The sequence below is a fragment of the Phacochoerus africanus genome, chromosome 2 (assembly GCF_016906955.1).
Source record: "Phacochoerus africanus isolate WHEZ1 chromosome 2, ROS_Pafr_v1, whole genome shotgun sequence".
In the NCBI taxonomy this organism is placed as follows: domain Eukaryota; kingdom Metazoa; phylum Chordata; class Mammalia; order Artiodactyla; family Suidae; genus Phacochoerus; species Phacochoerus africanus.
The window spans coordinates 243,139,720-243,283,898 of NC_062545.1; the positions used below are offsets into that span (position 1 = coordinate 243,139,720).

Genomic DNA, 144,179 nt, shown 5'->3' on the forward strand with positions numbered 1-144,179 from the left:
ATTTGTTACACAGCACTAGAGAACTAATACAGACATAAATAAGATAATAATTGTAAAGCACTGTCTAGCTTAAGGATAATTTTGATATCATCTGAAGGTCTGAATTTCAGGTCACTGCATTTCTACTTTATTTTGTACTTGACCTATCCCCTTGCTTACTTCTGCAAGTGGGAGCGGTGGAATTAATATAGCACTGGAAATCATTACTAACAGAAGATGTGAAATCTCAAGCCCTGGAAATGAAGTGCAAAGGACTTAAGTCAACACTGTCTCCCTAACCCCTGGTATGTGGAAATCAGGATTTGAGATGGTGTGCTCCTAGATGACACCCCCGAGACCTCATTGCCTATATTAGCATCCAGACTGGTCAGCTTCTTGTTAACATTTCACCCTAAGCCTGCTGAATCACCTTGATGACTTTTGCATGTACTATAAGGCTTTGCTTTAAGAGAGAAAATAACATACATTTTTTCACCTACTTCAGGTATTACCAAAAAAATTATGGTATTTTGTCAAAACGTCACATTATTACTCCTACTGAACAAGCTAATAAACTTATTTCTTGTTAGTTTTTTTATCTTTACTTTCCTCCAAAACCAGACATGGATATAGAATTCCTCATTAGAGCTAAGACTTTTATAAAATTAATTGCTTTCATAGTCACTTAGGAAATTTTTTTTGTCCTTTTTTTTTGCCATTTCTAGGGCACTCCTGCAGCATATGGAGGTTCCCAGGCTAGGAGTCTAATCAGAGCTGTAGCCGCCGGTCTACACCAGAGCCACAGCAATGCGGGATCCAAGCCGCGTCTGCGACCTACACCACAGCTCACGGCAACGCTGGATCCTTAACCCACTGAGCGAGGCCAGGGATCAAACCCACAATGTCATGGTTCCTAGTCGGATTCGTTAACCACGGAGCCACGACGGGAACTCTCTAGGAAATTTTTTTAAAATTATAACCTTTGTTAAGGGTTAAAAGCTTTTCAAACCTCTTTATCCTTGGGTCAGAATAAGATTTTTTTTTTGTCTTTTTAGCTATTTCTTGGGCCGCTCCCGTGGCATATGGAGGTTCCCAGGCTAGGGGTCTAATCGGAGCTGCAGCCACCGGCCTACGCCAGAGCCACAGCAACGCGGGATCCAAGCCGCGTCTGCAATCTACACCACAGCTCACGGCAACGCCGGATCGTTAACCCACTGAGCAAGGGCAGGGACCGAACCCGCAACCTCATGGTTCCTAGTCGGATTCGTTAACCACTGAGCCACGACGGGAACTCCAAGATTTTTTTTTTTAAATCACTTTGGGATCCCAAATATTAGCTAGTTATTTAAATCATGATATGTCTTCAATTGTATGTGTGTGTTTATCCAAATATTTCTGATTAAGTAACAATAGTAAAAAAAACCACAAAAGACCAAAACAAGTAACTAACATCTGTGGTATGCTTGCTCTGTGATGATACTGTTCTAAAACCGTACCTATATTAAATCATTTCATCCTTACAATAAGCCTCTGAACTAGGCACTATTACTCTCTTCATTTTACAAGTGAGCAAACTAAGGCACAGAGAGATTAACAACTAGACTGAAGGCAAATAACTCAGCTGGGATACAAACCTGTGTAACTTGTGCCCTTAATCTCTCACTGTACATAAGAAAAGATATAAATCTTAAAAATTATCAGTAGAATGAAAATAAATGACATACTATTTGTTTTAATCCATCCAAGCAGCAAAAAGTTTAAAATTTTTTAAATTAGATAATATCCAAGGTAGAGCAGTGTATGGGATATTTTCACATACTGTGGTAAGAGTGTAAGTTGGTATTGCAATAAGCAATGTAAGTGCTTAAAAAAAAAAATCTTCCTAGAATACCACCCACATATATGTGCAAGATTACGCAGAGTGATATTGTTATAAAACAGTAACAAATTAAAACACTTGGGCAATAGGGAAAGCAAAAAAAGTTGCATCAGTTCCCAGGGATGGGGCCTGGGCATTGGTTTGATTTTAAGACTCCTTACATGATTCTAGTGCAGGATCAGTGGGACTAAACCTGTAGTCTCTCCATTTGATGGAACAGTATTTCTTTTAATGAGGTATGTTTATATGCAACTGATATGGAACAAAAATTGCAGAATATGTATTGTACGATGCCACCTATGTAGAAACAAAACAATACTGTTTTATATGTGCATATATATGTATGTGTAAATATATATTAAGAAAAAATCCAGAAAGATGCATGCCAAAGTAATGTGATTACCCCTGGGAATTTGGGGATGGTAGCCAAAAAGGATTTTAGTCTTAATAGTAGTGTATTTAATGTCTTACAAGAAGATTAAAAATAAATGTAAAAGTATTTATAGATGTTAAACAATGAATACCTTAAACCAATTTAAAAAATAGAAAAGAAAAACCCCAAATCATAATCCAACCAGCTAGAAAAAGTCATTAAAACTTTTTTCGTTCTATTTATTCCTATCTTTTGTTTATACTTACATATACATTTATTTTAATCTTTCCGCCCCTTTATAGACAAACTAGGAATCATTCATGATGCATTTCTCTTTAAAGTTTGCAGAGGTTTTCTCCACAGATGCTCCTGAAGCTTGTGCATCAATCCCTGACTGGGCCTGTCCTTCCATGAGAGCCTGGCTGAGGATGGAGTCCAGGGTTTGGGTCAGAGTGGGGATGAGGGTTATTAATATTACGTGGGTCATCACTCACGGGGTTTGCAGGGTTCCCACAACCCTGTCACAGGGCCCAGTGTTCCTGATAAGGGATTTAAAGTTTTGGAACATGGAAACCATCCCTTTTAGCACATGAGTTTGTTACTAGACTTGCAGGCACATTTTCAATCTGTTTGAAAGTAGGAGGTCATCTACAACTGATTTCATCCCAAGAAATGGGGCCAAACTGCATAAAAAGGACAGGAACCAGGTCACATGGTTTAAAAGGGAGGCATCTGACACCTCCAACCCTCCAAAAGGATGCAACAATCTTCCAGTCTGCACGCCTACATCATGACCCAATTGGTGGTATTGCAAAGTGTCTCATGGTTTATTCCACTCTACATGTTTATGAAGCACTGGCACTGGGATATACACTGGATGGAAACAACATATTAAAGATCTGGTTGCTGGTCTGTGAGCTCTCGTGGTTCAGAAAGGAAGACACGTACTCATGTAGAGCCCCAATTCAAGGCAGGCTATGATGCACTATAACTATCAGAGCTCTAACCAATCTGTCAAATGTGGGTGTAATAATGGGGACAATACTACATTCTGCTATTCCTTAATCAATTTTCAAGGTGGGGAGGTGAGTACTTTTCCTACATTGCTTGCGTTGATTCATTCTTGAACTAATAAACTTGAAATCACAACACTACTGTGGCTAGAATGCCACCTCTGTGTTGCATCTCCATTTGGGCTCCATTTAAATTCTGATTCAGGAGCAGCTAACATTAATTACACACAGTCTGTTAATACCTGGGAGACAGTGTGAGCTTGAATCTTTCTGGGCTCCACTTCCTCATCTGTAAAATGAAGATTTTTTTTTTTTAACATTCCTCTCATTTACCTCTTCCCATACTATGTACACGCGCACACACACTTGAGAATCAAATGAGTTAATGGATGTGAAGGCAGGCTCCATATTTTGGACAGCTATAGAAATGTAAGGCCATTATATAGATTTTTATCAGAGCTGCAGGTTTATCAAATGTTTATATTTCATCCTTGGAGACTTCTGCTTTTATTTGAAATGCAGTATTCATCTCCTTGTATTTTGTGAGACTAATCTTTTTATCCAATGTCTTCAGTCTGTTTGCTAGAAAGCTGTCTAGGTAACAATGTTGATATTCAAAAGCCAATCTGAAAACATTTTCCATCTAAGAAGTGTCAAAAATCACAAATGTGTATCTTTTAAAAAACTGACTTTATCCACTGTTTTACAACCCTGGAGAAAGTATTATCTGTTTTAGGTGTATGTCTGCCCTGAATATTTCTGACATCCTTATAGGCTTGAATGTGGTTCCTGATTTATTCCTTTTAAATAACCTGGTGATCCCAGGGGGGATATCACAATCTATAAGTATCACAATTTACAATAAGATAGATTTTCCTACCTTGCTAATTACAGTATTAATTTCCATTTACGAGCTGGTAATTCCTAGCATCAATCCTTTCCCTGTCGTTGGGGTGGGGCTATTGTTTTCAGAGAAGGCCCCAGGAACATCTCTTCTATTCTAATCTCCAGTTGTGCTACACAGAACAGAAAACAAGTTTAAAAAAAAATAAGGGGGGATAATTTCCTTGATGGTAGACTAAAGTAGGCAGAAATTTCTCAGGTTTCTTAACAAATTCTCCACTCAGAACCACACCACTCTGGGTTTCATCAGTGTCTCAGAACCATTTTCATCATTCTCCCTACCTCACCAGGTATGAAAGCATTCTCATTATTATAGCAATATTTATATTCCCATTCCACTCCCCCCTTGCACACTGCATCCCATCGTCAGGAATGAGAAGTAAATCATAAAGTAAAAGCATTTCCCCCACGTGCTCAGTTTTTCTGCTTTGAACCTTCAATCCCAGCTGCCAGCAGGAGCACCTCAAGGGCTTTTAGAAATTCAATCAGTTCCCAGATAAGAGCATAACAAGATATTAACTTTCACATTGTTTTTCTCTATGACTTGGATTTTCCACTTTTTGAGTAAAGTCTAATAATTTTTGCTTCTAATGGGACAAAGGAGGAGCAAGAATATGGAAGTGCTTCTAGGGCTGGATCTTGGGAATTCAGGAATTCCTAAAAATAAGGCTGCTCCTCACTCTTCTTCTTTTGTTATTGGTTCCAGGATAACAGAAGTCAGAGGACAACCAAGATCTTGAAAGTTGTGGAGTGGAGAAGTCAAAGTAGGGGACCAAAGCCTAAGATGGACCAGTGAGGACCCAGGCCCAGTAGCCGAGCTGGGGTAAATGAGAAGCTTTGGCCAGGGGGCAAAAAGCAGAGCCAATCCTTGGAATTTATTTGGGCTTCACATAATATTCATCTCTGTGTCACAGTTCCAGAACAGAGAGCAGGGATTTCAGAAGTCATCTAGTCTTTTTTTCCCCTCTTCTTGATTAGAAACCTGCAGCTTTAAAGGAATAGGAATTGTGGGTGTAAATAGACTTAGAAAGTAACCTGTCACAAATCTGGATCAGGAGGACAGAGGGCCAACAAGGGATGTTTCTGAGAACAGAATGAAGCTAATGAAGGGCTCAGTGTGTCTGAATGTGTTAAGAGAAGTTTTATAGCTTGGTCAGAGAGCTCAGGGAAAATTAATAATAGGTGCACAGAAAACTAAGCAAATGTAAAAAAAATGGGGGGGGGGACTTAATTCATGTTAAGAAGACAATGCACGAGAAAGACAATGAAACCATAGTATAAATGAAACCATAGCTCAAGCTGTATGTGATGTTTACAGGATCATGATGTTGTAAACATGACGTGTGAGGAAGAGAGCTAAGTTGAACCTTCCCCACCCTTAAAAAGATGGTGGCTAAAATGGAAAAGTCGGGAAATAGAATGATACACATGTTATTTAGAAACTTGGAGGTAAATCCTGGGAGAAATCACTGAAATAATTTAAAGTGGTGGCTGCTAGAGAGTGGAGCAGGGGACTGCAATTTCTCACGATAAAGCCTATGGTTCTATTTTAAAGGATGTGGACTTTTGAAAGGATGTTTATGTATGTTTAGAGGGAGTCACTAGGTCTATCCATAAATATACAGTGAGATGTTGAACTTAGATTTGGCCAAATGCTGTGCCTTTGTCGATGAAATGCGACCGGAAGTGAAGTTTCAGGAATGAGCGCACAATCCACCACATTCTCTTCCTTTTCTCAGCCTTTGCAGATTGAGGAGCTGACTTTCCCTCCACTGTTGTCCCCGAGTAAGAACAGCACAGAGCAGAGCCTTTCGGTCTCCCCACAAGGGAGATAAAACACGAGGGAAATTAGGCCCGTGTAGTTTTAAGTTACTGCTGTGGTGTTTATTCATAAATACTTATAAACACAGCCTATCTAACAGCTATAATCACTTCAATAAAGGCAGAATCAAGTGAAAAAATGAAAATATAGAAATATGCCATTCCATTCAAGTCACAAGTATGGAGCAAGGAGTAGAGAAGTAAGACTGGTGACAAGCAACTATGAAAAAAGACTCAGATATTTCACTATTTCATATATGTGTGTGTGTGTGTGTGTGTGTATAAATACATACAGAAATTTTTATTTTCAATTTAAATTTTCAACACATATATAGAAATTTTTAAATTATGTCATATTTTATAATATGTAATATATGATACAGGTAGAGTTAATATCTTTATATACAGAATTTGTTATATAATATACTTATATATATATATATATATATATATATATATATACACACACACACACACACAGTGATATGTAGAATAATGGCCCTCAAAGATGTTCACATTCTAACCCCCAGAACCTGTGAATATGTTAACCTACACGGCAAAAGGGACTTTGCAGATGTGATTAAGGTAAGGACTGGATTATTCAAGTGGGTCTAATCTATTCGCATGAGTCCTTAAAAGCAAAGAATCATTCCTGGCTGCAGAAAGCTAGAGAGATGGCAACAGGGAAAGGACTCGGCCTGCTTTCACTGGCTTTGAAGATGGAGGAGGGGCCACCAGCCAAGGAATATGAATGCTGCCCAGCACTGTATGTAGCAGCCAGAGTTCTTATTAGGACACCAAGTGGGAGTTCTTAATAAACTCTGGTAATACACTCCTTTATTTATGAATATCAAATCTTGATATCTTTTTAATAATCCACTTATTGGTTTACTAAGTTTCTCTTGGTTATAAGCAAAACACTTATTGTTGTTCTAGGAACTCTTCTGAGAAATTTTCACACATTAAAAAAAGAGCATTCATGGTATTTCCCACCACTGATTGATAAGAAAGCAGTTGTATTTTTGGTTCAGTTTAGAGCAAGTCAGAAGGACACTTAAACACTGCTTTAAGATGATTTTGTATCTCTCTGTTCTAATCCATATGTGCTGATTTTGAAGCTTAACTTCTCATAGCCAATCTTATTTCCTCTTCTTTCAAGTTTTGGAAACTATTCTTTGTCACTTCCAGGTCCGGACTACAACATATAAAAACATTTTGCAAATTGTAAAGTGCTGCATGTATGTAAGGGTTTTAGAATGGAGCCTGGAATTAAACCTCCCATCTCCATTTACAAGCACAGAAACTGAGGCCCGAACAGGAGGTGAGAAATTTTCAAGGCCACTCGGTGAACAGAATTGGGGTGAGGCCCATCCTCACAGCACTCTTCAGGGCTCTCCTTCCGAGCTGCTGAAATCATTCCAGACCCTTCCTGGCCCCCTCCCCCATATTATCAGAAGAGCACATTTTTCCTTTTCCTGATCATACCTCAACAAATTACCCTAAAACGTAGAGGTTTAAAGCAACAAACACTGAACTCACCGTTTCTGTGTATCAGAAATCCAGGAGTGGCTTAGTTGGGTGCTTCTGGCTCAAGAGCTCTCAAGAGACTACAGCTAGGAGGTCTGCCAGGACTTCAGTCACCCGAAGGCTGACTAGGCTGGAGAATCTCCATCCATGCTCATTCATGTACAGAGGACTGGAAGCCTCAGTTTCTTGCCACCTGGGCCTCTCCTTAGGGCTGCTTATGACATGGCCACTGACCAGAGAGAGAGAAAGAGGGAGAGACTTGACTTGAATGCCAAACTGACGAGCCTGAACTTTATTTTACATAAAATGAGGACCCACTGATAATTGATGAGAACTGCTGAGACGTTTCTAAAGTCTTTTTGGGAGTCATCATTGGTGTCCACTTACTGTTTAACTATTTGGGCTGAAACCATTCTATGTTGTCTAAAATTCCTAATATCGGAACGTAACTCAAGAAAACAAAATTCAGTAGTAAAAATCCTATGAACACCCTGTTGTGGCACATAAGCACCACAAAAAGGGAGGCAGGGAAAAACCATAGTAAGTATCTCATTAAAATAATATTCTAGGAGTTCCCTCCATGGCTCAGCAGAAACGAATCTGACTAGTATCCATGCGGATGCAGTTTCAATCCCTGGCCTCACTCAGTGGGTTAAGGATCTGGCGTTGCCATGAGCTGTGGTGTAGGTCACAGATGCCGCTTGGATCCCAAGCTGCTGTGGCTGTGGCATAGGCCAGTGGCTGCAGCTCTGATTCAACCCCTGGGAACCTCGATATGCCATATGTGAGGCCCTAAAAAGACCAATATATATTCCAGGGAGAGAAGAAAAGTTTACTTTTGGACTTTCCCTTTTACACAATTTATAATCACAGATCCTCTGACTTAAGGTTTAGAACGAAACTTTGAAATTATCTAGATCAATGTAAGCTGATGACATCCAGACCCTCCTCTCTAGCTTCAACCACAACTCTGCATTTTATACCTATTTAGCAAACTGTCTACTGGATGTGGCAATTGGTTGAATTACGGATAGTCTTATTTCAACCTGTCAGCAATTGGGTTTATCATGCTTCTATCCTCTTCCACTTGGGCGTTTTATTTAATTCAATCATCATCTTCTCAATTACTCAAGGCAGGAGCCAGTAGGCCATCCTCGTTGAATGTGGGAAGCCACATTCAACTGAGTGGTACTACCTACTGATTTTACATCTAAAACACATCTACTCTCAACACTCTTGAATTGACTGTTTTCCCCTCACACGGGTCTCACCAAATCTCCCCTCCTTCCCCTGCCTCCAATCCTTGAGGAATGCGGGAGTTCCCATCGTGGCTTAGTGGTTAACGAATCCAACTAGGAACCATGAGGTTGAGGGTTCGATTCCTGGCCTTGCTCAGTGGGTTAAGGACCCGGCATTGCCGTGAGCTGTGGTGTAGGTTGCAGACACAGCTTGGATCCCATGTTGCTGTGGCTCTGGTGTAGGCCAGCTCCGATTAGACCCCTAGCCTGGGATCCTCCATATGCCTTGGGAGCGGCCCAAGAAATCGCAAAAAGACAAAAGAGAAAAAAAAAAAAATCCTTGAGGAATGTGTTACCTGGCCCAGATTATTTTCTCTGCCTGCCTGGAAAACTCTTACAGCTTTCTCTGGACCCAGTTCAAGTGACACTTTCTTTCTGTGGAATTAACCTATTCTTCATCTGGACTTCCCACTCATTATCACCAACTTCTAAAATCATTGCTATCAGAATGATCATACCTTCCACAAAATAATGAGCTCTTTTTATTTTATAGTTAGGGAAACTCTGGCCCTCAAAGTCTAAGTGACTTATCAAGTTCAAGTTCACTCATTTCATCAATAGCAGAGCCAGAGCTAGAAGATACTCTAAAAATATTCATGCCCAAGGACTCCCTACAATAAAATGTGCACTCCTTCCTTGGCCATGGAGAAGTATCTGTTGGGCTGAATCTACGGTTGTCTTTGAGGTTAAATCTGTACCCCTAAAGACCTGTCCTGCACTGAGGATGGAAAGCTTGCCTGCTAATATTCCAATCAGTGGCCCAGGAGTGTTTGCATTGATGGGCTGGGTGGGGATGTTTTGGCTTTGCTTGCAGGACGGCCCGTGGAGAGGAAGTGCCACTCCGATTTGAGAGTCACCCATTTCCATTCCACAGAGGTCTTGTCAAGTAGGAGCCTGTCAGCTTTCATTTCCATCTCTCTTGCCCCTGGGGCCAAAAGTCAAATTCAGTTTCTGCTCACTTGTTTGAGTTTTAGTGGCCCCTCTGGCATCCCCAGCTCCAGAACCTTTAGCAAGTGGCTTCTTTTAAAAGTTTAAGGTGGAAATCTCTGAGCTGGGCCTGTGTTTCTCCTGACAAATGTGTAATTGATGAGAAATATCTCACTGGAAGCTATCCTTTCCTAAGTCTCGCTAAAAGGCACTTTCAGCCATGGGAAGTGCTCTTAGAGACCTTTTACAATGGACTAAGCTGGGCTAAAATCGTCACCTTTTTCCTCCTGGGTGACTATTCACTATCACCAACCTTTCTGGCAATGGGAGAAGAAAGTGAGGATACAGACAGAAAGGACATCACTCCTTTAATACATACAGGACAGAATGTTCTTAGGGACAGACAAAAAAGCAGTGACTTGGAAGAAAACTGTAAAGGGTGGGTAGGTGCTAGGAGCTGGGGCAGGCTGAAACTTTGAGCTTTGGTTCTGCTCCCCCTCCCAAGTATCCTGTCCTTCTTAGGGTTCTCTGCTTCTGATTCCTGTGGCCACCACCACACCTGGCCCCTCCCCACCAGCCTCAGAGGGAACATAAGCCTTTTTCCCTATTTCCCTTGAGCATAATTAAAATAGGGTAATACCTCCAAAGGGGCTTCTCTGACACACAAAAGAACACAAACACAGAAAATGTCAACAGCATTGAAAACCATCCAGCCTACTCAGAATCACATCTTGATTCTAGGAATCTCAGGAGCAAGCATAAAAGAACGTCATCAAGCTTCCCCCAATGCCCTATCCTGTTCCATGCTTGTCTCACTTCTCCTACAGGTTTCCTGACCTTCTCTTAACCATAAAGCCTATGGGTACTGTTTTGTTTTCTGGAAGATGGTGTGGAGGATACTTTTATTCAAATCAGATTATAGCAGGAAGGAGACCAGTTGGGAGATAACTGAAAGCTAACTTAAGGCAGTGGAGGTAAAGTTAGGCAATAGTGTAAAGATGCAAGAAATATTTAGGAGTCAGAATAAGAATTTGGGGACCTACTAGATATAAGGCAGAAGGGTTTATTCTTATTTTTCATCTTTTATAATGTATCTATTGAACTTAAGCTGGAATTCCCTATACCAATTGCATGTTGAAAATGATACTGCTAAAATTGGAAAGAAGAGGGAGCTCAGAGAGTATATGGGGTAGAATAGAACTTTTGCTATTAATGAAGATACCTGTAATGGCATGTCACTTTTTAAAAGTATAACTTTTTAAGATATAATTTACATACAATAAAGTTTCCACATATGAAGTGTATAGTTAATTGAGTTTTGCTAAGTGCATACACCCATATAACTACCACCTCAATCAATATATAGAATATTTCCACCACTTCAAAAAATTCCCTCGTGCCCTGTCCAGTCAATAGCTCCACCTCCATCCCTAGACAACCACTGATCAGCTCTCTGTAACTAGAAATTAACAGTACATGTTCTAGAATTTCATATAAATGACACCATACAGCATATGATCTCTTGTGTCTGGCCTTCCCTCATTCAGCATTGTTTCTGAGATTCATCCCCACACATCGTGTTGTTTCACTGCTGAGTAATAGTCCACCATCTGGATATACCACCATTTGTTTATTCATTCCCCTACTGAAGGGTTTGGATTGTTTCTGGGTTTTAGATATTGCAAATAAAGCTGTTCTGGACATTTGTGTGCAAGTTTTTGGGTGGACAAATATTTCCATTTTCTTGGGGAAATACCTACAAGTGAAACTGGTAGGTTATATGGAAAGTACACTTAACATTATGAGAAGCTGGCAGCTCATTTGTTAACCAATAGAACACTTCCTACCATTATTCACCTTGATTCAAAGATGAAGAAAAAAACAAATTTAGCCTGATCTTACTTGAATTATCTTAATATTTAAATTAGTGGGATCTAAATTAATGAAATCATCCATTACTAAATGTTAACTTAATCCAAAAATGGTTTGGATTTCTTTTTTAATTGTTATTTCCCAAATACTGTTGTTTTTTTTTTCTACTTGTACAGCATGGTGACCCAGGTACACATACATGTATAGAATTTTTTTTCTCACATTATCATGCTCCATCATAAGTGACTAGACATAGTTCCCAGTGCTACACAGCAGGACCTCATTGCTAATCCATTCCAAAGGCAATAGTTTCCATCTATCAATCCCAAGTTCCCAATCCATCCCACTCCCTCCCCCTCCCACTTGGCAACCACAAGTCAATTCTCCAAGTCCATGATTTTCTTTTCTGTGGAAAGGTTCATTTGCGCTGTATACTAGATTTCTAAATCATATGAAAAGAGTAGTTCTAAAAGAATATGATATGCACCAAAGGAGAAATTTTGTTAACTTTAAGTATTTCCCCCAGAAAAGAACAGCAATATATCACTGTTTTATCAATGGGATTCAGTTACGTAATATAAAACTGTGACATGCTACATAAACATACATAGGGTATTACCGTTTTACTTTAGTGGAAGCTGTCCTTGGACCTGTAGCATTGTTTTGCTTATAAAATCATGTGGATCTAGTATATGTTTTGATATCATCCTTTTGAGTTGACTCAGCCAGAAAGCTGGGGCATGTATGCTGCCAGGGAAGCCAGCAACTTGAAAATATTAGCTGTACTCCCCTTAAGGGTTTCCCTATGATTGGGAGGCTTAACATTGCCTCTAGGGGACTAACATCTCCAGGAGCAGCCTAATCATTGGCTCAGAAATTTCTTTAGAAGCTGATTGACAGCAGCTGTCAATCTAGATAATCACCAGAGAGCCCCAATTAAAGCTCTGACCATCGATCTCACCACCAGGACTTGGGACTTTAATATAAATCCACAAGTGGAAAAAAAAATTACCCCCTGAGAAAAAAGCAGCATTTTTATAGTATGCACTATATTATACAGTCATATTATACATTATTTATAATTCATAGATGCATTTTTAAGCCACCTTCTTAAATGTTGCATTGTTAGTCTAATAAGGTTGGTATTCAGAACCTTTTTCCAATTCTTCTCTTTGGAAAGGGACATGGTAAATCTGGAAGAAAATACAAATGACAGGGTATTTTTAGCATTGACAAAAATAGGAACTATTTTAAAGTAATTTGTACTATTGTCATTGCTGGGGCCTTCATTAGCCACCTAAGGAGGAAGCGCCCAGTATTTTCCCTAATCTTCCAGATGAGGCAAAGTTTAAAACACACTCTATAAGGTTTATGTGAAGATGTTAAAACTTGGCCAGAAAGGTGACAAGGTATCTTAATAATTGAGACAATCCTGGAAGTTGGCTGGTCTGTCCAACTCCTATGAACTAATGGTGGGTAATCCAACACAGCAGGTCTGCGCAGATACAGGCAAATGCCAAACAGCTTCCTGTATGCACAGAATTCAGTTTAATTAGTCACAGAGGAGAAATATGCACATTTAAGCTAATCCAAGAAATCATTATTGTTCAAGCTGCGTACATACAAACATAAAACTGGTTGCCCACTTAAAACAAGTGGTTCCTAGCTGCAAAGGGAGGGCATAGGAGATAGCCAACTGACCTTTATATAAAAGAACTGTCCAGAGGATGAATTTTTGTCATCATTTCTTTTTTTTTGTGGTTGTATCCCAGGGTTATTTCTCAGTAGCTCTATTTCACCTAGTAGATGATAAATGTATGATACATGCTAACTCAGGGCCAGCTACTGACCAGAAATACAAATGGACTTTTAAAGTGTTTGGATAGTTTTATGGATGAAGGGCTATAAGTGCTGCTGGGAAAGGGTGATATAGACCAGAGTATTAAAGTTGGGATTTCTGGAGTTCCCGTCGTGGCGCAGTGGTTAACGAATCCGACTAGGAACCATGAGGTTGCGGGTTCGGTCCCTGCCCTCGCTCAGTGGGTTAACGATCCGGCGTTGCCATGAGCTGTGGTGTAGGTTGCAGATGCGGCTCGGATCCCGCGTTGCTGTGGCTCTGGCGTAGGCCGGTGGCTACAGCTCTGATTCAACCCCTAGCCTGGGAACCTCCATATGCCGAGGGAGCGGCCCAAGAGATAGCAACAACAACAACAATAACAACAACAACAACAACAAAAAATAAAAAAATAAAGTTGGGATTTCTACAATTCTCACTGAAGGTCTTCATTGGCAGCTGGGACAGGACTGGCAAGTGGGGGTCTTCCTGTTACACTGGAATTAAAACTAAGGATCTGAGTGGTAGGCAAAAGGCACTTAGCATTACACTTTCTTTTCTTCTTCTTTTTTTTTTTTTGTCTTTTGCTTTTTTAGGGTCGCACCTGTGGCATATGGAGGTTCCCAGGCTTGGGGTCAAATCGGAGCTGTAGCCACCAGCCTACGCCACGGCCACGCCAGACCAGAGCTGCGTCTGCGACCTACACCACAGTTCTCAGCAATGCCAGATCCTTAACCCACTAAGCAAGGCCAGGGATTGATCCCGCAACCTCATGGTTCCTAGTCAGATTCATTAACCACTGAGCCACAAGGGGAACTCCACATTGCACTTTCTAAGTCCTAATCTCTCCAAGGAGGCTTTGCATTGTTGGGCCCAGCCACAATGACATGGGCTTAGTGAGCATTTGAATTGGAGAAGCAGCCTTCCTACCCATCCTCATTCTATCCATGCCCCCACCTCGCAGGAGAAAAGGACCAGGAGGTGAGCGAGGGTCAGCCTGGTGCATTCGGAGAGCGAGGCTGTTCCCTTTCATGAGTAAAGTTAAGGAGGTATTTTCTGTTCCTACACCAGCTGGAAGTAATGTGCTTCCCCTCTATAATGATTCACAAAGATAGGCGCCTACAAGAAGAGGGCCTGGCATCTCATTGCTTTATCACTGCTTAGGCTGTGTATCTTGAATGAGAAAACCAAGAGAGAGGGTCCCTTCGTGGCACAGTGGAAACGAATCCGACAAGGAACCATGAGGTTGCTGGTTCAAATCCTGGCCTCACTCAGTGGGTTAAGGATCCGGCATTGCTGTGATCTGTGGTGTAGGTCACAGATGCGGCTCGGATCTGGTGTTGCTGCGGCTCTGGTGTAGGCAGGTGGCTACAGCTTCGATTAGACCCCTGCCCTGGGAACCTCCAAATGCCGCGATGTGGCCCTAAAAAGACATTAAAAAAAAAAAAAGAAAACCAAAAAGAGACAGTCTCCCCATCTGCATACCTGTAACTGGGGGCTACAGCTGACTGCCCCAGAGAGAGGGCCAAGAGTCATCAGCATCAGAGGGACATAGTAGGAAAGCCACCAGCTGGGGTTCAGTGGAATTTTCTGGTGAATTTTTCAAAAGATCTTTAATGCACAAGGTTGCTGCTTGGGCACAAGCTCCTTATCAACTGACATGTTGGAGCCACTACTGTCCTTACCAAACCCACAGAAAATGAAATAGAATAGCAGCTGGCCAGCTAAGAAGGCCACGTCTGTACCCAGTTAAATAAAGAGACATTTGTCCTTTCCTTCTCCCTCCTGCCTGGCTTGTATCAAAGCTCAGTAGTCAGAGGATGGAAGGGAAGGTGTTCGAAGCCACACCTGATCTCTCTCCACCCTGTCCCAAGCACTCAGGGCCAAGGCATGGACCTCTGTGAGGGCTATTATTTCTCTACCCTGGATGAAAATTTAAGCAAGTCCTTCAACTTTCCTAGGCACTCTCAAGTAACAAAAAGTCCTGATGTTTTCAATCACAAAGATGTTCCGGAGTTCTCGTCATGGTGCAGTGGTTAACGAATCCGACTAGGAACCATGAGCTTGTGGGTTCAATCCCTGGCCTTGCTCAGTGGGTTGACGATCCGGCGTTGCCGTGAGCTGTGGTGTGGGTTGCAGACGTGGCTCGGATCCCGCGTTGCTGTGGCTCTGGCATAGGCCGGTGGCTACAGCTCCGATTAGCCCCCTAGCCTGGGAACCTCCATATGCCGTGGGAGCGGCCCAAGAAATAGCAAAAAGACAAAAAAAAAAAAACCCAAAAAACAAAAATCAAAGATGTTCTCCTTTCAGTCAATAAAATGACGACGTGACATGTATTTGTCAAAATGTTACTTCACTCAAAGTTAAAGCTCTCTACTCCCTGAGTCCTGGCCTGCCTCAGGCCTGGTGACATGGTGTGTCAGCTTCAGTCCCCGTCTTTCCCCACCTGGCTCTCCTACTTCTGAGCCCCTCACTGGGCTGTCTCTGGCTTCCATGGGGTTGGAAATAAGATGAGGGCAAATGGAGAGAGGGGTGGAGAGAGAAGTGGGGGACAGGCCAGCTGTAGATGCAATCAGCTATGGTGCCCTCTGGGCAGGGGAGGAGTCCCATTGCTGATTCTGTCTCCTGAATGCCTCAGAGACAACCCCTCAGCAGCCTCTCACTGTGGTCCCTTGATGGGAGTGAAGCCCACTTTAGCCCCTGAATATCTGGAGGCCCTTCCTATTATTCTTCCAGGCCAGTCCTCCCTGGGGGAATCTGAGAAGACCCCAGGCTAACTCTACTTCCCCCTTCCCTAACACGGCCATATCTGGTCCCTGAATGACCCTCATGCATCCAGTGCCCCACGATTTACAGAAGCACTTTGCTCCTGACATAATCTCCATTCTGTTGCCATAGACCCTTTTAGCAGGGTCTTGCCTGTGGATTGTTCTTGGACCAATGTGTAGACTTTTGCCTGGTAGAAATGCAAATGATTTTTGTTTCATGGAACAGATAACTCAATGGGTTATAATTTATGGTCCTGTTGGAATACTGACAAGTTTCGTATCTAACCCAGCGATCTTATCCTAACATTGCTATAAATACTTAGCTTCTCAAATGCTCTTTGGAATGGTTTTCACATCTTAGTGGCTCCCTTGTTAATTAGCAAGTTGAATAAAATCTTTGACTTGTGTTTATTTCATTTTGAAAGAGAGTCATAATTTTATCTCTTTGAAAATTATTCCTTACGTTTAAAATCCAATACACTCTGCTAAGAAATTCTACTACTACTAGTATTTGATGACAGTACTACTTCACATACCTACAGCAATTTATATTATACAACTTCCTTTCTGCAATGAGAATCTTCTTGGAGGTTGGAGGCTATGGCTGTCTTATGCAAAGACTATGTTATTTCTGCCTGGCATAGTCTCTAGTACAAAACAGGAGCCCAATGAATATTTGCTATGAACCGCATTTGGTATTCATACAACCCTGCAAGGTAGGTAGAGAGATTTTCTTTGTTTTACAGATGTAATGTATTTGTATGGCATGCCTAATGTCACACAAGGAGTGAGTTAAGAACTCTGGGATTCAAACAGACCTCATTTCTGGGGCAGTACTTTTTGAAGACACTATAATTGTCTCTAAGTTTATAAGCATGTACCTAACACTCCCAAGCAAATTAGAAGTACTTCCCAGCTAAAAGCTTCCTTAAGTTACTGATTTTTGTTAGGATGCTTCTAAAATTCTTGTAACATTATTCAACATATAAAACTTCACAATTTATGGTCATAGGCATGAAGTTATCTAAGGTCATAGCAATAATTTCTAGAGAAGTAATTAAATAAATCTGCAGAGGATGATTTGTGACTGAAACACTGGAATCGTTTTTGCCCTAATAGAGCAGTATATCTTGGCCTAAGAAAAATCCAAATGTATGGAACATTCATTTTCTAAGCAAGTCACAATTAACACTGGAAAATCAGAAGCTGACTCCATCTACAGCTGTAATTGTCTTTAGTCCATATTATTTCCTTGGATGCCATTGAACTCCCCTCTGCCTTGCCAAAAGACAAATAACAAACAAAACAGAGAAGTTGTTCTGAGTCCTTGTTTCTTTCCATCCCTACTGCCAGCACCCCATTATAAACCACTGTATGTTCTTATCTAAAGTGCTGCAAAAATCTCCTACCTGCTCTCCCTGCACCTGTTCTTATGCCTCTCTCACATCACCGCCACAAGTAAAGTAACCCCTGGGGTCTCCTACTGCTTTTCCATAAACTTAATTCTTTAAGGTGGTTTGAGGTTCCAAGTGATCTGTCCCTGCCTAACTCTCTTTCCAGTCACCCTCATCCTTGGTCACACTGGACCTTCCCAACTCAGAGCCTTTACACACTCCAATCCCTATTCCTAGAAAGTTCTAGTTTTGCCCTTATTTTGCTAATTCCTGCTTCCCCATCAGGTCTCAACTTTAGTTCCACTTTATCGAAGAAGACTCCCATGCTCCTCCTGCAAGTGCAATCACACTTGCGATTGCTTTTTCAGTATCTGTCTTTCCCTACCAGACTATAAGTTTCTTGAAATCTATCTTGTCTGTAGCCTCAAGTTCAATGCTGAGCACGGTGCCTGACATATACTGTATTTCACCAGTTCTAAGACACAGATTTTTGAAAAAAAAATTTTTTTCTCTTTTTTGGCTGCCCCGAGGCATATGGAATTCCAGGATCAGGGATCAGATCTGGGCTGCAGGTGCAGCAACACTGCCAGATCCTTTAACTCACTGTGCCGGCCAGAGATCTGACAAGCGGCCTGGTGCTGCAGAGACGCCACCAATCCCATGGCAGTATAGCAGGAACTCCATTTTTTTCACTTTTTAATTATCTCTGAAATCAAGATGCAAATTTCCTTTTCCTTTTCTTTTTTTTGTCTTTTGTCCTTTTAGGGTCGCATCCACGGCATATGGAGGTTCCAAGCACCTCCCCTATGCCAGAGACTCAACACCACCAGATCCGAGCCACATAACTGTCCTCTTGCACCACAGCTCACGGCAACGCCAGATCCTCAACCCACTGAGCAAGGCCAGGGATAAAACCTGCAACCTCATGGTTCCTAGTCAGATTCATTTCCACTGTGCCACAATGGGAACTCCTAGGATGCAAATTTCAGTCATTAGTATGTCATAGTTCATTTGGCAGTATTTTTCTTCCTTAATGTAAGTGGAATAATTGCATATCATACAACCAATATTTTTTCATATTTTAAGAAATGCAATGGTTGCATGCAATGCATGTGACTACCTGTAATTAAAAACCTTTAATTACTTGGGTTTTTTTTTTTTTTTTTTGCCTGCATACTGAAATTTTATTACTTATAAATGGCTGGGTTCTGAAAGACAGTTTGAAGCAGCAAATCAAAATAGCCAATTGCTATTTCCGCTACTGGTAGTGGGCAGCATCAATACATTTTTGCATGAGTTCCAGCTAGATGTCATGCATGTTGGAAGTTTATAGAGAGAAGAGCATTGTTTCTGGGACAACTCACAAGATCCTGCCTGCTGCTCCAGTGTCTGCTGATGTGACTTCTGTCAACACAACTCCATATCCAACCACTGCTGTCAGCACCTCCCCTGCCAAAGCTGATGTCACATCAGCTGCCCCAGCTCAGATCAGCTGCCCCCATCTCTGTCCTCCTTATACTCCAAATAGCTGCTTCTCTCTGCTAGCTGAGCGGTACAGCCCTTTGGTGTTCACAAGACACTTCGTCCTGTCATACATTCTGCTGGGAGCCCAGCCAAAGCCTCCTGGGAGAAGAAGCAGGGAGCTTTAGAGTACTTGGTCACTCATCATATTCCTGCTTCGACCATTGGTTCAGCAGCCTCAGGCCACAAGGATGGTTGAATCACTTTTCTTTAGAATCTTCTATCAAAGGAACAGTGATATATAGGGTCCAATAACTTCAGTTTTGCCTTTATATAAAACATGAGCCTGGTTTTTTTCCTCTTCTTGGAAATCAGCTTTTCCTTTGGTGGAGATTGTTCCACCCTGACAATTTATTGAGAAAATTCCCTCCTTATCCATAGGCATGTCTCAACCCTAGCCCAAGTAGATTTAAGTAGAACAGGTTTATTCAATTGACTGCCGCCTTGATAAGCTGTACTCATGATTGACGAGGCCTCTATTTCTGGGTGTCCTCGCCCATCATTACCCCTGCCTGGGGCTTTACAAAATAGCTGGGTTGAATCACACTGACAGAATCTTTTAGTCACTTTCAATTCTGCCAAGGAAATATAGACGTGGGCTTTCAGCTTCTAAATTAACTTTGATTCCCTCCAGACCCTGATCCCTTTTAGGTCACAAAGCATCTTAAAACTGAGCAGAACACTTTCATTTAAAAGAAAAGGAATGGAAAAGGAAAAAAGGGAGAAATAATTGAAGCAAATGTGACAAAATTAAGATCTGTCTCAAAACTTTATTCAAAATGTAATAAAAATTAAGATCTTAATAAATAATCGAGATCTGTCCAAACTTTCCAACCCCGATTGGAAGTGAGGACAGAAATATCCAGTTAGAGGATGCTACTGAACTGTGACTGGCAGAGTGCTCTCCCTAGAAGTACAGCAAATTAGTGGCATTAGGAAGTGGTACTGAGCCAGGAGTCATGTGTGGATTTGAATCCAAAAAGCCAGAGAAGAACATCTGATGAAGTTGCCGCAACTGAGGGGCCAGAAGCAGAGAGAAAAAGCTAAAATATTGGGAGGGTGTTGAAGGAAAAGATATTGCTGTGCACATTGACATTAATCTCCCTTAAGAAACCAAGTGAAATCATCTAGTGGAACATTTTAAACAGGGACAAATAACATCACTTGTGATGCTAGATTAGTATTTTAACCACACAAGTTTGAAGAGTTCTTTTGTTTTTGTTTTGTTGTTGTTTTTCTTTTTAGGGCTGCACCAAAGGCATATACAAGTTCTCAGGCCAGGGGTCGAATCAGAGCTACAACTGCTGGCCTACGCCACAGCCACAGCCACTCAGGATCCGAGCCACATCTTCGACCTATACCACAGCTCACGGCAACGCCAGGTCCTTAACCCACTGAGAAAGGCCAGGGATTGAACCCACATCCTCATGGATCCTAATTGGGTTTGTTAACTGCTGCGCCACAAAGGGAATTCCCACAAGTTTGAGGAGTTTCTGACCTTCAAATGGAAAAAAACTGGGCATCTTACTGAAGGAAACCTCCAAGGCAAAGAAAGGGCATCTCCAATTCCTGAAGCATTCAGGCCATAGGCCAGGCTGGGCCATGAGAGAGCAGAGAACTCTTCATTTGAAGTACGTTTGCTACCATAGAAAAATCTTTGATATCTGTTGTGCTGGCAGCCCAGGGGCAACCTGCATCACCTTACGGCAAGCCCCAAGGAGCAGGGTTTCTTTCTAAGCAGGAGCCTCTCTAAAGTGGTTCTGCTCTTCTCTGATATGGCCAGACATTCTCTGATGTGGGAGACAGAAGCATAGGAAGGCTGTCGGGCACAGACAGTCCACTTACGTGAAATGTAGGCTAAGCCCAAGAGAGATAGGGGTGCAGAAAGTTTTTTGTTCGTTTGTTTGTTTTTGTCATTTTAGGGTCACATCCACAGCATACAGAAGTCCCCAAGCCAGGGGTCAGAATGGAGCCATGGCTGCCGGCCTAAGCCACAACAACAGCAACGTCCTCATGGATACTAATTGGGTTGTTACCACTGAGCCACGATGGGAATTTCCTTGAAAGTTTTAACATAAAGCTCCTTTGGTACAAGATCTTCCTGATACAGTTGCATCCCTGAGCTAGGAAGACTAGAAATTGGTTGAAGTTGAGTTCCCATCATGTTTCAGTGGTTAACAAACCCAACTAGTATCAGTGAGAACACAGGTTCGATCCCTGGCCTTGTTCAGTGGGTTAAGGATCCTGTATTGCCGTGAGCTGTGGTGTAGGTCGCAGATGCGGCTGGGATCCCACACTGCTATGGTTGTGGTGTAGGCTGGCAGCTAAAGCTCCAATTAGACCCCTAGGCTAGGAACCTCCATTTGCCAAAGGTGCAGCCCCAAAAAGACAATAAAATAAAATAAACTTTCTACAACATAGAAGATAAATGTAGCACTCAGAGATAGACAAAGGCCATTTCATTCAAGTCATGGAAGGAAATTTTAGAGAGAGTTCACCTTATGCTATTGAGAAAATAAAAAAAAACATTCTAAAAAGGAAGAGATGAAAGATGGCAAGACAATATATTAATATGTAATGAAATAGTTAAAGAATATATGCAAAGACAATACTATAGTAATTTGATAAGTGGCATAAGGTAGTAAAGGACAGAGTTAACTTTTCAGAAAATCAGATATGTAATGTGGAGAGTAAACTTGAGGTGATCTCTCAGAATGCAGAGGAAAAAGACACAGAGATTAAAGTGATAGAAAAGATATAAATGGAAGAGTCAGAAGATGAAGAGTCAACATGTGTGTCTGCTGCTTACTAGAAACTCTGTTTCTCTGAAGTTTTAATTGTATCTCCAACTATAAATGGGGTGAAGGAGTTCCTGTCATGGCACAGTGGAAACAAATCTAACTCTGAACCATGAGGTTGCAGGTTCGATTACTGGCCTTGCTCAGTCGGTTAAGGACCTGGCGTTGCCATGAACTGGGTTGTAGGTCGCAGACGCGACTTAGATCCTACATAGCTGTGGCATAGGCCAGCATCTGTAGCTCCAATTTGACCCCTAGGCTGGGAATGTCCATATGCTGTGAGTGTGGCCCTAAATAGACAAAAAGACAAATAATAATAATAATAAAATAAAATGGGGTGTCAATATTACTATTCCATAGGGGCCTGTAAGGACTGAGTGAGATAATGAATAAAAAGTGCCCAGCATTTAGGAAGCAACAAATAAATGGTAGTTGCAATTACTATTACTATTACCACTGTTACTCCTATTGTTCTTATACGATTATTAAATAAATGAACACAGGGACACATGGAGAAAAAAAATTAGTACTGTGGTTTATGTCCCAAGATCAACTTGATTTTATCTATAGATATTGTTTTTTCTCAAGAAGGGCTCATGACTGCTATATTCCTTGGATTCTTTTTGTTTGTTTGCTTGTAGTGATACCTGCCTATTACCTTTACACATAAATAACAATTTGATAGATATAAAATATTTGTGTAAAACATTCTTATAACTCTGCATAGAGTGTTACAATCTTTTGACATTTAATGTCCCAAAAGAGAAATCAGAGGCCAGCTTGACTTTTTTTTAACTTGGGATACTTTACATAGAATAAAAATTACAGCCACAACACTCTTTTATCATTACAGTAACTCGAGATATGCATCAAGGTTTTTTGATTCTGATTTTCTTTCTGGAATCGGTGCTTTTTTTTCCTGCAGGTTCAGCTCTTGCTTTATACAGAAGTTTTCTTCTATGTTATCTTGCAATGCATTTATATCTCATGTTCTCTTTTCCAGAAACTCTAATATGCTTATGTGGGTTGGCCTTTCTCTTCCACGTCCATAGTTTTCCTTTCTAGCGATTTATAAACATCTTCTTTCCACTTTTCTGAATTTAACTTATGTTCTAGTTACTGCAATTTCTAAGGTAACTTCTCTATTTTCTATAGTAGTTTTACTGTTACGTTCAGTTTCTTTCATAATCATTGCCAGCTTACTTTTCCTCCTTTGGCCATCTTAGAATCTCTTCTTTGACCTCTTTATCTCTCAGCTATGCCTACCTTTTCCAAGGAGCCATGTTCTTTATAACTTCTCTGAGGGTTGAAAAAGTACTTACCTGAAATTTTTACTACATTCTGAAGTAACTTTCTCTTATAGCTTGGTATGATGCTATTTCAGATGTGAATTCTTCATCTAGTTTTCACTTCTTAACTTACCTCATATATTTTCCTTTTTGGAGTCTCTATACATAGGGCCCATAGTGGGTCTTTTTATTCACCTATCCTTTGAGTTGGGGGGGCCATTTTACCTAGTCTTCTATTTGCTCAAAAGTGGTGTATATGGATGGGGCAGAGGCGTCATCTGGAGCAGCTGACAGCTTTGGTACAGACACATTGTTTCTGAAGATACTCAGAGAATCTTTTTCTTAATTTTTATTATTTGCCTATTTCAGCTGAGCAGATCACCCAGATAGGAGGTATGTCTGTTCAAAACAAATCTCTAAGTCACAACTGATGACCATCTCATTTACTTTTAGAGAATTCTGGACCATGCTGAGGTCTGGAGGGTTTTATAGCATCTCTCAGCATTCTTCTTTAAACTGATCCCAAATTCACTGATTTGGCAGATATTCTCTTCTGCTTATGAGTTGGAGGTTGCAGTTCTAAATCTATTTGTTAGAAATGCAGTTTTTCTTCTCTGAATTCTTTGGATTATTTTAATAGGTTACAAACTGGACACTATAGTAAACAGGCTTTTTACCAAAGTCCAATGTAGTATTTTTAAATAAAAGTCTGATGACATCACCTCCTTATTCTGCTGCCCTACTATGAATCTGCTTCCCATCTACAGCTCCAGCCCCTTCCTGTACTTTTTTCTCCTCCACTCTTTTGCATCATGTAACATCATTCACTTGCTCTCCCTCTGAAATCTGTCCCCTTGTACCTTTTGTTCTCTCTACCTGGAATGCTCTCTCTCCTCCACTCCCTTTGCTTGGCCAACTCCTCTTACACTCCAGGCTCAGTTTAAACATCACTTGTCAGAGGATGCTTTTTCTAAACATTCCATGTTTTACATTCATGCTATGTTCCTGCACTTGTTGTGTCAAACATTCTTTCACATTTGGTTAGCAGGTCCAACAATAACATCTTAATTTCTCTTCATGTTGTTATAATGTGGTTTGGATGACAAATAATGAATTCAAATTTACAACTGCAGTTTTCAAATGAATACTCTTTCATCTAGACTGGATACATTAGCTTCCAAGTACAAACACATCGTGAATTGATTTTGAAATATTGCATGTTTATGTCTGTTACAGATATTCATGCTAGAACATGTATAGTATATTGACGATATGTAAAACAAAAGGAAATCTGTTCTGGAAATCTGAATCATTAAGTTCACTGATGCATAGGTCAGTGCCTGGCATACAGAAGGTGCTCGGTAAATGTTTCGTTGAGCAAATGAATGATTGGTGTACCCTTGAGGTTTATGTTCCTACACAGTACAGTCCATTTATATCCAAATAAAAGGTAATTCAGAAATAGGAGGTTCTGTTCAGGTGGAAGGGAGAACAGCTCAAGATAAACCAGGGTGTTGTTTCAAGTTGTTCTGTCAGCTTGCCTCGTTTTGTTTTCATACTTCCTGTTCATAGGTAACCACTTTGTAAACCTAGATGCAAAATGGAAGGCCTGTGAATTCCCACTAACAAGCTGTGTAAGGCATTCTCAGCATTTCTCCAGGCTGTCAGAGGGCTTAGATCAAGTGTTCTCACACATTGCCTAAGCTCTTCTCAGACATATTTGCTCCAGGCTTTTATCAACTGCCAGGAAATGAGCAGCTGTGAGTTCCAAACGTAACAGGTATGTAGAGCTGTCAGCATGTCCAGTTCTGATCAACTGGAGTTGCGCTGGGGTCAGCTGTGTCTGATACCCCTTCCCTCTGACCAGAAGGATTCCGTGCAAGCTCCATGCTCCTGCTAAACGGGGGGATTGCTGTGGAAGGCCCTCAGCCTGGGGACTTCCGCCAAGCAGTGCCTGGCTCCCCAACTGCACTAGCCCCCAGTGCCCTGTCATTCGAGCTGACACGTGGGATTCCTAGGACAGGCTTAGCTCTGGTAGTCTTCACTGCCAGCAGCCCATGAGCTACTCTAGATTAATTCTAATGTCTGTGTACTATTTAAAATGCGGTTGACACTGAATTTGTTTTACCTGGTTTTAAAAAATGAAGAATTTAATTAACTTTTTTTTTTTCTTTTCAGCTCTTTATGGCATTGAAAGTCAACTACTTTATGCTCAGGGAAGTTTTTCATTGTTTTAATAGTTTTCAGGTTGTGGCTAGGTCTTAGTTTTTGCATGTGGTGCCTTTTTTCAACTAATTACTTCTTAAATGTGTTCAGACTCCTTTTTAACTTTAATCTGCCTTAGAGTGATATTACCATTTTATTTTTTAAATTTTATTAACTTCTATTTGGGTGGTTTTAAGAGTTTTCATAGGGTTGAGATTTCATTCTGCTACCTAGAATTATAGACTTTCAAAGCGGGGAAGGCCCCTGGGATCTTTGCTAAATCTCTTCTTAAGAGGTGAATAAACTGAGGTAAATATGTTAAAAGACTTGCTCAGATTCTCATAGCCAGAGGTAGAGCTGGGATGAGAAAACTCAGGCTTCCTAGCTCTCAGTTCAAAGGAATTTCCACTACAACTGCTTATTTTTTTAAGATATTTTTACAGACTAGTATTTTACTCTGAGAGTCATCACTAACACCTTTGATAAAAATACATATGCCAGCTTTCATGAAAAAGAAAAAGGCAGTGAAGCGTAACTACTGTTAATGCGATTTTGTCAAATCTTCACCCAAGTTCCAAGAAATGCCAATACCCATGTCAAACAGTCAATCAATGGCTAATTAGTATTAAGTCCTTCTATACATCAGGTACAACAACCACCAAAATGTAGAAGCCCTTGGTTCTCATGATAGAGTCACAGGAGATATGAAGTGTGACATCCTGGGAAGCATATCAATAATGTTGATAAACTAGACTTGATGGTGGATATTGGGGGACAGTGCAAGGAAGCCAGATATATTCAGATCTTGCATCGTAGGCTAAGAATAGCATAAAAAAATCTGATGCACTCTTTCAATTAGTAATACTGATAGGGTACAGGGAATTTAGTAAGCCCTTGCATTGTTACAATAATGATAATGTTTTCATGGCATCTTACAGTTTGCAAAGCTCTTTCACATTTACAATCTCATTTAATTGTCACAATAAATATTTCAAATCAGTATCTTCCTTTTCAAAAAATGACACTGAGACTCTAAATCTCACAGCATATTTTTGGGAGAAATTAGATTTCAACCCAGCTTCTTTCCATTCAAAATCTCATGATATTTTCATTGTCATGTCTTTCTTTGTCACTTCTTTCTTCCTCCCTCCTTCAACAAACATTTACAGAACACTGTTTACATGCCAGAGACTGTAGTTAGGAATGATTCCATCAAAAGTGCAAAACTGGTTCAACACAAGGAAAATTATTAGCTTAATCTATCACTTCAATAGACAAAGCTGTAAAAATTAGGTTTTGTTGCTACATTAGAGCAGTAAGAAACAGCTCTCTTTGGATTGGCTCATCCAAGTTCACATTTTACAGATGAGGGAAATATGGGGGAAATAGTTCAAACACCCAGTGAGACAGAGGCAGCTTAAACCAAGTACCTTGGGCATTTCTAGTAGACAACGTGCTTCTCAGGAGACACACAAAACCATTTACTTGGTAAAAAAAACTGCATTTCTGAAGAATCAGAATGGGTATACATATTCCACACGCACGCACACACACACACACACACACAGATAAAATACATATACGAGCAAGTTAATATCACTCAATGGAAAAACCACAGAAAGGCATGCTCCTAAAAGAATAGGCTATTATAGTTTTTAATTAGATTAGAGATGCTCTATAGAGATGTCACAAAAGGGAATTCACATAGAAAAGGAAGAGAAAAATATCACCTTCTAAAAATCCAAGGGAATCCACCTAAAATCTAGGTAAGATAAACAAAGTAGCAGAATGTCAAGTAGATGCATAATAATGAATTCCTGAGAACCTGAGATAGCCAGAAACTATTATAGAAAGAAACCTGGTTTATAATGGCAACAAACAATTAAGCATTTGCCTTACTAATTTAATAAATGTTTATTGAGTGTCCACAACATGCAAAACGATGTTCTGGTTTACAGCAAAGGACAAACCGACAAAGATCCTGGCCTCAGGGAGCTTTTGCTTTCAAGGAAGAGATAGACATGGCATACGGAAATTGTATCACACCTTTGAAACTGGTGCTATGGGAACAACAGTGGTAGGAGGAAGGGAAGTGAGACCATAGGCAATGAATATGGGGTTGAATAAGACAGTTAAGACCATTGAGAAGGTAACATCTGAGTCAAGACCTGAAGGAGGTAAGAGAATTAGCCATGCAAATATTTGAGAAGAGTGTTCAAGAGGAGTCAGTCAGCACAAAGGCCATGAAGTAGGAGTCTCTCTATTGTGTTAGAGAAACAGCACAACAAAGTGACAATCACAACAGTTGGATCAACACTGAGGTAGGAGTGGGGGATAATCATGGTTAGCCCTGGAGACCCTTGATCACTGCTCTGAGAATGTGGGCTTTTGCTGTGACTGAAACACAAAGTCATGTGGGTATTTAGCAGAAAAGTGGCATGTGTGACTTGAACATAGTCACTTGGGCGATGTGTTGAGGCATTGCTCTACTTGATTACTGTCCTACCCTTCTCTCTGACCCTGGATCAAACCTCCATCATCTCTCACAACAAACACTGTAGGAAAGAGTGGCTTGGGACAAGGTCGGGGCAGTGGAGGTGATAACAAGAGGCTGAATTCTGGATATATTTTGAAGGGAGAGGCAATAAGATTTCCCAAGGTTGAGTATGAGAAGAAAAGAATGACACTAAGGATTTTGGCCTTGACCAACAGAAGGACAGTTAATAATTAACATAATATCGGACTTCCTGTGTGGCTCGCAAGCTAATTCACATAATGTGGGGCACATGAGAATGATGGAAAGGAAATGCTAGAATCCTTATAGGATGGTACCAGAACTAGGACTCTACCCTTCCTATTCTCTATACTCCTAAAGTCTATAACCATGTCTGGCACACAACAGACACTCAATAAATATCTGTTAAATTGATAAATGAGTGAATAACTATTGGAATCTCCTCTCTGGGCTACGGTTTAAATCAGTTCTCAGATTCTCACATGCAGCAGAACCACATTATAACAGATTTGGGGTCTCATCCCCAGAGTTTCTGATCCAGTAGTTCTGGGATAGAACCCAAGAATTGACATTCATCACACATTCCAGGGGGATGCAGCTGCTGCTGGCTCAGGGACTACATTTTGATCCCTGTGCTGATGTGCTCTGATGGTGGGCACATCCCTGCCAAGCCTGAGGCACAATGAAGTCCTGCCTCCTTGTGCACTTTGATATCCCAGCCCCTGTATCAGCTTTCATGGGCCAAATGGCTTTAACCATTCCTGACCACTATGGGTGCCCTCTTAATCTTGCCCCTTAAAACTTTGCCTTTTGTTTTCCAGTATAACTATGTTTTGTTTTGGGTTTTTTTTTTTAATCTAAAAATGATTTTACCCATTTTCTTTTTCCTTAAAATAGCCATTTTTGCCACTGAATTTTAGTTGCCTTTCATCTCTTAGAGCTGTTTATTTCTTTTAGTTCTGTCTCAACCCAAATGGGAAAATAGCACCTTTTCCTTGATTTTTTCAAAGTACTGCAATTCCCCATGAGGCAGTGGTGTAGAGTAGATATTTACTGAGGATTCCTAGCATAGCTCAGCAGATAACTTCAAATATAACAGAAGACACCAACCACATCTCTATCCCCAAATTTCATAAGCCATTCTCAGAGACCAAATTGCTTCCCTTTCCTCTCCCCATGACTCTTGTTGACTAAAAAAAATAAAACCTGGAAGTTGAGACCTAAGTTTTATTTGGGGTGAAATTAGGACTTAGGCCCAGGAGACAGCATCTCAGGTAGCCCTGAGAAACTACTCTGAGAAGGCAAGGGGGGAAGCTAGGATATGTGTTTTTGCAACAAAGGGAAGGTAGTAGGATCAAAAGGTTTACAGAAAGCAAGATTTACAGTAAAAGATTTACAGAAAAACCAGTTTCTATGGGAAGCTGTAAAGGTCTAGGCTTACTGGAATTACTCCTTTGATATGCACCTCAGCTGTGGTCCAGTCTTCTTAGTTTCTGCCCTGAGTTCCCTCCGTGCTCCCTGGCCCAACCTTGGGAGTGGCTGCATTCATAAAGGACCATGACATCTTTTGTCTGCAACTATAGCCCTGAAATACTGCCTCAGATAGCTCTGAAATACTGCCCCAAAGAGGAAAGATATAAGTCATAAAGGTGAAGGGGGAGGTGAATGCAGCCATGCACACATTTACAGAATTTTGCTGCTGGTCTCGTAAAGGTTACTCTGAGTCACAGATATCAGCCGTCACTGAAGGACTTTAGTGTTTTTCTAGATATGAGGAGACGCAAGAATTGGGCTCATAAGATCGTCTCCTAAAAAAATATCTAACTATCTAAAGACCTGTTCTTTCAGTTTTCCCAGAGCACAGGGTGCCTCACTCCTGGTCTCCAACCTGAGCTTCACTGGGGGGGTGTTGCAGGTCAGCAGATGTGGTGGCTCATGTTTTACTCCATGTGGAGGCTGATGGCAAGTACCGAACTTCACTTCACACTTTCATTCTTCAGTCTTTCTCTCATTCCCTTCAGAATGTCCCCCTGACATACCCACACACACACTGTCCCCTAAACTCCAAGTCCTTCCCATTTGCTCTACAGAGCAATCCATCTCTTTCTCTCACCCAGGCCCATTCATGCCAGGCCCTGAGGGCTTCCCTTCCTACCAAAGTGATTTATTTTTCCAACACAGATGACTTTCCCACTAATGGGATTTTAGCACCCATCTTTAAAATGAAAGCATTTCTCTCTACTGTAGTGGGTGCACACACAGACACACACTTAACTAATAAGCAAAAGTCCATACCTAATTATGGTTCTAGTTTGCATATCTTTGATCACTTAGGTACTGAGATCCTTCTTAGTGGGATTTTTTTTGTTTTAGTTCATGTGTATTTTTCTAATAAATGCTAATTTTCTATCTTTCTGATAGTTTGCATTTTAGTTTTCTCTATTTTTTAATTTATGCTTAAGTGTTTTAATTTTTACATAGTCAACCATCAGTCTTTATTCTTTGTGACTTCTTTAATCATTTGTAATGTTCCTTGCTTTTCCCTAAGCTCTGGAAGTTTTATGGGTCTTGTTTGTATGTTTGTCCGTGGCTATTCTTTTGTATTTGATCATTTATTACACCTGGAATAATTCACCTGTGATATAAATTAGTCTAAATGAATTTTTTCCCCAATTGCTCATCAACCTTTTTTTTATAGCCCTGTCACCCAGCACAAGCTATGACACATATTGTATTCTCACTAAATGTTTTTATAATCAGTGAATGTATCTCTGTACTTTCTAACACATCTCTCTCCTCTTCCCCACTTAACCCTGTTTTACTGGGTGATTTGATGAGCATGATATTTCACCATCCCACCAGCACCATCACTGCCTATTTACATGCATACACTTCGGGAAAAGCAAATTCTTCTCAGAAATGTCCTTCCTGGGTTGTGAATATGCAGCCAGTTGGAGGCAGTCAGAAAAAATTTAAGCAGTATTCAGAGGGCAAAGTCCAAATGCCCTCCTGGTTCTGTGACAACAGGAGCATGAGAATTGGAAAGGAAGAGAAAAAACTACCTCTCCATATGTGCAGCTTGTCTGGTTCTGTATCTGGAAAACCCAAGAGGTTTCATGAAATAAAAAAAAACCTACTGCAAACAATAGGAAAATGTAGTGCAGTAGCACATTATAAAAATCAACATATGAAAATCAATAGCTTACCCTGAATCTAATTATGAATAAACTGCATATCAACCCAAATTGATGCACATTTTACAAAATAACTGGCCTGTTTTCTTCAAAAACATCAAGGTCAGGAAAAATAAAAGAAAAAAAAAAAACAAAATCAAGGAGGAGTTCCTGTAGTGGCTCAGAGGAAATGAACCTGACTAGTATCCATGAGGACATGGTTTAATCACTGGCCTTGCTCTGGGGGTTAAGGATCCAGCATTGCTGTGAGCTGTGGTGGAAGTTGCAGACATGGCTCAAATCTGGCATTGCTGTGGCTGTGTCTTAGGCCAGCAGCTACAGCTCCGATTTGACCCCCAGCCTGGGAACCTCCATTTGTCGTGGGTGCAGACATAAAAAAAAAAAAAAAAAAGAAAAAGATCAAGGAACTGTTCTAGAATGAGGAGATTAAAGAAATACACAACTGAATGCATTGCTGCAGTGCACAATACTGGACTAGACTAGATTGGGGTGGGGGTGGGGCAGAGAGGGTGGAAAGGGAGTGGCAAAAAATATAAAGGACAGTGTTGGTTCAATTGATTAAATAACATGTATAGATTAAATAGTAGTACTGTGATGTTAAATTTTCTGAACTTGATAGGAAAAAAAATCAAATGTGTGGTTATGAAAAGAAATATATAGGAAATAATGAATATCTAGTGATAAAACATCATGATATTTCCAACTTACTCTCAAAATAATTTCAGGAAAACAAACAAACAAACACAAAAAACCCATTAAACAAACCCCAAAACAAAACCATATATATGGGAGGTAGGGAGGTAAGGAGGCAAACAGAGACAGAAGCAAATGGGAAGAATGCAAACAATGAGTGAATCTGGGGAATGAAAAAATACATATATGGAAGTTCCATGTACTATTCTTTCATGTTCTCTATACATTTGGAATTATATCAAAGTAAAAACATATATACATATAAAAGTAATGTAAAGGAGCTAGGGCCCTATGGAGCTCCTAGGCACACAAGTCTTTCTGTGTCCCCCATTTCTTGTTTTTAGGAAATAAGCTTCAGCCTCCATGACCTTCCCTGAGTTCTAAAGGGTAGTTGCTAAGCAGGGATGGGAAGGGATGCAGAGACCAGGGAGTAGCAGTCAAGAGACAATAGTGCAGCCTTGGGGCAGGGTCCCGGTTTCCCTTCAAAGTATATACATAACAATATCTTTGAGCATTTTTGCAGAACTAAAACCCCAAACAAATGGAAGAACTACTTGATGAAGCATTCTTCATTCGAGAGGAAGGAGGACCATCAGAACTAGTCCTGGGGTGACTAGACACCAGCTTCAAGAAACAATGCAAGCTTGCCTCTCCTTGATCCTAATCTACAGGTCCTGTTTTCCACTCCCCAAACTATGAACCACCTCCTAATCTCTCCCAAGGGGAGCGCGGTCTTTAAGGCATTAGCCTACTGTGGCCCTGGTAAAGCAATAAAGCTATCACTTTCTCCTTCAACCAAAACTCTGTCTCTGCGTTTGTATCACCAGTGGATAAAGCCTGAGTTTTGACAATTTTAAGAACCCTCATATTTAACAAACACAAACTAGTTAGAACATAAAATGGAAGACAAAGCCTATTTATACAAACAAGTACCTAGCATAAACCTTGTAAGAAAAGTCTGGATTTCCCGTCATGGTGCAGTGGAAACAAATCCGACTAGGAACCATGAGGTTGCAGGTTCAATCCCTGGCCTCACTCAGTGGGTTAAGGATCCGGTGCCATGAGCTGTGGTGTAGGCCGCAGACGTGGCTTGGATCAGGCGTTGCTGTGGCTGTGACAAAGGCCGGGGGAAGCTATAGCTCCCATTAGACCCATAGTCTGGGAACCTCCATATGCCACGGTGCAGCCCTAAAAAAAAAAGGAAATGTTTAAAACTTTACAAGAAAAGGGAAAAAAACAAAACAAAACAAACCAACACTCCCCAAAGACATATAAATCTTTTTGTAAATAGAATGTTGTTCTTGGTTAGAAAGACTCAAATTTGGAAAAGTCAGTTATCCCTAAGTTAAACTACAAGTTTATCATGATCCTAATAAAAATATTATCATATGTTTTTCCCCAAAACCTTGATAAATTGATCATAAAGTTTATTTTTAAAAACAAGCAGGCAAAAGAAATAAGGAGGTCTGTAAAATAATGGCAATTGGGTATTGGGGATAGCTTTATCAGGTATTAGACATGTTAAAAGTTCTACAATTAAACTACGGTATTGGCATATAAATAGGCTGATAGAAGAGAATAGAGAATCTAGAAACAGACCAGACCCAATTTAAAAGAAAATTTAGTGTATGATAAAACATATCATAGAGAAAAGATGACCTGGGATAATGGATGGCCAGATGGGAAAGAAAAAATATGGTTCATTCCCCACATCAAACACCGTGATAAATTCTAATTGAATCAGAGTTTTAAATGTAGAAAGAAAGAAAAGAAGGAAAGAAAAAAAAGAGATAAACCATATAGGTACTAGAATAATGCATGGATCAATTCTTCTATAACATAAGAATGGGAAAAAAATTTAACCTATGATTCAAAATATAGAAGCCATATGAAAAAGGTTGATATATTTGTCTATATAAAAATTTAAAAAATAAAATTTTACACAGCAAAAACACATCAAAATATAGTAAAAGACAAATGGCAAGCTGAAAAAATATGAACCTATATCACAGACAATAGGTTAATATTCCTAATGTATAAAAACTAAAAATAGAAATAAAAAGATAAATGACCTATAGAAAAATGAGCAGGACTGACATGGAAAAACAAATGCCCTTGGAATTCACTCATGGCTTAGCAGGTTAAGGATCCTGTGTTGTCACTGTTGTGGTTCTCCCTACAGCTGTGGCACTGGTTTGATCCCCGGCCCAGGAACTCCTGCATGCCATAGGCTCGGCTGAAAAAAAAAGAAACGCTCTTGATCATAAAAATGGCTCTTGATCATATGAAAGATGCTTAATATAACTTGAAATAAAGGAAACACAAATGAAAAGGACATTGAGATACCGTTTAAAAGTTGGAGTATTGGCAAGATTAAGAAATAGACATTGTCGGGAGTTCCTGTCATGGCGCAGTGGTTAACGAATCCGACTAGGAACCATGAGGTTACGGGTTCGATCCCTGCCCTTGCTCAGTGGGCTAACGATCTGGCGTTGCCGTGAGCTGTGGTGTCGGTCGCAGATGCGGCTCGGATCCCGCGTTGCTGTGGCTCTGGCGTAGGCTGGCGGCTACAGCTCCGATTCGACCCCTAGCCTGGGAACCTCCCATATGCCGAGGGAGCGGCCCAAGAAATGGCAAAAAGACCAAAAAAAGAAAAAAGAAAAAAAAAAGAAATAGACATTGTCATACATTGCTGATGGGAATGTAAAAATGGTATCACCTCTATCAAAGGGAATTTGTTAATATCTATAAAAATCATGTATGTGTTTACCCTTTGACCCAAACATTCCAATTCTAAAACTCTAACTCAAAGACATTCTGGCAAAAATAGAAAAAGATATATATATACAGGGCTACTCATTATAACATAATTTATTTTTCCCAATAATTAATTAATAAACTATGAAATATTTATACAATTGAAACTCCAAAAGGAATGAACATATATACATATCCTTAATAATATATATGTACATCCCTAAGATATACATACTCTTTTTTGTGTCTTTTTTCTTTCTTTTTTTTTTTTTTTTTTTTTAGGTTCTCATCCATGGCATATGGAGGTTCCCAGGCTAGGTGTCGAGTTGGAGCTGTAACCACCCGCCTATGCCATAGCCACAGCAATGCAGGATCTGAGCCTCATCTGTGACCTACACCACAGCTCACAGCAATGCCCTGTCCTTCACCCACTGAGCAAGTCCAGGGATTGAACCTGCGTTCTCATGGATACTAGTCAGATTCATTTCTGCTGAGCCACGATGGGAACTCCTACATACTCTTCATCTTAGCCATTCTATTTCTAGGAATTTATCCTACATGAATAATTAAAAACAATAAAATTTGACTACATGGCTATTCATTTTAGAATTATTAAACATATTGAACAAGTACTTGGCTCACCTCAACCTCAGGGCTGTGACAAGAGTGCAGTAAAATTAAAAGGTCAAAAAAATTTTTAAAAAAATAATCTAGGAGTTCCCGTCCTGGCTCAGTGGTTAATGAACCCAACTAGGAACCATGAGGTTGCAGGTTCAATCCCTGACCTTGCTCAGTGGGTTAAGGATCCAGCGTTGCCATGAGCTGTGGTTTATGTTGCAGATGAGGCTCAGATCCTGAGTTGCTGTAGTTGTGGTGTAGGCTGGCGGCTACAGCTCCAATTAGACCCCTAGCCTGGGAACCTCTATATGCCATGAGTACTGTCCTAGAAAAGGCAAAAATACAAAAAAAAAAAAAGAAAGAAAGAAAGAAAGAACCTAAATGTTCGAAATAGGAGTTTGGTTAAGTGTGTGCAAATGAACACAGAATAACTGGAGAGATTCCCTCCTCCAAGAAGTGCTACCTAACACCCTGCATTCACACAGCTCATTGTGATGGCCACTTCAAGGAACTCATCACCTTACGCCTTGCTTTTGAAAAATCTGTATATGTTATGTTTCTTCCCTAGGCTCTAGGTTTTTGGATCCAGGGAACCAAGCATTGCTCACCCCTGTACCTATTCCATTCCAACTCTTACCTTTGAACCTGAAGACTGACCAGTACCTTACACACACTAGACCACAAATGGCAAATAGCTTTTATCTGTAGAATTAGTCCTTTTTTTTTTTCTTTCTTTTTACAGCTGCACCTGCGGCATAAGGAAGTTCCAGAGCTAGGGTATTAAATCAGAACTGCAGCTGAGGCCTACTCCACAGCCACAGCAACATCAAATCCGAGCCAAATCTGCCTTGCAGCAACTCCAGATCCTTAATGCAATGAGGGAGGCCAGAGATTGAACCCACATCCTCACAGAGACAATATCAGGTCCTTAACACATGAGCCATAACAGGAACTCCTGTAGCCTTAGTGAAACTGAAAGCATTAATGACTCAAACCCAGCCTAAACGCAGATTGGGACTTAACCCAAGGTTTTTTTTTTTTTTTTCCCCCACTGTACAGCAAGGGGGTCAGGTTATCCTTACATGTATACATTACAATTACATTTTTCCCCCAGCCTTTCTTCTGTTGCAACATGAGTATCTAGACAAAGTTCTCAATGCTATTCAGCAGGATCTCCTTGTAAATCTATTCTAAGTTGTGGGAACCCAAGGTTTTAAATTAGAATCACTCACCCTGTGTCTGCACTCACTGAGGTTCAGGTTCCTCATGTCTCCATGCAGAAGGAATTCAGCAAGAGACAAAGCGATAGGCAAGAAATAGATTTATTAAGATAGGACACTTGTGAGAGATGCAAGAGGGCAGGCATGAAAGCTCTGCCCCCAGGATAGGTGGGCTACAGTTTTACCATCCAAGGGGTGTGGGGGTCATAAAAGCCCACCTCTTCCTTTCTGGGAGTGGGAGCTCCTCCTTAGTATCCAGTAAAGTGTGTATTCAGATCCGCAGGAGGGTGGTCCTCAAACTCCAGCCCTTGGTCTGAATCTGAATGCAGGCCTAATCCCATCCCCTACCCAATGACCCGAGGCAATTCTCACACCTTCACTAGTCAAGCAAGCCTGCCCTGTTCTGATGGCTTTTTTTTGAGCAATTTATTTACTTACAGCGATCTCCCAATGTCCCCTAAACTTCCCTGTTATCTGTGGTCCTTTATTGGGACTTTTAAAAATACCCGTGTCTACTCCATCCTTATTATTAGTATTAATCATTTAATAATGACTTCCTGGAGCACCATGTTGAGAGTGATTCTGAGGTTGAGTGCAGGTAACCTGATTTAAAATCAGTGCTACAGTCAATTCTATTTGTTGTACACATGGGAGAGGAGAATAGAGGCACATATGTTATGCCTTCCGCAGGAAACTACACATTGGTCATATGGATCTTGAATAATTATTCTAACTCACTGACTCATCTTGTATTCCCTAGAATGTTTAAAAAACAGACACACTCACATATAACCATGTATATGGTAGACTATGTTAAAGGTGATTAGGAAAAAATAAAACACACTACAGTTTTAACTACAACAGAAAAGACATCACAACAGAAAAGACATGGAAGATGCAGCCTGAGTCAAGCTATGAAAGATGGACAAAACACCAAAATCTGAAAAAGAATTAGCAAGAAGGGCATTCCAGGCAGGGGAACCAGTGTGAACAAATATGTGTTAGAAAAGAAGGGGTCAGTTTGATGGAATGGCCTTCCAGCATTCCCCTTCTTCCTAAATGAACCTCAGATCTCTTTCAGACATCAGCCCCTCCATCATGCAGCCACATGTGTCAGGAAGACTGACTCTCCTGGCTCTTAGCTTGGCCCTGACTGGCTGAAGAGTAATGTCACTCACGATGTCAGTGATCAGTCAGTCTGGGAACAGCATGTGTTCATGTGGTTTTTTTTGTTTTTTTGTGAGTGTGTGTGTGTGTTTTGTTTGTTTGGAGGGCCAAATAGTCCTCAGATCCCAAGAGAAAACCACAGGAAAGACAGTGCTCCTTTCTCTTCAAGATTTCACCATGTCTGGATATGATGCTTGGAACTGCTGCAGCCAATTGTTTCTGGTCTGAGGTTAAATCCAGCACCAAGAATGGCAGAGCAGAGAGGTGAGGTCCTTGATCACGTCACTGAGCTGCTAACTCAATCATCCTTGTAGCCCATCCAATCTCTGAAACCCTTGTTATGCGACAGAATACACTTCCTTTCTCTAGAAGTCAGTTTGGGTTTCTGATCATGGCATCTGGAAGCATGCTGGGCCCTTAGAAAATGGTGAGCAGTGTCCACTGGTTAAAACAGAGGTTACCTGAGAGCAACTCACTTGAGGGAGAGATGGCTGGGAAAGTAGGCTGGGGGCAGACCTCATAAGACCCTAGATGCCAGGCCAAAGAATTTATAAATAATGGGGAGTTGATGAAAGTTTGGTAAGTAGTGGGGCGCAGACTCTCAGAACAGATGGGATAAATATTGGTGCAAATACGTGGTGTAAGTTAGCAAAAAAAAAAAAATTTTGATTCAAACTTCTCCTGAGTGAAATATGCATCTTCTGAGCAGCATCTTAACCAGACTGGGAACAATATGGAAAGGACGTGGGCGTGAGTGATGATCAAGTTCCCGGGCACTGGTCTCAATGGTCACACTCATACACAAATGCTGCCCTTGGCTGCAGTCTCGCCAGCATCATGTGTGAAACCAAACAGTTGGTTTCTCCGCTTTCCTTGGCAATGGCAAAGCCCCAGTTGGAGCCCCATGTTTGTGCTAAACTCCAGGCGGCACAATTCTGATTTATAACTTTTTAAATTATTATAAATGTGATTTCTTTTCATTGTAGAAAAATTGGAAAATACAAACAAAAAGAAAATTAAGATATTATGCAACCTATTTCCAAAAGATAAATCACAAGATAACATTTTGTTGTATCCCTTCCAGACTTTGTCTCTTTCTATGCATATACATTTAGTAAATAAAAATGATATTATAATGTATACATTGCTTAATCTTTTTTTTAACTCACCAATATGTCATGAATGACTTCTCATATCAATAAATATTTTTCTACAAGATAATTTTTGATGGCTTCATGAATTTCATTCTAAGGAAGTATCATGATTTACTCAACCCCCCCTTGTGAAATTGTTGAATATTCATATTATTTCCAGTGTTTGCTATTATATACACAGATGCTGCTGCAATGAACACCGTTATACATATACACAATTTACATACATTGTTCAGTTATCATCTTAGAATACTGGAAATAAAACATCTAAACAAAGGTAGAATAACATAAAAAAGGTTTTAAAAAAAATCATTTCAAATTCTCTTCTTAACAAAGCACATAAATAAACAAAAGTGTCCCTTCCATGTGAGGTTTTCCATTCTACATTTTTTCCAAGTTCTTAAAATATCTATTTAATATCTATTTAGGCTTCTGTCTGGATATGCTAATATCCATTTGTATAAGTTATCTATTCATATAATTCTATATATACATAGATCATTGGTCTTTCACAGGAACAATAGATTTGTTGTGAAGATTTCTAAGTAGTACATGTCACATTATCCTACCAAAACTCTAATCTTTCTCTTGAAATTGGATGGGATTATGCTTTCAAGGCAGAGCAACCAACTCTGCCAACAGGGATAGCACTGGAGCACAAAAGGTAATTAAAATTATTGCCAAAGGCAGGTGACTTCAAATACTATGCAGCTCACTGAACTTCCATTGTGAATGACTCTTTAAAATCTTCCAGGCTTCCTGTTCTTTCCACTTAAGAATGACTGAATGCTACCTCTACCTTTCTCCTTGTTGCCATGGTACACGTAATATCACATAGTAGCTGAGGACTTGGCTGTATCACTGACTTTCTCAGTGCTGTCATCCAGCTTCTATGTTTCTTGATTATGCAGCCTGTGAAATGGGACTGCAAGGCATGATACAGTGTGGCTGGAGTGGACAAACAGCATTCTAAGAGGTCTGATCAGGGTGGCAGAGTAAAGTCAAAGCTGCTTTCTGGAGTCAGGATGGACCAAGCCAATGGCAGAGCCAAACACAAGAGTCACTGTCAATGCAGTGATGAGGCAGGGAATGGGTGCTGGAGGATTTGCACAGCCAACCAAATCATCCCACTGGGATGTGATTCCCTGGCATGAGGCGTCTTTGCAGACCCAAGCCCATACCTCTCTGATTGTTTTGTGAACTATCTTAAAGGTACCATCTGCTAAGAATAGAACCAATCATCTGTGAGTCAAACTATGACATCAGAGTCACTCTGCACAACGCTTAGGCCAAGAAATCAAACTGCTGAATTTCACTATATTCAACCACATCTGTTCATTCGTTTAAAAATGTTTATTGAACATTTACCATATTGAAGTCCCGTGTGAGGTTCTGAGGCAGAAGTAAATAAAGCATAGCTCGTATTTTAGAGGGACTGAGACACGTGCACACAAGACTACTTCAGTAGACCATGCTGGTCACAATGACAGGGACCAAAAAAATTGTTCTGGAGTACTTTTGGGTAGCACATGGAAGACTACATGGAGAAAATGGCATTCAAGCAAAGAACTCCAAATATGCAGATACGAATCAGATAAAGACAGAGTGGATAAGAATGTTCAGGTGGAAGTAGCAGCTCCTGCAACAGTGAAAGCTTAGCAGGCTCTGTCAGGAATTGCTTGGAATATGTAGTAACCAAAGCAGAAAAGGCAGCGGATGTGATGAGAGCTGAAGCCGGAAAGGTAAGCAAGGGCCATGTAGGACCTCATAGACTATGCTAAGGGCTAATGAGAGCCATTGAAATGTTTAAGCAGAAAGATGGCCAGACAGGCATTTTAGAAAGATCACTGAGGCAAATGGATTGTAGAAAGCAAGGCTAGAGGCAGGGAGACCACACTTCTAAAGACTGATGGCAAAATAAACAGTTTTCTTGTTCTACTTCTCTGTTCTTTATTCATTAACATTTATGGAATATCTGCTAAGTGTCAGACCTTGTATGAGGCACCAGAGGTAGACAGAATAGGACATTTGCTTTGTCAGAAAGTGTCTGACTGCCTGGGGGCAGCTATGTGCTTCTGTGATAAGTTTTTTCAAGGGTGCCAGTCATTAGAACTTAAGCACTAAATTCTCTACGAAATGCACAGCAAAACCTCCTACTTAGCTTTGGTTTCTGTACGAAGGCAGTCCTCCCATCCCCCTTAATCCAATTAAAGGAACTCTCTGTCACTGTGGATGCCAGCCTGGCCATGCAGAAAGCTCCTGGACATGGAGGATGTCCTGTTCCTCGAGCTCGGCCTGGGCTGTTGGGCCCTTGCTCCTCCCCTGAGCTGTTTCCATGGGCTGCTGGCCATACTCTGAAAAATGCACAGGTTGCCAAACTGTCAGCAAAAGCTTTAATGAATGGTTCTAATTACATTCAAGTAGCAGAGCCCACTGCCATTTTAATCAAATCTGGGCCTGGCAAGCTCTTTGGCAGGAATACAAGAGAAAGCCTCATGAAAATCCTGCCAAAACACTAATCACCTTTTATCCGAAATTTGCCTGATGGAGGCCTGGATGTAAAACGCTTAGGGGGGAAGGAAAAAAAAACCAACAACAACAACGTTTGGATATTTTAAGGAGCTTATTTTGGGGCTTGCCATAAATTATTCCATGTGGGGAGGGGAGAAAATTCCAAATCAGGAGTTGCTGGGTGACTTCCCTTCAGGAACAAATCCTTGCAGAGGCTGAGGGGGCGAGCCTCTCCAGGGCCTGAGACAGGAGGCATGCTTAGCCAGGTCCAAGTGTACCTTGCACAATGACAGAGACATGACCACATGGCCTTGTCTGAGACCTTATCTGAGACCCCAGCTTTGGGAGGCAAAGACCTCCAGCTCTGCTGTGTCCTGGAGTCACCTTGAACCTATACTCTGTCACTAATTGGAGTTCTTTCAACTTGACCTCGGGTGGTAATAAATAACTTTTTTCTTTTTCAAAGATGGCTTTCTTATTAATTACTGAGATTCTCAAAGGCTAACGGGACAGGGCTTCTCTATTGAACCATGCAAGGAAAGGACGAAGGCAACAGGGGAACTAAATAAAACCCAGATAATTCTCAACTCTGTTCTGGCCAGAGGGAAACAGAAAGCAAAGGTTTGAGACAAACCAGGTTCCCCCTCCCCTGGGGCAGCACAAGAAGGACTCAAATGGCAGCAAGAGGGAATTCGTTTACAAATAAAAAAGAGCTTCCTGACAATGAGGAGGAGCCAGTGAATAGGGAACAGAGATAAGCAGTACAATCTCCTTCACTCATTGATTCTGCCCTTGGAATACACTGTAGGTGTTTCTACACATGTTCCTCTCTAGAAGCTAATGTCTTCGGATAACAAAATGAAAGTCTCTAATATTTATTTCTAATACTTTAAATATCTCAGCCAGTGGTTACCCATAGCTAAAATCATTTTAACCTTAGATTCAATTTTCCACATATTTTGTGTCTTTTCTCCCAGTAGGGAGGGCTCCAAGAGCCCTGGGATACAAGGGAGTCTGGGGTACTTGAAAATTGTTTGACACAAGGATTTGGAAGGTCTGTTTTTATATCTAATTCCTGACATTGACTAGTTATATGACCTGAGCCTCAGGCTTTCAGCTTTTGTCACTCATAAAGTGAGGATTAAAATACTTGCTCTGCCTATACTACAGAATACTTGCAAGGATTAAATAAGATCCTTGGAAATATACAAAATAGTCTATATATTATGTATATAATCCATATAAAAATGCGTTGCAAACATGAAAGCACTTCACAAATATTTGCTCATTTCTTTACTTTTGTAGTAATGTAGTTGTGAAAGAGTGAAGATCAAAAAGTCTACGAGCAATAAATGCTGAAGAAGGTGTGGAGAAAAGGGAACCCTCCTACGCTGTTGGTGGGAATGTAAACTAGTGCAACCACTATGGAGACCAGTATGGAGATTCCTTTAAAAACTAAATACAGAGCTACCATATAATCCAGCAATCCCACTCCTGGACATATATCCAGAGAAAACTCTATTTCAAAAAACACATGCACCCCAATGTTCACTGCAGCACTATACAATAGCCAAGACATGAAAGCAACTAAAATGTCCATTGACAGAGGACTGGATAAAGATGTGGTATATATACACAATGGAATATTATTCAGCAATAAAAAGAATGAAATGATGCCATTTGTGGCAACATGGATGGACCTAGAGATTATCATACTAAATGAAGAAAGTCAGACAGAGGAAGACAAAGATCAGATGATAGCAGATATGTAGAATGTAATAAAAACAATACAGAGAAACTTATTTAAAAAATAGAAACAAACACACAGATTTCCAAACCAATCTATTGTTACCATAGGTGAAACCATTGGGGAGAGGGAAGAATTGGGAGAGTGGGAATAATAAATACACTAATGTATAATAGAGGAAAATCTACTCAATAGTTTGTAATATCCTACATGGGCAAAAATAATGCGTATATTTATATGTAGGACTGATTTACTTTGCTGTACACCTGGAACTGATACAACATTTTAAATCAATAAGATTAAATCTAAAAAAAGAACAAAGATCTAAAGTTGAGTTCTGAATATTGTTTATTCATGGCCACATGAAGAGGCATTTTTGTTTCTTCGTCTGTCAAACTGATAGGGATGGAGTAGGCACAGTTGTCAAATTCCCAATAAAGGATCGTAGATAAAGAGGGAAATCTAGGGGATGTTGGGAGATCACAGTAAGTTAATAAATTGCTCAAAAAAAGCCATCAGAACAGGGCAGGCTTGCTTGACTAGTGAAGGTGTGAGAATTGCCTCGGGTCATTGGGTAGGGGATGGGATTAGGCCTGCATTCAGATTCAGACCAAGGGCTGGAGTTTGAGGACCACCCTCCTGCGGATCTGAATACACACCTTACTGGATACTAAGGAGGAGCTCCCACTCCCAGAAAGGAAGAGGTGGGCTTTTATGACCCCCACACCCCTTGGATGGTAAAACTGTAGCCCACCTATCCTGGGGGCAGAGCTTTCATGCCTGCCCTCTTGCATCTCTCACAAGTGTCCTATCTTAATAAATCTATTTCTTGCCTATCGCTTTGTCTCTTGCTGAATTCCTTCTGCATGGAGACATGAGGAACCTGAACCTCAGTGAGTGCAGACACAGGGTGAGTGATTCTAATTTAAAACCTTGGGTTTAAGTCCCAATAGTCTGGGTTCAAGTCCTGGCACATGGGTTCAAGTCTCAGTTCATGTTCTGGCCATTAGCGCTGTCAGTTTCAAAATGGCTGTAGTGCTTCTCATGGAGTTGTTGAGAGAACTGGATAATATAATGATCCAGTTACATCAAGCACTATGAAAAATGAAATAGGAGTTCCCATTGTGGCTTAGCTGTGGCGAACCCAACCACTACCTATGAGGATGCGGGTTCAATCCCTGGCCTTGGCTCAATGGGTTAAGGATCTGGCATTGCCATGAGCTGCTGTGGTGTAGGTCACAGACGCAGCTCAGATCTGGCATTGCTGTGGCTGTGGCACAGGCCATCAGCTACAGGTCTGATTTGACCCTTAGCCCGGGAACTTTCATATGCCACAGGTGAGGGCCTAAAAATAAACAAACAAATAAATAAATAAATAAATAAATAAATAAAAGAAATAATAGAGATATATGATTACATTAAAACATGCTTATTGTGGGACCTAAATTACACTGGTTGGATCCTGGAGATATGCCAGGAATAGAAAGTTAATTCAAAGCCTGTGGTTTAATTTGGGGGAGAACAAACATTTCAACAGATGGGATTCCAACAAAATGAATGTCTATCCAAGCAACAGTTTCTCTGATTCCATTCAGGTGGTAGAGTCTAGCTCAGGTTACCACGTGGAGGAGGAGGGAGAGGGGTGGGGGGAGGAGGAGGGGGAAACACTGGCTTGGTTTAGAGATTCAAAACAGAATATGGTTTCAGACCAAAGGAGCCTCTGGAACATTAGAGATTTTGCCATTCCATTGATTCATGAATTCATTCCGAACATATTTCTCAGCATTTACTATGTGCTAGGCCCTATCCCAGGCCCTGAGAACACAGGAGTGAACAAGGCAGATGAGGTCCCTGCTCCCATGGAGGGTCTATTTTACTGAAGGTGGAAAGGAGCATAAGAACATAATTAAGTAGAAAATCATTACTGGGAAGTATGTCTGGTCACTGACAATGGAGCATAATAATGTGAGAAAAAAGAACGTATACATGTATGTGTAACTGGGTCACCATGCTATATAGTAGAAAATTGACAAAACACTGTAAACCAGCTATAATGGAAAAAAATTCATTATAAATTGTAAAAAAAAAAAAAAAAGGAGACAATTATATGAACAAGACTGTGAAAGACAAGATAATCGCCCCTAAGGAAGTCCACATCCTAATCCCTGGAACCAGTGAATGTTACTTTATATGACAAAAGGAACATTATAGGTGTGGTTAGGTTAAGGATTTTGAGTTGAAGAAATTATCCTGGATTATCCAGGTGGGTCCTAAATGTAAACACAAGGCTTCTTATAAGAGGGATTCAGGAAGTGAGATGGGAAAAGGTGATAGGATGGCAGAAGCAGAGGGAGAAAGGCTATGCAATGCAGGACACAAACCAAGGATGCAGGCAGGCTACAGAAGCTGGAAAAGGCAAGGAATGGATTTTCCCCTAGAGCCTCCAGAATGAACCAGCTCTGCCAACATTTCAGAGACTCATTCAAGACTTCTGACCTCCAGAACTTTAAGAGAATATACATACAGATAGCCCCCAACTTACAATGGATCTACTTAACAATTTTTTGACTTTATGATGGCACAAAAGTGGTGGTATGAATGCAGTAGAAACTATACTTCACATTTTGAATTTTGATTTTTCCTGGGTTAGTGATATACAGTAAAACACTGTCTTATGATCCTGGCAGTGACAGCCCCGCCTCCCAGTCAGCCACGTGATCACAAGGGTAAGCAACCAATACACTTAACAACTATCCTGTACCCAGACAACTACTCTATTTCCCACTTTAAGTAAAGTGTTCAGCAAATTCCATGAGATACTGAACAATTCATTATAAAATAGGCTTCATATAGATGATTTTGCCACACGATAGGCTGGTTGTAAGTGTTCTGAGCATGTTCAGGGTAGGCTAGGCTAAGCTATGATGTTCAGTAAATTAGGTGTATTAAATGCATTTTGACTTAGGATATTTTCAAATATCCTAACAATGGATTTATTGGGATATAACCCCAATATAAGTCTAGGAAAATCAGTATGTTGTTTTAAGTCACTAAGTATGTAGTAATTTGTTATGGTAGCAGCAGAAAGCTAATATAAAGATCACATTAGCTGATGATAAGTTCTGTGAAAAAAATTTAAGGGGGCATGATGGTGTGACTAACTGGGGTGAGAACAGGCTACTACTTTCACGTGGGTGGTCATGAAAGCGGTCTCTGAGAGGATGCCAGCTGACAATGTACACAAGGCAGTATGGCTCAGCTTCTCTGTTGCCTTGTCCCCCTAGCAAGGAAAATGAGGCTCACTGGCATTTGACAGTTTGACATTGTTGGTCCAAAGAATAAAGACTCACTTTTTAAATTTTTTTGGTCTTTTTATGGGTGCATCCACGGCATATGGAAGTTCCCAGGCTAGGGGTCGAATCAGAGTTCTAGCCACTGGTCTATACCATAGCCACAGCAATGCCAGACCTGAGCTACATTTGTGACCTACACCACAGCTCAAGGCAACACCAGAATGTTTAACCCACTGAGCAAGGTGAGGGATTGAACGTGCATCCTCATGGATACTAGTTGGGTTCATTATCACTGAGCCGTAATGCGAACTCCTCATTCAGGTCACTTTAAAGGATGAACTGCTTATTGAAAGGATACAGGTAGAAGCAAAGAAACCAAAATTATCACCCTTGACCAAATCCTAAGGAAATGGAAGGGAAAAATCCTTAGTAAGACTCCCAGACAGAAGAACTGCATTACAGAGATAGGAACAGAGTTGCTCAGAAATGGAAAGTTGCTCAGAATCCAGAGCAGGTCAGACATGGTCACTAGAGGAACAGACGATCCTTAGCCTAAACCTCCCTGTTTAGCTGACTTCTGTGTCTGTCTCTGATTCTCTCCATGTATCTTTCTGCCTTGGATCCAAATACCAATGGTTTACTATACTAAATTCTCTAAACTTTCATTAAACTCCCCAAGAGAGAAAATCTGATAGGTCAATTAGTTGCCATCCTCCATCACTTGTCATTGGTCAACCTAAAGATTGGCTGTCTGTGGGTCAAGTTCTCCCTGATCCAATCAGCTCTGGCGAGAGTAGCCAGATTGCTTGGCCATCAGTGCAGGAGGAAGTTCCCAGGACCACAGCAGAGAGAAACGAGGTCAGGTCTGGCTGCTTCCTTCTACAGAGGCTGTGGGTGGAGCTAGAACTCAGCACAAAGACTCATCTCAGTAAATCCAAATTCCTGGAGAAGGGAACCTGTTTCCCTGATATCTTATATCAAGAACGTCTTAGTGCTATTTGTAAACAAAGAAATCTATGTAAAATTATAGTACTAAAATTATACACACACCCTTATCATTTGAGTTATTCGAGCAGCCACTCTTTCAAGATGATACAGAAAGGATTTCTTGGAGTTCCCATTGTGGCACAGTGGAAATGAATCCAACTAGGAACCATGAGGTTGCTGGTTCGATCCCTGGCCTTGCTCAGTGGGTTAAGGATCTGGCGTCGTTGTAAGCTGTGGTGTAGGTCGCAGATGCGGCTTGGATCTGGTGTTGCTGTGGCTCTGGCGTACGCTGGCAACTAAAGCTCCAATTTGAGCCCTAGCCTGGGAACTTCCATACGCTGCAGGTGCAGCCAAAGAAAAGACAAAAGGACAAAAAAAAAAAAAAAAAGGATTTCTTCACACTGGTGTCTTACCTGAGAAGTTTTCTTAGAAACCACCTGCATTTCTCAGATACGTGGAAGGATAGTCTGTGTGGAAGGTAGCTGTAAGGGCAGTTGGTCCAGATGACCTCTAGGTTGTGACCCTGGCTGAAAGGAACAGAGAACAAGAAGGAACAAGAGGTTAAAAGAAAATCAGAGTCCAGTTCCTCTTTCTCCATCAGAGCTTAGACATGAACTCAGGTGGAGTTCATGGAGTCCAGATAAATGTTCTCCTCCACTCTCATCCCTTCAGCAGATGGAGCCCACCAGATGGAGTGACTGTGGAGATAGGAGGAAAGTTCCCAGGGGTTCCTGGATACCATGAAAGATGGAAAGGTTTAGGATTCAATCATCTTAGGGATCCCAAGTATGAAAGTCCTTTTATAGTTTTCTTTTAACCCTTACGATAGACTGGAATGGTAAGAAGATCTTTATTAGCCCATTTCACTGATGAGGAATTGGAGGGTTACAGAGATGAATACCCATGATGTCCAGCAACCCCTGACCTGGAAGCAACATTCCCATCTGGGCAGCTCCCAGAGCAGTGGGATTCCCATTCCCAGCTCCTTAGTGTCAGCTCCCTTTTCTCCCACCATACACACAGCTTTCCTTGCGCAGACCTTCAGGATCTAATAATCACAACTGTGCAGCAGAGAACAAGGGAAAACGATACCCTAGAACACTGACAAGCTCTGGCTTGGGACAAATGGCCACCAGGCACAGTGTGGGCAGGAGGAGGAAGAGGGAGCCCAGGCTCCATCACTTACAAACAGAGAGCCTTTGTGAAAGCCACTTCACTTCCCAATCTCCGTGCTCTCAGCCATAAACTGTTGCCATTCACCCTGCCATGTTACAGAGCTAAGGTAAGGGGTAATACCAAGAAGTTTGTGGAAGTGCTTCTCAAACAATAGATTATTGTAGCTGGAAGGAAGGTTGCTTGGCCAGACTAGAATCTCTCTCCAGGAAGCTGAATCTTCTCACCTACTCATTCGCTGTCCTAGGAGACTCTTTGCTCTCTCATTTCCAACCAGCTGTAATCAGCAGTAGTGGAAAGTAGGGCCTTTGCCTGAGCATTTTTATTTCCTCAACAGCTCAATGACTCTTAACTGAATGGTGTTTGTGCAATGTTGTACAGCCTATACATATTTTCCTGTAAGCCATTTCATTTATTCCTCACAAAAAACTAATATTGATCATAACCCTCTTTAGTGAGTACTAACTATGGGCCAAGCACTGCTATTGGCTTTTTTCACTGCATTATCTCATTTATGCATCACACAGCACTATGAGACAGGTGTACTATTATAATCTCCTTATTCCAGATGGGAAAGCTGGAGCACAGAGAGGTTACGGAACATGCCCAAGTTCAGAGTAAATAAGTGACAGAACTGGGATACACTCCCAGGGAGGCTGGCTCCAGAGACTATGCCATTTATAGCATGTTAACCTGGTTAGCATGTTACAACATGCTAAGCTTGTAGCAGCTATTTCATTTTTATTTACACATGCCATGTTATTCAAACTTCGCAATAGCCCTGCAAGTCAGGTAATTCCATTATACTGGAAAGGAGAGGTAAAGTGATTTTTATGAATCCTCAGTGTAACAGAGCAGGATTCTTAATGGGTCTTCTCACTTAAGTCTGGTTCTCTTCCCGTCACACATACCTCTCTCATAATAAAGGTAAAAACAAGCTCTTTTCAAGGTGCTCTGGAGATAATTGAGATAACAAAGGGCAAGTGGTTTGATTTTCTTTGGAAGAAAGGTTCTTGAGAAACTTAACATTTGATTATTGTTCCTGCGTTTTCAGTGAGGAGCAGCAGTGTGGGGGTGATGCCAAATATCAATCAGGCAACGAACAAATCAGTCATCTTCTGGGTAAGTGCGCACATCAAATTAGCATTTTAGGAGTGAGGCAGAGAATGATGTCTCTAATAAGTCTCTCTCCAAAACATACACCAGCTTTCAGAGATATTTCTAATGTCTAACATTCATAGGATTTTCACAAGAAAGTTAGTAATCCAAAAACTCTCCTAGGCAATCAGTGTTTTCTCTTAGAAATTGTAACAACAATAATTCTGAAGAAAGCAGTAAATTTTACTTCCTTATTTTCCAATTTCACATACCCCGCAGTGGTCATATGTGGGATGTTGTTGATTTCTAAAGAAAAAGCTCATTTTACCCAGTGGAATTTTTACAAGAGTGGAAACTTACAAAAGATGATCCCTTAGAGAAATCAATAAGCCATCATTTACCATAAATATAAGAAAGCAAGATATAATCTTTTACCTTGAGTAGTTAGAAATGACCTAGAAACATGGAGGGACATGTGGTAGTGATAGAGGCCTTTTAAATTCTTCTTGTTGATTCAACTTTTATTCTTCTGTTGAAATTAGGGTAAAAATTTTCAATTATTTTTATAGTACTTGCATATGTTCCATGAATTTTTTCCAGCCTTATTGAGATATAATTGACATATAACATTGTATAAGTTTAAGGTTGTTGAAAGTGATGGTGTGACTCACTTACATATTGTGAAATGATTACCACAATAAGGTTAGTTAACACATACTTTACCTCACATAATATGATTTTTCTGTATGTGCTGAGAACATTTCAGATCTACTCTCCTAGTGAACTTTCAAGTTTACAGCACAGTACTGTTAACCATATTCACCCTGCTGGATATTACTCCAGAACTTACTCATCTTACAGCTTGTACCTTTTGACTGACACTTCCCATTTCCCTCTACTTCCCAGCCCCTGGCAACCACCAATCTATTCTCTGTTCCTTTGAGTTTGGACTTTCTTTTCTATAGATTCCACATATAAATGAGATCATACAGTATTTATCTTTCTCTTTCTGACTTATTTTACTCGGTACAATGTCAGCCATTTTGGAGCACATAGCTCTGACACTTAATAGCTCTCTAATTTTAAATAAGACCATCTCTTTTACCCTTAAGCTTCAATTACCTTATCTGTAAAATGGGGACAATAACAACACCAACTGGATCATTGATTGGGCAACTACCATGCATCAGAGACTGGCAGAAAGCTGGAGATACAGCATCTAACAAGACTGGCAAGGTCCTTCATTCTACGGAGCTTATGTCATAAAGGGACTCAACAAGTTGTCTGTAATCACAAGATATTATTACTGTTATTGATACTTCTTGTTGATTGGAATTTGGTCCTATTTTTCCATAACATCTTCCTTAGAAAAGATTCTATCATTCCAATAGAAGACATTTTCTTTTTCTTGCTTAGTGTTTTGTTTGTTTTTTACTGTTGTGAAAAGTCTGAGTTGCTTACAGCCAAAAAAAAAAAAAAAAAAAAACAAAGAGAGTTCCCATCGTGGCGCAGTGGTTAACGAATCCAACTAGGAACCATGAGGTTGCGGGTTCGGTCCCTGCCCTTGCTCAGTGGGTTAACGATCCGGCGTTGCCATGAGCTGTGGTGTAGGTTGCAGACGCGGCTCGGATCCCCCGTTGCTGTGGCTCTGGCGTAGGCCAGTGGCTACAGTTCCGATTGGACCCCTAGCCCGGGAACTTCCATATGCCGCAGGAGCAGCCCAAAGAAATAGCAAAAAGACAAAAAAAAAAAAAAAAGGATGAAATTTGCTATACGGACCAAGCCTGGCAATTTCTCCAGAAGTCAGAGAATCCTGGAAAGGTAGAAGGTCTTCTTAGAACAATCTCTGAAGAAAGCATGCTTACTACTGAGTGCACAGGGAATACTTTGAGTAGAAAGGATCCTGGAAGCATCCTAGGGATACAGCATCCTCCAAGAAGATGCACGGCAGCTGTGGCCTCTGGAGATAGGGATGGATATGCTTAGGAAGGGCCAGGCCTAAAGGTGCCCTCAGACATGTGTAGGTGAGGAGACCTGCCACAAATAAGAGGTGTACCTCCTCTCCAATGGTCTGCTCTGAGAGGGACACTTAAAGAGGTACACTGACCACTCACTCACCTGTGCACCCTTGCCTAGACCCACCCACCTCACATCTTCTCTGTGGGATGCAAGCAGATTTCTCTGCTTCTGAGGCATCTGGATGGTTTCATCTGGAAGCTACTACATGGCTCTAGGACCTTATTTCCTAAGTTTGCACATCACCTCAGCCCAATCTTTATTGCTGGCCACAAAGCTTTGAAACAGAGGGCACAGGGATAAAAATTCAACTCCCAATTTACCTCTGCATTTTTTTTAATGGACACTCACGGCATATGGAAGTTCCTGGGCCAGGGACTGAACTCGAATCCCAGATGTGACCTGCATCACAGCTGCAGCAGCTCCAGATCCTTTAACCCACTGCTGGGGCCTGGTCAAACCTGCACCTCCACAGCAACACGAGCCGCTGCAATATAATTTCTACAGAGGGAACTCCTACACTTATTTATTTACAGAGATATTCCTAATTAATCTTTTTGATAAAGGGGTAAACAGTCTCACAGTTTATAGAGTTTTTTAAAATGGAGTAAACATTCCTAGAACTTCAGAATAACAAAATATTAGAGATGGAAGGACATTTCAGCCCATTAATCCAACCTCCTTTGTTCAAAGCTAAGGGAAAAGGGGTTTGGAGAAGAGAAGGGACTCTTCTCAGGTCTTCTCATTAATATCTTAGAAATCTGGGACCATGAACCAAGTCCTCTGACTCCCAGTCTAGTGCTCCTTCCACCTCTTGATCAATTTACAACCTGGAGCAGGAAATTTGACTATCCTTCTAATCTCCTCCCAACTTGTGCAGCTACAAAAATAGATACAATCTGGAAGCCCAGCCATGCCAAATATTGTGGCAGACTTCCCAGCCTCACTCTCCTCCTCCCCCAGCTGATGAGAAGTTGAAGCTCCATAACACTCTTGCTAGAAATATGAAAATTATTTCTCTTTTATTCTTTCTTATATATAAATCCCACTGCCCAACCAGGATCAAAAACCACTCAGGATCCACTATTCAGAGAGGAGGGATCAGATAGATCATCAGATAAACAGAGGCCCCTGTTTAGATTCTATAAATTTAAATATATACAACAATTGCAAATATTTATATTTTAAAAAGACCTAGACTAGTGATGAAAAAAAAAATGAGGTCTTCAAGGGAAACCTATGTGGCTGCATGAAGTCTTCCTATAAAGAGGAAAATCCAGAAAGAGGTTGGACTTATTTAAAAAGTAATTTCAAATTGTGACTGGACCTTAAGAGAGAAGCATCCTAGAAACAAAGACAAGAATCTTTGAACATAGATGGAAGACGAATTTGAGAAACTGTTTTTCTTCATGCTGATACTTGGCAGCATACTAGAAAGAATCTATGAAGATATACATACAAGGTTGTTCACTGCAGCATTATTTGTAATAGAAAGAAAAAGAAATAATCTAAATCTCCTTCCATGTGAGACTAATTAGAACAAACTATGGGGCATCCATACTGAGGAATATCAGGCAGCTGTTTAAAAACAGAAGGTTAGGCTCTATGTTCTAACATAGAATTGCACCCAATGTACATCAAGATACTATGAAGTAACAAGTAAGTCATAGTATATATAGTTTGATTCCCATTTGATCTAATAGGAAATGTATATATTTGTGTGTGTACAGAAAATTTCTACAAGAATATGCAAGATTATTTGCTGAGAAATGCTAATAGGAAGAAAAGGAGAATGAGAAGCTTTTGTCATCTTTTATCCTTCTGATGTGAAAGTTTTATCATGAGCATAGATTCTTTCTAATATATTTTCTATAAACCACAAAAATCTAATTTTTAAAACCACAAAAAATTATCTAGAATTTATTTTTCTCATATATTTTAATTTATTAATAACTCTTCTACAGCATAAAAAATAATGAGTATAAGCCAAGAGGTCTTCTTCAAATCCCTTTTTTTCCTTTCTTCCTAAAGTCTTCAGCCCTTGGATGAAATTTATCTGCCCCATCCTTGCCATCACCTTGTGTAGCTTTGAAGGCTGCCTATGTAAAATTCCTCAATCACATGCTTTATTGGCCTCCTTCACATACCCCAGTTTCACTCTACATCAGCCACCAGCTTTTGGATACTTGATGGACGTTATTGCGATACCTAGAGCTAGAACCTGGACTTTCCTTTTTCTGGTCAGAGCCCAGAAAGCTAAGATCACAAAAGTGTTGGCACAGATGCCTCAGTAAGTTCAACCAAATCATCCTTAATCTCCTCTTTTGATAAAAGTATACAGATCAGGGAATTTCCTTAGTGGGTGCCAGTGAAGTGCAGCAAGGCCTTTGCCCAAGTATCTGCAACATACTTGTGGAATCACATAGAGAAGAGTGGAATGAAACGTTAAGGGGACAGAGCTACAGATTTAACAAGTATGTCCTTAAGGTAGAGGTTACTGGTAATGGCAACCTGGACGGAGGCATCTAAAGGTCTACATAGGAGTTCATATTTGGGCCTTTTCTTTTTTTTTTCTTTTCTTTTTTTGTTTTGGTGGGGAAAAGTATTTTAAAAACTATTTCTTTCAGGGGGGGAAGTGTGTGGAGGGGTGCTTTTCTTGCTCAACCCATTTTTCAGTGATTCAGAAGAAGACTGGAAAGCCATGTTTTCAATATACTAGCTTTTCACCTATCACACTAATTTTCTTTTCCTTCTAATTTTATGAAAGCATTCTAACCTGTGAACTTGAAAAGGTACACATTGGATCATTTCTAGTCCATGTTAACAAACTGACTGTCTACATACCTACATACTGTGTGATTCCATTTATATGCTGTTCTGGAAAAGGTAAAATGATAGAAATAGGGATAGAGAATAAGGGTTAGGGGTGGGAGTGGGACTGACTACAAAGGAGCAGCATGAGTGAATATTTTTGGAAAATGGAACTCTCCTATGTTATGATTGTGGTACTGGATGCTATGCATTTCGCAACCCATAGAACTATACATATAAGAGTGTAAATTTTACTGTCTGTAAATTTTAAAAAAAACCTTGCTTTGTCATTTTGAGATCCTAATATATATAGTAATATTAATAAATGATAATAATAATACATTTTTAACATGAATGTTAGCTTCTCAGTTCAGCAGTGTACTGTTGTAAAGGTAATATTCCTCCAGTTTCTCCAGTGTTGGAGTTGAAATATCTGACTGGACATACACATTATGTCATCTTTTGCATCCTGTCTCCCATTTTCATCTCCAGTCACTGCTCTTTCCTTTCACTTCGCATTCCCAGTTCTAAATATTCCAGGATGTTTCTTGCTCCTGTGCCTTTGCACAAACTCAACAGATAACGTCTTTGCCCTGCCATCTCCCTCCATCAACCGTGAAAACCTGTCACAGCCTTTAAAACTGAACTCAGTTAAGAGCTTCTTTGGAAAGGCTTCCTTGACTCCTGATACAAATTATGCTTACTTCTATGGCCACTTCTGCAACATTGAAATGTGAGTATGTATCAGTGTACCACTCACTCCCTAATGACTCCATCACACTGAGCTCCTAGAGGGTAGATACTGCGTGTTCTTATTTGCTTCTGCATCCCCAGAACTCAGCACAGTGTTGGATACATAATCTAGCACTCAATAAATATTTGTACATTTTAAATAACTTTAAACAACTCATGGGTTGTTGTTGTTTTTTTTCTGATTAGGCAAACTAAATCACTAATTATGTGTTTGAAGAAGGGGGCATTTTTCCAAAAAAAAAAAAAGATTCCCTAACAATATAGTCATTTTCCCTGTTCCAACATTTTGTTACCACTTGGGAACAATTTCATATATTAAGAGGATGCAATCAGCAGCAATCCATTTTACATCATGTTTTGCAAGATAGAGTCCTATACCTCAATTTAGTCAATTTCCTTACTTCGGGTACTAGTGTAAAGAAGCTTGCCACAACTTTATGCAGTAATTCCCAATTCTTCCCTGAAATCCTTAATGCTTAAAATAAGAGGACAAGTGCTTCTGACTTCAGCTGGGCTTATCCTAACGTACCCAAAAGCAAAGGGAGAGATATGGATAAACCACACAGACTCTCTTGCTGCAAGAATCTCAGACTAGGGTTTACAGTAAAGCCCATGTGCCTTGCTCAAATACTAAGGGATATGAAGGGATTTGAGGGAGGGATTTCCCATCCCCCATGTTCCATATTCACCAAAGCTGATCTCATTCCCTGGCTCCTGTAACAGGATAGGTCAAAGACATCTGGCTGTTTCAGGCTGGGATTCTGGCAATGGCTGGGATGAACCCTTGCCACAGGCTGGTCTGTAAAGAGAGCTGCCAGCCTTGTTGTCACACTTGCCTGGGTCAAGGCTAGACCAGAGACTGCCTGAGGCTGGGGATGTGGGCAGACTGCTAGTGCAAGTAATGACAAGGCCAAAGCTGAGGGTATGGGAACATGGCCCAGGGCCTCGGGCAACACCACTATCTTAGAAGAAGAGTGACACAGGAACATGTGCTGTCACCTCTCTTACGTTCAATTTCCCTGTCAAAGACAGATAATTAGAACCAGAGATTTCTAAGGCTCCCTTCTCAACTCTGGCGTAGGTAAAATGGCTTGGTCACAAACAAGGTCAGGCAGAAGCAGCGAGCTAGACCTCATGCTGAGCTAGAGGAGGACATATAAGAGCAGCCTTCAGGGATTTCTGGATGGCTCCTGAGGACTGCTGCTCCAATAGGCCTTGAGGAAGTAGTCTCCTAAATGGCCAGCTTTCCCAGGCCAGCTAACAAGCTATCTGCATAGAAGATATATGTCTACCCAAGAAAAGGCCTTTAGAGGCCCACAGAGCAGCACACGCACGATCTACTACAGAATCCTGGGGGCAGGATGGACATTTCTCAGCCCAGCTGCCCCATTCCATGCTGGCCCCAGGCTTGGCACAGTCCCTCCACCTCCTTTAAGCACCACCCCCTCCTCCTCTATCTCCAATGTATGCTTCATTAGGAAACAGCACATGTGGTGGAAATACAGCAACTTTAGAGTCTGAAGCCCTGGATTTGAGTCTCAGCCCTGTTGTGCATTCATGTGACCTTGGGTAGATTATTTCCCTATTACTACCTCAATGCTCTTTATCTATAAAATGGAAATTATATCATCCACCTCCAGAGATGTTTCCATGATTCAAATCAGATCACTAAATAACTATGCTCTGTAAACTAAAACATCAGATAGACCTCAGCCATTAGCCATGTCAAATTATTTTGGGAAATTGTTGGGGTCTAAATGATGCATAAATAAAACCAGAGCTGGAGAGAAAGACTCTCTAGGCTCTGTGCAGACTCGCTGTCTCCTATCCGTCATCTGGCGATCCCCACAACCCTCCCCTCCAGCCTTCCGGGCTTGGCTGCGGGGCCAGCCAGCCACTAACAGGACGGCTTGCTGCTCAAACCAGACAGTCCCCAGGGCTGGAGGCTTGTGCCTGTCAGCCTATCAGCTGGCAAACTGACAGACAAGGAATATGGCCAATAAATATCTAATCAGGATGGTACCAATTCTCAAATCTGGAGACTCAGGGCAGTAAATCCTAAGGGGTAACAGAGTAATGCTAAATGCCAGCGATCTGGTGGGCCATGAACCTTGGAACTTCAAGGCTATGAACAATTATGGAAGGGTGGGGGATCTGGGGGAAAAGAATGCCAGTATTCCTTGTACAGAAGGTAGTGTGGGGAAAAATGCATGAAATTTGAGTCCCAAAACAATGTAATATCAAGTCTACCTCTGCTATTTACCGACTATCTTTGGTCAAATCTAAACTTTGGTTTTCTTGTGGTGCAATGGGTATTTTATATATATATATATATATATATATATATATATATTTTTTTTTTTTTTTTTTTTTTGCTATTTCTTGGGCCGCTCCTGCGGCATATGGAGGTTCCCAGGCTAGGGGTTGGATTGGAGCTGTAGCCGCCGGCCTATGCCACAGCCACAGCAATGTGGGATCCTTAACCCACTGAGCAAGGCCAGGAATCAAACCCGAAACCTCATGGTTCCTAGTCGGATTCGTTAACCACTGAGCCACGACAGGAACTCCCAAATTTTGGGGTTTGTTTGTTTGTTTGTTTCTCTTTTTTGTCTTTTCTAGGGCCGCACCTGCGGGATATGGAGATTCCCAGGCTAGGGCTCCAATGGGAGCTGTAGCTGCCAGCCTACACCACAGGCACAGCAATGCAGGATCCTTAACCCACTGAGCAAGGCCAGGGATTGAACCCGCAACCTCATGGTTCCTAGTCAGATTTGTTAACCACTGAGCCACGATGGGAACTGCAATGGGTATTATAATCATAATATCATTCTAGTAGCTAATAGTTGCTAAAGGTATATTATGTGTCAGGAACTATTGTTTCCTGTCTTCTGTGAGCGTAAAACATGTAACCTGCTTTTCAGGGTTCTTCTGAGGTTACTGGGTAAAGTATGTGATAGGTTACTAGGCACTTGACAAGGATCAGCTTCCTGTCTGCGCCCCTTTTACTGTCCCATAAAATCCTACTGCCCTAGTGCAGCAATTTCTTTATCCTTTGTTAATCCTGCTCCACCACTTAGCAGCTGTGTAGCCTTGGGCAAGTTACTTAACCACTCTGAGCCTCGCTTTTTTTAAGAAAATGAAGTAAAAGAATGAGTGATGACATTACAGAATTGTTGTGGGAATGAAATGAGATGAAGATAAAGTGCTTAATGCAATGGTAGCACTTAGTAAATTATATGAATATTTGTTGCTTTAATGGTTACTTATAAGCCCTCATATTTGTGTCACATTTTTTACTTCACAAAGCACTTGCACATCTCTTAATTCTCTGGATTTATACTCTGTGAAACAGATACGGCAAGAATTATTATTCCTATTTGACAAAGAAATGAAGGCTCAGAATTGTGGAGTAAGCTACCTGAGGCCACATGGTGAATAAGAAGTGGAGATGAAACCTCCCAGATCTTCTTCCTCTAAACCCAGTGCTTCTTTCACGTTAAGAAGCTGGTTGGAGTCACAGCCAACTGCCAGAGCCAACCCTTCTGAGATGTCCCTTTGGCCTGAAAAGGAATCCTGTCTGGCAGCCAGTGGTGGCTGATGGTGGGTGAACAGAGGGACCCAGAGTAAGCCCAGAGTCTCTGTAGATGCTCTATAAATGGAATAAAAGGCCCATCCCAGGCAACTAGAGGCCCTTGCGGATAATTCATGGCAGGGACATTTATGAGCTAGGGGCATGGTTCTCTGTAGAAATAATTCCTGCAGAGCTTGGAAGTTCTCAGACATTTCAGGGCCCCACATAAATTGAATGTAAAATTGTATGTATAGATACACCAGATATTTTTCTGGGGAGAACATCCAATGCTTTTATCAGATTCTCAGAAGCATCCTTGACCCACAGAAGTGAAAGAACAGTTGTTGTAAGCTGCCCCTTTTTCTTCTACACCTGAATCGCCCTCTTCCAAGTCCTGTTCCCTCAGGGTGGCTTTTATGAACAATGACCATGACCAAGAGATAGTTACCAACCTCTGTTTGCCTTGCCTGGCATGGCCTTTATTTTCTTCTTTTCTTTCTGTGTATATTTACCAAATTTACGTTAGTGAATAGAGAGTACCTTTATAGTCACTCAAAATAACAAAGTTTTTTTTTTAAGTTTTAGGTCCATTATTTAACCCAAGAAACAAGAATTAACATAAGCAGGGTTTACCACTTTGTTTCAGCAAACACAATTTAGATGTGCTGTTTCTAATGAAAACCAAAACAGAGCAAATAATTAAGTTAAGAACAACAGCACCAATTTAGTAGTTTACCAATTAGCAATTCACTCCAACATGTATTGAGTAAATGCTGAGCTTACAGAACACCATGCTTAGTGCTTCCAGCTTAATTGGCCTCTCTGCAACACTTGCATGGCTGGCCTCTGTTATCTACACCACCACCTTCCTTTGGTCTTGGTGACACATAATTCTCTGATTACCTGTGGGTTCCTTGTGTGCGTTCTTGTGCAGGTTCTTCTTCCTCTGCCCTCTCCTTAGATATTGACTCTGCTCACATGTCCCTTATTTTCTGGCTAGCTTTCTCACTGATGATTTCATTTGCTTTCATGAATTCATTTACCATTCCTATCCTAATGATTCCCAAATTTGTAACCCTAGCCCAAATATCTCAAAATATTTCTAGATCTATAAAGCCAACCTCCTGTTGGATACCCTCCATCTGAAGGTCACACAGACACTCAAACTCAACATGCCACAGGTTGAACTCCTTTATCCCAGGGTTAACCCACTTCCTAATCATGATCTTCCTCTTCTGCCTCCTGTTAGTGAATCCAAGTAAGACCCTTGGAGCTTGACTTCCTCTTTCCAATTGCCACATCCAATGATTTTACACTTGTTAGTTCTTCCCCAGCACATTTAGTAACCTTCAGATAGCCTGGTTATTCTCCTAACTTGACTCACCTGGATGAAGGCAACAACCTTCTTCTTCTTTTTTTTTTTTTGTCTTTTTGCCTTTTCTAAGGCCGCTCCCGCGGCATATGGAGGTTCCCAGGCTAGGGGTCTAATCGTAGCTGTAGCCACCGGCCTACGCCAGAGCCACAGCAACACGGGATCCGAGCCACGTCTGCAACCCACACCACAGCTCACGGCAATGCCGGATCCTTAGCCCACTTAGCAAGGGCAGGGATCGAACCCGCAAGCTCGTGGTTCCTAGTCGGATTTGTTAACCACTGCGCCACGACGGGAACTCCAGGCAACAGCCTTCTAATAAGGTTTCTTTGCCTCCATTCTTCCCTGCTTCCATCGATTTATGGAGCAGTCAGAGTGATTTTCCCAAAATGCAAACTAGATCATGTTACTCTTCTGCCTATGACTCTTTAGTGGTTCGCCAGTGCCTTCAGGATAAGGTTCAAATGTCTGAGAATGTCTTACAGGTTCCTGTGTCTCCAACCCTCAACTCCATGCCTTTCTCTAGACTCCATCTGCTGCCATCTGTGTTCGTTAAAATTGAGATTCCAGCTGCTAAAACAAAGATGCAAATATCATAGTGGTTTTAAACAAGAGAGGCAATTTCTTCTCTCTCTTACATAGCAATCCAAGCAATAAGCAATTCAGAACTGACAGAAGAACCCTGGTTCCTTCCATCTTGTTGCTCTACTATCTTCACTATGCAGCTTCCATCTAAGGTAGTTTATGGTGGTTGCTCTCGCTCTTATCATCGCTTGCCTTCTCAGCCTAAAATAAAGTGCTAAAATGACAAGGGAAGCATCCAGAAGAGGCAATATATTACACCCAACCACAATCCATTGGCCATTACTAAGTTTTTGCCCACACTTGGCTTCACTGGTAGCTATGAGATGCGGTATTTTGCTGAGTTGCCATGTGCTCTTACTTGTTTTGACATGAGATTTTGCAACCATTGAGAAGCCATTCTGTTCCCACAGGATAACATTCTTCTTCTCCCATAGAACTTGCTACACTCAATTTTAATTGTTTATTTATCGATATTCCCATATAAGCTATGATATTCTTTAGTGCTTGTACTTCATCTTGTTCATCGTTGTCTCCTTAGTGCCTAGCACAATGCCTCCTGCATAACAGGTTATTCATAAATATTTTTTGTTTGGATTAATTGATAAAAATTAAAAGTAGAACCCTGAATTGTATATACACAATATGAACTTAACTACGAAAAAAAAAAAATGCCACCAAAAACCAAACAAATAAAAATACCAACATGAAAAGAGTCTTGCATGGAAACATGTCAAAATGTTGAGAAGTTGTTGATAGGCAACAAGATTATGGTGGTTTCTTTCTGCTTCCAGTAGTAGTATTTTAATTGGGGGGGATAATATTAAAATCAAAGGGGGACATAATGCTCCTTTTAATTCATATTAACATCTTGAAACACCTCAATTAAATAGAAAAAGAAAAACAAACAAAACATAAAGTCTGCAGAAGGAAGGAAACCATAAAGATCAAAGAGGAAATCAATAAAAGAGAGATTAAAAAAAACAGTAGAAGGAATCAATAAAACCAAGAGCTGGTTCTTTGACAAGGTAAACAAAATTGACAAACCTCTGGCTAGACTCACCAAGAAGAGGAGAGAAAAAAACCAAATAAACAAAATCAGAAATGAAAAAAGAGAAGTCACAATGGATACTACAGAAATACAAAAAACCATGAGAGAATACTATGAACAATTGTATGCCAACAAAATTTGACAACCTAGAAGAAATGGACAACTTTATAGAGACTTACAGCCTGCCGAAACTGAATCAAGAAGCAGATCAACTGAACAGACTGATCACTAGAAACAAAATTGAATATGTTATAAAAACACTCCCTACAAATAAAAGTCCAGGACCAGATGGCTTCACAGGTGAATTCTACAAAACATACAAAGAGGAACTTATACCCATCCTCCTTAAACTTTTTCAAAAGGTTGAAGAAGAAGGAACACTCCCAAAGACATTCTATGGTGCCACCATAACCCTAATTCCAAGACCAGACAAAGATACCACCAAAAAAGAAAACTATAGGCCAATATCTTCGATGAATATAGATGCAAAAATTCTCAACAAAATTTTAGCCAACCAGATCCCACAACATATAAAAAAAGATCATACACCACGACCAGGTAGGATTCATCCCAGGTTCACAAGGATGGTTCAACACACACAAATCAATCAACGTCACACACCACATTAACAAAAGAAAAGTCAAAAACCACATGATCATCTCAATAGATGCAGAAAAAGCATTTGACAAAGTCCAATATCCATTCATGATCAAAACTCTTACCAAAGTGGATATAGAGGGAACATACCTTAACATAATAAAAGCCATTTACGACAAACCCACAGCAAATATAATACTCAATGGAGAAAAGCTGAAAGCCTTTCCACTAAAATCTGGAACAAGACAAGGATGCCCACTCTCACCACTGCTATTCAACATAGTATTGGAAGTCCTAGCCACAGCAATCAGACAAACAAAAGAAATAAAAGGCATCCAAATAGGAAGAGAAGAGGTAAAACTGTTACTGTATGCAGATGACATGATACTATACATAGAAAACCCTAAGGACTCAGCCCAAAAACTGCTTGAACTGATCAACAAATTCAGCAAAGTAGCAGGATATAAGAGTAATGTTCATAAATCGTCACATTTCTGTATATAAACAATGAAATACTGGAAAAGGAATACAAAAATATAATACCTTTTAAAATTGCACCCCCAAAAATCTAATACCTGGGCATATACCTGACCAAGGAGGTAAAGGACTTACATGCCAAGAACAATAAAACATTAATCAAGGAAATTAAAGAAGATGTAAAGAAATGGAAAGATATTCCATTTTCCTGGGTTGGAAAAATTAATCTTGTAAAAATGGCCATACTACCCAAAGCAATTTACAAGATTCAATGCAATCCCTATCAAATTACCCATGACATTTCTCACAGAACTAGAATAAACAATCCCAAAATTTATATGGAACCACAAAAGACCCAGAATTGCCAAAGCAATCCTGAGGAACAAAAACCAAGCAGGAGGCATAACTCTCACAGACTTCAGGCACTATTACAAAGCCACAGGAATCAAGACAGTGTGGTACTGGGACCAAAACAGACAGACAGACCAATGGAACAGAATAGAGAACCCAGAAATAAATCCAGACACCTATGGTCAATTAACCTTTGACAAAGGAGACAAGAATATAAAATGGGAAAAAGACAGTCTTTTCAGGAAGTATTTCTGGGAATCCTGAACAGCTGCATGAAAATCAATGAAACTAGAACACACCCTCACACCACGCACGAAAATAAACTCAAAATGGCTTAAAGACTTAACTATAAGACAAGACACCATCAAACTCCTGGAAGAGAACATAGGCAAAACATTCTCTGACATCAACCTTATGAATATTTTCTCAGGTCAGTCTCCCTAAGCAACAGAAATAAGAACAAAAAGAAACCAATGGGACAAGCTTTTGCACAGCAAAAGAACCCAAAAATAAAACAAAAAGACAACTTACAGAATGGGAGAAAATAGTTTCAAACGATACAACTGACAAGGGCTTAATCTCTAGAATATACAAGCAACTTATACAACTCAACAGCAAAAAAGCCAACAACCCAATGGAAAAATGGGCAAAAGACCTGAATAGACATTTTTCCAAGGAAGATATGCAGATGGCCAACAAGCACATGAAAAAAATGCTCAACATCACTGATTATTAGAGAAATGCAAATCAAAACTACCATGAGATACCACCTCACACCAGTCAGAATGGCCATCATTAGTAAGTCCACAAATAACAAATGCTGGAGGGGGTGTGGAGAAAAGGGAACCCTCTTGCACTGTTGGTGGGAATGTAAGCTGATACAACCATTATGGAGAACAGTATGGAGGTACTTTAGAAATCTATACATAGAACTACCATTTGACCCAGCAATCACACTCATAGGTCTATATCTAGACAAAACTTTCCTTGAAAAAGACACATGTACCCGCATGTTCACTGCAGCACTATTCACAACAGCCAAGACCTGGAAACAACCCACATGTCCTTCGACAGATGATTGGATTAGGAGGAAGTGCTATATATACACAATGGAATACTTCTCAGCCATAAAAAAGAATGACATAATGCCATTTGCAGCAACATGGATGGAACTAGAGACTCTCATACTGAGTGAATTAAATCAGAAAAAGAAAGACAAAATACCATATATCACTTATAACTGGAATCTAATATATGGCACAAATGAACCTTTCCCCAGTAAAGAAAATCATGGACTTGGAGAATAGACTTGTGGTTGCCAAGGGGGAGGGGGAGGGAGTGGGGTGGTTGGGGAACTTGGGGTTAATAGATACAAACTATTGCCTTTGGAATGGATTAGCAATGAGATTCTGCTGTGTAGCACTGGGAACTATGTCTAGTCACATGATGAAGCATGATAATGTGAGAAAATAGAATGTGTACATGTATGTATAAATGGGTCACCATGATGTACAGTAGAAAAAAAAATGTATTGGGGAAATAACTATTAAAAAATAATAATTAAAAATAATCAGGAACAAATACAAAAAGTAAAAACATCTTGATAAGTCTCACTTAAGAATTGATAATTATATTGCTTTTGAACATTGCTCTTCCAAAACACTAAGGCACCAACTTGGAATGAACTTTTTTATGCTAACATTTAGAGTTAGGAATTACCAAGTCCAGCCTGATCATTTCACAAGTGGGAAAATCAAGGTACAGGGAGAAGAAGTGAGAAGGGTTTTTGTTTTTTTAAAACTGTGGTAAGAACCCTTGACATGAGATCTATCCTCTTAACAAATTTTTAAGTGCACAATACAGTACTGTTGACTATTGCTACAATGTTGTACAGCAGAGCTCTAGAACTTATTCAACTTGTATAATTCAAACTTTATATCCATTGAATAGCAACTTTCCATTTACTTCTCCCCTTAGCCCCTGGGAACCCCAATTTTACCCTCTGTTTCTATGAGTTTGACTATTTTAGTTATCTCTTGTAAGTGGAATCATGTAGTATTTGCTTTCCTATGACTGGGTACTTTCATTTAACAAAATATCCTTTAGGTCCATCCACGTCATGGCAGATGGCAGGATTTTCTTTTTTTAAAGGCTGAATAATATCTCATTGCATGTGTATACCACATTTTCTTTATCCACTTGTGACAACCACTTATTTAGGTTGTTTTATATATTGGTTATTATGAATAATGCTACAATGGACCTGGGCATGCTAATATCTCTTCAAGATCCTGATTTTATTGACATAAATATTGATTTATATAGTATATAAGATATTAAATAATACATAATACATAACATATAATATATATTAAATATTCAGAAGAGGGGTGATTGGATCATATGATAGTTTATTGTTAGTTTTTTTTAGGAACTTCCATACTATTTTCCCTAGCAGCTGCACCATTTTATATCCCCATCTACAGTGTTCTTGGGTTCTAATTGCCTCACATCCTTATCAGCTCTTGTTACCATTTTTTTGTTTGTTTGTTAATAGACATTCTAAGGTATGAGGTGATATCTCACTGTGGTTTTGATTTGCATTTCCCTGATATTTAGTAATGTTGAACATCTTTTTATGTGCCTGTCGGCCATCAGTATGCATTCTTTTGAGAAATGTCTATTCAAGCCCTCCATCCATTTTAAAGTCATTTGTTGTTACTGAGTTGTAGGAGTTATATAGTTTGGATATTAACACCTTATCAGAGATGTGGTTTAAAAATATTTTCTCCTATTCTATAGGTTACCTTTTCATTCTGTTGCTTCCCCATTGCACAGAAGTTTTTAAGTTTGATGTAAGCCCAATTGTTTATTTTGCCTTTCTTGTCTGTACTCTTGGTGTTAGAACCAAGAAATCCTTATCTAGACCAATCTTATGAAGATTTTCCTTATGTTTCCTTCTAGGATATTTATAAATTCAGGTCTTATGTTTATATCTGTAATGCATTTTGAGTTGATTTTTATGTATAATGTAAGATAAGGAACTAACTTCTTTCTTTTTGCATATGGATATCCAGTTTTCCCAGAACCATTTATTGAAGAGATTATCCTTTCCCCATTGCGTATTCTTGGCTCCCTTATTGGAGATCAGTTCACTGTACATGTGTGAGTTTATTTCTGGGATCTCTATACTGCTCCATTGCTTTATGTATGTTTTTTTGTTTTTGTTTTTGTTTTTTGCCAGTACCTGACTGTTTTAATTACTGTAGTTTTGTAATATATTTTGAAATCAGGATGTGTGATGTCTTCAGCTTTGTTCTTCATGATTGCTTTGGCTATTCAGGGTCTCTGGTGGTTCCATATGAATGTTAGGACTGTTTTTCCTATATATAAAAAATGTCCTTGGAATTTGATTGGGATTTTGTTGAAGTGTACATCACTTTGGGTAGTATGGACATTTTAACAATTAATACAAACCATGAATACAAGATGTCTTTCCATTTATTTGTTGTTTTAATTTCTTCTATCATTGTTTTACAGTTTTCCATGTATAAGTATTTCATTTTCTTGGTTAAGTATTTTATTCTTTTTTGCTGCAATAGCAAATAGAATTGTTTTCTTAACTGTGGTGGGATAATTCATTGTTAGCATGTAGAAATGAAACTGATTTTTGTATGCTGATTTTGAATCCTGAAATTTAGGAAATTAGTTTAAACTGATTAACTTTGGCTCTGGATATACCAGGCTTGGTTTTATTCTATAGGGGATGCCTTTGATTAATATTTTAAAATTTCAGTTGTTCTCATTTTCAGTCATAATGAACTGCCAGTCCAGAAACAGTGCATCACATTGTATGCATGGCTCAATTTGGTGCCTTGGCCAGCTCAATGGAAATAAATGATGAATTCAGTCCTAGTGTCCCATTACAGATGCCACCACATCACAGCATCCTGAGACAAGGCTATTTGTCTACAGTTTTTCTAGGAATAGGACTCTGGCAGAGCCCATCAAAATAAAAAGCAAGGCCACCAAATGTATTTCTTTCTTTGACAGGATTGTGGAGGCCATTTCATGGTGATTTTAAAAATATATGGATTTATTCTTCTTTCCACTTAGCTGTTTACCCATTGGATATGTGGGTATGTAGAAGGCACAGATGGGCAAGTCATTTTGTAAAAATGGTTTAAAATGAAACAAATTCAAGGAGAACTGGAGCTTGTCTGTCCATCTCTTTCTTGTGCACCATGCTCTGGGAGATTAGACTCCTTCTTTAGCCTAAACATACCATCATCTTTACTCACAGCTTCTCCTGTCCCTTGAATTCTCTCTCCCAACCTCCATACCCAATGGTTCTACCTCCTACAAACCTTCTTGATCTTCCTGGCTCTCTCTGGTCTCATTTGTCTCAGAACTCCTAATTCATGGTCTATGCACATGTACTGCTTCTTTTGCACTCCCATATATACCTCAGGTTGTGATAAAATTTTTTATGTGAATTTTCTGTTTCTCCAGATGTGTCTTTCCTTAAGGCAAAGACTATGTCTGATTCATCTTCATTTTTTTTAGTGACTTGCAATCACTAAGCATTAAGAAAATTCTAGTTGAATCAATAAGTTCATCCAAGATCCAACCCTCGAGGGCAGCTTTACTTACACTGGGGTTTGAGTCAAGATTTCTTTTGCAGCTAACCCAGAGCCTCTAGTTATTATCCTTAGATCTTTTGAACTAAGTTATTCTTCTAGAGGAAAAGCAGAAAAAAAGAGTGCAGAACTGATGGGGAAGAGTCCTGGGTTCAACTCCAATCTCATTCATTGTTAACTGAATGAGTCATTTCATGTCTTACAAAATAGTTGTCTTATTTTTCCCAAATGCAAAATAGTTACTGTTGCACTTCATGAGTTGTAAGGATTCAATGAAGTAGTATACATAAAAGAGTATACTTGCAGACAAGCTAAAACACAAAAAGGTACCTTTGTGTGAATATTACCTTTTTCCTTCTCCATTTACAGGCATCACTATTTTTGTTCCCTTTCTATCCATGTCTGACCCATTCAGAACATCGCTATTCACAAAATTCACCCTAGCATAAGATGCAATTGCCTATAGCAAACAGCAGCCTTTAGAATTTCAAATTTTATAACTTCAAATGGAGTCATTCAAGAATACCAGGGTCAAGGCCATGGCTGGCATCCATAATGAGGGTCCAAAAAAGGAATAAAAATCCAATGACCTCTCTATTATTATAGAGAATTGGTATGTCCTTAGCAGTAGGAATGTCTAGATGGTGACAATAAATAGGATGTGCAAGTGGAATTAATGCAAATTATACTGGACATCCTGTGTAAAGATCCAGTGTTTATCTCTCTTTGTGCTGTTAGCACACCAGCATCCCACATATCCTTATCTACGGCTAAGTGAATAGGGCTTGGTCATATGGATCCTTCATCTTTCTACCATTTGATATGTAGCATTTATATAATGTGAGTGTTCATCTTATCTCTTGATTCTAGATTTAAGGGATCTCATATATGAGTCTGAGAGAAATACTGTTGGTGCCAAGATCTCAGGAGGGCCAGATCTATGTGGACAGTGCAATATGGCTTCTTAGCAAGTCCACAGCACCTTGAGCAGCCTTGGTAAATAAGAAGAGCTCAAATGAATGCGGAATGGGGAGAAGTGGGTAGTGGGCAGCCTTGTTCTAGCCTGTGCTGGTCAGTCCATAGCTGGATCACCACTCTTTCCATTACAAGTCCCTTTAGAGGGGACAGATAATTTGAATCTGCAATAGGAAGAGGATCAGGGTGGATAAAGGTTGGACATATAACAGAGCTGAGGAAACTGGGAATCTTTAGCTTGTAGGGGAGAAGGCTTATAAGGCTCTTTAAGATCTGCCTCCAAATATCTGAAAGGTTGTCATTTGGAAATGAGATGAACCATGTTCAGTGTGAAAACTGAAACCAATGGCTGAAGATAAGTTAATTTTGACTCAATGTTAAATACTCTTTTGTCTAACAAGCAGAGCTGGATGTCGTTGGAAGAGGCTGCCCTGTGAAGGAAGGAGGCCTCTAACAGTGGGAGTGTTCAAGCAGAGATTCGATAAGCCATTAAGAGCATGGACTAGGAGATTCCAACTTTGGGGACTCAAACCTAATGGCATTCAATGGCCTTCTCAATTTCACAAAGTTTTGATGCCAAAAGAGAATACGGAACCTAATTCCAAAGAAGAGCTCTCTCCAACCCCCCTTCCCTTTCTGTTCCCAGCACACTAATTTTCTCTTCTTCGGTGCTGGTAGGAAGCAGGACTCTGTGAGAGGTGGTAAGTGAGACAAGGCTCTGCCCAGCCCTCTCAGCATGACTGGCAATTAGCTGGACTCCAGCCTTCTAGGACTCACAAGCTCTCAGCAGGTCATGATACTCTACTGCTGCTTATTTAGAGCCCAGGGAAGGAGGCAGCCACAGGTAGCAGGGACTTAATTCTGAACCCATGCTAACCAAACATTAACATTTGCATTTAAAAACAGGAGCAGGAAAAAGAGCAATGAAAACTCTACTCAATTAAAGCTGTTTGCAAATGCAAATATGCCTGACACAGAAGAGAAAGGGACTTCTGAGTGGCCACCCTCTCTGCTGACATTTGTGACCAGACAGAAGAGGAGAGTGTATATGTATGCTGGAAGAAGAAAGTGGTGTGGGTGGGGGAATGGAGGATGAGGAGGGACAGAAAGATAATTTTGCTCTATACCATGAAACCTATAATTTCACTTTGACATGAAAATTAGTTCTGTAGCTAATTAGCTTTCTAATATCACTTGCTGCCATAGAAGAGATAAAAGTTTATGAATTTATGAACCTACCTGAAAAAGAAAAAAGGACTGTAAATTTGCAAGAGGAGATTAGCTGATTCAAATCACAAGGGCCATTTCAGGGGATTAGGCCTGTTACTGCCTTTGTGACCTGAAGAGCCCCAGAGGCAGGCCTCATGTTGTGTCTACACACCATCACTCCTGTGGCTGACTAGGCTTCTCTGAAGAGCCCTCCAATATTTGGAAAACCCAAATGCAAAGGATCTCCCTGTACTGTGCAGGACTCCATCTCCTTCCCACCACTGGTCCTAATTGTGCTCTCTCAAGCTACTAAGCAAAACACTTTCCCTCCCACTGCCCAGGACAAGCCCACTGTGACTTGAAGTAATTTATGAATTAGGCCATAAGTCCACTTAGTAGCTGGCCTGCTTACCCTATCAAACATCTTCCCTTCACCTCTCTGGACTATTCCAGCACCCTTGGCATTCTCTACCAAGATCAACATGATCCACTTAGGTTTAGAGGCTTATGAAAACTTTCAGAACTCAGTGTGGCCTTGGGTAGTCTCTCTTTGATTTTTATTTTCTTTTAAATGTAATTATAGTATGTCGGTAAGATGATGGAATATGAGGCTCTAACCTCCATAATTCTCCCATAAAAACTGATTTTAACCACCAGTCACAGATAAGAATACCTTTGTTGGAGTTTGAGAGTATAGCAAAAAGGTTTCAGCACCTAGGTAGAACAAAAAATAAATCCAAGAAAAAGTGTATTAAAGAGCGTTAGATGAGCAGTTTCTCTTTACCTATGCCAACCCTTCCCCAAGGTGGCACAGCTCAGGGCCAAGAGAGACCCCCTTGGCCCATGATTTCTCCCACAAGGGAAGGTCAGAGTGAAGTAAGTATCCAGTTTCATCAGCCTTGCAGGATGCTGCCTAAGACACCCACTTCTATCTTGTCCCACCCACAACACTGAGGGGATGGGCAGGGCTGAATCATCTGAGAACAGCCAGAAGTAAAGAAAAGGGGTAGGGGTTCAGAGCAACCAGCATTCGTATCTCAACAACCATCCAGAGATCCTACTGACTAGCTTGCAGTCTCCACTAAGAACGCTAGAACAGATCAACAAAACTAAAAATTGTTTTTTTAAAGATAAATTGACAAATTATTAATTAGATGAAAAAAGTGAGAAGACTCAAATAATTAAAATTATAAATGAAAGATGATACATTACAACTGGTTCCACAGAAATACAAAGGATCGTAAGAGACTATTACCAACAATTATACACCAACAAATTGGGTTACCAAAAAAAAAAAAAAAAAAAAGGCTAAATTTCTAGAAACATACAACCCACCAAGGTTGAATCACAGAAAAATAGAAAATCTAAACAGACCAATAACAAGCAAGAAGATTGAATCAGTAATCAAAAACCTCCCAAGTGATGAATTCTACCAAACATTTAAGGAATTAATGCCAATCCTTCTCAAAGTCTTCCAAAAATTTGAAGAGAAGGGAACACTTCCAAACTCATTTTACAATGCCAGCATTATACCCAAGCCAGACAAAAACATTAGAAGAAAAGAAAATTACAGGCCAATATCCCTGGTGAACTTTGATGTAAAAAATCTTCAATAACATACTAGCCCACCTTTTCAACAATACTTCAAAAGGACCAAATACCATGATCAAGTGGGATTTACCCCTAGTATACAACATTACTTCAATATGTACAAATCAATAAATGTAATATGCCACTTTAACAGAATGAAAAATAAAAATCATATGATCATCTCAACAGGTGCAGAAAAAGCATTTGGCAAAATTCAACATCCTTTCATGGTAAAAACTCTCAAGAAATTAGATACAGAAGGAATGTATCTCAACATAGTAAAGGCCATATATGACAAGCCCACAGCTAACATTAGACTCAATGGTGAGAAGCTGAAAGCTCTTCCTCCAAGGTTAGGAACAAGACAAGGATTCCACTCTTGCCACTTCTATTCAGCCTAGTGCCAAACATCCTAGACACAGCAAGTAGGCAAGAAAAAGAAATAAAAATCATCCAACTCAGAAAGGAAGGAATAAAATTGTCTCTATTTACAGAAGACATGATCCTATATATAGAAAATCCTAAAGAGTTCACCAAAAAGCTGTTAGAATTAATAATTCAGTGAAGTTGCAAGATTCAAAATCAACATATAAAAACCAGTTGTGTTTCTATATAGTAACGACAAATTATCCAAAAAAGAAATTAAGAAAACAATCTCATCTACAATAGCATCAAAAAAAAAAAAAAACCCTTAGGAATAAAAGTATTCAAGGAGGTGAAAAATCTGTACACTGAAAACTATAAAATATTGATGAAACATCTATCAATCCCACTTCTGGGCATGCATCCAAGGAAAATGAAATAAGTATCTTGAGACATTTGCACTCCCAGGTTCATTACAACATTATTCATAGTACTCAAAATATGGAAACAAACTAAGTGTCCACTGACAGGTGAATGAATAAAGAAAATGTATATATAGTCTATATATATGGAATAATATTCAGACACAGAAAAGGAGGAAATCCTGCCATCGTGACAACGTGGATGAAACTGGATGACATTATACTAAGGGAAATAAACCAGAAACAGAAAGACAGATACTGTATGATCTCACTTATATGCGGAATCTAAAAAAATCAAACTCATAGAAGCAGAGAGCAGAACAGTAGTTGCCAGGGGCTGGGGAAAATGAGATGTTGGTCAAAAGGTATAAACTTTCAGTGAGATGAATAAATTTTGCATATCTAATGTACAGAATGATGTTTATAATTAACAATGCTGTATAGTACACTCAAAATTTTCTAAGAAAAAAAAATCTAAAGTGTTTTCACCAGAATTTTTTTAAAAAGGGAACTAAGTAGGTGATGGATGTGTCAAGTAGCTTGATGTGATAATCATTTCACAATGTACGTGTATACCAAATAACTTGATTTAAAAATAAGCAAAGGAGGAGCTCCTGTCGTGGCGCAGTGGAAACAAATCCGACTAGGAACCATGAGGTTGCAGGTTCGATCCCTGGCCTTGCTCAGTGGGTTAGGGATCCAGTGTTGCTGTGAGCTGTGGTGCAGGTGCTTGGATCCTGCATTGCTGTGGCTGTCCCATAGGCTGGTGGCTACAGCTCCATTTCAACCCCTAGCCTGGAAACTTCCATATGCCACAGGTGCAGCCCTAAAAAAGAAAAAAAAAATTAAAATTAAATAAAATTTAAAAATTTAAAAAAATAAGCAAAGGGCTTGAACAGACACTTTTCCAAAGAAGACATACAAATCATCAACAAGTTCATGAAAAGATGCTCAACATCACTAATCATGGAAATGAAAACAAAAACCACAATGAGATACCACCTCACACCTGAAAAGATAAAAAATGCTGGCGAGACTATGGAGAAAAGGGAATCCTAGTATATTGTTTGTGTGGATGTAAACTGGTATGGCCATTATGTAAAACAGAGTGGAGTTTTCTCAAAAAATTAAAAATAGAACTACTATTTGACTTTGGGGTATTTATTCAAAGGACTTGAAATCAAGATCTCAGAGAAATAGCTGCACTTCTACGCTTACTGCAGCCTTATTCATAGTAGTCAAGATGCGGCAATAAAATAAATGTCCACTGAAGGATAAATGTGTAAAGAAAAAAATACGGTATATATGTATAATGGAATACTATTCAGTCTTAAAAGAAGGAAATCCAGCCATTTGCAAAAACAGGGATAGATTTAATGGACATCATCCTTCCTAAGTGAAATAAGCCAGACACAGAAAGACAAATACTGAGTGATTTCACTTATATGTGGAATCTAAAATAGTCAGTCATAGAAGCAGAGTAGAGTGGTGATTGCCAGGAACTGGGGAGAGGAGGAGATGGGGATGGGAAGGTTAAAGGGTGCAATGTTTCCGTGATGCAAGATAAGTAAGTTCTGGGGATTTACTATACAGCACAGTGACTTTGTTAACAATACTCTACTGTATGCTTAAAATTTACTAAAGGGGTATATCTTCTGTTAGGGGTTCTTATCACAAAATAATAATAACAATAATAACAATTGGAGTGGGAGGAAACTTGGGGAGGGGGTGGATATGTTTACAGCTTTGATATTGGTGATGGTTTCATGAATAAAGCTTTTTACACATCAATCATACCTGAATAAAGTGTTTTTTAAAATATGTATGTAATTACAGTCACACTAACTGAGCACATCTTATGGCCCAATCATGTTATGTGCATTATTTTACTTAACCCTCACAGGAACCCTGGGAGTTAGATTTTGCTTCCATTTAACAGTTGAGAAAACTGAGTTTCTGAGAGGCTAACTGACTTGCCAGATGTGACAGGCCTGGTAAGTTTTACAGCCAGGATTTTGAACTCTGGCCTTTCATTTATCATCAATATCACTATCTCACACATGCAAGACCTTTCAAAGCTCATTGTTTATCATCATCATTAGGGTTGTGGATTCCCCCATTCCCCAGGTGTGGATAAAGAATGTGAGCATCACAGGAATGGAGTGGCCAGCTCTCTGTCCACAGTTGGTAATCAGTAGTTCTGGGGTTGGAACTCAGATTCTCGGTTCCATGCTCTCTGTACCAGAGCACACTGACACACACCTGTTAAACATCTTGTCCTAAAAATGTTTTCTTTGGATTATTCATGTCTTGGGATTATTATGACTTCCATAAAACACAATCAAAAAGGTTAGTATGTGAGATTAACACAGAAAGGATGTCGAATGCCTGCCTGTAATAAAACTTATTTTAAGGCCTGTTTCCACAGGGCCCTAAACATGATGTAACTGCATTCCAAGGCTTCTAACACACAGATAACACCTCCCGACCACATGTAGCCACCAGGCTCTGGCTCCAAACGATCCCAGTCCAAGACCCTGGGGGTGGGAGTCCTTCGAAGGAGGCCGTGAGACTACAGAACCTTGACCAGTTCCCCATCAATACAAAGCATTTTCCTGCTCTCCCTCCTGTTTCTCGTCCCTTTGCCTGCCCCTCCCACTTTGGGACTGGATTTGCCCCATGACTGCAACTCCCACACTGATTCCTAAGTTCTCATATCTATTATCTCCTGGGCTGGGGTCCATTAATCTTTCCTTTTTGACCTTTCCAACCAGATCTGGGCACTGTGTCACATGCTTCCTATAATCTGATTCTACCCCTTCCCAAATTTCTTAATACCTACAGTTTATAGCAACCTCAACAACAGATAAGACACTTTAAAGAATAATATCATTCATTTATCTGATAACAACCACAATACATAAAACCCCCATTGAGTAAAAGTGGGCCCTTAGTAAAAGCCATTAATTAAGCTGAATTTTTAAAAATATCAAGTTTCCACTCTCTTTCCAAATATCATTATGAATTAGAGTTTTTAAATGATTACATTCACTAGTTGTAACAAATTTATTTTGGGATATCTTAAAAAACAAATGTGAAGATGAATCGAGCAATGTTCCCTGATACTGAAATTGCTAAATTTCTCATGGAATATAAAAAGCAAATTTACTTTTAAAACATCCTCTTCCAGGTTGTGGGGCAGGGGACTGACTGCAAATGTTACTTGACTACTTCTATAAAAAGGGTTGTGATATCCAATAATAGTGCTTTTGAATAATCAGCATCTTTAGAATAGGATTCATGCATATTACTCACTGTAGCTTGTGGAATCTAACCAAAAACACAGTCAAGGGACCAATGCCTGGTTGATATCCAGAAATAGCCAGGTCTGACAGTCTGGTCAGTGGCCTTAACAGTCCAACCAAGGAATGGAATAGGACTCAGGGGACATGGGAGTAAAAACTTCCTACAGCATCCCAAAGATGGCCATCTGGATCAAGCGACCCTCAGATCAAATTTCTTCATTCCCAATAGTGTTCTTTAAAAAAAGTGAGCCTTGGAGTTCCCATTGTGGCTCAGAGGTCACAAACCTGACTAGTATCCTTGACGATGCAGGTTTGATCCCTGGCCTAGCTCAGTGAGTGGATTAAGGATCTAGCAATGCAGTGAGCTGTGGTGGAGGTTGCAGACATGGCTCGGATCCAGTGTTGTTGTGGCTATGGTGTAGACCAGCAGCTGCAGTTCTGATTCGACCCCTAGTCTGGGAACTTCCATGTGCTGTGGGTATGGCCCTAAAAAGAAAAAAAAAAATCAGCCTTAATTATTTTAATAAGGGTGCATCCAGTTTTGATGTTCACTTGCCTAAGATTACATCCCCACTTTCTGGTTTGCTTGTTTGTTTTTAATGTGATTTCTATTACACAGTTGAATATCACCCATTTGTGGTAATGATTTCTATCTTTCAAAATTTGTGCTGAACCTCTTTTGCCTGAAATGAATGACAGTCCCTGATTTCCAGGCAGCCTCTCCTTTTACCTCCTTGCTCTGTTAAATTCCACCATTCCCTTTCTTAGTCCCTCCAAAAGGGTTTTCACCTGAAGTAGACTTGCTACCCTACCCACCCACCCCTTTTCTAGAAGAATCCTCTATTCATTTCTCCATGTATCTCCCCCACCCATCTCATTTCCTCTGTGGACTTCAAATGCAGCTGATTCATCTAAACTCAGTCTGACAGATTGTCCTCAGAAAGAACTTCTTTGACCCTGCTATTTCCTTGCTTTATCTGATATTTAGTCTTAATGATTTTGTGTGCTTGTTTCATCTCATTCTTTTTACTCTCCCCAAATCCTCTTGAAAAGCATCATCTTGGTTTCTCCCATCAATCACTAAACCCCTTTAGAAATACAGTGGAAAGGAGGGTGCAGTGGAAAGGATGGCTTTAGAAAACTTGAATGCAAATAGCATCGCTAACAAGCTGTGTGCCCTAAGACAAAAATCATATAGCATCTCTGAGCCTCTACTTGCTGGTTTGTAAAAGAGAGATTATCACCCCAATTAACGAGAGTTGGAGTAAGATGATCATGAAATGATGAAAGGGAAGGACTTCCATAAACCATGAAGAACTCTCCAGAAGTAAACTGATATTATTCTCCTAGCAAATCCCTGCAGCTGTATTAGTCTTCTACCTACAGCACCCAATATTCCCATCTCTTCCCTTGATAAATTACTCCAGGGAGGCCTGTCCTAATTACTCAAGTTTCAGTTTCACAGAAGGTACAGCTAGGTCCTCATTAACTATAGTTGAAGCTCTTAGCTTGCTAGTGATCTGCCCCAAGGATATATTTCTGAAAAATGTCTCCATGGCATGACTTAGTCCCTGGAGAGAAGCACCTGCTAATTGGTAATCTGAGTCCATCTTCAGCATCTTGCCATTTCACACATTGAGGGGCAACAGAATGGTGCTGCAAGGGCACAGGCTTTGAGGTATGATGGGCTTGGGTTTGAGTTCTCCCATCAACCCTTACTAGCTATGTGATCCTGGGCAAGTCTTTAAACTCTGTGAGCCTCAGTTTTCTCATCTATAAAATGGAGACAATAATATCTCATTATGATGATGATTATATTACAGAAATATGAGGAACTTGTTTAAGGAGCATCTAGTTTGCGGCTTCTTTTTTTTTTTTTTTTTTTGGCTTTTCTAGGGCTGCTCCCACAGCATATAGAGGTTCCCAGGCTAGAGGTCTAATCAGAGCTGTAGCCGCCAGCCTACGCCAGAGCCACAACAACAGCAACGTGGGATCCAAACCAAGTCTGTGACCTTCACCACAGCTCACGGCAACACCGGATGCCTAACCCTCTGAGCAAGGCCAGGGATCGAACCTGCAACCTCATGTTTCCTAGTTGGATTTGTTAACTACTGCGCCATGATGAGAACTCCTAGTTTTCTGCTTTTAATGGGATTGTTCATTCTTCCTAATAACTTGTTAGCCAAATCTCAAGGCTTCCAGAAGCCACTGTGCCATTCACAGGCCAAAGGAGGGAAACCCTTCAGTGTTCCCCTAGATGACCTATTTCTCTCCTAAGACATCTGCCAAGATAAATCCCATTTCTCATATTGTGTTCCACATTACCAGAAAATGGAAATAATACAAATATAACTCTTGGATTAATCCTAAACTGAACCACCGATCATTCCCCAAATAAGCCCCTTATATTTTTGCCCAAAACCTGCCCATCTTCCAAATCTCACACTCTCTGCTTCCCCTGGTGTTCTTGGCTAACATATCTTATCTTCTTTTTTACTTTGATACCTCCTGGAGGGCAGAGACCCTGCTACCATCTCACTGGGGAAGTTATAAGCGGGGCTTAAGGGGAAGGGTGGTGGGGAAGGTGGTACCAATAACCCATACAGGAAGCAGAAAGACAAATTACTGAAATCAGTGAAAATTTGAACCCAAGTGTAACCCTGTGTTCAGACAGGATTTTCATGAAGGGACGAAATCAGATGAGATAAGAATAAGAAATCAAATAAGAGAAGTGCTGTGGGGACACTTTACCTTGAAAAGATGCAAAATATAGGTCTTTTAATATACAATGTTCTCTAAGGCCATGACTAAAATCCATAAATAATGAGAAGTGAGATGTGAATGTGGAATAAACTTTAGTGTTCATTCACTGCAGAAATGATCATCAACTAAGCCAAGTGGAGAGCCTCCGAAGTGTAAAGATGTGCAAATTATGCTGTAGGGAAGAGGAGGCCAAGAGGTTGGAAGGTCATCATAAAAATATGTTTCCATCTTGTTATCTAGTCTCTACTGCTCTAGGAGCTGCATAATATTCCATCAGGTTTTTATACCACAATTTACTTAACCACCTCTCTATTTTGGGACACTTAGTTACTTCCAAATCGATGCTAAGTAATACTGCAATGAATATCTTTTTTTTTCTGGATTTAGAATTATTTTCAAGGATAGATTTCAGAAATGGAAGCAATAAATCAAAGAATAAGATCATGTCAAAGACTCTTAGTACATAGTATTTAGAATTAGTGGGGTATTTTTGATGACTACATTGCTATGAGCAATGTATAAATTAGTATTTCAGGTTTATCACATTATTGAGTATGATGATTATCTAAAATTTTTGCTAATTTGGAATGTATGGTAGTATCTCTTTAAAAATTCTTTTCATTTCTTTAATTACCGGTGAGGTTGGTAAGTTTCCTTTATATTTGTTACTAACCACATTGCCTCATATATTTTGACAGCACGAGAATTTTTGTTCTAGTCGTCTAGATGTTTGGGTTCTTGCATTTACAAACTTTTCTCCTCAGCTCTGGATTTATGACCTATTTGCTAATCTCCTTGACACCACTTGATCTCATATTTGTCTACTGTTTTAACTGAAATCTACGAGCTTGGGTAGGGACTTACAGTCATGGATTAAGACAGTGTCATTTGTAGTTAGAAGTCTGGGCTCCAGTACAAACTCTGGGGGTTGGTTGGTTGGTTTTTAAGCTATGTAGCATTAATTCACTCACTTTTTCTCTCAGAGCCTCCTTTTTCTCACCTGTAGGAAAGAGTAACACCACTTATCTGCTTACCCCACAGTGTAATATGAGCACTGTGAGCCTTCTAAAAGCACGGTCAGACAACTTTTTCTGTAAAGGGCCATATGGTAACTATTTTAGTCCTACAGATCATATGGTCTCTGTCATAACTACTCAACTCTACTACTGTAGCCTGAAAGTGGCATACACAGTTACAGTACCTGAATGAGCATAACTGTGGTCCAGCAAAGCTTTCTTTATGGATATTGAAATTTTATATTTATATATAAACATTTAATTTATATTTAAATATATTTATATTCATGTATAAAGTATATCATAACACACTACATTTTATATAATATATATTATCTATAACATTTGATGTTATGTAATATACTTACATGTTATATAATTACATATAATTTTATTAAAAAGTATAATTTAATTTTATAAAATTTTCACATCACAAAATATTGCTCAGTTTTTATGTTTCAACCATTTAAAAATGTAAAATGTAAAACCATTCTTTGTTCATGCTCTATACAAAAACAGGCAGGAGACTGAACTGGCCCATAGCTTGTAGCTTGCTAATCCCTGCTCTAAAGCCCTATCCAGCATAAAATCTCACGGAACAGTCAAAACAAATAGGTATACAGAATAGGCAATAGTATTATTACTGATTTTTTGTTATGAAAACAAGGAACAAAGAAATAGAGTGACTTGCTCAAAGCCACACAGCGCTCCAGAGGCAGAACTGGGATTTCCATCATATGGGTCTGATTCCAAACTCCTAGCAATGTCTGCTGAAGCAGTTACCTCCCCAGTTAGGGATCCCAGCCCTGGGTCAACTCTTTCCTGCCAGAACCTATTCCTGACCTCCCCTCCTTCCTTAGCTGCTCCACACTGCTCCCACCCAAGGCCACAGACTGCCATGCAACATCAATATTTAAGAGAGAAGGAGCAAATCCAGCTCTTTTGGCTCCTACAAAGAGACCCTTGATTCCCCATGTATTTGCAGGATCAAGCACCAATTTTCCACATTCATGGAGATGATTAGTGGTATATTGACAGAGCTCAAATTTGCCTGCCATACTCTGCAAACACTCACTTGTCAGGCATCTCAGATTATAAATCTTCTGTCTCGTGATGTGTGACCATAATCACATCTTTTTCTTTCGTCTGCTTTTGAGGAGTTCTATACTCTTGGAGGAAAAGCCCAGCCACAATAACAAATCACCACTGTCAGAAACAAGAAACAGTACTACAACAGAAGCCGGAGTAGTCCAGTGGAAAGAGAACATAATTTGGAAAAGTATCACCAAAGTTCAAGAGTTGATTCTGCCACAGATTGCCTGATCTCCTGAGGGGTAGTTTCTTAGTGAAAATGAGGATACCTAACTTCAAATGAGAACATTTATGTAGTGTGCTTTGTAAACTGTTGAGTGCTAAGACACTTTAGTCAACAATACTATTATCAGGCTTATACTATTCCAAACAACACTCCAACTTGAATCATGACTTTCTCAGTCTTACTTGAAATGTGATGTTTGTCATTTTCTACAGAAGCTCCAAGGCAATGTTTTCAGTTTTTTTCCCCCCCTCAAGCTTTACTTTATTTCCTGAATGACTAGGAAACTGAATTCATTATGAATCTCCTGGCACCAGTACAAATACCAAGTTTATATGGTTTGAAGTGACAAATGATGGGATGTTATTGCAGGGGCTTGTAGGGGCTGGCAGCACAAGTGGAGGAGCGAGCCCCATCTTCCCTGGCAGTGGCATTAACAGCCTCTACAAGGCACTAAGGCTGCCGTCTACACTGAGCACACCACAAAGCCTCCCCCAGCATCAGCTCTCAGCCTACCCAGGCTCGAAACCCTGGGGATGTCAGACCCACACCTCACCCTGGCACTCTGGGAACTCCGTCACCTAGACAATCCTTTCCTTAGATTTTGATAAGTCCCTTACTTAGAGCTTTAAAAGACCCTGTATCACTCAGTCCAATTTATTCAGTTTACTTACAGGGAAACTAAGACTCAAATAGTAAAGATGACTTGCCCAAAGCAATGTAAGTGCTGGTCTTCTCACTAGAAGACTTTGGTGTAAGTTCCTATTCTGCAACCAACTATCCATGTGATCTTGGTGGACTTACTGGTGAAAAGTGATTAACTCTACCATTAATGAAAACTAGGATTTCAATAGCACTTTGGGGTTGATCAATTGTATTCATAATCTAATCCTTTCAATAAACATTAAGACAGGGTAGGTAGGCACTGTGGTAATCTACATTTGTATAAGAGGAAAGAGAAGCTCAGAGAAACTGATTTGCAAGGTTACTGAGCTAAAAGTGGCATCTTCTGATTCCAAATAACATTTTCTCCATCGATGCATAGGGCTCAAATTCCTCAGTAATGAAACAGAACTAAAATTTGTCTTGAAAGACATATATGTGAAACTCGTCTTGAAAGGATATATGTGAAAATATGCTTGAACTAAAAACTATTTATTTGACCACTGGTTCCCAGCATCTTGAAAATGAGGGCTTAGATTAGTTATGCATTGCTGGGGAACAAATCACCCCCAAGCTTAGCATTTTTTACAACAAACATTTATATTCTCATACAATTTCAGAGGATCAGAGACAAGAGAGCAGCTTAGTAGGGAGACTGTAGCTCAGAGTCTCTCACAAAGTTGCAGTCATCTCAAGACCTGATGGGGGCTGGATCCTCTTGCAGGGTATCTCCTGTGATTGGTGGCTGGAGCCTTCCATTCCTCTCCAAGGGCGAGGGCAGTTGTGTTCTATCCCATAGCCTGAGTCTCCTCATGATGTGGCAGCTGGCTTCTCTCAGATTTAGTGATCTGAGAGAGAGAGAGCAAGAATACACCCAAAATGGAAGCTGCAGTCTCTTTTTAACCTAATTTGAAGAGTAACAAACCATCACTTCTGCTGTATTCTATTCATTAGAAACATGTCACCAGGTCCAGCTCACTCTCAGGGGAAGAGGTTAAGGCCCATAGATGAATACCATGGGATGCAAATCATGAGGGCCATTTTGAAGACTGGCTACCACAGGATCCCTTTATAATTCTAAAATCTTTGTTGACTTCCATGAGCTCAAGGTCGTAATTTTTGTATCACCTGTTTTACTGATATTAGATTAAAATTCATGAAATTTCCTGGATTTGACTATTTGTGACTCACAAAAATGGTAATTTCATTATTTATGAAATGTATAATTTATACCCTCTAAAAGTTCTCAAATATTCACCAACACCTTTGACTAAGCTGTATTTTAGTAATTATAATAGTGTATGTGTTTATTGGAAAAATGTTAATATATATAGTGCAGGTTGTGTTATTTATTTAGTCTTCGGACAATGCTTGGTGGAAAATGGATTGATGCCTATCCCCCATCTTTCTAGAATAATTGCATAAACAGAGGTCTAGCACTCATAAACTCAATCATTGTACAAGATAGGTGTAAGGTACAACTAACTATAGTAGATGCCAAGATTCCTTTCCAGTATAGCCTACTGCCTTTCAGGAGGTCTTCTTATAGACATAGAAACAGTCCCTTCTGTTTAAATGGACAATTCTAATGAATCAGTTCCAGTTTGCCAGTAGCTGCCCAGACCAGACAGAGGCTTTTGCCATAACTATCAGCCCCAAAACGATGAACTTAAAGCAATAGTATCTTAAGGTTATTTATTATTTTATCCTCTCAACTTTTCATAGTCTCTACCCGAAGCCACAGGACTTACTGATTTACTTGGTTAATGCTATTACTATTAATACCACTCTAAAAAATAAGCAGGTGATGCAAACAGTTCAGTTAGGCAGTTGCCATTCTACATAGTTACTAAGAAATTTCTATGGGCAGAAACTGATCTAGCTCCCGGAAGGACAAAGACGAATGAGACAAGCAAGATCTTTGCTTTCATGGACTTTACATTCTAATGGTTTGCAAACCTGACTCTTTAGAGATATGGATCCTTAGGACCCACCCTAGGCTTGCTGAATCAAAAAATGTGGGACTGAGGCCAGGAATTTGCACTTCCTAAATGCCCCACAGGTGACTCTGATGCAGTTGAGTCCATGCTGCAGCATTTGGGAACCACTAGTACATATTTCAGTTCTCAAATGCTTCACATCCCATTTACTCCACAGCCCACAGCAATGGTTTCCACTTTACCATTTCACAGAAATCAGTCTTGCTAACATCACCTTGAACTCCTGAGAACCAAGTCACTAACTATTCCAGACGTATCTTTCTCCCTGTGGCATGATGTTTCTGGCCTCACCCTGCTTCTTGAAATTCCTTCCCTTGGCTTTTGACAGTGTCCTCTTTTGGTTCTCCTCCTCCCTTCACTCTGGTTGCTTCCTGGGTGTCCCACCATTGATCCTCTTCCTTTCCACTGGATAAATGGTGGCATTACTCAGCATTCTGGCTTCAGTCAACCCTTCTCAAATCCCAAGTATTCCAGGGAGATTTCTTCCAAACCCTGGTTTAAGTAGTCTTGAAACCCTGTACACTGGACCTCATTCCCCAAGACCAGGAGCACTCATCAGCACATAACAGTCAATAGATCATGATGTAAGCCATTTATTCATGAAGGATATATTTATTAACTCTGGACCACAAGATTCTAATAAAACAAATAATGTAATTTAATTCAAGTTACATGATGAACTTCTTGAGAGCAACAACTGGGTCTTGTTTATTTCTGTGCCCTCACATCATTCAGGAAACTTTATTGACAATATGACAGAATATCCAATTGAAAATTTGACTTGCATCTTGTTTCTCACTACCCCAACTCATCAGGAAAAAAAAAAATAGAAAATGTCTATGTTCCTGCCCCAGGAAGTTAACCAGCCATTTGTTCTATATAAGTCACCAGGTGAGAGTGAGCTTCCCCAAAAATGAGTGCTAAATAATATTTTTGTGTTTTAAATTCTGAGCCTGTAAAGGGAAGAGGGGATGGAAGCTATTTATTGAAGGCTGAAGGGAAGGACAGGGAAGAAGGTAGAATGGTAAAAATGTGACATGATTTGTACATGTATATGTTTGTATATGCATACATGGAGATAACATATACAGTGCATATATACATATACACACATACATGTACATGTGTTACATGACACATATATATAGATTATATAATACATGATATATACCTCACATGATTACTATGAAAAGTAAATGGGAAAAAAAGTAAATAAAACAGTGAGCATACACCTGGTGCATAGTAAGGGTGTTTCTGATCTCTCTAAAATCCTACTTGCTTAAGCAAATACAAAAAAAAAATTCCATCTGAGTCAGACTCAATTGTTAAGTCCAACATCAGGCCAAAGAGTGAATACCTGCACTCTTAAATTGTGTGTATAATTCATATAACTATGCATATGTTTGTTTTTCTGAGGAAAGAAGGCATAATTTTCATGAGATCCTCAGAGGAATCTTTGTCTCTAAAAATTTCCAGAATGCCTAGATATCATGTGCTGGTCAACATTTCAACAACTGTTACCATTCTTATTTGATCCTAAACACACTACATTCCCAGTCAAGATATGAACTCAGTGGCTCAAAAGATGCTCCTTTTAAGGAACCTTGTGGAAGCATCAAGCATGCATGCATGCATGCATTTATTTATGCAATAGGCAATCATTTGTACTAATCCTACATCTGACATTACTAAGTTCAGGGTACAGAGACACACAGACTGTGAAATCATTCAAAAGACAACTACCTAAGCTGTGATAATGGCTTAAAATGACCATAAGATTTGAAAAAAAAGAACAGACCAGCAGCTTAGCAGCAACAGCTTTAAAATCTGCTACTGTCAACAGTAACAAAAATTGTTCTAAGGAAGGGAGATCACTCAGTATGGAACAGAAATGTAACAGAGAATGTTTTTACTTTAGCTGGGCAGAAGCTAAGGAAAGAGACTCTCCCAAACTCTCCCACCCACCCTCCCTCCCTCTTTATTTTCAGCAAAGTCTTCTCTTTCTGTTCTATATTTTTTCTTTTAGCTCAGTGTGAAATGTGGGCTCTTGGAATCTTTGAAGTAGGAAGGTCCCTAATCTATAGACACAGTATATAAATTAGGTATAATCTTGAAAATATCCAACAAGTGTCTCACTATCTTAAGAGGCCCATTCTATATTTGAGTGGGCCTAATTATCAGTTGTTTCTTCCTTGTTTCAAGGAAGAATTCATTCTAATTTTCACCTCAAACTCCCAAATCCATCCTTTGGGATCATACAGATCTTCTACATCAGTATTTTATTTTATTATTTTATTTTATTTTATTTGCCTTTCTTGGGCCGCTCCCATGGCATATGGATGTTCCCAGGCTAGGGGTAAATTCGGAGCTGTAGCCAGCCAGCGGCCTACGCCAGAGCCACAGCAATGCGGGATCCAAGCTGCATCTGTAACCTACACCACAGCTCACGGCAAAGCCGGATCCTTAACCCACTGAGCAAGGGCAGGGATCGAACTTGCAACCTCATGGTTTCTAGTCGGATTCGTTAACCGCTGAGCCATGACGGGAACTCCTACATCAGTATTTTAATTGATGGATCATAAAATAAATTTTGGAACTATATTCAGCATTCCATTTAAAAAATCGAATAGGATAGGATAGGACAGGATAGAATAATAGAATAGAAAATATTAGTTATAGCATGTGAAACAGGTTTTGTTCTTCAAGGTTTTGTTTCAGTTGTTTATAGATTTATAAGAATGTGTAATAGGTTTGATATAAAATATCTTTCTTACTATGAGCTGCCACTAAAGAGCCTGAAGAACACCAAATCCTTCAAATAGCTGTATCATGGAGCCCTGCCTTCTATTCTCCAGATTTAGTATCCCAATACGCTTTAGTACCCCTCGTTTGTCTTTGTTTCCAGTCCCTTCCCTACCTTTGTCTCTCTTCTCTGACTAGGCTCTCACTTGAAATGGAAGGCACAGAAGCTCCACGCTAGGACAGGTGGGATACAGGGGCCATCTCTTGAGGCTGGGAAACAGGTGGGAGTTCTCCTCCCTGCTTCAGTGTTTGCTAAGTTCTCAGATGTCTTCAGCAGTGGAGCACCAAGGTCACTGATCCTATCACCAGAAAGCTTCCAAGAGGGTGTTTGTGGGATACCGGGATTCAAAAATAAGTACTTCACGGCTGCTCCACCAGGTCTCAGAGTAATGCCAAGAGACAGAGAAATAAGATCACCATCCTGTGCACTCTAGGCACTCACACTTATTACCTCACTGGGCGCTACACAGTATCATTTTCACCTCATTTTACCATAAGAAAACTGAGGCTCAGGGACGCAGATAAGCAATTTCTTGATGTATTTTAGGACTGTCATAAAACTTGCAATAAATGGTCATCAGACAAGCTACAATGTGATATGGGTGACATTGGTGGTATCTCTCACTTAAATAACACTTCACTTTTTTCAAGACACTCTTATATTCCTTATTCTAATCATTCAGGGATAAATGTGGGGCCCATGATAGGATTCCTATCTTCCAGGTGAGAGCATGGGCCCAGGGAGATCACGTTATTTGTCTAAGACCTCACAGCCAGTAGGTAGACAGCTACCTCTAATTTGCATTCCAACTCTAAATCCAATGCTATTTTCATGAGCCTCTCCACCTAATGCTGACAGTTTTACCCAGACTTACTGAAGCAAACTGCTCTTTATCTTCCCTGGTCCAGAAATTTACAAAGAGATTCTAGGATGCTAATGCTCTATCCAGCTATCCTGTTATGGCCAAGATGGCATTAGCCTTTGTGACTCTACAATAAGACAGATTCTTCCCGTAAGTGGCCAACAAGTTTGGGCCAAGCTGTAAACATTATTTACATCAACCTCAGGCAGCAGCTGAATCTGTGGTCAGGGTGCCAGGGAATATATGAGAAAATCAGGCAGCCTTAATCTCTGTAGCATGTGTGAGGAAATAAAGACCACCTTGACTGATGGCTGGCTTGATACTTCTGAAGAGGATTAAGTCTGGCTGCAACAGAAGTGTCTGGGGAGCCAGAGTGAAGAGAACTCAATGAGGTATGGCCTTCAAAGTTTAAACTTCTAATCTCCAAGGACCAGAGTGACTTCGTAAGGAATTCAAGAAGAACGCAATTCACTCAACATATAATAGGATCCTGAAATCCTAAGAATGTTTTCCTGAGCCCAGAAAAAGAAAAGAAGTGTACTGGTGCCCACCGTGGGGTGACTGAAGTCTCAGGCAGACTGTGGCAGTGCTACTCTGATAACTTAGTGCTACAGAGGTATTACAGGATTGATGACATTTGCAGGTGTTGACACCCACCCAAGCTCGTCTTCTAAACGAAGAGCTTAATAGATAGAAGCAAACAGCTAAACATATCCATGCATTCACCCAAACTAGCAGACTGGCAAAGTCAAGGCCAGCAATAAATGGAATTTAATCTCTGGAGTTTAACTTTAAATACTGTCACTGGATTTTTAAGGTGATTCTCTGATCTCCCCCTCAACCACTGTCCACTGTTTTACTTCCTTTAGGGGTTTGTCTTTTGATAATAAGTTCTACTTGCATTTGCAAAATATAAAAAGTGAACTTCCCGATGGACTTTTTAAAGTGCAATCCAAACATGAGGGAAACAAGAACTCCAAAAGTCAAAGGCAAGTGGGAGGTTTTCTTCTCCCCCAAGTCTCTGGGGAGTCCAATTCATTCAACATGCTCACATTCTGGTTTCATTTCCATTTTCTACAATAAGAGATGAAGATGTAATATGTCAATGTTGATGTATCAGAGAGATGATGAATTCCAGGCTAAAACACGGCGACATCTGCTTGGAAACGAGATGGAAGAAATTAAGATGCTTACCATGATTATTTTCCTCCTGAGCAAATTTATAGTATCTTTGGTCTCAAGGGCAGAAATTCCAGACAGATTAGCTTTTCATCTCCTAGGTAACTCTCCGAACTGCATAGCTATAGAAATTCATTGCTTTAACACTGGGTGTCCTTATTAGAGAAATATCTTAAATTCTGTGCCAACAAAGAAACTCATTGACTACTGAGCAATAGTCGTGAAAATATTTATGACATGGATTACAAACAGGTGCTCCAAATAGAACAAAAGCTGGGGTTATTCACCACTTGGACTAATGGGAAAAAATTATTTACATCTAGCACAGTGCATTTTATGCTTTTAGTAATTTTTTTTTCTGTGTTGTGTGTCCTCATATTCTAGGGATGGTAAATTTGCTTAAGTTCCAGAGGGAACCAGCAAATGTAAATAGGGCTATATAAATAATAGGTGCTAGAGCTATAAAATTGCCTATACTATACTCATTCATAAAATATTCAACAAAAATGTAGTCTCTACTACATGCCTGTGTTCAGCACTGTGGATGCAAAGTTAGAAACAATATGTCCTCTGCCAAGTTCAAAATTTGCTTCATTTGTTCTTTCCAAACATCTTAGGAGGCTATGCAGGCATTAGCATGTCCATTTCATAGATGAGGAAGCTGAGGCTGGGTGAGGTCACGTATCGGGAAGTACCAAAGTCAAGACTGGTACCCCAGCCTTCTTTCTTCAAGTCCAGCTCTCTGCTTACTCCCTCATACAATGGCATGATTGAGATGGTACACAAAGGGGGTTTGGATGACCCAAGGGCAACCACTCACAGTGGATGAGGATGTAAAAGCTGGCTTCTGACCCAGTATATTTTTTATCCAGATGTTTAGCACTATGTAGACACAGCTATAGTCTCAATCAGGACTAAATGATACTTTGCACGAATTACTGAAATGTTCATTGAAAAACTATTCTCTTCTACTTGCATTCTGAAATAATCCAGTAGGGGAAAGGGTTTAGACCTCTTTCAAGCAGTTTCTTTAAAAATTTAAACAACAAGAGTTGTAAAATGTTCCCAAAAATATTGCTTGGCATGAAAATGTCTTTCAATGCAAATGAGCCATTGATAAAAAGGAACTGTTAAGAGAGACAGGAGTTGGGGTGAAGCTCATTAGCCACTTAGTTGCGCCAGGAAAGTGACATTGCCAGAAAACCCTGTAGTGGAGAACATGGGCTACAGTTGGGTGTGGGTATGTGGGGGCTGAGTACATGAGTCACTTATGGTCAATAAAGGACAAAGAGAACAGTTTAAACCCTTATTTGGTTTGATTGATTTGGTTTTTTTATACTGGGAGGATCAATATATAACTACTCCAAAATAACCATGATGAAATGGAAACAACAAAATAAAATGGAAATGACTGGGGGGCGGGGGTCAGAAAAACCTAGATTTGAGGATTCCTTCACCTGTTAGCTGTGTGACCTTGGGCAAATCTTTGTACATCTCTGAACTTCCATTTTCTCATCTTCAAAATGAAGATAATCCTACCTCGTAGGATAAATATAATGATGGATTTGAAAGCATTTATTAAATTATGAAACAGTACATGAATCTGTTTTCCTTTACTATTTATAAAAAATATTCAAATCCAAATACAGTGTTGAATATCTCTCCATGCTCAAATATTGTTCATCTTTAAGGCTCTCTAACTTCTAGCTGCCCCAGGTTTAGTCACACTTGCTCTGCATCCTTCCTAGAATGATCATGCAGGGCTCCTTCTGTGGGTGCTCCCAAGCCTTCAGTTCTGTGATCAGAGGCCTGAGAATGTTGGCTGCATCTCTGATGTGGGAAAGCAAGGCCTTCCTTTAGTGTGTGTTGGCTATCTTGATCTTGACTCCTGATTTCTAACCTCTCCAGCCTGTTTCTTCACCCGTTCCTCTCACTTTAGTCAACAGCAAATTTACTCACTCAGTTACTCAAATCAAAAGAGTGCGAGTCATCCCTGACTCTTCTCATTACTCCCCATTGCTGTCTGATCCAAGCCCCAGTACTGCCACTCCTACCTTTGAAATACGTCTTGAGTACAACCTCTTCTTGCTGCCTCCACCAGAGCCACCCGGCTCCAACCCACTCACATCCCTTGTCTGGAATACTGCCAGTCTTCACAGGTCTTTCCCACCCTTTCCTCTTTATAGCCTTTTCTCCCTGTAGCAACAAGAACGATCCTATAAAGATACGTTAGGCTAATCACAGGGCCTTCAATAATTCCCTCTCATTCAGAATAAGGGCCAAGGTCTTCACCACACCTACAAGACCCCAGTTGAGCTGATCCAGCTTCCCACTACCTCGCAACTTCTTTTCCTTCCATCTGCTCACTTAATCTGGCCACTCTGGTGCTCTAGCCCATCAGTTACCCTCTTGTCTTAGGAAATGTGTGCTTGTCATTCCTCTTGCCTGGTTCATTTTTACCCCATGTATTCATGTTTCATTTTTTCCTTTTATGTAAGATTCTGCACAAACATCACTTCCTTCCTCAGAGAAGTAACCTCCCAATCTCCTCATTTCCTGATCTCTTCTGCAGCTTATTTTCCTTCTTAGCACTGACTTACATTATACTGTATAATATCAGGTCACATGATATTGTATTCTATTATTTTATATATTATATTATTATTTATTATTTGTCTCCATACTGGAATATAAGCCCCACAAGGGCAGGCATTTGGTCTCTTTCATTTGTCACCATATCCTCACCATGTGGGTTAAATTGGTATGTGATAGAAGCTTTCAAAGGTTGTGCGATACATCCTTGAACCCATCAGGAAACCAGAGCTGGCTCTCAGTTGGAGGCATACTTAATCAAGCTTGGTGTATGGTATAATCAAGGGTTTAAAGAGGACCAGGTATCAACCAAAAGGTTCTGCTTGGAACTGAGGAATAAGGAGGAGTTATGAAAGAGCACAAAAGTCTCAGCTCACAGAAGTTCAGTAACTTACCCCAAATTATGCATAGAATATAGAAAAACTGAAATTTGAAAATGAAGGGGTTCAGAACATGCCTCCAAAATATGCCACTTTGGCATATTGATTATTTTGAGCAGAAGGCACATTCAGGAGTTCTCTGAAGTCTACAATCTGACCTAAAAACAGGTTATAAAACTTCCTGTAAGCAAGGTGTCCGCCCTACACCAGGAAGAGAAGAATATTCCTAGCATCACGTAAACTGACACCAAAGTGGATCTGTACACACAAACCTACTAAAATAACTCTTATATTCCATTAATTTCTCCCAAATATTTCCTAGTCACTTTCCCACAAATCACTACCCCTAGAAGCTTAAAATACCCTTTCCTTTATCTTCTCACTTTTCCAGAAATATATCATTCTTTGGTTAAAAGAGGGGAGGGGATGCTATATAAGCTCTCTGTCCTAAGAGCTTCTTAGTCTTCATTTATCTTCTGAAGGCTCCCATGCACATGTGAAAATATTAAATAAAATTTGTATGCTTTTCTCCTTTTTAACCTGTCCTATGAGAGTTTAATTCTCAGGTCCAGCCATAGAACCTAAGAGGGTAAAGGAAAAGTATTTCCTCTCCTATAGAATCATGCTCTAAAAAACGCTACATCCTTAATGCATTTAAAACGCATTGAATGTTCCCACAGTAGCCCCCAGATGTAGGTGAGTTGGACCTCTGAGTTAGTTCCTGCAATACGAAAGTGTACCATAGAATTTCTAGAGCTGATAAGCAGAGACACCAAGCCTGGACTAGGATGACCAATCCAGGGACCTCTGGTGGCTGCTGCTTCTGACATGCAGGAAGCTTCGAGAGGTGTGGCCTCCTCTCAGGCCTTAGGAGGGTCTCCAAAAGAAGACTCTAGCCTATTGGCCCGCTCGGGCTGGTATCATGGAATTCACCCAGAGGAAAGGTGAACTTTTGCTTGATTAATGAATGTGAAACTCTTTGGGTTTCAGTTCCTGGGGATTGCTTCTTTCTATAATTCTCTTGAACTCTCTAAGCTATGAAAGCTGGTCACAGGAAAATGTTCATAAATATCCTTCAAAGAGGCTGTCCTCTGGGCCTGAGACACTGTCTTAACTTCAGAGGCTTACCGAGTCCTCTGAATTTGGAAGAGGAGATGGGCTAGTGTTTGTCCATATAGCTAAGAAAGGAGACTTTTCAAGCAGGCACCACAAAACCTAGATAAAGGCACTTCTCTTCTGTCTTGGGAGAGGCTGAGTCCTGTCCCCTCTGTAGCTCCCAAATCCTAGGGCACCCTGGACTGAACTGTCTTCACCAACAACAGAGTAAGTGAAAATCCTCACCGAGACATTTTGGTCTCATACAAATATCAGTTCTTAGGATCCCAAAACTCTCTCACTGTGCTCTGCACAGGCATTACCAATAACCAAAGTTATTCTTCTCTCCAGAGCATGCTGAGAGAGAAAGCTATTTTACTGAAGATTGTTTCTTTGACATTCACGCTCCAACAAGGATAGTCTCTTCTGGGCCTAATTTGACTTCTTTATGTGCCAAGAGGAAACTTTCTATCTGAAGGGCAGGCATACAGATAACTGAAGAGCCTTTAGGAGGTACTTTATAATTTCCTTGAATTTCCTAGAATGTTTGGAGAATAATGTGTATTGATTAGCTGTCTTTTTCAAAATGCTTAAAGTTCTCCTATCCTTTCCATTTTTTTTTTTAAAGGGAATTAACAGGGAAGAGAAAAAAAACAAATAGAATATACTGACTCACTCCCCCATGTTTTCTGACTGAAAGTAGTGTCAGTTAAAATCCTGTGAAATGTAACGGAGTCCACACAAGGACAGTGGAAGCCAAGTGGCTATTCTTGATAAATGTGGAATTGGGTTCATGGAAATAAGAGAGATGGCAGTGACTCCTTGAGACCACAGCATTATCTGAATCTGATACTAGGATGGCCAGCATGATTGCATGGTGACTTCGGGAGTCAAGGGTTGAGATCACATTACCTTCAGCTGCCCAGAACAAAGGGAAGTGGAGCTCTGAGCATACCACAGACCTAGTTCGTGCCATTTAACATGCAAAGCATATGACACTCTTAGGGCAATGTTGTGACAGAGAATTCTGATTCCAACTGATGAGCTGGCACAAAAAAACAAATAATTAAAGCTATGACCAATGATGGTCACATAATAGCAAAACAAGCACATCAGAGGGTTTTTTGTTTATTTGTTTGCTTACTATAGTGCCCTATGGACAGGACTTCTGAATTTTTTTTTCTTTTTCTTTTTATTGTTATTTCCCCAATACATTTTTCTTCTACTTTACAGCATGGTGACCCAATTACACATACATGTATATGTTCTTTTTTCTCACATTATCATGTTCCATCATAAGTGACTAGACATAGTTACGTGCTACACAGCAGGATCTCATTGCTAATCCACAGAAGAAAACATAGGCAAAACATTCTCTGACATCAACCTTACAAATGTTTTCTCAGGTCGGTCTCCCAAAGCAACAGAAATAAAAGCAAAAATAAACCAATAAACCAACTCATCAAACTGATGAGCTTTTGCACAGCAAAGGAAACCAAAAAGAAAACAAAAAGACCACTTTGGGAGAAAATACTTTCAAATGATGCAACTGACAAGGGCTTAATCACTAACATATATGAGCAACTTATATAACTAAACAGCAAAAAAGCCAACAATCCAATTGAACTTTTTTTTTTTCAGTGCAGGCCTTACTTGGTCACCCCAGGGGGATCCACATTTTAGTATAGTGAAGACCTCCCCACCATTCATAACACATCATTGAGCCATAGTATACAGGTTGGGCACTAAATTTAGAGATAGAAGACGTGGACTGCATTCCTGATTGTTGCCCCTAGCTGCACAAGTCATCTAATTTTCTGAATCCTGTTGCTACATCTATAGAATGCAAAACTGGGAAAATCCAAAGGATTAATCTTATGAAGTGGGCATTATCATTCCCATGTTACAGGTGAGGAAAAGAACAGAAACAATGGAAGATTTTTCAGATTACATTTCTAAGGTCTGTCTACACTGTGATTTCCTGAGCTGGCCTTGAACAAGGAGGAGGAGTGATTAGAAGTAGACTTCACATTGAGAAGACCAGGACAGGGTGTGAGTGGAGAGGAGCAGGAATTTCAGTGAAGCTATAGCTTATCCCACTCAGCACTTAAGCCCACTCATGCTCTTGTCCCTGGGATAAACCCTACAGCTTCTAAGGTGAGGAAAAGGCCAGTCTCTAAATCTCTGAGGACCACACTGCAAGAGAATGTGTCTCACAAGTGGAAACAAAGGCCTGGAGTCCGCTCAAGGGACTGCATGATTGTGGAGCCTCTGTTTTTACATTAAATGCCTTTTACATTTAATGCACTATGGGTTAATTAAAATGCATTACAAGTTTCACATTAAACTTCCTCCCCTGAGCCCAGTTTCAATTGTGAGGTGGCAAAAATAAATAAATAAATAAGTAACAGCTCCTGAAACCATTTTCTCTTTTTTTCAAGGCGTCCTTTGGGGAAGTTGGAGTTACAACAAAGGAAGTAAAACAGAACCTTTGTTTTGGTCTTCTTTCCAGCTTTCCTATAACCCTTGGATCCACCCTCATTACTAGAACAAGCTCCGCCTCCTTTCCTCCAGACAGGTCTCAGCTGCAGCCTCGCCTCCTCAGATAAGCCTTCCCTGGCTGCCCCTTGAGTCAGAGAACCTCTTCAGCCTTCCCGCCCAAAGCCACTGGAACCTCTCCACTACAGCATATCCCATGCTCATACTTGCTCCATTAAATCTTGGTAATTATTGGTTAGGCGCCTGTCTTCCTGAGAGACTCTGAGCTTCTTGAGGACAGTGACTGGGTCTGTTTTGCTCACTCCTGATCCCACAGAGCCAAGGGCAGTGCCCAGCACATGGCAGGAGGTGCTGGATAAATACTTGTTGGCTGAACCACACCCTGATCATTAGTTTCTCCTTCCTCCCCAAGGTCTGAATTACTCACCACCAAGAGCTATTCACAGAGCATGCACAATGGCTGGGTTGAGGAGAAGCCCAGGAACTCATCTCCAGTCCCAGAGTGAGCTGGCACTGAGCCAAGGGGCAGCCACCATTGTTGCTACTTTGAAACAACACTGTGTTTGTAGTCAGGACACTTTCCCCATCTGTAAAATAGGAATACAAATTCATAATGCACCTACCTCACTGCGTAGATCATATGAGAAAAACAGATGAGAGAAGTTTATATATCATGCAGCATCTTAATGCGATGTTCCATTTTTATCATTGGAATGAGAAGCAGGTGACTTTTCTTAAGCCCTACAGCAGAGCTCTTTTTATCACTTCCTTCTCTCCAAGCCCCTCAAAGGCATGTGGTCCCAAAGCTCTCATGACCCAACCCCTTATTTTAAGGGGAAACTGCAACCCAGACAAGAGAAACCTACCTGAAATCTCACATGCAATCAAAGGCAGAGCTGGAACTAGGACTTGGGTATCCGGTATTCTTTCCACCCATCCACCTGGTGCTGCCTCCTTCCCATTTCTCCTTGAGTCAATTTCCTTACCCCTGGATGGCTCCTTCTGCCCCTCTTAAAACCATTCCTACCCTCACTGCACAAGGTTATAGATACACAGGTATCAGCTCCATTGTTTGTTAAATATGAGTTTAGCTGGATGTATAGTTGTTAGAGGCCCCAAAATATTTTTGCATAGGCCACCTTGATCCTCAAACTGCTCCTGTTTTCAATTCATTGATTATTTTAATGAGGCACCTTATCAGCATCCCTTCTTTATTCTCTCCCTGCAAAAACACCTTTTTCCCTATTGAAGAGAATTTTAGATTGTTACCTGATCATTTCATGACTGGAGAGAGAAGAGTTGAACAGATCAAAGCCCAAGTCTGTGAAGCTGAGAAATGGCAGGGAGAGGGGGATCATGAAGGAGGAAGAGCAAACAGTGTGACAATGACAGAGTGGCAGTAATAGCACCCATTCATTGCAGTTTCTATAGCAGTGCTGTGCTAAGCCCTTAGCCTGTTATTTAATTCTTGCAAAAGACAGTGAGGGGCTATACTGTGTTAAATAGTGTCCCCTCAAAATTCATGTCCATTTGGAACCTCAGAATGTGACCTTATTTGGAAATAGGGCCCTTGTAGATGTTACTAGTTAAGGTGAGGTCATATTGTATAAGAAGAGGAAATAGAGACACAGACACACAGGAAGAACAGCATATGACTACGGAGGCAGAGATCAGAATGATGTATCTACAGCCAAGGAATGCCAAAGATTTTTGGCAACTACCTGAAGCTAGGAACTGGCAAGGAAAAATTCTTTCCTAAATCCTGTGGAGAGAGAGTAAGGGTCTGCTAACACCTTGATTTTGTATTTCTAGCCTCCAGAACTGTGAGAGAGTAAATTGATGCTGCTTCAAGCCATCTTATTTGTGGTAGTTTGTTACAGAAGCTGTAGAAAATGAAGAGAGGAGTTATTAAAACTCCCATATCCTAGGCAGTTAGAAATTGTTTCAAATCCAGCATCTTTTAACTTGATAACAACCACACAAGGAAGATGGGGGATTCCTGTGACTAGTCTCTATTTTATGGGTTAGGCACCAGAGGCCAGAGATATAAGACAAAGCTATGGTCCCATAAGAGTGAGCATCAGAGTTGAGACATCCATCTCAACAGAGGCCCTGAGAGATGCTCCCCCAACCACAAATTCCTTTCCCATTGCCTATCCTGGGAACAGAGGGAGAAGACTACATCTCTTTCCTAGCACCATCAAGGCAAGGGCAGACCTCACAAAAGCATGAGCTCTCAGGATCCTCCAGCCCTTCAGCCAGGCCTGTTTCTGGGTATCAAATCAACCCTTCTCAGATCTAACTTTCTAACTCTGACTTGTGGGGGCCAAAAGAAAACACAAAAAATCCTCTCATGCATCTTTAATAAACTAGGAACATAGTCTTGATGTAATAAGACAAAATTGGACTACATTGGAAAAGTAGAGCGCAGTCAGCTTCTTACTTGGCCATGAATGTGAAAACACTTCAACTAAAGTGGTTTTTCCTTGTCATTAATTCTCCTAAAGAGAAATTTAGCTAAAAGCTAAAACATCTCCCTTAAGATGTTCTGAAAATTAGATGAAATTAAAATGATGATGTCAAAATGAAATTTAGTGATTGTTTTGGGGGGACAAGATTTTAGTTAACTGACCTGGAGCTCAAGAGTTCTAACTCTTCTAGAAGCAACAGGAGAGATCATCAACAGGCTGTGAGTCAGAATGGATGTGTGCTCTGCAAAGGCTAATTTGGCAGCCATGAGAAGGATGGGTTAGAGAAGAGACTGACTGGAAGACCATTCAAGGAAGTTGTGGTAAAAACCCAAAGGAGAGATCTGAGGCCAGGGCTGGGGCCGGAGGGGTGGAGTGAAAGAGCAGATCAAAGACACATGGCAGATGTACAGTGTCATTTACTCCTGTTTGATTGTGGGGAATCAAATGGTATAAAACCTGGATTTTAATAGTCAATGAAAGTGAAAAGGGGATAAGGAGCAAAGGGAGGCTGGAAGGTGAATCTGATTTTGGCAACACAGAGATCGAGGGACCATGGGAACCCCAGCCAGTTATGTGAGTCCTGGTCTGCTCGTTTCTAGACTCTGTTTTAGTGACAGAAATATAAACTTCCATCCTCTTTAAGTCATTGATATTTTGGGATTCCTGTCTCTTGCAATCAAATTTAAGCCTAATACTAATACTGGAGCTCTTTCCACACAACTAAAATCTCCTTTGAAAGATAACTATTTCATTCCCAAAATGTTGATAGTTTTGAAAAATCTTCTTCCTCTCAGAGTCCCCTCATTCAATCCATCCACCAAGGTTACATTTTATCCTTTAAAGATAACTTTTAGATTTTCAAGTTTAGTGTCTTCGATGGCTCACCTGATACAGCATCCCTCCTCTCCAGCCCACCAGTACAGATACTGCTGATGGCCTGCCACCATACACGGACCTGACTGACAGCCCTCCAACCTGCTCCAACAATTCCAAATGCCCTGACTTTCAAGATCTTTCAAAAGCTGGATTTGACTGATCTGACATTATTTCCCACCTTTTTCCAAAGTGAATTTTAATTCTAATCAGGCTGGTCTTCCTTCCAAAATACTATGTCCGTTCCCAGATCCTCAATTCATTCCACTTATTCTTTCTACATAGAATATCTTCTCACCCTTCACCTGGCTACAGTGTATATTTAGCTATCTTCATCTTTCAAAGACTTGAGAAAATTAGCCACCAGACAGGAGCAGGTATCAATTTGAACCAGGACAAAGATCTTGTAAGGCTGCAGGCAAGCTCCCAGCCAGAGACTCTAAGTAACTTGAAAGCAGTGATCCTGTTTAAGGCCTATTTAACATAACCCCTAGTTCTGAGAAGAGTGATCAATACTGAATCTGGAGAGATTCTCCAAATGAGGGAAGAAAATGTTGCAAAGTGAAAGTGAAATCATTTAGAGATTCACAGACACATAACTAAAACTAAAATTATGTGATAGACTCCCCCACACAAATATAATTGGATTTAAAAACTGGAATCTACAACCACATACCCTTGAGGATGGATACCATCAAAAAAAACCCAGAAGATTACAAGTGTTGATGAGGACGTGGAGAAATTGGAATCCTTGTGCACTGTTGGGAATGTAAAATGGTGCAGCCTCTGTGGAAAATAGTGTGGCAGTTCATCAAAAAAATTAAAAATAGAATTACCATATGATCCAGAAATTCCACTTCTGGGTATGTATGCAGAAGAATTGAAATCAGGATTTTGAACATGTATTTATACATCCATGTTCATAGTAGCATTATTCACAATAGCCAATGTTGGGAGTGTCCAGTGATAGATGAATAGCTGAACAAAATGTGAAATATACATATAGTGGAGTATTATTCAGTCTTAAAAAGGAAGGAAATTCTGACACATGCTACAATATGGATGAACCTAGAGGATATTATGCTAAGTGAAATAAATCAGTTACAGAAACATAAAACTGTATGATTCCACTTACATCAGGTACCTAGAATAAACAAATTTATAGAGACAGAAAGTGGAAATGTGGTCTCTAGGGGCTGGGGTGGGAGAATGAGGAGTTATCGTTCAGTGGGTTCAGAGGGTCTGCTCGGGAAGATAAAAAGAGTTCTGGAGATTAGTTGCACAACAATGTGAATGCACTTAACACAACTAAACTGTACACTTAAAATAGTTAAGATGATAAATTTTATATTGTGTATTCTGCCACAATTAGAAATAAGTGGGGGGGGGTTAAGTTAGAATTTATAGTATTTGGTGTTCAATTCTGGAAACACATTTGAATCACCTGAGGAATTTCTAAAACAAGACATTTATTCCTCCCTCCTCCCTCCCTCCCCCCTCCCTCCTAGAGATAGTTATCTAATTGGTTTGAAGTAGAGTCCTGGATGATTCTAATGTGTAACCAAGGGAATTACTGGTACAGGAAATGGGGGGGAAATGTCAGTAAACTCACACATATTTTACAGACATGGAGACTGAGAAGCAATGTGTGAGAAGAATAAGAGTGTGGACTTCAGTTTAACACACCTGAGGTTGAGTCTCACCCTACTAATTCACAGCTTTGCGAAACTGGGCAACATATGCCTCAGTGCCTAGCAAAGTACTCAGTGTCTAGCCTGATGCCTGGCACACAGGAAACTCTTAATATATATTAGATAAACAAATAACACATCTCTCTGGGAGCATAATAACTGTATTGTCACATTATTCTGAGAATTGGCTACTAGAAACTATGAGTAAAGTCTCAAAATAGCACATGGCACACAGTAGGCATGTAGTAAATAACAGATATGATTACAAATATTATGGAAGGACTTCGGAGATCATTTAATTCAACCTTTTCATTTAGGAGATGAGAACACAGGGGACCAGTTAAGAGAAAGGATACTTTATCCAGTGTTCCTTTGATTATATAATAGACTTCCACTTTTTAAACTTCTGTTGTCTGTGTGTTTGCCTGTAAATACTTACACTAAGACTTGCAAAAATCAATGCTGCTCTTCAAACCATCGCTTATGACAGGAACTGGGGTGTGTTCAGATAAGCCTGCAGGTGCCTTGCTCAGCAGTGTAAGATGACAGAATATATCTCTTTATGACAATCTATAGAACATCAAAACCTGAGAAGATGACCTCGAAATCCCACAGGTCTGAGTCACTCTACATATCGAAGGCAATTTCCTGGGAATCCCTGGGGAATAAATCACTCCTTGCTGATTTTCATGGGTTTTCTCTAAAATGAGGCTTCAAAGCTTCCAAACTGTCAAGACTTCAGTGACCTACCAGCCACCTGTGGTGCCCTGTGGTTCTGTCATTTACTAACAGTGCCTATAGAGTTTGGCCAGAGGGAAGAATGCTGACCGCTTCGGGGGCCTGTTAAAAATCAAGATTCCAAGACCTGAGGGTGCAATCCTGCAGCTTCCATGTTCCAAGACTCCCAGGTGACTCTTATGGATACTAAAGTTGAGAAGCAATGTCATTCCAGGAACCATCTGATGGTCCATTCATTCCAGTGTTCAATATTTCACTGAGCAGTTATTCCATGCAGGCCCTGTCCTTAATTCTATAGACAAAGTCAAAGAAGACATTGTTCTTACCCTCAAGGAACTCAGAATCTGCTAGAGGATAGATAAACAGGAGGTGGTGTAGTACAGTGTGGTCATTCATTTATTTCATTTCATCATTCACCAAATAACCGTCAAAAGCCCACTATATTCTAGGCATAGATTCACATACAGAAAGGCTGTATTGTGCAGAGCTTAAGCCATGGACATTGCTCTTCTACTCACTATCAGTGTGACCTTGGGCAAGTGACTTAACTTTTGTATGTTTCAGTTTCCTCATCTGTAAAATGGAGACAATAATGACAACTTCTCTCACAGGATGACTGTGATGATTCGATTAGTTAACTTATGTAAAGTCTGGAATAGTCTCCTGGCACATAGTAAGTCCTGAGCAGATTTCTATAGGAACCTAAGCTTCAAGAAGGTCAGGAATTTTGTCTCTTTAATCCCTAATACCTAGAGTGGTACCTGCTAAGTAGTAAGCAATTACTACACATTTGTGAATGGATAAATGAATTTCTGTGGGAGACTGCCAGTAACGTGGCAAACTGAGCTGGAATTAACTGATTTTTGTCCCCACTTTCAACACATATATGTTGGGCAATATAAATATAAATATATAAATATATATATATATATATATATGGGCGCAAAAGAAAGATAAATCCCCAGGCACTAAAAAAATCGAAGAAAAAAAATCACAGGCAGAAGTGTAGGCAGAAGCTGGCACATTAGAAGTCTCAAAAATCACCAATTCTGTTAATGACGGTGGTGGTAATGATGGGGAAGGGGATGATGAAGATGATGGCTGGATGAAGATAAGTCTCAAGATGAATTAGGGGGCATGGTCTTTCTAGACCAACAATTTGGAAAGCCTTATTTCCCCTGCTTTTACCTGTGATAAATCTAACTTGCATATTTACTGGATTTCAACTTCTGTGAAGATGGAGCTACCCAGCTCATCTCTATCTCAACTGTTTGTTTTTGTGTTCATCACACAATCATTTGACTTCATACACTAAACGAGGCTTAGAAGTTTTCCTGAGAAACGTTTTACTGGTCCTGGGTCATCCACAGACGAAGTCATAGACTCACAGACTCTAATGTTTAGAAGAGACATAGCAAGTCAACAAAATCAAACTCCCACCCAGTGTGTCACTTCACTGCTCACCACGGCCACTAAGTTTGCCCAGCCTACCAATCATTTCTAAGGAAAAGGTTCAAATTTTCATGAAGAGATTAGCATTGAGATTTCTTACAGCCTGCTATGACCTGTTCTAGCTCTAGTTGCTTGGCATACCAATCCAAAAGGGATGATGAAACATTGGAAAAATAGTAGTATGATGTCTGCAAACTTGAGTTTCCACATGACTCCTTTAAATAACTGGCAAAATTTAAGTGGAACTTGCTGAAAACAATGTAACACATTGGAATAGAAATGTTAAAAAGTATTCTTAGCTATCACTAACCAGTCTAAGGTATTTTCATTCTTTGCATATGCAAAGTGTACAGTGTAACTACTGGGTGTACCACCAAGTCTGCGACCAGCCAGCTAGTAGTCTAAAACCAGTACAGTACTGTTCATTGGGAATGAGTGACTCATTTTATTATTTAAAATGTAAACCCTTTAACATACCCCCAAAGCTATCAGATCTTGAAAACTCACAATTCCTAGACAATTCTAAATAAATAAAATTATTATGATACATTGAATAGACATAATCTTTTACTTTTTTAACATAACAAAGCAGTCATTTTATTAATAGAAAACCAGTTTCTCTCTGAACCTAATATTTAAAAAATATGTAGAGATTCTCCTTTTCAAAGGTGCCCACATGCCTAAGTCTAGCTCTGGTTCTGTCACAGCAGACACCCTTTCATTACTTGCCTCTGGTCCCCAAACATTAATCCCCATGCTTGGTCAGCCTCTGAAAACCAACCTTACTTCTAGAAAATCAGGGATTTCCAGAGGAAGGTAACTACTGGGAGGCCTCGATTCCCCTTCCCACTGTCAGAGGTAGCACAATAAAGTGATTAGGGTGCCAAGGTCAAGCTACCTGGGTTCGCTTCCTGTTTGTAGAATGCACATGCGACCCCTCAATAACCATCTGACCCTGGGCAAGTAACTAAACATCTCTGAGTCTTTTACCTCATCTGTGCAACACGGATGACTGTAATAGTACCTTACTCATTGTGCTGTTGTGAGCTAAAGCTGCATGTAGAACAGTGCTTGGCACATAGTAAATGCTCAATACATGTTAGCTATTATCACTGCTGTCATTGCGCCCTCTTTGATTCTAGATGACTTTGTCCTCTCCACTCTATCTCAGGTTTGTATTACCTCAGAAACAAATTTGTGCCATGATTTGGGGCTGGGGCTAAGAAATACAGTAGCAGACATTGGGGTAGATATCAAGAAGGCAATGACATTAAAGTTGGACAATAAAAGATTTCTTCCTATTTGAGTGCTTATCAGAAAATCAGAAAAAGAGGAAATTTAAGAATTACATAATTCCCTTAAAACTCTTTATAGCCCAATCAGGGTCCCTTCAACTTCCTTCTATATATTCTCAGACTGGCATATTTAGCTAGCTCCTTCTCTTTCTCTCTCCCTCCCTATATGTCATATCTTCCCAACTTTATCCTTCAGAGCTTTTTCCCTAACTCTATCTTTTCTAAACTTTCTGTGCCCAAAGGCATGCCATGTGCCAGCTGCAGTAACACCATGGCTTAGCAGAGCAGAGTAACACATTCAAATTTTCCTGAGCTATCTGCTCCTAAGAATATGAATAACTTTGAAGAAACCACAAATAAGACTTTAGTTAGGCAAAAATAAAATGAAATAGCTTATTGAACTCAAAATGCTTTTTACTTGTACCATTTCTGTCAGTGTCACACATAAATTTTAATTATACTAAAAGTAGAATTAAGGAATAATTTTCAGGAGGACAGACTTAAATTGACAGGGCTTCTATAGCTTATGAATATTGTTCACTGCACAAAGGCAACCAGCTGAGGGGTTAGTGGGGCCACTTTTCACTCAAAAAGCCATGCACCCTAGGACAGGTAGGATTAACTTAGAAGGGATATCTTTTTCTATTTCACACAAAGACACCATATGGATTAGGAGTGCTTACATACAGGGTTATTGAGTATATAAAGCAAATATACTGAGGAAAAATGGGATTTAGATTTCTCACTGTCAAAGAAAAGAGTTTCCAGTACAAAAAGGGTATTGGGTTGGTAGATGTATCAATGTGAACTTATGACTTTTAACACAGATATAATTTATGTGGGTGTGTGAAGGTGTGTACATGGATACATTTCCTAGCTCTTTCTACCAAGAAGGCCTAGAATCCATGAAATACCAGTAGCAATGATCCTACTAGCCCAGATTTCTGTTTCTAAAATACCACTTTCTGCTAAAAGGAATCAGAGCCCATTGGAAAGATGGAGGATTCCAGAGCGAGGACAATGAAAGTGTAAGATACACCAGGAACATTTTGTGGTTCTAAAAAGTGAAAAAGTGCTCAAAAATCTCGGGAACATGTCAAAAGCTCAGAAGGCCAGCTTGAAAGGCCTTTTTCTACCTGTCTCTGATCTCCCAAACACCTATACTCATGCTTGGCCAAATCAGGGAAAATATGAGAATCAAAATAAGTAGTGGCAATCATAGATTATTACACATTAAATAAAATTATAATCTATCAATCCATATGAACACAAATAAATGAATAAAAGATAAATGGGAGAGAAAGAAAAGCTGTACCTTAAAACAGAATACCAACTAATAAATAGAGAATGAATAATAACAGTTAGAAAATTGTCATTTTGCTAACTATCATAGTAATAATTCATGCCAAATGGTCAATGGATGCTAAAAGTAATGGGTGAAAAATTTAAGGGGGAACAGGATATTTATATCCCAAATATCACCTCATAAAACATTTGTTAGAGACAGGATTAAGATGGCAGAATAGAAGGACTGGAGCTCAACTTCTCTCCTAAAAACAACAAAATTCACAACTAAAGACTGAGCAATCTCCACCCAAATGGACTGGAAACCTTAAAAAAGATACCCTGCTCCAGAAGAAAAAGAGGAGGCCACGTCAAGAGGTAGGAGGGGTGATTTCACCATATAAACAACCCCATACCTCCCAGGTGGGAAGCTCCACAGACTGAAAACTAACTGGTTCACAGAGACTCACCTATAGGAGTGAGAGTTCTGAGCCCCACATCAAGCCCTCACACACAGGGACCTGGCACTGGGAGAAAGAGCCCCCAGAGCATCTGGCATTGAAAGCCAGTGGGGCTTGTGCACAGGAGCTCCACGGGACTGGGGGAAATGGAGACCCCTATTCTTAAAAGGCGCACACAGACTTTCACTTGCACTGGATCCCAGGGCAGAGCAAGGTCTCCATAGGAATCTGGGTAAAACCTGACTGTAGTTCTTGGAAGACATCCTGGGAAAACAGGGGTGAATGTGGCTTGTTGTGAGGGAAGGACATTGAAGGCAAAGCTCTCAGGAATATTCAGCAGCCGTGCCTTTCTCTGGAGGTGGCCATTTTGGGAAAATCTGGCCCCACCCATCAGTCAGCACTGAGAAGCCCCAGGGCAAACAACAATCCAGATAGGACCACAGCCCCTCCCCTCGGTAAACAGGCTACCTAAAGACCCCTCAGGCACACAGCTGCCTCTAATCCCATCCAGAGACTAAGCCCCACCCACCAGAGGGATTAGAATCAGCTCCACCTACCAGTGGGCAGGCATCAGCCCCTCCCATCAGGAAGCCTACAGCAAGCCGCATACTGACTTCAGCCACAAGGGGGGCAGACACCAGAAGGAAGAGAGGCTACAACTCTATTATCTGTAAAAAGGTCACCACACCAAAAACCTATAAAAATGAAAAGACAGAGAACTATAACTCAGATGAGGGAGAAAGAGAAAACCCCAGAAAAGCAGCTAAGCGATGAGGAGATTCTCAGTCTCCAGGAAAAAGACTTTAGATTGTTGATGCTGAAGATGATACAAGACACTGGAAATAAACTGGAGGCAAAGATGGATAATTTACAGGAAACACTGACCAAAGAGATACAAAATATAAAATTTAAACAAGAAGTGATGCAAAATACAATAATTGAAATAAAAAAACTCACTAGAAGCAGCTAACAGCAGAATACAGGAGGCAGAAGAATGAATAAGCGAGGTGGAGGACAGATTAGTGGAAATTACGGATGTGGAACAGAAAAAAGAAAAAAGATTGAAAACAAATGAAGAAAGTCTCAGAGAACTCTGGGACAATGTTAAACACACAAACATCCGTATTATAGGGGTGCCAGAAGGAGAAGAGAGAGAGAAGGGGACAGAAAAAATATTCCAAGAGATAAGAGCCAAAAACTTCCCTCACTTGGGAAACGAACCACTCACTCGAATCCAGCAAGCACAACGAGTACCATATAAAATAAACCCAAGGAGGAATACACCAAGACACATATTAACCAAACTGACCAAACTGACAAAGAGAAAATATGAAAGCAGCTAGGGAAAAGAAACAAGTAACATACAAGGGAATCCCAATAAGGTTATCAGCAGATTTTTCAGCAGAAACTCTGCAGGCCAGAAGGGAGTGGCATGATATACTTAACCTGATGAAAGGAAAAAAACCTCCAACTAAGATTACTTTACCCAGCAAGGCTCTCATTCAGATTTGAAGGAGAAATCAAAAGCTTCACAGATAAGCAAAAGCTGAGAGAATTCCGCAACACTAAACCAGCCTTACAACAAATACTAAAGGAACTTCTCTAGGCAGAAAAGGAAACAAAAATCCCCCAAATGACAAGGCTCACCAGTAAAGGTATATATACAGTAAAGATACGAAATCATCCATGCACAATTATACCACCAAAATCAGAAATCATGAGAAGAGGTGGGTACAAATGCAGGACAGTGGAGATGAACTTGCAATTAAGAGAACAACAACTTAAAACAATCTCTTATACATGTAGACTCATATATCAAAACTTCAGAATAACTGCAAACCAAAAATCTACAATTGATACACAAACAAGGAATCTCTGGAGAAGAAATATATCACTTAGTAAATAAGTGCATAATCCACCATGAAGGGGGTCATTTCACATCATTCTTGCAATGCCAAAGTCTTCTTAGATCTGATTCAGATTTCCTCTCCATCAAGAATTTATGATAATTATAATTAAATAATGCAACTGTACAATTAAATAATACAGTTCTACAATTGTATTATCAATAACCATTTCTCTCCATGGAATAATGTAAGGTCTATAATGTCTTGTTTATCACATCACCTAGAATGGTTTAATGCCTATATTGAAGAATCAATAAGATGTAACAAATTGTGAGGACATATTTATATAGTTACACTGTTTTTTAACCAATTTATGCATTTTATATTTCACTTATTTTCAGAGGGTGTATTATTTTTGTTATTCTTACCAGTTAAGTTATTCTTTTTATTATGCTATATAAAATATTTAATGGTATATAAGGCTTTCTTCTTTATAAATTTTAGTTGCATAATATAACAATTTTAATATAATGCTAATTGTCAAAGAAAAATTGAAATGTAATAGATAATACTAAATAGTAAGGATGAAAGCCATATAAAATGGGATAAAGTATAGAATAAATTTCCTATTTGTCTCAGCATATTTTCCATTCCACTTCTCCAGAGGGTGTCACTTAATCTGTTTCTTAAGATGCATGATATAATAATCTGTGTGAATGTAACTGTGTTTAAATGTATGTATTTTACTATGTAAAAAAAAATAAAAATTTCAAAAAAAATTTGTTAATTAGTGAATACAAAATACTTATTCATTGCTAAGTATAAAATCATTATTAATTAAGCTTAGAGTAGGTAACTTTGCAGACACCATCTTAACCAGTGATAAAACTAAACATCACCAGTAAGGGGACAAATCAACATTATGTGCCACCAGATATGATGCAGAGAAGAACATGTCATCACATTTTTCCCTGACAAATGTATATAACCTGGACCTAATCATTAGAAAATACTAGAAAAATCCAAACTGAGAATCATTTTTCAAAATTATGGGGCTAAACTCTTCAAAAATGTTAATGTCATTAAAGCTAATTAAAAGGTAAAGAACTATTCCAGACTAAAGTGATATGATGACTAAATGCAGCACAAGACCCTGCAATGCATCCTGAATATGTGAAAGACACTATCAGGTCAATTAGAAAAATCCTAATGTCTATGGATTTTGTCCTTGTTTCGTGAGTATATAGGAGAATATCCTACATGTAAGCTAATAGGGAAAATGTGATAATAATAATAAAAGAACTTCATTGATCCAAAAGTGGGGGAAAAAGAAAATAATCAAACATAAAATAGGTGGAACAAATGGGAAAATTTTTCAATTATAGGTATAAACTGTATGTATATATAAATATATCATTTACAAAAATATAAGTAGTAAACACTTCCCTTAGGAGACAAAGATTGTAAGCTGAATAAAAACAAAATACAAAATCTATTCACAGGTACTTATAAGAGTCTCAAATATAGGGACACAGAAAGACTGAAAGTAAAAGGATAGAAAAGATACATCACACAAACACCAACCAAAAGAAAGGTGATATAGCTATATAAATATCAAAGTAAATTTTAATTAAAAATCATTGCCGGAAATAGAGATACTTTTGATAATAATAAAAGGTTCAGTTCATCAGGAAGATATAACAATTTCTAAATTTGTATGAATCCAACAACATAGTTTCAAAATACATAAGGCAAAATTTTATAGGACTAAAAGAAATAGTTAAATGTGCATCATTATGGAAAACTTTAATATACTTTTCATAAAAACAAATAAAATCTGGGAAATGAAGAGGCATGAAGGATGAAGACCTGAAGTGACAGCATGTGCAAAACCTGGTACTCCCTCCCTGAGAGCTAATAGTTTGAATTAGGGATCCTGAGGTGCAGTGCTGAGGAAGCAGGCAAAATAGTAGGGATCTGTCATAAAGCAGCCTTTTGCACAAGTCAGAGTGCAAAGCTTTGGCTAGGTCCAAGGGGACTTTCTCTGAGTCAGTAAATGAGAGGAAAGAATCAAAGTCTCTCAACAGAGAGAAAACAAAGATTAAGAAAACAGAATAAGGGAAAAATTAATGAGAAAGATACAAATCTATGTAAGTGGGAATTTTTTTGTTTAAATTATGCTATTCATTTATAACATTAAAATCATTTAAATATTTTTAAAAATAGAATAAGCAGGAAAAATCAATAAGAACAAAGACCTAAATAACGCAATTAATAAATTTAACGAATTCACATATACAGAACACTGTAGACAAAGATGGAATTTATGTTCTTCTCAAGTGTATGAGGACCAGTTACTCAAATTGACATATGCTATACCATAAAGCAAGTTCTAATCCATTTCAGAGAATTGAAATAATTTAAATTATGTTTTCTGGCCATAGTAGAATTAAGTCAACTATCAGTTACAAAATGATGCTATAGAAATTCCCATTTGGGAACAAACCAATATAATTCCTATAACATCCATAGGTCAAAGAAGTGATAGTAATGAAAATTAAAATGTTTAATTGAATGAAAATAATTACACAACATATCTAAACTTGGGAGAGGTTAAAATTGTACGGAGAGGAAGAGAGATCTAAAAGCTTATGTTAGAAAATATTAAGAACTAAAAATCAATGGCCTCTATATCTATCTAAGAACTTAGAAAAAAGAACAGCAAAATAAACTCTAAAAAAGGGAAGAAAACAATAAAGTGGAGAAATTAATGAAATAGGAAAAAATACAAAACCCAGAATGAACGAAACCAAAGGTTGTTTCCCTCAAAAGAAGGACAAAACACATAAACTTCTGGCAAGAGTCATCAAGTAAAAAGAAATACAGGCAAATCTGAGGTATCAGGAATGAAAAAGTGCATCACTACAGAACCTATAGAAATCAAAAAGCTAGGAATAGCATTTTATGAAAAAATTTGTGCCAATAAACCTGACAACTTGGATGACATAGACAAATTCCTAGAGCACAGCTTTCCAAAACCAACACAAAAGGAAATTTTAAAAATGTGAAAATTCTGTTTCTACTAAATAAATTGAATATACTATTTTTTTTAAATCCTACAAAGAAAACCCTAGGCCCAGATGTAAATTATCCTAAACATTTAAGAAAGAAATGACACCAATTTTATATAATTTCTTCCAGATTGTAGAAAAAGAGATAACATTTTCTAAATCATTTTGATAGGGGCAGCATATCCTTGATACCTTCTTACTCTGGAAGTCTATGAAATAACTCTAAGATATTTGATAGTTAATAATTTATGAAGAACTCGCTACAATGTGCCAGGAACCATTCAAAGCCACTCCAGGAAGTCTCTCCCATCTTTTTTTGCTCCACTAATTGTTAGAACATATTTATTATTATCATAATAAAATCTTCCTTTGGGTGCCTTCCTTACATCAGTCCTATTTCTACCCTAAATGTGTGAAAATTGGATGAGTCAGTTCAAATGGGGCACATTTTCATGTAGTTTAAAGAAACAAATTTTCTGCCCTCTTTGGGAAGGAGGGTCAAGTACTGTGCAAAACAGACCACAGACATCCTTACTCAATCTCTGAATTTTACACCATCACTGACCCTGACGCTTAGAGTGTCAAAGGAAAAAGCTCATGTTGTCTGTTTCACACGTTATTTGAAAAAAGATGCAGTAGAACAAAAGGAAGTAAGCAAAGAGCTTCCCGAGCAATGATGGCAACTCTTGGCTGTGTTGTACTTCACACTTCACAAAGCATTTTCACATCTCATTTGTGATTTAGAAGAATCCTGGGAGGAAACCAGAGCACTTATTACTCCTGCTTTACATGGAGGAAAGTTGAACTCAGAAAGGGTTAAATACTGGCCCAAAGTCACACTGGTAATGACTGATGAGGTGGATTTTGAACCAAACGCCTTTCACCTCTAATTTTATGCACTGTCTGCAATACCACACAGCCCTCAAATGGTTAAGTAATGAAAGTAATGCATTTGGAAACACTTTAACTATCTAGGATTATTCAGTCTGGAAAGATGAAGGCTAAAGAGGGATAGACTGAGAGAAGGCAAAGAAAATTTATTATCTCTTGTTGACAGTGTGATTAATAGCCACCTTCTGCATGTGTGCTTCCTATAGGCAAAACACAGGCTATCTTATACATCAAAGTAAGCACATAAGGATCCTCAGCCTCCAAGATATCTTTCCTACCAGCTTGAAGTTTGCTCCCTTATTATGACAGCACTGGAAAGCATAATCTTCCCTGCTGCCTAATATTCCTCCTATAGTTCTGCCTTCTGGGATCACCAACTGCTTAGTCACAGAAACTAGATTATATTGTCTTTTTTTTTCCCCAGGGCTGCACCCATGGCATATGGAAGTTCCCAGGCTAGGGGTCTAATCAGAGCTGTAGCCGCCAGCCTTTGCCAGAGCCACAGCAACATGGGATCTGAGCTGCATCTGTGACATATACCACAGCTCAGGGCAATGCCGGATCCTTAGCCCACTGAGCGAGGCCAGGGATCAAACCCACAACCTCATGGTTCCTAGTCAGATTTGTTAACCACTGAGCCATGATGGGAACTCCCAGAAACTAGATTATATTATCTTCAACCACTTCCTCTCTCTTTCTCTCTAGCCAAACTTTAGATAATCATTAATTCTAATTCATTCAATAAGAATATAAAAGCCAGCTATGCGCCAAGCCCACCTTATATACTGTTTAACATACCACCTCACATAATAATTTGTACTTTACTTGTGTATCTCTCTCAGTAGACTCAGGAAAACCCTTGGGCAGGCCCCTATATTATACATATTTGCATTCCTAGAACCTAGCACAATTTATGCAAATAAGAAATGATTGGTAAATATTTGAGAAGAAAGGAGAGAACCCATCTACCTTCTCCATGTTAGAACTATTTACTGATCTCTCCCTTGGGTCCAGGTTTTCCCCTGCTGCCCACCCTACTTACTGCTTGCATTAAAGGGTATCTATAAAACACAGATATGAATTCTGTGAATATGACTTAACTCTGCTGAAAAAAATCTTTAAATTCCTTAGTTTTGTCTTAATTCAGGCCACCTACCTATATGAAGGGGCATAAATACTCCCTAAAAGAGAACTGGCTCTATCAACCCCAACCTCCTGGCCACTTTCTCCAACCCTACCACTTCTTCTGGCTGTGCCAAAGGCGTACCTGGTCCTTTGACCCTTTGAATGGTGGGCCTTCTCATACTGTAACACTGGGCCTGGTCCTGCCTTACTTCCTGGAAACACTCTGTAGACCCTCGCCCCCCATGTCTAGAGATACGCCTTCACCCAGCCCTCATGTCCAGAATCCCACACAAGGTCAAAGCTCTCAGTGTCCATTTGCTCAGGAGAATGTGAGTAAGAGAGTAGCATGTTAGACTCATGATAATATGGCTACAGGCCAACCTCATGCCTCAGTTCTCAGAAAATCTATATTTCAGTCACCTAAGAATATTTACCACTCACTCAGGGTACTATGTTCTTTAACACATGCTCTTCCTGCTGCCTTTAATGGCTCATCTCATCCTTCCCCCACACAACCATCTTTCACCTGCCTTACATCCCTGTGAAGCTCCTACTCATCCATCAAAGCCCAGTTCAAACTTCATCTTCTCTCTCCCTGAGCCCCAGTATAGATTAAATGCAGTTTTGGTGGTTATGCTTCTACCGCATTTTACTCTGACAGTAGTGTATGTCTGTCTCTGCCTGTGGACCAAGAACTCCAGGAAGATGGGGACTTTCCTGTTCAATGTTACATACGTAAACATTGAAGTAAAAGCAGGAACTGCACCACTGTTGAATAAACAAAGATGGTAAGCATTAACAAGCTGTATTTTCATAAATGAATAAATGTTTTAGAGGTAGCTTCTATTACACACTTGAACACCAATACTTGTCATCTTTGCCATTAGTAACATGAGGGTATAGATTCATTCATTCATTTGCTGAATCCCTAATATTGCAAGAAAATGGGCTAGGTGTTGGAGACATGGAGGTAAATAAAACATAGACCTCCTCAGATTCTCCTAGAGCCAATTGTAAAACAATGTGAAAGTGCATTAATAGACGTGTACTTAGGGTTAAAATACTTCAAAGAAATGTATTTTTAAAAAAAGCAATATGGAGTTCATGTGCTTGTTGATAAATGTATTTAGTGGCTGATCACACTGCAGAAATTTGGAAATGGTTCCATCACCAGCCATTTCATTTTCCAGTTGACACCAAGATCATCTAACGAGCTTTTAAATAATACTTCTTTCAAGCTGAAAATGTGAATGAGTTTCCACCTGAAAGAAATGATGAATCCTTTTCCTAAAACAGAGATAATTGTTAGCAATTTCAGAAGGTGAACTAGTAGAGGATTCATTCTCACATCATTCTCATCTGTCTGATGGAGATGGAAGGTTTATATAGGTTTGACTAGTCCCCATGGCAACAGCCTTTCTCCTGGGTTACCATAGGAATTGTGAAGGCCTTTATAAACCTCCATTAGCAGAGCCTAGGCCGGCAGCAGTCAGAAATGTCTGCTGAGGAAGACACTGCAAAGTGTCAGGGCATTTGGGAATTAATTTTACCCTAGAGTAGCAATGCAGGTCTGTTTAGCCCCCACATCCACAGCTACAAACCCAAGATAACACTAGAATCAGTCCAATGCTTTGAATATTTCACACGAAGAGGTTTTCAAAATCTAGCCACAAACAGATATGACTATGTTTCAAAAGATTTTGAGAGACAAGCAAGGAGTCTACTCTGAAAAAGCCTCACACAGGAGAGGTAAATTCATCCTCCCCCCACCCCCATCCTCAGGAGAGGGCATTAAAGCCACAGTAATTATTAACACAGGGAAGGTGGTGATAGCTATAGCAGAAAGCATCAGATCATAACAATGTGAATGATCTTTATACCACTGAACTGTACACTTAAAAATTGTTAAGATGGTAAGTTTTATGTCTTTCACCATAATTAAAAATAAAAAAACATAGTTATAATTATGATACTACCAATACTGAGCATCTGCTATATCACAGGCACGGATGCTAGGCACTTCAGATGTTCTACATCGTAACATCCCACAAGCCTGTGAGTAATTATCCCTGAAGATTATTATTATCCCTACAAGGAAGATGAGGACACTAAGGCTTAGAGAAATACAGTAAATTGCTCCAGGATACACAACTAGTGAGTGCTAGAGACAGCAGTCAAGCCCAGGTCTCTCTGACTCTGGAATTTTGGTTCTCAACTACACAACTTCAACAACAATGTCACATCCAATAGCAGCTCATGGATATGGTAAAAACACATTCTGTTAAATTGATACACAAAAGCTCTTGTTGAATTCCATTTAATGTTTGTTGTTTCTAAGACCTATAGGATAATTTCCGAGAGTATGATTACAGGAAGACTTTGACTGTTATTCTAATTTTAAAATTCCTTTTACAATAATCATATATTTTCAGAAAATATAAAAATATTCTATTTTTTAAAAAGTTGCATTGTGTAAAAATTAAAAACTCCTGGTACTTTCAAACAAGTCTACTTTTTTAAAAAATTAAAGTTTATAGGAAAATTGCACAGATAGAGAAATTTTTTAGTAAATAAACTGGAAAATGGCAGACAATTTTTAGGCACTGGGAAGCCCTTCTCAACAGGGCAAATAAACTGATCATGTTTCATGCTAGAAAGTGTGGAATGCATGTAGTAAGAATCTCCTCTTTGGGCTGTGGTCAAGCTGTATGGAAGACATATTTTTTAAAAAAAGAGTATGAGTTTGAAAGAATAGAAGAAGATGTAACAAGTATATGTGCACCCAACCCGAGCACCATGATATTTAAGACAACTGCTAACAGCCATAAAAGGAGAAATCAACAGTAACATAATAAAAGTGGGGTACTTTAACACCCCACTTACATCAGTAGATCATCCAAACAGAAAGTCAATAAAGAAGTACAGACCTTAAATGACACATTAGACCAGAGAGACTTAATTGATATTTCTAGAACATTCCACCTGAAAGCAGCAGAATATATATTCTTCTCAAGTGAACATGCAACAGTCTTAGGATAGATCACGTCTTGGGCCAAAAATCAAGCCTCAGTAAATTTAAGAAAAATGAAAAATAGTCAATACATGGAAGTAACCTAAATGTTCATCAGCAGAAAGATGAATAAAGAAGATATGACACACATATACAATGGAATATTACTCAGTCATAAAAAAGAAATGAAATAATGCTATTTGCAGCAACATGGATGGACCCAGAAATTATATTAAGAGAAAGACAAATGTCATTTGAGATCACTAATATGCGGAATCTAATAAAAAAAGGATACAAAATAACTTATTCACAAATAGAAATAGACTCAAAGATTTCAAAAGCAAACTTAGAGTTACCAAAGGAGAAATGCTGCAGGGAGGGATAAAATGGGAGGTTGGGATTGACATATAACACACTACTATAAGTGGAATATATAAGTAACAAGGAGCTACTGTGTAGCACAGGGAAATCTAATCAGTACTCTGTAGTGACCTATATGGGAGTAGAATCTGAAAAGGAATGGATATATGTATAAATGAATCACTTTGCTGTACACCTGAAACTAACACATTATAAGTCTACCATACTCCAATAAAAAAAAAAAAAAAAGATTATGAAAAAACATGGAAAAAAAATCCTTCTGAGGAGAAGGGCTTCTAAAATCCCAGGGAATTTCTTCAGTAGCAAAAAGGAAGACAACAATAGGAGTTGGTCCTTTAAAATCAGCCTTTGGGGCATGCCACCAGAGAAGAGACACTTCCTCCTTTGAGGTTTCTTCCACATGCCAGACATAGCAGTGAAGGACACTAACTAGGATCCTTCTACCAGGCCTCAAAATTCTGGATCCCAGACCCTGATGCTCTCAATGCTCAAATAGGTAAATGGGAGAAGGAATTACCTTTTTTCTCTTCGAAGACTTAAATGGAAAAAAGGACACTAATTAGCAAGCAATGAAAATATGCCAATTTGCGTCTACTTTATTTTTTGGTTTTGAGGTACTGTTTCTTAAATATTTGGTAGTGTTTCTCTTTAGCTTCTTTGATAATTTTTTGTTTAAAAAATAAAATTGAGAGGAAATGGGGAGATATTAAGTGGTTTTGGAGTTTTAGTTTTGAAAGATGAAAAAGACCTGGAGGTCTATTGTACAACTATGTGAATGAACTTAACACTACAGAACTGCACACTTAAAAATGGTTAAGATGGTAAATGTTATGTTCTGTAGTTTTTATCATTTTTTTAAAGGTAAAATTGATGACGTCTGTCTTAATTCAGGCTGCTACAACCAAATACTATCAACTAAGTGGCTTAAGCAACAGAAATTTATTTCTCTTAGTGCTTAAAGTTAGGGGTTCCAAGGTCAAGGTGCTGGAAGATTCCAGTTCTGGTAAGTCCCTCTTCCTGGCTTGCTGATGGCTGCCTTCACACTGCATCCTCACATAGAAGAGATAGCAAGTTCTGATCTCTCACTCTTCCTATAAAGATACTAGTCCTATCATGGAGGCCTCATCCTCAAGAATTCATCTAAGTCTAATTACTTCCTGTAGCAGCATCCAGAAAGAGAGTGCTCTGGTCACTCTCACCATCTTAACAGGTAAAATCCAGAATTCCCTTGCTCTGCCCTCGTTAACCTCACTTCCAGTCCTGCTTCTGCAATAACTCACCCTCTGACCTCGTGCTCTACCTTTCTCCATCACAATGATGACAGACATGGTTTCTTTGACCTTGACACTTAACTCTTCTCCTAGGTCCTCACGTTGAACCTGTCCTCACGTTAGATCTACTTCTGACCACTCTGAGATAGCATCTGGGCCCAAGCCTCTGAATCTTACCCCACATGAGGGCCCACCTCAGCCCACCTCAAAAGTGGGATGCATTGGACATGAAGCCAAAGGCATTATCAATACACTGGACATGTGTTTTCTGGCCATCCGTATATCTTCCTTGGAGAAATGTCTATTCAGGTCTCTTGCCCATTTTTCCATTGACTGATTGGCTTTTTTGCTGTTGGGTTATATAAGTTGTTTATATATTCTAGAGATTAAGCCCTGGCCAGCAAATATATGAAAAAATGCTCAACATCACTGATTATAAGAGAAATGCAAATCAAAACTACCATGAGATAACACCTCACACCAGTCAGAATGGCCATCATTAATAAATCCACAAATAACAAGTGCTAGAGGGGCTGTGGAGAAAAGGGAACCCTCCTGCACTGCTGGTGGGAATATAAACTGGTATAGCCACTATGGAGAACAGTTTGGGGATACCTTAGAAATCTATACATAGAACTTCCATATGACCCTGCAATCCCACTCTTGGGCATATATCTGGACAAAACTCTACTTAAAAGAGACACATGCACCCGCATGTTCATTGCAGCACTATTCACAATAGCCAGGACATGGAAACAACCCAAATGTCCACCGACAGATGATTGGATTCGGAAGAGGTGGTATATATACACAACGGAATACTACTCAGCCATCAAAAAGAATGACATAATGCCATTTGCAGCAACATGGATGGAACTAGAGAATCTCATACTGAGTGAAATGAGCCAGAAAAACAAAGACAAATACCATATGATATCACTGGAATCTAATATCCAGCACAAATGAACATCTCCTCAGAAAAGAAAATCATGGACTTGGAGCAAGAGACTTGTGGCTGCCTGATGGGAGGGGGAGGGAGTGGGAGGGATCGGGAGCTTGGGCTTATCAGACACAACAGAATAGATTTACAAGGAGATCCTGCTGAATAGCATTGAGAACTTTGTCTAGATACTCATGTTGCAACAGAACAAAGGGTGGGGGGAAAAAATGTAATTGTAATGTATACATGTAAGGATAACTTGATCCCCTTGCTGTACAGTGGGAAAATAAAATAAAAAAAATAAAAAATTTTAAAAAAGAAAAAAATAAAGTGTTTATTAATACACATGTAAAAAAATGCACTGGACAAAAAATTATGAAATGAAAGTCTAAATTTTATTAAGAATAAATTTAAAACTCTGTTCTTTGACTCTATACCAATTACTTCAATCTAAGATTCAAGATGTGGCTTGAGAGCAGTTCATATCTCTTAGACCTTGGGCTTTTATTGACCATTACTGACAAATCCAGTATTAATAAACATTCATCAATAATATAATGAGGTCACTAAAATTACTAACATGATGTTAGCTACATCTGAAAGCCAGCAAACTTTTTAGTGAAATGGCAGTAAGCATATCAGACTTTGCAGGCTACCCAGTCTCTATCACAATTACTCTTCTGTTGTTGTGTATCAAAAGCAGCCAGACAGTGTGTAAAAGGATGCCTATGGCTGTGTTCCAATAAAACTTTTGTTACAAATGACAGAATTTCATTCCTTTTTACAATCAGGGGTAGTTTGTATCTCTTAGGAGATTAAGAGATACAAACTACTATCTATAAAATAAATAAGCAACAAGGATATATTATACAACAGAGAAATACAGCCATTATTTTGTAATAACTTTAAATGGAGTATAATCTATCAAAATATTGAATCACTATGTTGGATGCCTGAAATCAATATAATATTGTAAATAAACTGTACTTCAATTTTAAAAAACTTTATTTAGGGAGTTCCCATTGTGGTTCAGCAGTAATGAACCTGACTAGTATCCATGAGGATGCAGGTTTGATACCTTGTCCCCTCTTAGCGGGTTAAGGATCTGGCATTGCCATGAGCTATGGTGTAGACCACAGACACAGCTCAGATCTGGTGTTGCTGTGGCAGTGGCGTAGCCCAGCAACTTCCATATGCCGCAGGTACAGCCCTAAAAAGCAAAACAAAACTTTATTTATACAAACTGAGTCAGTTGCTGACCCCTGGGTTAAGAAAATACCAAGCCAAGATCAGGTAGTTGTTATTTTCACTGTACCCTATAGAAATCAAGCCATAAGCCAGTTTTGGGGTTTATTTTGGGGCCCTAAGAGTTTAATTGGTCAAAGACAAGGGAAAAGAGCTGTTCCTACTGGTCAGTACTGGTTTATTAATCAATTAACCCCAAGCACAGTTTTTCAAGTCAGCTAAAAATCTACCTAGAAGTCCTGAAATTCCATATGAACTGCTCCATCTGGTCCCCAAGGAGATTATGGCTATCCTTGTCAGAGCCATTCTGGTATCAGAGCACCCAAGTCCACCACATCCCTCTGCCAATCAAAGAAGTGGGAGAGGTTTGTGTGTGGCATATTAGTGTTAGACATATTAGTCCTAGTGAACCCACACAGGTCCTGAGAACCATCAATTCCTTTAAAATGTTTACCAGGTGTACAGACTATCCTGGCTTCTTAACTGTAAACTGGCACATCTTCGGGCAAAAGTCACAAACTGATGGCCCATTGGCTCTGTCTATATACCACTTTAATTTAACCTCACTATATTATTCTAATTTGAAAAATAATAAAAGTTGACATGAAAATATTGAAGTTCTAGCACTTCTGGACATGGAAACAGCCAGCCAGAACTCAAATACAGCTCTGCTGTTAAGAGACAGCCTGCCCTTTCCAGCTAACTAAAGTCTCCAACTGCCCTACTTGATGCTTAGTTATTTTATGGTCACCACAAACACTTAAATTTACAGTTCTTCTACATAACTCACTTTTTCCCATTTTAGAGAATCATGACTATGTTTATCTGATTCCAGTCTCCTGACATCCCCCATTTTTCATAGATCCTCCAAGATAACCAAAAGTAACCCAGTAATCTCATCTGCAAGGTCTTGCAGTTCCCTAGAATATAATGTTCCTGGCAAGGAGGCTTGAAGCTCTATGCTCACTCACAGTCTCTTCACCAGTTTGTCCTTCAGTGATCTTTTTTATGCTCCTGTTTGTTCTACCCTTTCCATTCATAATGTCATTCTCCTTGGCAGAGCAAATGAAGGCCAAGAGTTTTTGAACAGCTTTGAAAGCATTCCCCCAAGGCATTTGCTTTTTCTTCTTTTTTTCTTTTTTTACTCTTCAGCTTGCTCCAGACAGAATTTTGTGTCTTTTGCGACATCCTGAGCATTGTCCACAAGTCACAGTTTATCCTGAGCTTTTACTTTTCTGACGTCATTTGCACAAATCTTCATCGTCCTCTATATTCATTCTTTGGTTTCTAGTCATGTCCTTTGAAGAACTGAACTCACATAGAATTGCTATAAAGCCAGAGGAGTCTTTCTATTCAGAGACCACTCTTTCTTCTTCATTAGAATGGTATGCAATTTCATAGACAAAATATCCACAAATGGATGTTCCCAACCCTTGTGAGACACTCTAGAATTTCAAGCTAGCCAAATGTTTTCTCCAGATTTCTTTTTTCCCCTTGACTAAACAAGATCTTTCTTTCAATTGTCTCTCCTTTCTGATCACAATTAAATACAAAAGAGGACTTCATCCCTTTATCTACCTGGTAGGAAGAAAAAAAACTGTGGGGCAGGTAAGGATTTATTAGAAACTGAGGGGAATCTGAGATTTGCTTAGCTCTAACACCCTCTTATCCTTTGAATTATATGGGTTTTTGAGACGTATCCTAGGGAAAGAACTCAGATATTTGGGTCACATCAGAATAACCAGTGAGGAAGGGGTGCTCAATAAAAAGTTAATTGTAAGAGGACTTGCAGGATCTCTTGGAGATAATTTACTTCAAAAGAATAGAAGCCTTGTATGACTAGTTAGACCCAGTGATAGAGCTTGAGAGTCTACGAGAGTTTCCAAATAGCAAGATGGGGAGCTATTACTTGAATCCACTCTGACTCCTCCTTCTAGGCAGAGATATATACCCTGGAAAGAAGGGAAAATGAAACAACTAGAAGAGCTTTTCACAAGAACTCATCGTGGGCTCTTCTAAGAGACTAAGACGTGGAAAGAAAGGACCAGTCAGCCAGAGTGGCAGTGAGCATCAAGGGATGATGTATAAGTAAGCTGAGGACAATCAAGATATAACACCTATTCACCTTGCTCCCTGACCAGACCTGTGATCTGGGTCAGAGATTCATTTCTTCCATTTGGCTAGATGATCTTCAAGATGTCAATCATAACTTCTTTTCTTTCATACTTTTTTTGTCTCTCTCAAGATTTGACTCAGTGCATTTCTATTCCAGTATTTGTCTTGTAATATGTGGTACTACCATGCCTCCTCTTCTAAAAACACCCTTTTTAACAACATAAACACTTTCATTGTAATATTTAGTTATGAGGATCTTCCTACCAAGTCTCTGAGACCCTAAAACTATATATATCCCTTCTTGTATTAAAATATCAAAATTATTCTACTTCACAGTACTAATAAGCTTTTGCAACACCTTGCCTAGTTTTCACCTTTCATTTCCCAAGCTTCTTCCCCTCAGTCTTATGTTTCTGAATAGGTAGTAACCAGCTCTATGATTTTACCTGAATAGTCACTGAGGGAACATCATAAGCTTGCCAGTCTTCATGTGATAATAGTTACTACTAATGTTGATGATGAGAGGCACCACTTACTAGGTAGCTACTATGTGCTGTTTACATAGATTCATATATATATATATATATATACACACATATATACATACACACACACACACACACCACACACACTTTATGGATAAAAAACTGAGACTTGGGAGCCTAAACAATTTTCTCAAAGTTCCAAAGCCATTAAGGAGCTGGGATGGTTAAAGAGGGTCCAAATGACATTCTCAAAAGATATGAGTAAACAAAGTTTAATGAAGGGACACTTTTCAAGTGTAAACAGAGTTATAGAAAACCTACAAGAAGTGATAAAGCAAACCATGGACAGAAACAGCAGAAAGCTTTTACCATCTTTGGGCATGAAGGGGAAAGAGAGGTCAGTGGTTACTAGAACCTGGAGAGAAAGCTGTAGGAGACGGACATTTGTCAGGAGCAGTGACAGCCAAACTGCTGCCCAGTGGAGAAGGAGCTAGGAAAAGAAATACCCTGACCTCAGTTCCCTCAGATCACCTGCCAGAGCCTCCAAATGGCTAAACCCAACAAGAAGCAAGAGAACAAACCTCCTAGTACAAAGAGCAAGGTGAAGGGCAGAAAGTGGATCTGGAGTAAGATGGAGAACATCCCTTGGAGGTGCGATCTGAACCCTGGTTTGTCTAACTCCAAAGAGCTTGCTTGCCCTTTTCAAAATGTCATTACAACTTTATCTCAGACTAAGAGTGCATAACATCAGTTTTTAATGCTTGATCTCTAACTCCAAATTCCATTCTCAGACATGTGTCTAAGACAATCATTCATTTTCCAGATAACCCTATTTCTTCCAAGTTATTCTTCTAAATAATAACCTGAAGAAGCAGAGAAGAAAGCTCTACTGGCACCTATAAGTTCTGCAGTGTCCTATTCAGCATGGAAGAATTCCTGAAGGTATTGATGGTAACATTTGCCCACACAAATGATTCATAAAAAGTAGGTTTTCTTAGCAGACTCTGCCACAGCCCAGACACATGCTTCAAGAAGGCGGTCCTCTCCTGATTGGGTGACTGGTATGACCCACAGTCCCTTCAAATCCTTTACTCCTGGATTTTCTCTTTGGTCTTTATTCTCCTACCCAATTTACCTCTTTCTTAAGGAAGACCACCATGAGGCACTTATCAAACCTTTATACAAGCTCCTCAATCAGGGAAATCTGTCACAACTTCCAGTGATTGCTGGTTATTGACTCACTATATAACTAACATGCCCTTGTCCATGGGTGACACCTTCTATGACTTTCCCAAAGATGAGGAAATATATTGTATGGGTCAGTTCCCAACAAGAATTGGGCTACTTTTTTTCAAGCAGGCAATATCATTGCTTTAAAAAAAAATCACGTGAAATAAAACACAATTATGTGTGCAGAAAATCCTAAGAAATATATTTTAAAAAATCTTCTAGAACTAATAAATCTAGCAAGGTCACAAGTTATAAGGTAAATATATAAAATCAATTGTAATTTTATATGGGGTTATGATGATCATTGTATGAATATAAACATAAAATTTATTGAGTTTTAAAATTGTAATTTTATAGACTATCTGTGAAAAATCAGAAAACAAAAATAAAAGAAACACTTCAATTATAGTTTTTAAAATGAAATAGGTGTGCAAGACCTGTACACTGAAAACAACAAAATGTTGCTATGATAAATTGAGAATACCTAAATTGAAAGAAATATATAGGTTCACGAATTTCAAGTCTCAACATTACTAATATATCATTTTCTCCAAATTGATTTATAGATTCAGTGCTATCACTGTCAAAACCCCAGTAGTTTGTTTTTTTTTGTAGAAACTGACATACCAATTCCAAAATGTATATAGAATTTAAAATGATCTAAAATATTCAAAACAATTTTGAAAAAAAAAAAAAGCACCAAGTTAGAAAACTTATCCTACTATAAAACTAAAGAAATAAAGACTGTGTAATTTTGGTATAAGGATAGAAAAATGGATCAATGGGCCAGATGAGAGAGTTCACACGTGTCCCTTCTTGAAGGGACAAGGTAATTCAATGGGGAAAGGGCAATCTTCAACAAATGTGGCAGGAATTACTGGATATCTATACAGGAAAAAAATGAACCTCAACCCTTATCTCATATCATATAAAAATTAACTTGAAATAGATCATAAAACAAAACCAAAGCGAAAACCATAAAACTCCTAGAGGAAAACAAAAGAGAAAATCTCTGAGACCTTGAGGTAGGCAATGATTTTTTTACTCAGACACAAAAGACTTGAAACATAAAATTAAAAAACTAATAAATTTAATAGCATGAGTCCTCAGGCTACTGCCTAGGCAGTTCGGGCCAGCTTGGCACCTAGATGAGTCTCTCTCTGCTTATTTTTGCACTGTGTTAACAAGCATGTTGAACTGACCCTTGGCTGAAGCTCCTGAGTTCTTCTTAACTTGAGGAAAACTGCTCTATCCCAGCTTGCCAGAGCTCTCTGTACTGGACTGGGTCTCAATCCCACCTAATAATAAAATGTGAATTTGCCTTTCTTTCCCTTTGCTCTTTGTAAATGTATATCTTTGTAAATACATACGGAAAAGGAGAGGCTGAGCTAAGACAGAATTTATGTTCTCCTGGGTCCTATGCCAAAATAATATCTAACACCATCAAGACTCCCTGATTAGCACAATCTTCATGTACTGCTGCCATGTTTTGTCTCATTCCGTGGTTTAAGGATCAGTGTCAAGTTAAATTAGACTCCTTAAACTTACTTAATTGGAAACCATACTTTTGACCCTTCCAGGAGAGGAAGAACTCTTCCCAGAAGGATGTGTCTCCCATAATCCTCACTGTCACCTTTGGAATACATTATATCAGATTGCTGTGGATATTGCCCCCATTATTGAACCTCAAGTCCACTAGAGGATGTAGTCCTGGCTTAAGAAAGGGACATGGACATAAAGATGTGTCTCCACTTGGTGATATGTTTTAGCTGCTTGAAACTCCCATAAGGTTTCTAATCTCCTGCCCTGAGGGTCAGGCCAATGAGATGGGCCATAAAAACCTAAAGATAAAAGTAGTCGAGGCTGAAGACATCCTTTGAAGGGAGAGCACACATCGGTGGTCTCATAGCTATGAATCCATTCACCCTACTTCTGGCTTTGTTCCTCCCTAGCCCTGTACCAGTGGAACCTAGCAATTTCTGAATTTCTGATCATGCTGAAACCTCCCTTCAGAACCTTAGGGTTTGTGAAATGTCTGTAGCATCAGAGATGTTCCTTTGGATGCAGTCCCAGTTGACCTGTTGTACCCAAACATTGGTTGCTATTTTGTCATTAATAAGAGCACAGAACTGAGGAGAGCTTTTGAGGTTTTGCAGCATCTCTATCTCAGTCTCTTCAGTTCAGTCATTTTCTGGCCCTTGGAGACACAATATGGTCCTTAACTTCCAGATAATTACCCCCTGGTTAGTGAGAAACTAGTCCCATAATTTTTTGAACTAACACCTGCTCTGTTTACAAGGCAGGTATAAGAACCAAATGAGAAAATGTAGTAAACTACATGCTTGATAAATTCACACACATTCTACATAAAGGAAATGTTGGATAAAATGTCTTCCATTAGAGGATGCATTAATGAGATCCTAGCAGAAACCTTACTTGAGTTCTAGATTTAAGTGACAAAAATAATCATTTAAGCCATCCACTGTCTTGATCTCCTTATAGATCATTAAAGATGGTATATCAGCTGCTTTTTTATGTGTTTTCCCTGTTTCCACTTAAACAACATGGCCCCTTCCACCAGAACTCTGGATCACTCTTCTAGTCAAAAAGGACAGTCTACACTTAATAGGTCTGAGATGGCATTGAAATGGGCTGTCTACCTGTCCCTACAACAGTTTTGGACTCCACCATCAGCTTTCTGAAGAGAAAGGGAGTATAAGTACCTATCCTCAATGTAAAATTTAAGTCTTATAACTGATAAGTTGCAGATTTAACTCATGCTTAGCTTTCCACCCTCCTCCTCCTCATGCCTACACTTACTCAGCCTCACTTGTCTCCTTTGTGTACATTTCAATATCTCCACTGGATCTTAACCTCACTTAAAGACTCCAAACTATGTATGTCTCCCTCATCTTGAGGAGGCCTCCAGCATTGTCCAGTTCAATGCTTTACACACAATAAATCCAAATAGATATTTTAAAATAAGTTGATTAATGCACTAAGCTTCTCTCAAAAACCACAGGTCATTTGGGAACTGAGTATGACTCAGTGGGACCCTTACTCCTTTGTCTGGGGTTTGGATGGATGTGAAGTGTGAAGTGGTCAACAGAGAAAGGGGGTTTCAAAAGGCACTGTTGCAAAAAAATTGAAAAGTTGTTAATATGGGCCCAATCTTGGAGTTCTCACTGTGGCTCAGTGGTTAACAAACCTGACTAGTATCCATGAGTAGTGGGTTTGATCCCCGGCCTTGTTCAGTGGGTTAAGCATCTGGCATTTCCATGAGCTGTGGTGTAAGTTGCAGACCTGCAATGCTCTGGCTGTGGCATAGGGTGGCAGGTATAGCTCCGATTGGACCCCTAGCCTGGGAACCTCCATATGCCGCAGGTGCAGCCCTAAAAAGGGTTATACATATATATATACTATATATATACTATATATATATATATATACACCCAATATTTCCCAGAGGCACCACTAGCAACCTGGGGATTACAGACCATTAAACCTCAGCTTGGTATCAGGACAAGAGATGAAGAGTTAAAGAAAGACAGAACAGTACAACACAGATAAGGTGGATGTGACACGAGGTCTCAGCGTGGCTTTCCCTAGAGAGCCTGAGCTCTGCAGCCAGGCTGTTCTTTGATAAGGAGAATGAAGGAACAGACTGTTCAACAGGGTTGTACAAGGATCAGATTTGCTCATGTTTTCAGCCAGTCAGCTTGGGTGGGGAGTAGAACACAGACACTTTAGGAAGAAGAGAGAGGAGTTTGCATGGGATCCTGCCTACATTCAAACATCTTAGCAGAAAACCAATGTGATAAACCTGGGTAACACAGCAGTGAACTGGAAAGTCCTAAGGAGTAGCTTAATAGAGAGATGCTTTCCAGCCAGGTTTGCTGTAGTGGATATTTCTGTTAGTGAATCCTGCATCCCTACTGATTGCATTTTTTAAAAATCAGACATAGATTACATAGATTCCTTTTTTTTTTTTTGTCTTTTCAAAGCCCGCACCCGCGGCATATGGAGGTTCCTAGGCTAGGGGTCCAATTGGAGCTGTAGCAGCCAGCCACAGCCACAGCCACAGCAACTCAGGATCTGAGCCTTGTCTGCAACCTACACCACAGCTCACTGCAATGCCGGATCCTTAACCCACTGAGCAAGGCCAGAGATCAAACCTGAAACCTTGTGGTTCCTAGTCAGATTCGTTAACCACTGAGCCATGACAGAAGTCCAGACATAGATTCTTTAGAAATAGGAACCAATAGCCCAAAAGAGTATACCAAAATATTGATCATAGACAGGATCCTAGAGAGTTATTATACCCACATTTTCTCAAAACCTTCAAATTCTCCCCACTGTCTTAACAGAATCTAAATTTTATAACCTGAAATTCAAGAGTGGCATAATCTGGCCAATATCACATATTTCTAATCTTCAAATAAATTTAACCTTAATTAAAATAATATCTACTATTTATTGAATATAGGCCTGGTTCTCTCTCTGTCTTTCCACCACTCTGTGAGATATCTTATAATTGATTCCCTGTGACACATGAGAAAACATAAATCCAAACAGATAAAATAAACTGCTAAGGTTACCTGATCAGTAGGTGGCAGAGCCAGGTCACTACCTCCAAAGCCCAGATTTGGGCCTCTGCCTGCCCCCCCCCCTCATAGAACTTTCTCTGCTCTGGAAGCATGTGCACTGCCCCTTCCTCATGAAGGGGAAATGTTCATATTCCTCTTGCCTGATGCTTTTAGTTCTTTGAAGATTTTTTGTTGCACAACCTGGAACTAGAGTTTTGCAGTTCCAATGCTCTATAAAGAATTTGACTCATTAGAACAGACCACTCCTAGTGATTGCTTTGTCATTTATTTCTAATTCCATTTATCTGGATTGGGAGTTGTTCTTGCAGAGTGGAACATTTTTCCTTCTATTTTGCTAAGCAATAAAGAAAAAACTGGATAAATAATGTGTATTCACTTACGGTAAATCAGGTTGGTATGTGAAATCTCATCTGAGTTGTCTCTTTTCCATGGCCTGATTTTCACAAAGAATTGAAAAGCATGTAAAATGTCCCCTGTTTGGAAGAGTTAAGTAGAAGGGACAGTCTAAAGGCATGGAGGAAAGAAGACACATCTGCAGATGTTAGATCATGGAAGCCCTCATACAGACATGTGTCTATAGATACCGGGGAATTAAGCTTTAAGCATAGGCTTGGCCTGGTCAGATTTATATTTCATTAGACTGGTTGACTATGGTATGAGGATATATGGAAGTAAATAAGAATGAAAGCAGGGAGCCTGGTATGAAGGCTGTTGTAGAAGTCCAGGAGACAGAGAGGAATAGTGTTTTCTTTGTAAACTTCAAAGTTTACAAAGAACATTTATATTACCTCATTTGATCTTTAATTTTTCCTTGAAAGGTAAATAGAATAATTAAAGATAAGGGAATGTGACTCAGACAGGGAAGGCAATTATCTATGTAACAGTATGATGCATAGAAGAGAAAGGATTTGAACCCTGTTTTTAATTTCAAAGCCAAAGGTCTTTCCAAGCATTTTCTAGATAATCAGCACTTGACTGATCAAGAGGGACAGACTGTAGAATGACACCTCAAGAAGCTTACGATGTAGTGGAAGGATGGACAGAGAAGCCAGTATAAAGCAGTTTGAGAATATATACATAGGGTGTAATGGAAGCTCTGAGGAAAAGTTCATGTATCAGCCAATGGGCTTGTATCAGCCAATGGGCTTGTGGAGGACTTGTGAACTGAGTCTTAAAGATTGAGTGGGATTCAGTCACACAAAGGATAGGCCAAAAATAATGAGGAATTTCAGGCGGGAAAAGAATGCAAGCAAATGCACTGAGGCCTCCACAGCTGGGTGGTGGCAGGTGTGAACTCTGTGCAGTTAATTGTTGCTGAAGCAGAAAGGACCAGGCAGGGAAGGCTGATCAATGAGGTCAAAGACATCTGCAGATGTTGATCATGGAAGCCCTCGTACAGACATGTGTCTATAGATACCGGGGAATTAAGCTTTAAGCATGGGCTTGGCCTGGTCAGATTTATATTTCATTAGACTGGTTGACTATGGTATGAGGATATATGGAAGTAAATAGGAATGAAAGCAGGGAGCCTGGTATGAAGGCTGTTGTAGAAGTCCAGGAGACAGAGAGGAAGCTTGACTTAATTTGGCAGGATTTGATCACTGATGTGATGTGGCAGGCAAAGGAGAAAGAGAAGTTGAGGGTTACTTATAAGTCTATTTATAGGTACAAATAGAAGTTGTGTGGGTAGAAGAGCTCACTTAGGGAGAGTATGAAAGAGTGGGCAAATGTGGTGACTTCCAAAATGTAAAAGGAAGAGAAATTCACAAAGAACCAGAGATAGAATTGCCAGATACTATGAAAATCTCAAAAGGATGAGTGCCCCAGATGAGAGGAAACCAGAGCTTCAAAAAGGAAAAGAATGATTAACAGCATCAAATACTGGAAAGAGATTCAGTGAGATAAGCACTGAAAAACTTATTTTGGATTTGACAACTAGGAAGTTATTACTGATTTCAGTGACAGCTGTTCCAGGGAAATGATTGGGCAAGAAGCCACACTGTAGCAGGTTGAGAAGTGAATAAGAGATGGGAAACTGGAAGCTGTGAGTGTAGGCAATTCTTTTGAGGTATTTGGATAAAGATGCTACCTAGTTAGAGGTGAACATGAAATAAAGGCATTTATATCTTGGTGGGGGTTTGGGGGGGTGTTTGTTTTGTAGGATGGGGAAAAATATATTTTTATATTCTGAGGAAGAAGATTTCATAGAAGGAATGAGAGGTGGTGACTGGTAGAAAAAGGAACAGGAGAAAGGAAAAAGTGGTATCAAGGATACATATACTTTGAGGCTGAGGAAAGACGAGGCAATCAATGAACAGTAAGCTACTGAAAGTTGGAAGAGATCATACCAGAGGGATCAATTTTTCTCAGTGGAGTTAAGAGACATGAAATTCTGCTAAAAATGTAGAGCATGGGGCAATGTGTATGAAACTCAAGAAGTGTAGTAAAGGTTCAGAGAATTGCTGAGAAGGAAAGGGAACTCAATCATGGACGCCTAAGTGGGAAAAGTGGAGATAAAGGCTAGGAGAAAGCAAAATGATGGAGGGACCAGGAGTCTGGAGGAGGCAAATGCCTGGGGCTACCAGAAGGGAGTTGAAGATTCCTAAGGGGCAGCTCTTCTAGGAGATGGTCCTTGAGTCTGTGACTGAAGTTGAGGCAAGGTGATGGCCTCTGGAAATAAGAGTTCCAGAATTATAAGACTGGGATGGTGAATGGTCTAATTCTTATCACTGAAACTCCCAGGATGATGATGGCAGGAGTTGGAATTGAAAGAAAGATCATGAATCTGGTGCCAAAGTCTCCAATAAATAAACAGTGGTGAATGGGAAACCAGCAGATGACAGCAACATGGAAGGGACAGTATCACCAGCAAAGCCCATTAACAACTCCCAGAAAATAAAAATAGAATCTGGGTAATAAAATAAACTCTAACCTTATATTCCTTTTCCTTTCCACTTAGTCCTGTTTCAGTTGCTCATAGGGTCCACATGCAGAGGCCTCGCAGCACCCAGAAGCCTTGCACCCAGCACTTCATGCCAGGGTTCCCGGGGCGAAGCTGCTGCGCTGACGCCTCTCCTCAGGCCGGCTGCGGGCTGTACGCAACTCAAGATGGCGGCCACGTGGAGAGACGCCGCGCCCTGCACCGTGACCTAGAGCAGGAGCAACAGCTGCGCCAGGCTTGCCAGGACTCCGCCCCCTGCACCTCCCCTCCAAGAACCCAAGAAAGCATCCCCGCACACAGCTGCCTGAAAGCGTGTGCTCTAGAGGGCAAACTAAACTTGCACCTCTTCTTAGTTCGATCAAAGACTAAAACTTCCTTTGCTTCTGAACCAAACTCAGTCTCCTACTAGTTTGAATGACAATGGGCAGGAGGACTCTTGTTGAGGCCTGACTATAAAGGGTCAGAAACAATAGTGGGTTACATAGCCAAATAGAACGAAACTCTAAATAAATCGTAATTTTTGCTAAGGTGAAAGCGTAAGGTCTATAAACACAAGAACAAATCCAGGAGTAGGTCAACTCCCTTCCCAGCTTAATGGGACACGAGAAGTAGAAGAATGAGTAGCTTCCCTTGGGGAAGTCCATAGAGGGCAATCCAGATCTCAGCAAATGAGGGAGATGAGTGTGGAGTGGTTCACCATGAATCAGGGACCCAGGGGCACAGAGCAGAAAAGGGGGAAAGTCTCAATGGTGAAAAGAAGATTGGATCAGCCTTTCAGCGACTGTGAAGCTAGGAGATCCCGGCCGGGAGGACGTCTGATCTCGTTGTTCTCCCAATCTTTCGACCCTCCCCAAAGCCCCTCAATAAAGTGCATTGATCTCAAAAAAAAAAAAAAAAAAAAAGATTGGATCATTCAAGAAACAGGTGGGAGAGCAGCAGGAGGAGTCAGGTGTGGCCTTTCATTCTATGATAGATAATTGCTGAAATGATAGATACCCTGGGTCAGCACCTCAGAGAGTATCTGCCTGGTCTCAGGGAGACCATGAGGGCGGCTGGAGGTTTGTACACAGATTTCCAGAGCCTTCCTCTTGTCTCCTAATACTCAAAAAAAAAAAAAAAAGTATTTTTAGCTCATCCCACATTAATTTTTTAACCAGAATAAATTTTGCAATTAAAAAAACCAACTCTCAATCTTTTTAAATATGTTAAGTTAAAATGTGCAAAACAACTATTATCTTCTTCCTTTAAAGAGAAACAGAGAAGCCTTTACATCTGCTTTTTCATATTTCACAGAAGACAAAAAATGGAGCAAGTGATGTGATTGAAGCCAAGGTTGTCTATAAAGTGTGAAAGCACTTCCTTTCCTTTCCCAGGAGCCAGGGCTAAGTCTAGGAGGGAAAGGAAATTAGCATGAAATTTTACTTAAATTACAAGATGGGTGAAGACCTTGCCCAAAGATGGTATCTCCATGTCTCCTGTGATAGACAATGAATGGCTTTCAATACCAAGGTCATTCTTTTGTTATGTAAATAGTCTCCAAGAAGCTCAGAGACTGTTTTTTGGAATAAGTGTGATGGTGCTGAAAGCCTGCTGACCCAGGAGTTTAGATGGTCTGATGGGTCCATCCTTGCTCTGCTGCCTATTCATTGCGTCGTAACATGCAGTTAGATTCTCTGTTTCCTCATTTTCAAAAAAAATTAGAACCTATGCCACAGAGTTGCAGTGAGGATTAAATGAGATGATGATTGCTTGAAAAGCACCAGATGCATACTTTTCTACACTAGGGTGGGCTGAAATTGATGCTTCTGCATCTACTAAGTCTTGGCCAAGGAAGAAATAGGGAGCAGAATGCAGTAGGGCAGAAACTTTGGGCAGGCAGGGTCATAAATGTTTCTCAAATCTACACCAGATGGGAACCCATCCTTTTTCTGCCTACAGCTGCCTCCATTAATCCATTTGAAATATTTTCAGAGTAAGAGTAGGACAATACACCATTGTTAACTTTCTTCACAATCCAGTCAAGAAACAATAGAACTTTTTTCTTAATCATGTTAAAGGCTCATATATATCTAACTGAAAGTTCATCAAATTAGTTTTTGCCAGAAATACATGCATATATACATAGATATACATGTATATACACAGATACATATGTAAATATATACATAAGTATACATATATGATTATAATTATTATAATATATAATTACATATTTTAATTCCTTTAAAGATATTTTTATTGAAGAATTAATTTACAATGTTGTGTTAGTTTCTGGTGTACAGCAAAGTGATTCAGTTATACATATTTTTTTTCCTATTCTTTTCCATTATGGTCTATCTCGGAATATTGAATATAGTTCTCTGTGTGATGCAATTGGACCTTGTTGTTTATCTATTTTATATATGGTAGTTTGTGTCTGCTAATCCTAAACTCCTAATTTATCCCTCCCCTACTCCCTTTCCTCTTTGGTAACCATAAGTTTGTTTTTTTTCTTTCTTTCTTTTTTCTTTTTTTGTCTTTTGTCTTTTTTAGGGCCACACCTGCAGCATATGGAGGTTCTCAGGCTAGGGGTCTAATTGGAGCTGTAGCCGCCAGCCTACACTACAGCCACAGCAATGCCAGATCCAAGCCAAACTGCGTCTGTGACCTACACCAAAGCTCATGACAACGCCAGATCCTTAACCCGCTGAGCAAGGCCAGGGATCAAACCCACAACCTCATGATTCCTAGTTGGATTTGTTTCTGCTGCGCCACAGTGGGAACTCCTCTTTCTTTCTTTTTTTAATAAATCTCATTTATTTCAGGTTCTCTCTTGTTTTGGGGGGTTCTGTTTTTGTTATGATATTTTTTTCTTTTTTGCCACACAGGCAGTATGTGGATGTTCCTGGGCCAGGGATCAAACCTTTGCCACACAGCAGCATAGGCCAAAGCAAGTCATAAGGCCAGCTCAAGAGAGGAAAGAGGATCCATGGGATGAAAGGAGCAGCCAGCCTCCCTGCAAAAGGCATGTAAGATGAGATATGTTTGGGAAATAACCTGCCACATCCAATTCCAGCCTTCTTCTTTCTTTCCTCCTTTCCTCCTATTCATTAAGTTAAGACCTCTTCTAAATGCCAGGGATACACTCATGCATGAGACACATGAAACCCCAACCCACATGGAACTTGAATTCTAGTGGAACTAAGCAAATAGCCAAATGAGCTCATTTTAGCTAGGGATAAAAGAAAAAAAAATGAGGTAAATAAAGACTGAAGTGGGAGCAGGGCAGAGAACCTACTTTAGACTGGGTCATCAAAGAAGACCTTGAAAGAGGTGACAGTTGAGCTAAAATTGGGCACAAAGATCCTTAAATGCAAAAGCCCTGAGGTGGGAGCAGATTTGGGCATGGCCAGTATAGTGACCTGGGAGAAATGGCAAGGAATATTTTCTATATTAGCCACAGACAAAACTGGGCATTGAACTTGCAAGCTAGAAACATCAATATCGTTCTCAACTCCTCTTTCTCTCATCCCCAGATTTACTGGGCCCACATCCAATTGATTCTTCTAATACCTCTCAGATGGATCCCTTCCTTTTCATTTCCACTCCCACTCTTGTTGTTCCCTCTCACCTAGATCCAGGATTCACTCTCTTGCCTGCCGCTGCTTACTTCTCAGTTCAATCTGGTCTTAAAAAGCTGCTTGGATGACCTCTTGAAGATCTAGTGCAGACAAAAATATTCAGTGGCTCCCTGTTGCCAATGTATGAAGTCCAAATCTCTTAGCTTCTCTTTGGAAGTCTATATAATCTAGTCCCCTGTTTACTTTTTGAACCTATCTCCCCACTCTCTGTCTAGACCCTATTGTGAGAGGGCCATTGTTTTGAGGTTGAAGTATTGCTTCTCTCTTAAAATGCAAGTGAAATAACCGAAGTTATAAGCTATTAATCTTTCAGTATGCATTAGGAAAGCCAGCTCTTCATGACACCAGAAAATTAGACCATAAAAGAATCAAAGTGAAGAGGGAGGAGGGAAGAGACAGGCTTAGTGCTAGGAGTAAGGATCAAGTTTAAGTCTGATCCTGAAGTGAATAGTTCTTCGGGACAAGTCAAATACATGAAGAGTGGAGGTGACAGAAAGTAGGATGGTAATTCACATACTTTATAATTCACAGAAGGCCAGGGCTTGAAATGACACTGGAGGTCATCAAGTCCCATCTCTTATCACACAGAGGAGGGTAATCCACCCAGAGAAGGGAAATGCCTTGCACATGGTCCCACAGCTAGTCCATAGGAGATCCAGCCTGGTCCTTAGTTCCCAGACTCCCAGGCTGTGCTGCCTCATGTCACTTCCGTCTAATGCATCCTCCCACCAGCTCTGGGGTGGAATGACCTCATGGAGTAAGGCCCAGAAACAGGGAGCATGATGTTTCTGTAGAATGTAACAAAAAGCCAAGAGGAGGAGGGTTTTCTCCAGCCATCAGGGTTGTATTTTCCCTGGCATACAATGGAGGCACCCAGGTCCAAAGCGTCTGGGTCAGAGACAGGGGCTCCTTATCTTCGGCTATTCCAATGTGACACATCAAGAAGCTGACAGGAAAATAACCAAGTCCATTTATTTGACTGCCATGATAAGTGAATTGGATCAGCTCTGCACCCAGGCCAAGGAATTGCTTGGAAAGATGTCATTAGGGTGACCAAGAGAAAAAAATCAACCTCTGGCAGCCAACCCAGTGGGCTCTTATAGCTAAAAATAGCCGTAGCATCACAATCTTTCTAAAGAGGTTTCACATCCATTATATCAAATTCTCCACCCAACACGTCTGTGGGGTAGGTACTATTTTCACTATTTAAGGATGAGGAAATGAGAAGCAGAGGGCACAGTCAAGGTCACATGAGCTCATAAGTAGAAGAGTTGGAATTGGGGCACAGGTCTTATGATTTGAAATCCACATGACTAATATTACTTTGCCTTAAAAAGGAATGAAATTCTAGCACAGGCTACAACATGGATGAAACTTGAAGAGATTATGCTAACAGAAATAAGCCAGATACAAAAGCACAAAAATATTGTATAATCCCACTTATATGAGTTACTTACAGCAGTCAAATTCATAGGAACAGAAAATAACATGGTAGCTGCCAGGGGCTGGCAAGAGAAGGAGAATTATTATTTAAGGGGTATAGAGTTTCATTGGGGAATATGAAGAAGTCATGGGAATGGATAGTGGTTAAAATGGTAAATTTTATGTTATATACACTTTACCACAATAAGAAATAAAATTAGAAAATATTTTTTAAAAATCCACATAAATGCAGTAATGCATGTTTTCTAACAATTCTAAGTCATACTTTGTACAATGCTGGAAGTGAAAGGAGCCCTTGGTTTATAGAAGAGGAAACTGAGGCCCAAAGAGGGACAATGATGAATGTAGGTCAGTGAGAAGGTTAGGAGCAAAGTACATCCTCCCCGCTCTCCCAATGCTTTCTGTCCTAAAGTACTGTTCTGGCCTAAGTCACCTCTGCCTCTTGTCCAATTTCCAAGGCCAGTGTCTCAGTCAGATGTTTGGGTTGCCACAGCACAATACCCCAGACTGGGGGCTCAAATAACAGAAATGTATTTTCTCACAGTTTTGGAGGCTGTAAGTCCAAGATGAATGTGCCATCCAATTCAGTTCCTGGTGAGAACCCTCTTCTTGGTTTGCTGATGCACCTGCTGTCTGTGTCCTCATGTGGTGGAAAGAGAGGGATATTTCTCTTTCCTCCTCGTCTTATAAGGCCACCAATCCTATCAGATCAGGGCCCCACTCCTATGACTTCATTTAACCTTAATTACCTCCTAAAAGCCCTGTTTACAAGTGCAATCACTTGGGGGTGGTTAGGGCTTCAACCTATGGATTTGGGGGGAAACAGTTCAGACCATAGCATCTAGCCACCTTATACTAGGCACTTAACCATGACCCAGGCCTTGCGTTTTGCAGGAGCCTCCTCTTATCTTTCCAGTCTTTCATTTATAGAGTGCCCTAGGACTCAGTCTTGGATTTCTTCTTTGCCTATATCCACTCCCTAAAGTGACTGAAGTCAGTTCCACAGCCTTCTCACAGTTATGTCTCCAGTCCTGATCTCTGAATTCAACACTTCCTGCCTTGACACTGCTAACACATCTCAGACTTAATATATCTAAAACTAAACTCTTGATTGCTCTCCCCCAAACTTGCCCCTAGCTCAGTTTTTCCCATTTTAGCAATCCTATTCCACTTGGTGGAAGTCAGCCTTTGACAACTCTCTTTTCATTCTAGGAAATCTTTTTTCAAATTCTGTGAGATCTGCATTGAAATGATTATTTCTCAATTATACTTCTGGGTATTTATCTGAAGAAAATGGAAATAATTTTAAAAGATTATATATATATATATATATGTGTATGTATGTATATATATCTCACATACACAAATATGCACACACATCGCTATGTCCATTGTAGCTTTATGTACAATTTCCAAGATATGGTAGCAATCTATTTGCCCATCAACAGATGAATAAAAGAAGATGTCTGAATATGTATAAATATTCCTGAGCCATAAAAAAGAATGAATCTTTCCATTTGAAACAACATGGATGGATCTTCATGGTATTATGTTAAATGAAATGAGGTGAGGCATATAGAGAAAAACAAATACTGTATAATTTCACTTATATGTGGAATCTAAAAAACCAGACAAGGAGTTCTCACTGTGATGCAGTGGGTTAAGATTCTAACTACACCGGCTCAGGTCACTGTGGAGGCACAAGTTCATCCTCGGCCTGGCAGAGTAGGTTAAAGTATCCAGCATTGCTACAGCCTTGGGGTAGGTCTCAGCTGCAGCTTGGATCAATCTCTAGTCTGGGAACTTCCATATGCTACAGGTGTGGCCATAAAGTGAAAAAAAAAAAAAAGGAAAGGATAGGAAAGGAAAGACCAAACATGAAGAAACAGAGCAAAACAGAAACAGACTCATTGGTACAGAAAACAAACTGGTGGCTACTAGGGGTTGGAGGATTGGGTAACAGGCTAAATAGGCGAAGGAGATTAAGAGGTCAAACTTCTAGTTACAAAACAAATAAATCATGAGGAATATAATGTAAAACATAGGGTATATAGTCAATAATATTGTACTAATTCTGTCTGGTGGCATTTTAACTAGAGTTATCGTTGTGATCATTTTGCAATGTATAAAAATATTGCATCACTATGTTGAATACTTGTAATTAATATAATGTGGAATATAAATTATAATTCAATAAGGAAAAATTATTTCCCACCTTTTCCCCTCCAATTCTCCTCATACACATTATCATCATTTCTTGGCCGGACTACTGTAACGGATGGATGTAGCGGCTGCTGTGATGCACTATTCAGGTGTCCCATCAGACTGAGGCACGTGTTCCCCCAGATGCTGGGGGTTTTGGCTGCTGGGGTCTCAAAGTTGCATCCTTCTTTGGGAATGGCCCTTATAAAGGAGATGACTGACTCAAGGTTGCTCTTTCCCCTAGATATCCACCTGGGTCAAGTCCTTACTTAATCCAGGTGTCTGTTCAAATTCCATCTCATTACAAAGGCCCTCTGACTACTTGTATGCAAAATAATATCCCCTTTATTCTCCAGCTCCCTTACCCTGTTTTAATTTTCCTTCACAGCATATATCAGCCTCTGACACAAATTTACCTGTCCATTTATTTACTGTTCTAGAATTTAAGCTCCAAAAGAGGGGGGGAGGTGGGTGTTTGTGTGTGTGTACATGTGCATGGGTGACTGCTTAGTCCCAGCATCTAGAACAGAATATGGGTGCACATGGTAGACATTTGTGTCAGTTTCCTCTTGCAGCTGTAATGAATTACCACAAACTTAGTGGCTTAAACAACACAAATTTATTACTGTGAAGCCCTAGAGGTCAGAAGTTTGAAATGGATCTCATTGGGCTAAAACCAAGGTGTAAGCTGGGCTGCATTCCTTCTGGAGGCTCTAAGGTAAAATATGTTTCCTTGCTTTTTCCAGTTTCTAGATGCTTCCTGCATTCCTTGGTTTGTGGTACCCTATCTTCAAAGTCAAGCAGCAAAACATCTTCATATCTCTCACTGACTCAGGGCCCCTCCTGCTGTCCTCTTCCACTTCTAAGAATTTATGAGATTATATTGGGTCCATCCCATTAGTCAAGGATAATCTTCCTATTTTAAGGTCAGCAAATTTGCAAACTTAATTCCCTTTGCCATGTAACCTAACATATTCACAGGTTCTTGGGGTGAGGACATGGATACCTCTGAGGGTGCCATCATTCGGCCAACCTCAACACTCAATAAATATGTTATAAATAAAATGATTAATTATGTAATTTCACTCATTCAGCAATCCCTTAAAATAAGTGCTATTATTCTCCTTTTTTACAATGAAGGAAATAAAGCCTAAAAGGTTAAGTTGCTCGCCCGAGTTCCCCTAGCCAATAAATAATGGAACAGAATTTCAAATGTAGACAGGCTGACTTAGTCTCTGCCCCTACTTGCTTCATTTTCCTGTAATTGTCAACTCACAAATCTAACTCTCCTACTAGATTCAGAGCTAATAGAGGGCAGAGACCATGGCTTCACATATTTGCAAACTCAAAGCCCAGGCTAGGACCTGGCAAATAGCAACAAAAGCAAAAACAATGACAGTGGGAATTTACTGAGCACTTGACATGTGTCAAATGCTGTTATAAACATTTTACCTATACCCCAAAATATTTATTGAGTGCATGTTGAATGGATAAAACCATCTTTTCTCACTAAATCTCGATAGCCACATTTTTAGCCCTATCTAATACTCAAGCTCTGTACTAAATGTGCAAATTGTCATATTGAATTGGAGAGGCTCTAAAATATCATCAAGAGTAGGTTTATTTCTGTCTTCTGGTCTGAATCCAGAATTCCAACTCATCATCAATCAGTCTGTCTAATGAATGAACATTCACTGTGAATAGATTTATCCATTCTAGATGAAGACTTTGATTTGACAAACTGGAAAATAATGACTAAGATACACAGAGGTCTTCCCAGTTCCCTAAGCATGTTCATATATACATATAATTCTCACAATGGCAATGTACAAAGAGGAAGGATGTATTAAGTATTCCCATTTCATGACACAAAAGCCTAGACTCAGAAAACCTGTATAGCTTGCTCAAGGTCATCCAAGTAGTGAGGACCACAGTCCAGATTTCTTCCTTCTAATTCAACACTTCCCTGCTGTATCGTGCTGCCAAGTAGAATACATATGCCTTTTAGAAAGGGGACTGCCCATGCAGACTGGCAAAGCTCAGCTTCCATGCAGATCCGTGGGACTGTGCCAGCTCCTCAAATCTGGTTTGCCCACTCAGATCACCCAGCCCTCTCAATTACGAGGTTTACAATTTCTCAGTCTGCACAATGAAAGAGAGGCCCTATGAATTCAAATCACCCTATAAAATCCACCCAAAAAAAGGAGAGGGAACAATTGCCATTGGGATAGTTTATTATTTGTCCTTAAATACACACACACACACACACACACACACACACACACACATATATATATATATTTTTTTACTGAATGTAAATTCTCTATAATATAGATCCAGGGGAAGAATTTAGCAGATTTAGGAGATTTCTATACTGTTTTGTTTTTATCCACTTTTCTAAGCATCCATTCTATTTCCACCGCACTTTGAATAGAGTGCAAGAGAACTCAGGCTCTGGGATAAAGGGAGAAAGGAGAATCCTCGAGTTACAGAGCCTGGCTAACCCCTTTTCTGTGAATCTCTGTGTGCTCCTTTGTGCAATGATGAAGAGATGGGAAGAAAAGCACTGTCCCCACATTATCCACCACTAGGCCAGCCAAAAGGACCTCTGATTCAAGGAGCACAGCATTCCCCACTGCAGGCTTGTTCCCCTTGAGTCCTCACTACCAGATGACACTCTCAGGGAGCTCTCCCCACAGCAATTGTCCATGATTTGGGGGTCAGGAGCTGCCACGGGAAAAGTATCTGATTCCACTTTCACACACATGTTGTGTCAGCCATCCAAGTACAGAAGACTGTTTTAGCCACATTTTCACTACTCAAAGGCAACAGCACAGGGAAAGAAACCCACTTGTCAGAATCAATGAAGAAATCTTCCAATTTATTTCTAGGCTATAATCATACTGAATTCACCTCATCAAACATCCTACAAGGACTGTTATTCCAAGTGACTCTGGGGTTTCTAAGTTCGATCTATACTGCACACTCTAGCCAGAGAGAACTTTCTTCCATTCATGTCTGTTTTCCGAATTGTCACCAGAGTGATTGTTCTAAAATACTTACTCATTTATTCCACGAGTTGCATTTATTCAATTGTTAGCAGGTGCCAGCCACTTTTCTAGGTATGGTGAGTGATCAAGGCAGGCAAATATCTGTTTGTCTAGAGAGAGGAGACGACATTAATCTAGTAAAAACAAATAGACAAGATGAATTCAGATACCATATTATTAATAGAAAAAAAATAAAAATAGGTCTTGGGATAGAAAGTGATATGGGTTTAGGGTTACTTTGGTGGTTACGTCACATTTGAACCAAGGCCTTAGAGATGAGAAGGAAATTGTGCCAAGATCTAAAAGAAGAGCATTTCAGACAAAGGAAGGAGGAAACCCAAAGGTGGAAATGAGCATGGCTATTTTCAGAACACAAAGAAGGCCCAGGAGGCTGGAAGATACGACTAAAGAAAAAACAGTGAGAGCTGAGGCAAGAGAAGTAAGGTGGAACAGTAGCAGTAGAAAATAAAATACGTAGGAATACTCAAGACAGAGCTTAGAGATAGAGCTCCTAGTACTTTCTGATTTATTTGACATAGGACATAGGGGAAAATCATCAATGATGACTGAATTTGTGGCTTAAGCAATTGAGTAAATGGCAGTGCCATTCTGAACAGGGTTATGAAGGGAACAAACTTGGGAGAAAACAAGTGTTTTGCTTTGAATATATTACGTGTGAAATACCCACTAGACAGTCAAGTGAAAATGTCAAGTCAATAGCTGGATATACAAATCCAGAGGTAAACAGACAGTTTAGGCTAAACATAGATTTAAACGTCATTGGCATATGTAACTATTACTTGCAGCCATGAAATTCTGGGGGAGAAGGGATTAAGAAGAGGGAATAAAAAGAGGGAATAGTAGAGTCCTAGAGCACTCCAATTTCCAGAGGTTCAACAGTGGAGGAGGGACCAGCAAAAGGTATTAAGAAATCATGGCCTGCGGGGTGAGAGGAAAAGAAAGTGATCAAGAAGAAGGGAGCAATTGGTTAACTGTGTCAAGAGTTGCTAGGCAGCTTCGTGAAAAAAAAAAAAAAAAGGAAGCTAAGTGACCAGCAGATTTAGCAAAATGAAAGTCCTTGGTGACCTTGAACTAAGCGGTTTCAGTAGGATGATTCACTCCCTACCTGGCATGGCACTCACCTGTCTCACTGGCTTCATCTCCCAGACTGGAGCTGGTAGATGCCTTCCAGGCAAGTGAGCAGGTGCTGAAGGGTCTTAAAGGAGAGAACAGGTGACAGGGGCCAGTACCTCCTGGAGGGGAAGGCTTTGTGTGTGAGGGATGTCTGAGCTTTTACTTTAAGGTGCAAATGAGTTTGGAGAACGGTGAAGGACATCAAAGATAGAAGGCAGAGAAACCTATGTAAAGACACAACAGTGAAAGGACTTGCTTGGTATGTCTTGGAACAGTGCAGTGGTTGAGCAGGAGCTCCCAAATAATAGGTCCATGATCCTAACATCTGGAACCTGTGAATATGATCTCATTTGGAAAAAGAGGTCTTTGCTGGTATAATTAATCTAGAGACGACGTGGATTATCCTGGATTATTAGGGCACGTGTCCTTATGAGAGAGAGACAGAGGGAAATTTGAGACAGAACAGAGGGGAAATATACAAAGATGGAGGCAGAGATGGGAGGGATGCCATCACAGAAAGGTGTGCCTGGAGCCATGGAAGCGGGAAGGATTCTCTCCCAGAGTCTCCTGAGCAAGCGTGGGCCTGCCAACCTTGATTTCAGACTTTTGGCTTCTAACACTGCAAGAGAGTATATTTTTGTTGTTTTAAGACACCAAGTCTGTGGTAATTTGTCTCTGCAGCCCTAGGAACCTAATGCAGATAGACAGATGTTCATCACAGCAGGAGTTCAGGATGCTTTGCTGGGTGCCCCAGCGACCACTTTGTGACCTCCTTCTATCAGATGTGTATTGGAACCATGCTCACCTTTCCTGGTAGCAAAGAAAGCAGCCACTTAGAGCTAGCCTGGCTTCTTTACAAGGAAAGCCAGGCTTGTTAGTTGAAACCAGACATAATAGTGAGGACACCTATGTTCCTAAAGAGACAAGGCCAAAATATGCTAATGGAAGGGAAAATCCTTTCCTTTGCAGGACTTCCAATGTGGTTGACTCATTTTAAAAACAGACCAAAAACCCTCCGCTGCCTGGATGAGGCATATCTGCCTCATGTAACCATGCAAAGAAATTAGCCTCTGCTCTCAGTGGAGATAATCTGAACTGGAACTATGGACTCATCGTCACCCAGGGGATCAGAGCCACCCCCGTGTCTTGCTGTGGGACTCACTGAAACCTGAGGTGTCACTCACGTTTAGAGGATCAGAAAGAGAGACAGAATAGACTCTTGGGCAGAAGACTGCAGTGAGGACCCCACACTGCAGAGCTGAAGAAGAAACTCTGTGGGGAAGGATACCCCACAGAGATAGGAATCCATCATCAGAAGGGAGACATCTTCCAGGAGGACCTGAGGCCCCCTTGTGTGACATAAAAGAACAAGGGATCAGTATCTGGATTTCGTGTCTGATACTGTTTGTCCCTTCTCAGATCTGGGACAGAACCTTGTCGAATGTCACCACTGTCCATTGTGGAGGTCTGGTGAAGGCTGGCGGGGCAGGCTGGGGAGGGGAACATGGGGATGGGATCAGGTTAGTTGCTTCTCTTCTCTGGGACTGGGGGTGGCTGCTGTGTCTTGCACCACCCTGTCCCCCCCCCCACCCCGCCCCAGGCCATGTTCTAATGTGAAAGAAGTCACCATGGGTGACGAAAGCAGCATAGAAACCCCCACCCCAACTAAACTGGGAGTAAAACCAAGGTACTGAGGTTTTCTAGCCATGATTAGATTTGCTTTTTATAGAGATCATTCTAAGAGCAGTGTGGAAAATGGAGTGCTTGGGAAGAAACTGGTAACAGAAAGATCACGTTCCAGAATGTTTAAGTAACAGTCCAAGAGAAAGTGAAGAAGACCAGATGAAGGCAGCGGTAGTGTGGGCAGAAGCACCCACTGAAGAGGGGGCTCTAACTTGGGAGACTGAACTGAGAGCTGTTCTGTTAACCAAGATCTGGACAGAAGGCAAGGGGAAGACTTCTCCATCCAATTCCTAGCCTCGGGAAACTGGGGTGTTGGAACACCAGGGCTCCTCGGGGTCAAGAAAATTCCTGGCCATGTCTATGTTTGAAGCTTTTGGTGATTTAAATAAAAAGAAGAAATGCAAAAACAGAGCCAAATAAACCGTGGTATCTCTTAAATATTTGCTTTTTTAAAATCATGGCTTAAACCACAAGCACAATGCTGAGTATGTTTGTTTATTCTTCAAAGGAAGTCATAGAAATTATCAATTTATTTACTATATCGTCAGGGCTCTGTTCTCATAAAGAAACACAATTTTCTCTTGTATGACAGGAGTCTTCTCCTAGGTTTGGCAGTGTCTCACCGAGACTGTGTGCATGACCCCAATTAGAAAGGAGGTTAAAAATAGACATCGGGGGCTCAGCACGATTGTGAGGCCTAGGCATGCAGTCCTCTGGATAGACACTGAGGCCTGGCTGTGGATGTCAAATCCTTGAAAAACTGCCCAAAGAAATAATTAATCCAAAGTTGCTGGTTGGAAAGAGCTAGAAGCCAGAGAGCGCAGGCTGAGAATAAAAAGCAAG

General features: G+C 39.9%; 1 long non-coding RNA gene across 1 annotated transcript; it reads right to left on the minus strand.

The window, feature by feature from the left end:
* Nucleotides 1–7,513: 7,513 nt before the first annotated feature.
* LOC125121310 (uncharacterized) lies at nucleotides 7,514–95,359 on the minus strand. Its single transcript, XR_007133434.1, has 3 exons — nucleotides 95,208–95,359; nucleotides 47,671–47,784; nucleotides 7,514–7,724 (listed from the first exon to the last, which is right to left on the minus strand). It is a non-coding gene; the product is annotated as an uncharacterized LOC125121310 (long non-coding RNA).
* Nucleotides 95,360–144,179: the final 48,820 nt, after the last annotated feature.